The sequence below is a fragment of the Leucopleurus acutus genome (genome assembly GCF_964270905.1).
Source record: "Leucopleurus acutus genome assembly, chromosome: 2".
NCBI lineage: Eukaryota > Metazoa > Chordata > Mammalia > Artiodactyla > Delphinidae > Leucopleurus > Leucopleurus acutus.
Genome location: NC_139143.1, coordinates 160,600,214 through 160,744,392, shown reverse-complemented (window position 1 = coordinate 160,744,392; position 144,179 = coordinate 160,600,214). Strand labels below are relative to the sequence as shown.

Genomic DNA, 144,179 nt, shown 5'->3' with positions numbered 1-144,179 from the left:
ATATGCTAGACTTTGGTCTGTTGACTGCCTTTTCACCCAGCACTCTATTTTTAAGATCTATCTGTGTGTGTTATGTCATCTGTGCTTCTAACTTCTGCACTGTATCCCACTGAGTGTCTCCTCCATGCTATACTCATCCACTTCCCCAGACAGATGGCTACCTAGATTACCTCCAACTCTCCACCATGGCGGGCAATTCCAAAACGACCATCCTTACACATGCTCACTTTTTTCTTTCTTTTTTTATTGAAGTATAGTTGATTTACAATGTAGTGTTAATTTCCGCTGTACAGCAAAGTGATTCATTATACATATATATACATTCATTTTTATGTTCTTTTCCATTATGGTTTATCTCAGGATATTGAATATAGTTCCCTGTGCTACACAGTAGGACCTTGTTATTTATCCATTCTATATATACTAGTTTGCATCTGCTAACCCCCAACCCCCACTCCATCCCTCCCCCACCTCTCCTCCCCCTTGGCAACCACATGTCTGTTCTCTATGTCTGTGAGTCTGTTTCTGTTTCATAGATAAGTTCATTTGTGTCATATTTTAACTTCCACATATAAGTGATATCATATGATATTTGTCTTTCTTACTTCACTTAGTATGATAATCTTTAGGTCCATCCATGTTGCTACAAGTGGCATTATTTCATTCTTTTTTATGGCTGAGTAATATTCCATTGTATATATGTACCACATCTTCTTTATCCATTCATCTGTCAATGGACATCTAGGTTGTTTCCATGTCTTGGCCATTGTGAATAGTGCTGCTGTGAACATTGGGGTCATGCCCAACTTTGATATCATGTGGGAGCTCGCTGAGATGGGTGCCCAGCCCTCGGAGCACTGAGTTAGAAGGTGCTCTAGTCAATCTTACGTTATTCACATTGTATTCTTGTTAGGAGGAGAAATAGTTCATTGTATGCATATATTCATAAGGCAAGTTCAGTACATGCCCTCTGGGCCATTGATATGCCTGAGACCTAGGAATTGAAATTCTCAAACTCACAAGATTTCTTTTGGTTTTGCTGAGGTGAAGGCTTTTATAACCAGTCCATATTTTACAGATTTGTGGAGTTTTGAGGCAAGTACACACATACAGATCAAGACTGTGGGCTCTCCACTCGCCCACCAGCACCAGCAAACATTAGCTACTGGGTCACTACCCATCATTAGGCCTCATTTATAAAGGAGCTGCATGCCAGACTTCTGCAACTTCTTTACAATTTGTTCTCATAATTGTCAGTATTACTATTCACAGTTGTTACTGTTATATGTCAATCCGTGATGCCTCCCACTTTCAGAGGCTGTCAGGATCTTTAGGGAGTTTCCTTTTCTTTAGGCAAGTTGCTTCTTCTGCATCCCTTATCCCTACCTGGTGGGCTGGCCAGTCTTGAAGGGCATCTCCCTTTGTCATTGTCCCCTCACACCACCTGTGCTTATGACCAAACCATGAAAGATGCAGGACCAGTGGTGGCTGAGCTAGAGAAGAATGCGGGGGCCTACCCCCAGAGAGAACATGATTGGACTTTCCTGGGCAACTTCCTTCCAGGCCCACCATCTCGTCTGTTTCCCAGGAATAATCCAGAATAATCCTCTATGACCTCTAAGGCTTTTCCGCTCTGAGAATCCACCTCCTGCAGGAAGAGGGAGGTTTCCAGTGTTTGGATCAAAGCTGTGATTTTCTCCAAAGGCCTTTATCCTGGAATTGACAAGGTAGCAGGGTTTGGAAGGCAATGGTATTCTACATCCTACACAAGCACAGGTATCTGATTTATAGATGATATTTTAAAAATAGACACTACTGGGCTTCCCTGGTGGCACAGTGGTTGAGAGTCCGCCTGCCGATGCAGGGGACACGGGTTCGTGCCCCAGTCCGGGAAGATCCCACATGCCGCGGAGCGGCTGGGCCCGTGAGCCATGGCTGCTGAGCCTGCGCGTCCGGAGCCTGTGCTCCACAACGGGAGAGGCCACAACAGTAAGAGGCCCGCGTACCGCAAAAAAAAAAAAAAAAAATAGACACTACTGAGGTATAATTTTCATAAAATAAAATGCATCCTCAACATGATTAATATAATCAACACTGGTGTATGTTACATATAAAAGTTGTTACAAGAGCAAATCCTGAGTTCTCATCACAAGGAAAAATTTATTTTCTTCTTTTATTTTTGTATCTATATGAGATGATGAATGTTCATTAAACTTACTGTGGTAATCAAAAAAAAAGCATCCATTTTAAGGGTACAGTTGGATGCATTTTGATAAACACATACACCTATGTAACCACTGCCACAATCCAGATGTATTTAGAATGTTTCCATCATCTCCCCCAAATTCCTCTGTGATCCTTTGCAGTCAATACCATCCACCCCAAATCCTCAGGCAACACTGATTGACATTTTTCCCTATAAACGAGTCTCATGTGGTCTAGAATTTCATATGACAGTATTTACTCTTGTGTCTGGTTTCTTTCGTTCAACGTGCCATTTTTGCCATACATCTGTGCTGTTGTAGTTCTTTCTATTTAGTGCTGAGTGGTATCCCATTACACTAATCTTCCACAAATTACTTTTCCATTGCACCTGTTGCAACAGTTATCAATTTGTTGCCTGTCAACTCCAAACCTACCCGTCAATACCTGCTCTGGGATGGTTGGATATCCCCCTTTTCGCGTTTCTCCTTTGCAGTGAGTACAATATTAAGCTGTGTCAGTAGATGGCGCTGTGGAGGGACACTGCAGGAAGAAGAAACTTTTCCTGGATCAAGTGTGCTTCTGTTTGCTTCTCTACCTCCACCTGCACTGCTGCCAGAGGCATGTCCATGGGAGCATCCATTAATGTTATGTCCCAGCTGTGTGTCCAGAACATGCCTGTGAGCTCACAGCCCCAGGCCTAGCCCCGTGTCCTCCTCGCTGGAGCTTCCCATGGCGGACTCTGTGCACCTCGGGCACCGTCCTGCTGGTGAACAGGCCTCTGATTTCCCTATGCACCAACCTGCCAGCCTCCACCACCAGCTCCCTGGAAGGCTGTTTCCAGTGACCCTCCAGACATGGGCACACACATCCTAGGACTTCATCACTCAGCCTGCAAGTAGGTTCCTGACTCAGACTCTCCCAAGGTGCTCCGGGCCAGCCAGTACCCCAGAGGGATGTTTCCTAATTGCCTGGAGGCTATGGACCAGGCCTGGCTTGGGCTCCCGGCACACCTCACATCGCATTACAAATTTTTCAACAAGGTTTGAATTCCTGATTGAAGGAGAGGGCCCCTTCCAATCTGTTCTTTCCTTGGACACTCCCTCAGCTTTAGTATATTCTGTAGATTTCTCTTTAAAGCTTCTACAATGATAGAGTTGATAATTTTTAACATTAAAATTTCCTTGTTCACTGGACAGCTACATGTAAAAGAATGAAATTAGAACACTCCCTAACACCATACACAAAAATAAACTCAAAATGGATTAAAGACCTAAATATAAGGCCAGACACTATAAAACTCTTAGAGGAAAACATAGGCAGAACACTCTATGACACAAATCACAGCAAGATCCTTTTTGACCCACCTCCTAGAGAAATGGAAATAAAAACAAAAATTAACAAATGGGACCTAATGAAGCTTAAAAGCTTTTGCACAGCAAAGGAAAACGTAAACAAGACCAAAAGACAACCCTCAGAATGGGAGAAAATATTTGCCAATGAAGCAATGGACAAAGGATTAATCTCCATAATTTACAAGCAGCTCATGCAGCTCCATATCAAAAAAACCAACAACCCAATCCAAAAATGGGCAGAAGACCTAAACAGACATTTCTCCAAAGAAGATATATAGATTGCCAACAAACACGTGAAAGGATGCTCAACATCACTAATCATTAGAGAAATGCAAATCAAAACTACAATGAGGTATCACCTCACACCAGTCAGAATGGCCATCATCAAAACATCTACAAATAATAAATGCCAGAGAGGGTGTGGAGGAAAGGGAACCCTCTTGCACTGTTGGTGGGGATGTAAATTGATACAGCCACTATGGAGAACAGTATGCAGGTTCCTTAAAAAACTAAACATAGAACTACCATATGACCCAGCAATCCCACTACTGGGCATATGCCCTGAGAAAACCATGATTCAAAAAGAGTCATGTACCACAATGTTCATTGCAGCTCTATTTAGCCAGGACATGGAAGCAACCTAAGTGTCCATTGACAGATGAATGGATAAAGAAGATGTGGTACATATATAAAATGGAATATTAGCCATTAAAAGAAACGAAATTGAGTTATTTGTAGTGAGGTGGATGGACCTAGAGACTGTCATGCAGAGTGAAGTAAGTCAGAAAGAGAAAAACAAATACCATATGCTAACACATATATAAGGAATCTAAAAAAAAAGATGGTTCTGAAGAACGTAGGGGCAGGACAGGAATAAAGACGCAGACGTAGAGAATGGACCTGAGGACACAGGGAGTGGGAAGTGTAAGCTAGGATGAAGTGAGAAAGTGGCATGGACATATATACACTACCAAATGTAAAATAGATAGCTAGTGGGAAGCAGCCGCATAGCACAGGGAGATCAGTTCGGTGCTTTGTGGCCACCTAGAAGGGTGGATAGGGAGGTTGGGAGGGAGGCAGACGCAAGAGGGAGGAGATATGGGGATATATGTATATGTATAGCTGATTCACTTTGTTATAAAGCAGAAACTAACACACCATTGTAAAAAAAAAATTTCCTTGTTCAAATTACTGTGTGGTTTCTATATTTTGATTGACCCCTGACAGATGCATTAGACATTTGTATTGTTTCCAATTTGGGGCTATTATGAATAAAGCTGCCATGAGCATTTTTGTCTTTGGGTGGACATAGGCCTTCCTTTTTCCTGATGAACAGCTAGAAGTGGAGTTGATGGGTCTTGGGGTAAGTGTATGAGAACTTGCCAAACAGTTTTCCAAGGTGATTAGACTATTTTACATTTCCATCAAATTGGCAATTGTGTATCTTCTTTCGTGACACATCAGTTTAAGTCTTTTGCCCATTTTTTCTTTGTCCTATTAAGTTGTCATCTTATTATGAGTCATAATGGTATCTTTCAGAGAGGAGAAATTTTAACTTTGATGAAATCCAATTTATCTTTTTATTTTTGGGCTAGTGCTTTTTTTTTTTTTTTTTTGCGATACGCGGGCCTCTCACTGTTGCGGCCTCTCACTGTTGCGGCCTCTCCCGCCGCGGAGCACAGGCTCCGGACGCGCAGGCTCAGCGGCCATGGCTCACGGGCCCAGCCGCTCCGCGGCACGTGGGATCCTCCCGGACCAGGGCACAAACCCGTGTCCCCTGCATCGGCAGGCGGACTCTCAACCACTGCGCCACCAGGGAAGCCCTCCTTGCCATTTTTGACATTGTAAATCACTATTCTGTAATCTGGTTATTCACTTCTGTCCATAATGCCATTCATTAAATAGAAATCCTTACTTTTAATGTAATCACATTACACAGTTTGTAATGTATGATTTGTGCTTTTGAAATATTAAAAGTTCTTCCTTGTCCTTAGTTCACAAAACTATTTCTTTTAAATTTTTCTTTTATTTATTTATGGCTGCACCTCTCAGCATGCAGGATCTTAGTTCCCTGACCAGGTATTGAACCCATACCCCCTGCATCGGGAGCTTGAAGTCTTAACCACTGGACCGCCAGGGAAGTCCCTACATTTTTCTCTTATTAACTTTACATTTTAGGGACTTCACTGGTGGTGCAGTGGATAGGACTCTGTGTTCCAAGGCAGGGGGCCCAGGTTCAATCCCTGGTCAGGGAACTAGATTCCACATGCATGCCGCAACTAAGAGTTCACATGCCACAAATGGGGAGCCCACGTGCCGCAACTAAGGAGCCACAAGCCACCACCAAGGACCCCATGAGCCGCAACTAAGGAGCCTGCCTGCTGCAACTAAGACCCCGTGCAACCAAATAAATAAATATTAAAAAACAAACAAAAAACTTCTATGCCTTATCCCTTAAAAAAAACCTTTACATTTACCTTTCAATCTTGGGTCTAAGTTAAACTATCTAGGGCTTATCTTTGCATCTTGGTGTAGGAGAGTGTATAATCAGGCCACTCAAGATGGCTGTTCTCTCTCTCTTTTTTTTTTTGGCCGCACTGCATGGCTTGGGGGATTTTAGTTCCCCTACCAGGGATTAAAACTGTGCCCTTGGCAGTGAAAGCGCAGAGTCCTAACCACTGGACCGCCAGGGAATTCCCTCAAGATGGCTGTTCTCTTGCTCTCTGTAAATCCCCTGCTCGACCAGTCCCTGTTCACTCATGTGACTATCCAATCCACTTAATAGTAGGGCTTAATCAGTAACTGCCTATCTGCTTGTCCCTTGCTCCAGCCGCTGGTTTCCCTGGTAACTGATGAGCCAACCTGATACCAATTTCCCCTGTAAATGGTAGCCTCCCTCTTCCCTGAGTAGCGAAGTTTGCTGTCATGGCCTGCCTGCATGCCTGCCATAGTGGGGTGTTGCTCCAGGACTTTTTGCTTCAGACGTGTAAGATTCCCCTCCAATAAGCTATTGATGTCTCTGTCGCTGTCCCCAGGCTCTCCATCCATCTCAAGGCTAAACAATTACAAGGCTTACAGGCCTGTGGGGCGTAGCCCAACAATTGGTGAACCAGTCCGGAAGCTGATGAAACCCGTGAGTGCCAGGATGTCGGGAGATAAGGGTGGGGAATGGAACATTGGGGGGGTGATCCTGGTGGCAGTCCACTAGCATGTGGGGCCCTGTGGCAGCTGACTACCACGAGAGATGTCTTTTTCTTCCATTATGTTGATGATATTCTGTTAACCTCAGAGTCTCTCTCCAGTTTAAAAGTAGCAGTCCCGTGCCTGTGACTCATCTGACTTCACAGGGATGGCTGGTGAATACAGACAAAACACAAGGACCTGGATTATCTACAAAATACAAGCATAACCCTGACCCACCACCCCTAAACAACTACAGACACAGGCTTTAGGGATATTAACTCAGGGACAGGCTTGTGAATTGGACGTGGCCAGTTACTCAGAAGAGTTTGGTAAAGGCCTGTGGCAACGGCAAAATAATGAGAGTACCCTTGGACTGCTGGTCCCAGCTGCGGAAGGGTGCAGAGCAACCGTATAGTGTGATGAGACAGCAGCTATGTTCAGTCTACAGCATGTTACAACAGGTGGAGCTGTGTGTGACATAAGGGATCCCCATGGACATCGAGAGCAACCAAAGACCCCATTTTCCTGGCCATGAAGTTCAGGAATGGGCCAATAAAAATGACATACACTAGCATTTCCACCTACCTTACAAGCCCACTGCTGCCAGGCTAACTGACTACTTAAAACAACAATTGAGACGGGATCCCTGCTCTCAACATGTGGACCAGGAGGCTAACTCAAGGCCTACGGACTTAACAACCCAGGAGCAATCATTCTAGTGCCCAAGCCACGTTAACCCAGAGGGAACTAGTCAACACCATCTGAGTTCAACTGTTGACCACTGAAGGACTGAAGGACCATTGCCAACTGTTGGTCAGGACAATAACTGACCCAGTCACTTTTGCCCTTATCACAGGATCTACCCATAGTGGGGGAATATGTTATAAAATGGCCCTGGGACTGGCAGGTAAGCCCCTGGTGGTTTGGGTTTGCTGCCCCGTGGGGAACAGGATTAGAAAGGGACTTACAGATTTCACCTGTCTTCTACCCAGCCCCACCTAAGACTACTAAGGTAATTAACCCAGGCCCCGTACCAGAGAAAGACATCATTATGTTAACGCTGTGGTTCGTTGTTATACCACCTCTCCAGTATTCGGCACTGGCTATGGGGACAGAGGGTGGACAGGTGACATGGCAGGCCAGGACAAAAACCACAGGCAGGGGTGGTATTAGCTCAGAATGCCGTTACTGCTTTGATTTTGCATGATGGTCATGATCTCCCATGGTGCCTGTTAAACATCTCACATTTCGTCCTAGCCCGAGTGGAGGGAATCAGTTCACGGACTGGGTGACAACCCATGTAGGGGCAACTGAAGACTCTCGCCTTCCTTCTGTCTTGCATGCCAAGTGCCTGGCTCCAAAATCGCCCACCTCTTGGCAAATCCCTTTTATTTTATGGCCACATGAAGCACCGCATGGCATGCGAGATCTTAGCTCCCCGACCAGGGATTGAACCTGTGTCCCTCTGCAGTGGAAGCACAGAGTCTTAACCACTGGACCACCAGGGAAGTCCTGCAAATCCCTGTTTTTGGTGTAGTAGGTATCTTACACCTGATACTCTCTAGCTGCTGCTGTATTGCATTTGTGGTATCTGGTTGCAGTGCACCTCTACATACCTGGCCTCTACATACCCAGGGATATCATGGAAGAGGGGTGGACCAAGATTGTAAGGGTTGTGCAGGGTATATAGGGGTGGAGTGTATAGTCAGGCCACCCACGGCTGTTCTCTTGCTCTCTGTACATCCCCTGCTCAACCAGGGCCTGCTTCACTCACATCACTATCCAATCCTCTTAATTATAGGGCTTAGTCAGTAACTGCCCACGTGATTGCCTCCTGCCCCAGCCACTGGTTTCCCTGGTAACTGATGAGCCAACCTGACATCAATTCCCCTGTAAATGGTAGCCTCCGTCTCCTCCCAAGTAGCAAAGATTGCTGCCATGTCCTGCCTGTCATATACAGTGGGGTGTCACTCCAGGACCTTTTGCTTTGGACATGTAAGATCCCCTGTCCAATAAACTGTTGAGGACTCTGGCACTGTCTCCAGGCTCTTCTTCCCTCTGAAGGCTAGGCAACTACAAGGCTTGAAAGTCTGTGGGGTGCAGCCCAACAGTAGGGATTTTTTTTTTTGTCCGGATAGTGAACCAGTTTTCCTAATACATATTTTAAACAATCCACTTTTCCCCATTGTTTTAAGGTGCCCCTCTTGTCATATGTTAATTTCCCAGGTATACACATGCCAATCTCGGAGTTTTCGCTTCTTTTTTTTTTTTTTTTCTCTTCTTTGAACAGAAGTTGGTCCAACCATTCATAGACTTATATTATTGCACATAAGTTCTAGAGTAAGTTTAGTTAACATACCAGCTGAAATTTTTAGATTATGTTGAACTTACAGATTAACTTGGAGAGTTAATATCTTTATATTAAACTGCCTTATCCAAGAATAGGGGATGTCTCTTCATTTATTCAGATAATCAACTCTTAGAGTTTGAAAATTCTCTCCATAGCGGTCTTACATATTCTTAAGTAATCATTACTTAATAATTTAAATTGCTTTTGTGGATAATGTCTCATATTTGCTGGTTATAGATGTTACAGAAAAATGCAACTTATTTTTGTAGAGTGATCTTGTATCCAGCAACTTTGCTGAATGCTCTCATTAGTTCTAAAAATTTTTTCTTAATTAGGTAGAAATCAAATTACCTATACATGATAGCTTGATCCCTTTTTCAATCCTTTGCCTCTTTTTTTGTCTTTGTGGCTTTGTACAGGATTCCTAGAACTATTTTAAATGGTAATAATGATAATGGGCCTCCTTGTATTGATCTCTTTTCCCCCTAAATATGATATGCCTAGGTATAGGCTTATTGGTATTTATCCTAATTGATGTTCTCTGAGCTTCCTAGATCTATGGTTTGGTGTCACTAATTTTGGAAAATTCTTGGCCATTACAAATTTCAAATATTTCTGCTCCACTTTTTCTCCTTCTGGTATTCCCAATATGTACGTGGTACACTTTTTAGAAATCCCCAATAGTTCTTGGATGTTCCAGTCTGTTATTTTCACTTTTTTTTTTTCCCAGTATGGGAAGTTTCTATTGCCTTATCTTCAAGCTCACTAGTTCTTTCCTTGACCACGTCCCATTTGAGACTATCAAGGGAGTTCTTCATTTCTGCTAGTTTATTTTTATTTTTACCATGTCTTTTGTTTTTAGAGGTTTCCTCTCTGTGCTTGCATTACTCACCTGTTCTTGCATGCTGTCTTTTTCATTAGATCCCTTAATATATTAACAATAGCTATTAACCGTAGCTATTTTAAATTCTCTGCCTGACAACTCCCCATTGTGTATAATATTTGACTCTGGTTCTGCAGCTTTTTCTTTTCAGGCTGGGTTTTTTCCTTGCCTTTAGTATGTCTAATATTTTGTTGAAAGCTGGACATCATGTATTGGGTAACAGGATATTGGTAACAGGAACCGAAGTAAATGGGCCTTAATGTGTGATTTTATGTTAGTCTGGCTAGGAGCTGGGCTGTATTTAGTGTAACTATATATGTCATAGATTTCAAATTCCTCTGGTGACCTTATTTTTATCTCCCCTCTTTTTTAAAAATAAATTTATTTATTTTTGGCTGTGTTGGGTCTTTGTTGCCACACGCGGGTATTCTCTAGCTGCGGCAAGCAGGGGCTACTCTTTGTTGCGATGCATGGGCTTCTCATTGCGGTGGCTTCTCTTGTTGCGGAGCAGGGGCTCTAGGCACTCGGGCTTCAGTAGTTGTGGCTCGAGGACTCTAGCGCGCAGGCTCAGTAGTTGTGGCACACAGGATTAGTTGCTCCGCGGCGTGCAGGATCTTCCCAGATCAGGGCTCGAACCCGTGTCCCCGGCATTGATAGGCAGATTCTTAACCACTGTACCACCAGGGAAGCCCGTTATTTCCACCTCTTGATTTGGGGCTTCCCTCAGAGGCTGTGTCTTACAGCTATTTCAACTGTAAGCCACTAGGTCCCTGTTCATATGGGGATAAGCTGTGGGGCAGAGGAAGCATTCTATAATATGATTGCACCTCAATTTTTTTTTTTTTTTTTTTTTTTTGCGGTAGACGGGCCTCTCACTGTTGTGGCCTCTCCCGTTGCAGAGCACAGGCTCCGGACGCGCAGGCTCAGCAGCCATGGCTCACGGGTCCAGCCGCTCCGCGGCATGTGGGATCTTCCCAGACCAGGGCACGAACCCGTGTCCGCTGCATCGGCAGGCGGACTCTCAACCACTGCGCCACCAGGGAAGCCCGCACCGCACTCTTGTAATGGGTCTATTTCCCTGTGTTGTGATTTTTTTCACAAGTGTTTCTTAGCTTTTCTTCTCCCCTTAGGTGAGACAGGAAATCTAGAGGGCCCTAGAATGGGGAAAATGCCCTTCTCCACGGTAGGGTGGGCTCTGGTTAAGTGTTTTCCCTGGAGAGGAGGCTTTTGTCATGGAGGAGGCTCTGAATGTTTTTCAGAACTTTTCTTTTCCCCTCCCCCTGATAAAACCACTAGATCTTTCTCAGGTCTCTACTGGAGGTGCCTAGAGAAAAAGTCCATAAACATATGCACCCCTTCCCAACCTCCAGTTTTTTGTCATTCTCAAACTAGTCCACACTCAGCCTCCAGCAATTAGTTAATATTAACATTTAAGTGTTCCATCAGTGTTTGGCTCCAGTGGGTTCTCCTGGTAAGCATATACTAGCTCTAATTCTCTGTATATGCTTGTCTTTCCAGATTTCAAGGTAGCAGTTTGCCTTGCAACATCAGTTCTCTGACAGGTCCAAGAAACATCATTGATTCTCCTTGCATTGGTCTTAGAATATGTTAAGTGTTTTCATTAACATAATATTTACTACAGGTTTTTTGGTACATGTCTCTTATAGAATCAAGAAAGTTACCTTCTATTTGCCAGTAGTTTTATTACAAATAGGATTAAACCTTATAAAATGCTTTTTCTGCATTAGGATAATTATTTTTCTCCTTTAGTCTATTGATGTGGTGAATTACAGTGAATTTTTCTAATGAACCACCCCCGTTTTCTGGGATTAACACCAGTTGATCATGATGTATCATTTTTTAGTACACTATTGGACTTCATAGTTTGTATTTAGGATTTTTGAATCTACTTGGTTCTATTTCTATTTTCTCAGTATTTACTCTAGATTTTAGAATGGATACTTAAGGAAGATTGAAGTTATTCAATGTGTTTAGCCTCCAAGAATGTTCCAAGGGCCAATCTATGTGCTACTATTCTCCAATATTTTAGTATATTTAATTTTAAAAAGTAAGCATTATTATAGTTTTATAATGTGTATATTAATATTTACTAATCTTATTTCTTTGCTCACTTTTCTTTCTTACATCTCAGCCTTTCCATCATTTCCTTTATAATAGCAAACATAATAAATGCTATGTGCCAGGCATGTTCTGAGCACTTTAAACATATTACCTCACTTGAGTCCCCCCAAAACCCTATGCGGTATGTACAATATTCCTTCTGTTTGAAGATTTTCTCTGGATCTCAGTTTTTGTTGTCTGTCCCTCTTGTCTTTTCTTCCTTTTTTTGAAAATTTTACTGGCTAGAAGCACAGAAGTTCTTAAATTCATGACAGTGCATGAGATGTCTCCGAGAGCAGAAGTGGGAAAGAAGTAAAGACAGAACCCTGGGGAGCACCAGAGCTTATATACAGGTCTCACGGGCCTTACATCTAGAGGTGGGGCCCACTGGAACTGCAAGGCCAAGGGCCAGAGCCAAAGCAGTGGAGGTCACTCTGAAGGGCTCTTGGGATGGCAGATGTCAGCCTTTCCCCCGGCAAGCATGTGCTATGACATTCCTATACTTTGTCCATCTTCTGTACTCCCAGACCCAGTCCTAGGAGGACAATGGCACTGCCCAGAAGTGGCTGTGTCCCTCCTCGAGGGAGAGGAAGGGGTGTTCCAGGTGTCACAGCACTGGAGGTCAACAGCTATGTTTACTGCTTGTATCAGGTGTGGCTGAAATAAGCAAGAGTACCCCAGCCACATGCCTGAGAAGAGCTACTGGACCCAAGAGCTCAGAAAGCAGCAGTGGGTCAAAAGCAGTGGCCTTAGCTCCATCTTATCTTTCCCTCTATTTGGCTCTGGGCATCCTCTGTGGAATCTGTGGGAATAGAAGGCTTTGAGGGCTTGTAAGCAGGGATCCTGGGAGACAGAGCCAGGAAGCTGCCTGGAACAGTCAGATTCCATGGCCCAATGACATCATCGCGGCAACAGATTTCCCAAACAGGAGTCAGAAGCCCAGGTCAGCCTTTTTCTGAAATGTACTTCTCTCTGCCTCTCAGACAAGGCAACTTCTTCCTCCTTGTTTAGTCGCCTGGAACCCTGTTTTCTCTCTCCTAGAATTAAGAACCATCCGCAGAAAGCAACACATGAAACCATTTTCAAACGGACTTTAATCATTTTTTACTGCCCAAATACTGTACATGCAGAAGCCATGTGAAGAATTTTCTCCTCAAGGGAATTGGCAAGAGTGTTGTAAGAAACAGCCGGCAGTCCTTCCCATCCATCCACCTGCCACCTGGGAGCCACAACGAGTTTGGAAAGATGCTGCGCATAGAAAATGTATAGAGCACAGATAGAAAAGGCTAATTGCTTCTTATCTAAACAGTGTGCTTCTCAGGCCCTATCTGCTCTCTCTCTTTGCAGGATGCATTTAGAAATTCTAAAAAAGGGGTTCTTGCCTCCTATGAATTTACATTCTAAAGGAGTGGATGGAATAATCAGGCCAACTTTTCCTAAGAAAGCAGCAGCCACTCTGCCTGCTGGGATGGTGTCTGGTAAAAGACATTCGGGAGAAGAGTCATTTTTTTGTTTCAAGAAGCAAAATACTTTGAAGGGAAGTAAGTTCCCTCTCTCCTCCCATCAGAGAGCATCTCCATTTAAAATTCTCCCATTGTCTCATTCTAGAAGCAGAAATGAGGACCAACCCAGCCTCATCTGCTGGTGGGGATACTGACCTACGCAGGATGCATCTGAGGTTGTGACATCACATCAGCACCTTGGGAAAAGTCCATTGTAGACAAGCCTTAATTATCTCATTACGTAAGAAAACAACAACAAACCCGGAAGAGGTGGAAGAAGAGTCTGTTAGGATTCCCAGAGTTCTTGTCAGAAGCAGCATCTGGGCATGGACGGGTGAGGACCTGCACCCAGCTTGGGCACCCGGGTCTGGAAGGAACCAGCCTGTGGAGCCAGGTGCCGGGTGCACCAGGCTCACGACCCTCATCAACTCCAGATTAGACTTAAAACCTGGAGGGAAACGTGCAGTAACTAGCAAATGCTCTGGTTTTGCACATGAGGAAGCTGAGGCCCAGAAAAGTGAGGAGTCTTGCACAAGTCTTGCCTGCATATAATAACCTTTGATTCTCCGTAGCCAGCTGTCCAGGCCACTGACCATTGGGGCGGATGCTCTGTTGCCTTTGGAATTCCCAGGGCCCATTTCTCTTTGCCAGGCTCTCTGGAACCCAGTCCCAAGGACCCTTCCTGGCATCAGTGTGAGCTCCCAGGGAGGGCGAAGGCTCCTGTCCTTACTGGCCAAGTTTCCAATCAGAGCCTGGGAAGGTTTTCCCAGAGCAGTAACACTCATGCTTTTTGACGAGCATCCTCCCCAAGCCAGTCTGGGCCTCTGCGGGAATGCCAGTTTCCTTCACAGGCACAGCCTTGCTGGGCCCACAAAAGCCTGAGCTCAGGGTTTGGGGGAGGGGAAGTTGCTTTGCTACATGGAAAGATTAAGCCCTTTGTCAGAGAACAAGGTCCCACCATCGGGCATGCTGACACCTGAGCTGCACGTGTGCAGCTCAGCTGGCAGAGCTAGTGCCCGAGGAGGCCAAGTTGCTCTCTTTGGCATCACTGACGTCGCTCTGAGATGCTCAGGCACTCTTTCAAAATAACCCTTTCCCAGCCAGACTAGGCTTATCCAGCCCCCATCAGGCCTCACTGGATCGGGCGGGGTTCCCCTGCCCTTCAGTCATGATTGTTTTGTTTTGACCCAATTTCTTCTGACCTGAGTGAAAAGCAGACTTGAAGGAGAAGGCAAGGGATGAGTCTACATTCCTATCTCCTTCCTGATCATTCAGTGAACGGTAATCCAGTATAGGAAGCAGCATTTTAGAGAACCTCTTTCTGTGTCAGGATATTGGAGAAGAAAACTCCGGGGAGAGAAAGAGAAAGGGAGCAGTCGGCAGGGCAGCAGGCCTCTTCTTTTCCCCCTCCTTGCAGCCACTGCAGAAACCCTGCTGGACCACCGCCTGTCCCTGAAGAACACGCCACCTGTCTCCGCCACCAAGCAAAGGCAGCAACTGCTTGCACGGGCTTCGCACAGTGCAGGAAGTAATCAAAGAAGTGGAAGAGCAGCTTTCCTGAAGCCCTGATGCTTTCTGGGCTGAAGATGGGGAACCGGAGGTATCAGGAGCTCTGGAGCCCTGGCGGGGGAGGAGCACGGCATCTCCTGGACAGCAGGGTGTGGAGCAAGAACCCTGGTTGCGTGCCAGGGCTCCTGGTAACGCAGTCTAAGATTGTGCTACATTTCATTTCCAAAAGAGTACCCTTGGAGGGCTCTAGCGTCTTTGAAAGGGGTGTGAGGCTTCTGCTCTCCTCAAGGCTGGCAGTAAAGAAGAGCTCAGGCATGCTTGCCCTGGTGGGGGTCAGGCCGCTGGGAGAACCAGTGATCCCACGAATGGTGAGCTAGAGGGACACCCTCTCTCTCAGCCCCCTGAAATGCTGGCAGTGCCTGGGCTTGCTGCATACTGGCAGCCTCCTGAGGGCTCCTTTCCTAGGAGTGCTGGGTGGGGGGAGAGACTGGGTGGGGAGTAGTTTAGGAGATGGCTTGACAAAGGGGATATGATTCTTCAGGGAAGAACCAAGACTTGGCCCCATTTGCTGGAGCCTGATTCATACCAAAGACCCATCACAGACTTCCCTTTAGGGAAGGAGTCTATGAAGGAAGTGGGACAGATTGAACAGAGCAGAAACGTGAAGACAGATGTTCGGAATCATCTGTCATGGTTCCTGCCCTCAGCCCAGCATCGTTGCAGGACCACTGCTGTCTCTGCCACATCTTCCACGAATCCTGCCTGAGCAGAGGAAGATGGAATGACAAAGAGCCCACCCTGTCATCAGCCCCAGGGTCCCCTGGGGTGAGGAGGGGGCATGTGGAGTCAGGACACTGCATCTAACAGTGTCTGGGGGGATCATGTTCCTTCCCTCCCCGCCATGCCTTCTTCAAGGGACAGAGGCTGCCCGCTCCAGGGAAGGGCAGCAGTCACACGTGTGCTCCCTCCTCTCCTGGGACAGGCTAGCTCCAGAACAGCTTTTCAAACAAGCCCCTGCATCCACGAGGCTGAGAGACAGACCCTTACATCCAGCCACTCACCACCACCGTCATACACGGAGTCTCACTTGACTTTACCCTCATGGGAGAAAAATCCAGGTGGGGATTAGTAACTTAATTTGGTACAAAGGGTTAAAAATAATTCCCCGACATCAACTTGTGTGGGGAATGACTTCCCACTATTGAGGTGGAACAGTGGCGTGGCCCAGCTCTTGGGCAGTCTTGGCAGCTGGGGGTCGTAGGCAGGTCAGCCCAAGTCACCGACATGTCAGGCCCCACCTCTGGCTAGAACCTTCCCTGCGCCAGCCAACCTTCCTCAGAGGCAAGAGGCCAGCCGCCTTCAGCTCCCCAGCAGCAGCCTCTGCTGGTAGCTCCTTCCGTCTTCCTGCGCCTCTAGAGGAATGAGGGCGACACCCCCACTGATACCCCCGTTCCCTGGGGGTAACCGCACGGTCTGCGTATGCCCGCTCAGTGCCACATCGGCAAACGTCTACGCCATCCTGTGGGTCACTAATCATCCCACCACCCCGAAGGCGTCAAGGATTTTCACCCACTCTGAGGGTGGCTGCTCTGCGTCACCCACAGGACACAGAAATACGCTTTTGCAAGCGAGTTCCCACCCCCACTCCCCACCCTAGGATCTAAGAGCACAGAGCCCTTTGCCTTATTTTAGAAACATGAGAAATGCATGCGTTACCCAGTCTGACCCTAGGAGAGAGTCTCTGCAGAAAGAGAAAACTCAGCCTAGCTGTCTCTCCACACACACAAGCGTTCCCGCCATGATAATACAGGAATGGAGTCTCCAGCAGGAGTCAGGAGCCCAGGAGCTTATCTTGTCCTTACTGCCCTCACCCACTTTTTGTCTGTGGGCAGGACCAGTGGGGACCTGGCTTCTCCCCCTGGTTTTCACAGGAGGAAGGTGGCCAGGCCCTGGCTTCAGCCTAATGTGGTTCCTGCCAGAAAGGACCCCTCGGTGGGGATGGCTCTGTCTCAGCCTCTGTCTCCACCTTCCTGCCTCGGAATCGACCCCCAGGCCCGTCTGGCTTCGCTTATGGATGGAGTCCAAGCACCTCTCCACGGATCCCCACGTATGCGGGTTAGAGTCAGTGCAGCTCTCAGGGGTGATATCTGGGGAAGAGGCAGAGCGCGAGCCTGTCCCAGGCCTTGACCCCTCCTGCTGCCTCTTTCCACCCCACCAGACATGAACCCAAGGGCTGCTGTGTCCACCTCCTGGGCAACCTCTTGCCTTTCATGCTAGACCTGAGGAAGGAGAGGGACAGATTTGGGCACTCCCGAGCCAGACTTCAGGATTCCCAGCAGACATCTCACAAGGTCCAGTCCAGGCCCTGGTGCCCACCCCCAGGGCCCAGCTGTCCAATCAGGTCAGGGTTTGAGTGGCTTTGGGAAGCTCCAACCAGACAAGGGTGGAAAGAAAGCAGAGGCAGGCGCGGTGTCTAGAGCAGGCCAGGCTACCCTCCAGAGGGCAGCGGCAGAGGGCAGGGGGCAGGGAGGCCGAGAGGGGGGAGTATTGCTTATACAGAGCTGGTGACCGTGATGGTCTAGAGTCTACAGCCAAGCTGTCCGTGGAGCCAGGAGGCTGAAGCCTCAGTGAATCTGAGCTCCCAGACATGGACCCTGGTCTGGAAAAGAGAAAAAAAAGAAAAAAATAGAGCCCCCAATAATCAACTTCATGCAGCTAATCCCCAAAGGTCGGACAGGCTTCTCAGAGCAAGTCAGCCCCAGCCCTCCTCATTCCTGCCAGCAGTCCTGCCCTGGGCACATCCTCAACAAGCCAGGCCCCTCCAGGATGAGCCCAGAGGGGCACAGGGCCACCCTCAGGACCTGGGATGGACACAGGTGCCGCCAGGGGCTGCCCAGTTTGGCAGGTAACATCCCTATGAGGCCAACCTCTTGCATGTCAAGACCGTCCACTCCACACCACCTGGGGTCCGCTGGGAGAGCTCCTTTGGCATGTCGCAAGTGAGGAGGCTTGGAGGGAAACAGGAGGTGAACAATTCTAAGGGAGGTACCAGCACTTTCCTCCAAGGTATCTGGCCTGCAACCCTGGGAACTGACACCTCCTTCAATCTCACTTGTAGGAAGGAGGTGGCGCCGGCCCGAGGGAGAAAGCGGTCTTTAAGCCCTCAGCTCCCCGGCATCGTCTGCCTCCCGGGGTCCTGGCCAGGGCGCTAGGTGAGATGCTACATGCTGTGGATGCATTCGGTGGGAAGAGCAGCCGGAGTGCCCAGCGAAGAGGAGGGGTGTCAGGGTTCCCAGAGGGGCCTCGCTGTGGCCAGCTGCAGTGGACGCTACATTCCTCAAAAAAGAGCAGAGGCGCTGGGAGAGGCAGAGGTGGAACAAAGAACAAGACAGAAAACTAAGCAGGGACCCCCAAGAACAGGCACAGGCGGGGACACGCAGGCTCTGCCCTGAGCCTAGGACCAGGTGGGATGGACCAATGGCTGCGTCTCCCACTTCCACCCCTGGACTCAAGTGGAGTCCCGTCCACGCAACTCTCCTTTGGGTTTCTTCACAACGAGACACAGAGAGACGTGGATTTCAGCCCATATAGTCACTAAGACCAAATACACCCAGACAAATGAACAGATCTAACATGGTCACACACAGACACACACACACAAACACACACGCACACATACTAGAGTCTCCACTGCCAGCTGGGACAGGCCCAGTAGCCAACAGGCATGCAGCAAGGCAAGGGGTCCAGAAAGACGTGAAGACTATGTACAGGAGAGGAGACAGGGGGTGGCAGCACCCCTTCCCACACTGCATCCAGGCCTCTTCCTGAGGCCCTTAGGAGCCTGAGGGGCTCGTGGCACTCTCCAGGGAGGACTGGGACAGGCGCCTGGTGAGGGAGCCGAGCGTAGAGTCTGCCACTGAGGACGTGGGGAAGAGTTTGTACCAGCCGGTGACCGCGGCACTCAGGTCCAGCTCGTCCAGCATGATCTGGGCCATGCCCATGAAGCACTTGTGGTCCATGCGGCCATAGTCTCCCCAGACAATCACCTGCCAGTGGGGAGGAAGAGAGAGGAGCTGAGCCACATCTCCAACTCCAGGGCTGGGCAGTGGGTCCAGGAACCATGTAGAAGTTTTGCCAGGGCACAGATGGGACAGAGAGAGGCAGAACTCACACTGACTTTGGGCAGCAACTTACTGAGCACTTAAGACGTGCCAGGCTCGACCCTACAGGCTATATATATGTTATCTCAGCTGTTACAACCATCTAGGTAGAGGTGCTGCGTATTATTATTTCTACAAAAAGGAAATGTATCTCAGAGAGGTTAATTAACTAACCCAAAGATACACAGTAATTGGTGGCATAGCTGGGATTAGAACCTGGGTCTGACTTCCAGAGCTTCTCAGCATCCCAGATGACAACCTTCCTGAGTGGGGAGCAGACTGAGAGTCCAGGACCTGGGTCACAGCTCCCGCTCTGCTGCTGGATCACAGTGGGACAATCAACATTAGCACCAGGTGGAAGAAGATGGTGGTCAAACCCTGCTTCTACCTACCAGCTGTGCAACCTGCGGGCAATCGAGTTATTCCCTCGAACCTTGGTGTCCTTATGAATTGACAGGGAGAAAAATACCTTCACCGGGTTGTAACAAAAAGTGGGTCAAGCATATTTAATGCGTCTGGCACAAGATAAATCATAAATAAGACAAATTTTAAATTACAGTCTTTGAGAGTTGCCCCGCCCCACTGGCCCCATGACACTCACCTGCAGCACCTTGCCCTGGGGCCCCTCGTCAAAGAGCAGAGCCTGCTGGTACAGGGGATCACAGGTCTTCTTGGCCACCTTTGTCTTCTTCTTGGCCAAGCAGGCCCCGTTCTCAAGTAGGTACACCTTGATATAGGTGGCTGAGGGATGGAAGAGAGCATGATGGGGAGGTGTCCAGGGGAGACTGCTGTGGCCTGCCCATCCCCTAACCTCCATGTGTTCCTGGAGGGGAGCAGGGTGAGCTGGCTGAGCTGACCAGCGGACAACAGGTGAAGAGATGGGCTCAACACCGACTCCTCCATCCTCTCCTCCCCCTCCCCCCACTCACTGGCCTTCCAGGCAATCCATGACTCCAGTGTGGAGAATACTGATTAGGCCAGTGGGGAGCTGGGACTCTCTAGACCCAGAACTCAGCTGTACATCCCTCCCTGGCAGGACCTCGTTTCCAAAATCCCTCTCCCAGCTGATCTGCTTCACCTGGGAGCGATTTGGAGCCTGGTTTGGGGGTCAGGCCCCGAGCCTCAATCACTTCCACCTCCAGCTGGCTGCTCCGGTCCATGATGGCAATGTGCACATCCCCTGCAAGGGAGGAGAGGGACAGTTCAGGCAGAGCCAGACCAAGGGGCAGGCTGGCCAGCCACCATGCAGCATGCCAGTCTGCAGAGGATGTTCCAGCACTGGAAAGGGCACAAGATGGACAAAACTGTATGCGCCGGAGCTGCTCTCGGGAGACCACGTTAAAGCAGCTGAGAAATGCTTTGACAGGGCCCTTACGGTGGGATGGGGGCATGACCCTCAAGGGGCCTGTTTGGGGAACAACAAATGTAAGCCTGGTTATGGGCGGTGGAGGGGTGTTCTGCTTCACCGAGCAGAATAGCAAGTTTGGGGACAGAGCTTCCTGTATCAGGAAGACAGAGGGGAGGCTGTGGGCTCAGTAGCTCTTCTTCACCTTCCACACAGTGGTCATCAGCCACTCCCCTCAATAAACATCAAACAAATATTTAAAGGATATCAGTTTGGAGAGACGCTGAGATACAAGCCTGCCCAGGACATGAGGCACGTCCTGGAAATGAGGCCTGCTCGTACCCTTGATAAAGGATGGGGGGAAGGCAGCAGATGTCCCGGGAGCACAGAGTGAGAACTCCTCTCTGTGTCCCACAAAATGGATTATCCAGCTGGGGCAAGTTCTGTGTGTGGAGTCATATCAGTCGTCTGACTTCTAGAACTCTTGGCTTTGTTTGACACAGGTTAGCAGAATTTGCAATTCTGCACTAGTCACTTGGGACGTCCTTCAAAGGGGTGCAGAATCATAAGCCTGATGCAGAAAAACTAAAATGGGCCAGACTTTGGGTTTAGCCACCCGTTTTAGATTCTCTGAGCCGTCATGCAACAGCAACTGTTTGTATTTGCACACTTTGGAAGATGGAGAATTATGACTTTCAGGAGACATCCTGGAATTCATCCCTCTCCCTCTAGCTATTCCTGAGCTCCCCATGGGGAATAGGGAGGGGGAGGTCTCAGGAATTAATCTCCACGTCTCACTGTAACATCTCTAACAAGGTGAGCCAAGGCAAACCTGTCCTTCCCAGTTTAGGACACCAGGGGGCACCACACACAAGTGTTCTAGGCTGTGATGGCGTATTAGCTTTGAGGAAGCGGCTGGTTCCTCTCACTGCCTCCCAGCCCTTGGCCCAAAGCAGACTATCCAAGCCCTTGAAAGCCTGAAAGCGGACTTCCCTGGTGGCGCAGTGGTTAAGAATCCGCCTGCCAGTGCAGGGTACACAGGTTCGAGCCCTGGTCCGGGAAGATTCCACATGCCGTGGAGCAACTAAGCCCGTGTGCCACAACTACGGAGCCTGCGTTCTAGAGCCCATGAGACACAACTACTGAGCCTGCGTGCTGCAACTACTGAAGCCCGTGTGCCTAGAGCCTGTGCTCTGCAACAAGAGAAGCCACCACAATGAGGAGCCTGCGCACCACAATGAAGAAAGCCCCTTCACAGCAACGAAGACCCAGCCAAAAATAAATAAATTAATTAATTAATTTTAAAAAAAAGTCTGAAAGCAAGGGCTGGGGATTAGCCAAATCCCACCCAAGAGCCCAGTGGGAGCTGACATTCACCCTATGAGGGTCCCTGTGGACCCCTCTTCCAGCAGACAAAGGCTCCTGTGTAAGCAGTTTAGAGGAAGACAGGGCAGTACAGTGGGAGGAGTCCTGGCTTGGAATGGAATGCCAGCTCCACTGCATGGTTCACAGCAGGGCACTGTCTGCACTCAACTTCCTCATTTGCTGTGAGGTCAAAGGTTAGACACTGTCTATGTAAGGGCTGAGGTCAGACTGATGGGGAAGGAAGGGTGGAGGTGAGGAGGCATCTCTGGGGAAGCTAGCCTGGGAGTTGCTGCTTGAAGCCAACACAGCCAGGATCTAAGGGAGAGAGAAAGGGAGGGAGCCAGAACTGCAGCTAAAAGGACCAAGAATAGACTGTAGGGAGTACTTCCTAGCTGCAGAGAAGAAGGATGAGAAAATTACTAAAAGTCTTCTAGGTGCCAGGCACTGTTAGAAGTAACAAGTCAAATCAGACACGGTTCCTAAGGCGTAAATGAAATATTTCATGCGAAGCATCAAATAGGGACTCGATACATTGTCTTTAGATCGCAGAACTATGGAAGGCATTATTATTCCCATCTTACAGATGAGGAAACTGAGGCTCAGAGAAGGGATGTGACTTGGCCAAGGTCCCACAGATAATCAGTGATGGAGCAGACTCCATGGATGTCAATGCCATGATGATTTTTGTTCACCATTTTATGCCTGGCACTTAGCACAGCTGGGCACACAGTAGGCGGTGAGAGAGTGGGTGAGTGTGTGGTGATGTGAGGGAGGGAATGTGCTGGAAAAGCTGCTGCAGGGCGGCTGGCGGAGAAAGGCTGGAACCCTTTCCTCTCTGCTGCGGGAGGGATTGAGGAGTGTGCATACTGACTCCTCCTCACTGGCACAAAAGCCTGAGCGAGGACTCCTTTCTGCTGCTTGCATCGCATCACGCAGGGCCCCCGCTGAGCTCACCTTTCCTGCTGCGTGGCTGCCGTTGCCCCACTCACCCTGCCCTTGAGAAGACTCACCCATTGGTGGCGTTGCCAGCGTCTGTCGCCCAACAATCTGGGCTGGTCCCAGGCCATCCAGGAAATCGCTGAACTGGCTTTCACCTCCAAGCCGGGTGGTGGGGAATATGAACCTGGAGAAGGAGGCATGAGATGCTTGAGGGCATCTGGATGGCGGGACGCAGTGGTTCTGCCCCTGGGGCACTGGGCACTCCCTCTGTGCCTCAACCTCCCCTCTACAACGTGCGAGTGTACTACTATGGCTGGGGTCAAACAGAACTGTTCATCTCTGCACATTAAAGAAAAATACTCTGATGCCACTTGAGAAAAGAGACTAATAAACATACATAATCATGGTATTTAATCCTCAAGCGCCAGAATTTCTAAGGCGACCCTGAAAAGGCAGGGCTTGCTGGACATGTGCGTCCTCACCAGGGGGTGTTAATGCCAAGAACCAGAGACAAAGGCCAGAAATTTCAATGCCTGGAACAAGTTCTAAGAACTGAGTTTTAGTTGACTATAAGTTTGAAATCCAAGTCAACAATGTGAGGTGGTATCCCAAACAGCAACTGAGACCAAAATAACACAATTACAGGTTTGAGATTAATGACAAGTGATGGTGGGTGGCCCATGGCTGTGGGGAGCCTGGAAATAGTAACAGAAAAAACTGACAGTGATTGAAATTTGGCCAGATGCCAACAGCACACTAAATGCTCCACTGTATCATTTAACCCTTACCACCACTGTGGGTGGCAGGAGCTATTATCCAGTTTTACAGATGAGACAACAGAGGCTCCAAATGGTAAGAGGCTTGCCTTGCCTACAAAACAGCGATGAGGGGGCTTCCCTGGTGGCGCAGTGGTTGAGAGTCCGCCTGCCGATGCAGGGGACACGGGTTCGTGCCCCGGTCCGGGAAGATCGCACATGCCGCGGAGCGGCTGGGCCCGTGAGCCATGGCCGCTGAGCCTGCGCATCTGGAGCCTGTGCTCCGCAACGGGAGAAGCCACAACAGTGAGAGGCCCACGTACCGCCAAAAAAACAAAAAAAAAAAAACAAAAACAGAGATGAAACCCAACTCATACAGGGTGATGGTGAGGATTCGGGCAGATGGTGCAGGAGCAGCTCCAGACAAACAGGAAACAATCAGCGGTAGTTACTGCGGCTGTTGGTGTGATCATCACGGGAAATGTGCTACTTTTGCATGTCCTCAAGCCTATGTTCTGGGGAGGCCAGCAGAGAAAGGACAGGTGAGGGAGGGCTGGCCCAGAACTGCCCAGAGGCTACAATGGACCAAAGAAAGTTCTAAGATCTCCTAGAATAGCCCAGGCTCCTGCCTAGAGAGAGAAAATGTTGTCCCAGAACGAATCCCCTGTTGGACCATTTGGCCTGAGTCCCCCTTGGCCAGAGACAGGCAGGAAGGGGAGACAGGCTACATACACTTATTGGAAAGGACATGTGTCTCTCCTCTACCAGGCTCAGCCTTCACACCCCAGGAAGGGGCTTCAAGGCCCATCCATTTTTATTGGCCACAGTCTGCAATAGCCTAATATCACATTTTTAGGATAATGGGATCTGAAAAGGTTAAATGAATAGCCAAGATATGGAAGAAAACTAAGTGTCTATCAACAGATGAATGGATAAAGAAGGTGTGATACATATATATATATATCATATATATATAGATGTGACATAATATATATATATATATATGAATGAATATGATAGAATATTACTCAGCCATAAAAAAGAATGAAATAATGCCATTTGCAGCACAACATGGATGGACCTGGAGATTATCATACTAAGTGAAGTAAGTCAGACAGAGAAAGACAAATATCATATCATATTACTTATATGTGGAATCTAAAAAATAGTACAAATAAACTTATCTACAAAACAGAAACAGACTCACAGACACAGAAAACAAACTTATGGTTACCAAAGGAGAGGAAAGGAGGGATAAATTGGGAATATGGCATTAATAGATACATATTACTATATTAAAAAATAAACAACAAGGACCTACTGTATAGCACAGGGAACTACATTCAATATCCTGTAATAAACTCTAATAGAAAAGAATCAAAAGAATATATATATACACACATATATACGTATAACCGAATCACTTTCCTGTACACCTGAAACTAACATAATATTGTAAATCAGCTATACTTCAATTAAAAAAAGAGAGAGAAAGGATAACAACTATAACAAAAAGAAACGTAGACTCTTGAGGTCACAGAATTTCAGGAGCTTAGTATAGAGAGTGTGGAGATTGTGAAAAAAGGTTTTAGGGTCAAATGTCCTTAATTCAAATCCTAACTCCACCACCACTTAATAGCTGTGACCTTGGAAAGGTACCATACCCTCTTCCTGTGCCTCAGTTTCTCCACTTGTAAAATGGAAATAATGGTAGTACCAACATCCCTCAGGGCTGTTGTATTAAATGAGACACTGGTTTTGGCCTGATAGTGGCTGGTAGATCCCAGGGTAAGAGGCACTGATCTGAAGTGCCATTCTGCATACGGTAAATCCTAGCAGCTATTCACACTCATAGGAGCAGGTACAGTAGCAAGACACGTGATCATAGAATTTAAATAATAGAGCCACAGAATCCTGAAATCACTGGGCCTTGATGAAGCTGATTCAGAAAATCTTAATCATATAACCATCATTTCATAGATTTAGAAGAGATCCAAGGGGATATCTAACCCAGAGACTTTCCAATTTTCGACTGCAACACATATGCATATGTAAGAAATACACTTAACGTCATAGACCTACGTGCATCTATCTATCTATCTATCTGTTGAAAAGTTCACAAGGTAATTTTTCCTTCCTCCATGGGATACATTTGAATTTCCTATTTCCTTTTCTAATGCTGGTTTTGACCCACTCAACAGATTTCACTTCCTGCCTGTAAGTCATCCAGTTTGAAAAAGTGATCTAGTCCAAACTCCTGCCCTAAGCTCCAAGCAAGTCCACCTGTGAGAACTCCATTCAGCTGAGCTGTAACAATTGTTTCAGATTTAAAAGATTTTAGGATCCCATTTTCTTTTCCAACCCTTTCCTCTGGAGCAGGATGGTATGGAGGTCTTGGGAGGTGGGAGGCATGAAACATACCGATGGGATGAACTGCTCCTGGGCCACTGGGGTATTCTGATGGGAGACAGAGGCCCAGAGCAATGGGAAGACTGGGCCCCAGACAGCGGGTGTCCAGGGGAGGGGGACAGAGGGAGGCGGGGATACAGAGGAACTCAGATAACTGGGCTGGAAACCCAAGCAGATTTTCCAGCCCTGTGCCTGTGACCAGAGGACCCCGGTGGAGGGTGGGTACACGGTGGGGGTGGGCTGAACGCACGTGCCATCGGAGCTATTGCTGTTGGTGCTCCCGTCCGTGGACTCCCGGCTGCCCTGGCGAGGGACCCGACTCCGCATCTCCACGGCAACACCCGTCTCCGTGCTCCGCCGGATGTTACTGCGCAGTTTCTTGGTGGCCCCTTCTGTGACACCCCCAGAAGCACAGAGAAGGAACAGGTCAGATCACTGAGGAGGCTTCTCCGAGATCACTGCTAAAGTCATCCTCTTGGGAGGGGGCAGGATAGGCAGGGCTCTGACTGGAGGCAGGGCCACTGCTGCGATGACCTCTAGAGCCGGTCTGCAGCCTGACCCCTGGCCCTGCTCAGGGCAGTGACGCAGACAAAGCAGACTAGAAAGATGGCTGGAGGCAGAGTGGAGATGGTGGGGCTACGGGTGGGGAGTCAGCAGGCAGCGCTCAGCCCTGCAGTCCTCCACCCTCGGTCTCCTTCCTGCCAGGCTCCCCTGACCCACACCTTGCCACTCAATTTCAGCCCTTGCCCCAAAGGGTTAAGTTTCTTCTTCTGGAAAGTTTGCCTTCTCTGGAATTTCCAGATTTGCTTTTCCTCTTCCAGGTACTCTCCTGAAGCCTGTCACTCCCAGACATCACAACCCACCTGTGTGATACCTTCACAGGCCCTATAAAAGACAAACAAACCCATGTGAATCCTGACCACTGGCAAACTAACACCCATTCTCAAGGTGGGTCTGAACGTGGAGGGGGATGTGTGTGGAGAGGTGGAGAAGCCACTAGAAAAATAAGACAGAGAGAGACTCCTAGGCTGACCTGAACTGACTTTGGCTCTGAGGGAGAGGTCTGCAGAAGAACCTCAGAAGCTGTGTGGTGACAGCTCACCCCCAGTGTCTCTGTAGCTCCTGTTCGGGGGGCCCTCTACCCCTAGGTCCCCTCTTCAGCCTTGCATGGAACATAGGGCACTTTGCCTCTCCTAGCAGCGGCACCATCCTGCCCGGGTTTCCATGGCAACCTCCTCAGCATTGCAGTGTGGTCCCTTTAGACACTCTCTCTGCCTGGCGGGGGGGCGGACAGAAGACAGGTTGTGGGTTTTCAGGGACTTCCCCTCCTGAAGCTTGGCTGCCTGAGGAGCCTGACGGGGAGGGAAGTGACGCTCAGATAGGGACTATACCAAAGGAGCCTTTTGCTGTCACTGGTTAGAGGCCCAGGCAAATTAAGAGTGGAGTTGCTTACAGGGATGGGGAGAGGCCAGGGTGAGGCAGGCAGCACAGCCCCTGAAAGCAGCGGGGAAGGGGGAGCTGGTTACCTTGGAAATTCGCTCTCCCACTAACACCCAACGGTGGGTCGGGAGGGGATGTGTGAGACCCCAGCCTGGGAGAAGGGGGCCTTTACTCCTCCTGCTTTGCCCTACTTATCTTTCAGGAAGCCCCATCGGGAGAGGAAAGGCTGAGAGGACAGGATGGGGGGACTGGGAGTGGGGTGCTGTAAGGAGGAATGTCTCCTCTGGAACCACCCCAGCTTCTGGGATATTGGAATAGCTACTAACCAGCAATCAGTGAGACCATCAACGTGTCTGTCTCTCTTACACACACCGCCCCCCCACACACAGAGTCTTATTAGCTCACGCATATTTCTTTCGCACAGGCGTAAGCAGACACACGAGTGCCAACAACCACATATGTTTATACAGTGATCTCACATACAAGGTCGTGTGCATGTTCATATAACAGTCACACAGCCACAAATGGTCTTACCGAGTCTTAGTCATACGTACACATGACACAGCCTGCCACACACGAGGCCTCCACACCATAATAACACCAGGAGCTGAACCCATCTGCTCAATCACACACACAGATGCAAACCCACAAATGGTGTGTGACCCACCGCACACAGAGGGCTGGGCAATAATTGTGGGTGGGGTGGACTTGCCCTATCCCTTGCTCCTAACTGCCACATCCCCTCTAATCCGATTAGAAGACAGAAGGGCCTGTGGGGGCCACACTTCACCCTCCTTCTCCTCGAACCCCCCCAACATACACCCTGAGCTGAAGTCAGAGCCTCACCACCTCGTGACCCCAATCCCCCGTCTTCTAGAGCTTAGGAAAGCTCTGACCCATTTGGGAGAGAATTTACCTTCTTTGATCTGCCCAACCTACTGTGAGCCCCTGGGTAGGAAGTTACAGAATCCTGAAGTGCCATTTCCCAGATGGGGAACCTAGAGTCCAAGCGCCCATAGAGCTGGGGCTACACCCTAGGCCCACTGACTCCCAGTTCACTGATATGCTACTCTTCACTCCCCTCCACCAACTCCACATTGTTTTGAGATGTGATTCAGCAGAGATTAAGTTCCATGTCTCTGGGTGAGGAGGAAGGTCTTGCAAACTCAGAGAAAATTCCTCTACTGGTTTCATACCTGTCCAGTCTCTGAACTCTGTCGATCTGGGGAGTAACTTCATGTAGCCTCTCTCCCTAGAGAACTGGACCAAATTGCTTGCAATAATTCTGTGGTCCTTGGAGACCAAAAGACTCCAGGGACCATCCCATCTGTCCCACCATGAACAAGGGAGAGGAAAACACAGCCTCCAGCAGCACTCCCCATGGGATCTCCTGCAATGATCCTGAGCCCTCGCCCCACCCCGGTCCAGGGCCCAGAGACTAGGAGGGGAGAGCCACTGTCCTTGGTACTGAAAAGAGAAGCTCCATTTGGGCAAAGGCAAGGACAGCCCAGGATGGCCCTGTGTAGACCCAGCCTAAGGCCAGGCCAGAACCCACCTGTGTCCTGGGAGCCCAAAGATCTGACCCCACCTTCCTCTCTGCTCCCACAACTTAAAGAATGTTAAATCTAGAAGGAAGCTCCATTTTACAGAAGAGGAAACTGAGGCCCAGTGGGAAAGTGACTCTGCCAAGGTCCCATGAGGAGTTAGAGCCAGGACTAGTCCTCTAAAGTTTCAGGGTGAGTTTTTGGAAGGCCACTCTAGGGCAACATAAGGAATAAAATGGAAGGGGCAGGCAGAAGGCAGGGGCACTAGAGGGGAGGCTGGCGCAATAGAACAGGCTTTGCAACAAAGAGCACAGGATGGGTGAGGCTCAAGGCAATGAGCGGTATGGAGGACCTGGGAAGGGCAGACTCAGCCCAGGAGACTGGGTCCTGGAGAGGAGTTCCTCCCCACTTCACACAGCCCCGCCCTGCAGGGAACTGAGCCATCCCACCGGGGGCAGCAGGGTCACCCTGCTAGGATCTTATCCCAAAACAGAGTTTCCGGGGCCAATGCCTTCAGTGATCAGCCCCATACCTCCCTCTGAGGCCAGACCCAGGATGGCGCTTTAAGCTGGGACACTGGCAACCTCAAGGCCTGGGAGAACAAGATGGGGACAAGTAATTATGAAGAGGAGAGGAGTATTCTGCAAGCAAGGGGCAGAGCTGTGGAGGCCAGAGAAGTCACTTTTTTTTTTAGTCACTTTTTTTTTGGCCCTACTGTGTGACCATGGGTAATAATAACACCAACAATTTACCAAGTGTCTAGTACGTGCCAGGCAAGAGGCTGGGTACCTTTACACATCCTATCTCATTCAATCCCCTGGACAACGCAGCAAGGCATGTATTATTGTCCTGATTCTACAAATGAGGAAGCGGTCTCAGAGAGGTGAAGTAACTTGCCCAAGTCGCCCAGCTAGTAAATGACAGGGTGTATCTCTGAAGGCCAATTTGAAGTCCTTCTCCAAAAAAGTACCTTCTAGTCTCCAGGCTCAGATGCCTCATCAATAAAATGAGTACTCAGACCAGAAGATCTCCAGATCCCCAGGGCCCCTTCCTGCTCTGACATTTGGCAACTGGATGATTCAGAGAGACCTTTGGTTAGAAGGGCAGTGGCCAATTCCTCTGGCTCCCCAGGCATTCAGCCATGCCCTTGCATACCACAGAGACAAGTGATCTGGAAGCCCCATCATCGTTCATTTCCCCTCAAGGCTGGAGGTCACCCTGGTGTCTGCTCCAATCCCTGCCTGCTGACTGTGGAGCCTAGGTAGGTGGACAGTCCCAGGCAGATCACTGATATTCTCACAGTGACTCAGGCACCTGTCCTGGCCTTGGAAGACCGTCCCTCCAAATCATTTGGGCATGAAGAGACCTTTGGGTCTGAAGCTGAAACAGCCGATTCAGCCAGAGATCAGCAGGGCTTGGTTTCCTGAGGCCAGACTCCTGGGGGCCCTCCTAATCTTAGTCCCCCAACCTTAATGCCACCCCGTTGGTCCTGTCCCAGCCCAACTCCTGGATTCCTAGATCCCCATCTTCCGGACTCCCTAGTGTCAAGCATACTCACAGGGGCCATGCTCATCCTGGGGCACTCATAATCTCAAGCCCCCTCCCCGTCCAGCATTTCTCTGAGCCAGAAACCATATCGCAGCTTGATTGCTGGAAAAGACCATCCCACATGCTCCTGTGGAGGGCTTTGTAAAAGTCTACTTTAAGGCCTGGAGAAGTCCCCCAGCCCCAGCCCCAGCTGGGAGTCTTGATGGGCATTCTCCCCGGATCCTCCAGTGCCCCACACCTCACCACCCCCATCCAGCTGCCTATTTGAAGGTTTCTTAGGGAAGTTGTCACTCTGAGCAGAATAAGCAGGAAGAGGTTTTAAAACAAAACCAGCTGGTGTCTGGGCTGATGCCACAAAGTGAGGAGGTCTTGGTGGGGGGAGCTGGCTCCCCTGTGACGTGAGCTCCAGGTGTGACTGTGTGTGACAAGGTGGGTTACCCGGCAGGCTGAGCATAAGTAGGATGCTATAACCAGGTGTCTGAGAAAATCTGCTGTATTTATCAGGAGGTAGCTGTGAAGGTAGTGTGTGAATGTGGCTTTGTGAGGTATATGCATACACACATGTGATGTGTTTCTATGACCACAGGCCACTGAGTGTGCATGTGCGTAAGGGTAGGTTTCCTGAGCAATTGAGCATGCTATTCATGTGATTATGCAAGGCATGTGTCTTTGTATGTGTGTGTCTCTCTCGTGGCTTTGTAACATGTCTGCAGCTACTTGTACTTAGGAAACTCGAAGATTATAGGTGAGACTGAATCTCGTGGATGTTTCCGTGACGCTGTGGTGTCACTCAGCACAGTGCCAGGAACATGATGGTTGCTTAATGAATAACTGCTGATAAGTGTGTAAGTCTGTGCAGAGGCAGCAGAGTACCAAGGTTAGGAGCACGAACTCGGGAGCCCAATGCTGGGGTTTGAATCCAGACTCTACCACCTACTAGCTGTACAGTTTGGGGCATCTTACTTCCCTTCTCTGTGCTCCAGTACCTTCCACATAGAGTTACAGAAGGAGTCAGTGAGTAGGACACGTACTAGACCCAGAACAGCACCTGGTACATGGTAAGTGTGACATAAGGATTTGTGGGGGTAGGAGTGCCCACCCGTGAGAACTGCCCCTGGGCGCCCGGTCACTGTGAGGGGCCCACACCCCTCACCAGCCTGGGGGAGCTGGAGTGTGCCCCTGCTCCACTGGGTCAGGCCCACGATGGCCACCATCTTGGCCCCGAGGCTGCTGCGCCGCTTCTTGGCCGTGGTGGTCCCGGTCCCGTCCCCAGCCTGCTGGGGTCCGCAGATTTCGCCGCTGATGCTGGAGCTCCGCACCACGTTCCTGGAGGCCGCAGCTGAGGCTGGAACTGGCTCCCCGTTAAACATGATCCACGGGGCGGCAGGGCCTCAGGCAACCCTGTGGGGCAGCGGGAGAGACAAAGGGATCCCACGTCAGACCCTGGGCCCCTCTACCGCTGCCCCACCCCTTCCTAGCTGTGTGACCTCGGGCAAGGCGCTCAGCCTCTCTGAGGTTGTGGGGATTAAATGAACAAGTCAATGTAAAGGGTGTGCCCAGAATCTGGCTCGATGAACGGGACTATTCTCATTAGCATGTGGCTGCCCTGACAAGTGACCTGGTTTGGCGGTGAAGGCGGAGGCTGTGCAGTTATGTGACCCACTCTTGAATTCCAAAGGCCTCTACCCACTAGCTGTGTGACCTCACGACCGAACATCTTGGGGTTTCAGTGAACACCTCAGCAAAATGAGAAATGAAAGCACTTACCTCGTAGGACTGTTGTAAGGATTAAATTAGCGCAGGTCAAAGTGCCTGGAACGGTATCAGGCACGGAGTAAATATTCAGTAAGCGTGACTGTTGTTTTCACAGCCAAAAATGAGAACAGGCAGAACAAAACTGGCTCCAGCCTGGGCAGACTGTGGAAGGGGTCCTCCTGCTTGAAGCGGGTGGGACAGAAAAGTGTAAAGAAGCAGGGAAAATCACCCTTACTGGGAGGCAGCCACTACAGGCATCTTAGCCGATTTCCTCCCAGTCTCTTTTTCACACATTTCAAAAAATAACTGAACTCATACTGCCAATACAATTTTATATCCTGCTCTTTTTCATTTAATGTTATATCAGAAGACTCTCCAATGTTATTAACGCTTTGTAGAAATGTTTAAATGCCACCAGTATGTTCCATTGTGTGGAGGCACTATGACTGACTTAAATATTTCAATACAGCTACTGCTTAGATCAAGTCCAACTTTCTCCTCCCTCTCTCTCTCTCTCTGTCTCTCCCTTTCTCTCCTGTCTTTTAAACAACACTGCAATAAAGATCTTTGTACATTGATTTTTTTTTTTTTGCGGTACGCGGGCCTCTCACTGCTGTGGTCTCTCCCGTTGCGGAGCACAGGCTCCGGACGCACAGGCTCAGCGGCCATGGCTCACGGGCCCAGCCACTCCGGCGGCATGTGGGATCTTCCCGGACCGGGGCACGAACCCGCGTCCCCTGCATCGGCAGGCGGACCCTCAACCACTGCGCCACCAGGGAAGCCCTGTCCACTGATTTTTATCTGCTTATTTCCTTAGGATCAACTCCTGGGAATGAGGTGACTGGGCTAGCGAGTGTGAACGCCACTGGTAGCTTTTCACTTCCTGCTTCCTGACGGAGCTCTGGTTTTGTCCACCTCATCCCTTGTTTTAGAGGCAGATCTTGATTTGTTTAAAACAATCAGTGAGTGGCATTCACCTTGGTAACTCTTACTGGTCCAAGGGTGGGCATGTGACTAAGTTGGCCCAATCTGACTTAAGGGCAAGATTTGGATTCCAGGCTTACAAGAGAGGTGGGTGCTTCTCCCTCTGTCTGTCTGTCTTTTCCCTTCCTCCCTTAAGACCTCTCTCCCGAGAGAGAGCCCACCCTAGGATGAAGCCAGTGCTGCTGAGGGTGGCACAGCACAGAGACAGAAAGGACCTCAGGCCAACCTGGAGCCTGCCTTCTCTGGCCTTCCTGCTACGTGAGACAATGTGTTTTCCATTGCCTAAGCCAGTTTGACTCAGGGTTCTCTGTTACATCCAAAAGCATCTTACCTAATACTGAGAGCATAAACATTTTTCTGATTCTTGGAATATATTGCCAAATTCCTTTCCAAAGCAGACAAATTTTCTCTCTAATGCTGCATTCAACAAATACCTAAAGGGAATATAGCCAATATTTTATAGTAACTATAAATGGATATTACCTTTAAAAATTGTGAATTACTGTACTGTACACCTATATAATACTGTACATCAAGTATACTTCAATTAAAAAAGCTATTCCAAAAATAAAATGTCAGTTATTCCTAAATTAATCTATAGATTCAGCATAATCCCAGTCAATATGCTAACTGGCCTTCTTGTAGAAACTGGCAAGTGGATGTCCTAAAATAATCAAGGCAATTTAAAAATTTTTATCTATTCATTTTTAAAAATTGAAGTATAATTGACCTACAACACTATGTTAGATCCAGGTACACAAGATAGTGATTTGATAGTTCTATACATTACAAAATGATCACCACAAGTGATCCCAAGTTTTAAGTATTATATTTATGCTAAAGGTCATCATTTTACTTAATAATATACTTTAGAAAGATATTTTTGGGGGAATTTACTGGTGGTCCAGGACTCCGCGCTTCCACTGCAGGGGGCACGGGTTTGATCCCTGGTTGGGGAACTAAGATCCTGCAAGCTGCATGGTGCGGCCAAAAAAAAAAGAAAAATATTTTTTCTCTGAGTATAAAATTGAGGAAAAAATGTTAAAAAAAAATTAAACCCCTAAGATTCCAAGGCCTCTGCTGAGTGCCATTGATACAGTAGTGAGCCAGGCCAACTTCGTCCTGCCCTCCCAGAGCCTCCAGTCCAGGAGAGACAGACAGTGAATAACTAGTTATGCAATTAAATATTTAATGGCGGTTCCGATGAGTGCTAGGAAAGAGGACAGAGGGCGCTGGAAGTCACTCCGGGGAGCAGGGCAGCAGGCGCCCGTGGCTCTGTTTAGTGCAGAGGTGGGATCTCCCGCTGTCGCCCTCTACAACTTGGCTGAAAGTCCTAGGCTCGGACAGAGTACAGGAGAGACAGCTGCAGGCAGGCTCCGCCCCCAGCCCTTCCCAGCTCTGCTGTAGCCCCCAGTGCTTTCCCCAGGGCAGCTCCCATCCCAGGGCTCAGGGCCCCATCACCCTGAGGAATCCGACTTTTCAAAAGGACATAGAAAGGAGAGGGGAGATGGAGGTGGGAAGGGAAGGCACCACTCCAGCTGAAGAGGAAGACAGTCCCCAGACAGCCAAGAATGGCCACCTGGGCTCCTGATCAGCACGGCTCCCGCCGGCCTGGTGAATGAGGGCTGACAGTAGGGATGAGTTGAAGCCATGTTTTGACTTCTCTGTGGCTGTCTAGACTGTTCTCGCTGGCCCTGTGATGTATGCAGAGTCTCGGATTGTATTTCTCCATCCATCCCCCATCAACCTTGCAGCTAATGGAAAGTCCCCCTGGACTTGGGCCTATGATGATCTCTTTAGTTTCCAATTCTAGTGCCAGTTTGTGTGTTTTTTTGGGTATGTGCATGGTCTTTTGGTGGACGGTGGGAGAGGGCTTATCTGATACTTTGAACCAGCTAGAGCAAAAGCCTAATTTACTCCTTAAAGTATTTCTGTTACATGTGTAGTTATCTCCACGTCACAGATGAGAAAACCCAGTCTCAGAGAAGTTAAGGCCTTGCCCATCCAACTCAGCTAAGAAGTGGCCAGGCCTGGACTCCTGTTTCCGGGTCTCCTGTTTCCACGAAGAGACAGACACGCTCAGCAGCCCCTACTCCTTCACCCCAGAGCTCACCCAAAGAGGGGGGCCCAGCCCTGCTGTTCACGCTTTGCCCCGGGTCTCCAGGTTCTTTGAGAAAATTGTAAGCAAAGTATCTGTGATGAGAAAACCCACTCTGGCCCAGGTTCCCACGGCTGGCGTGAGCATCTGAGGGGCAGCAGAGATGCCACTCAGACCACAGCTGGAGAAGCAACTGCTTCCCTGGTGTTGCCGACAGGAAGCTCAAGAACACTGCTCCCAGGGGAAGAGAAGGAAAGAGGGTAAGGGACAAAATTCTTGACCTTGCCAAGCCAGGGGCTCATGTTTCCTCATGAATAATGAATGGAACCCGACAAGCAGATGGTTTGACGTCCAGGACTCTGCACCATCCGCAGCCACATTCTCATCTTTAACCACCCGGGGATCACCCAGGGGGCCTGGAGAGCTGACGAATGTTTAGGAGGGTCCAGCAGGCAGGGGCTACCCCCAAGGGGACAGGAGGAGCTGAGACTGACCCAAAGCACTGGACCCAGGACCTTAGGGCCTGCCCCCCGGTCCCAAGTCCAGGGTAGGGCAGTCTGGGAGAGTTCAGAATCAGGAGGTGGGATTAGAATGTATACTGTATAGATTAGATTCTTTGCGTGACCTTCTCTGGGCCTGGGTTCCTCATCTGTGTGTAAACTGAAGGGGTCAGATGACGTGCTCTCTAGAGTCCTTTTGACACGCATGGCAGCAGCAGGCTCAGAATTAGGGCTCTGGTTGATTCTCTGGCAGCCAGCCTGGCTCATGACGGGCAAGACAGAGAGCCAGTCAGAGCCAACCACCTGGCCCCTGTGAGGAAGGCAGTCGTACTCACAGCAGCGCCCCCAGCCATCAGACCACAGGGATGGGAAAGGGGCAGCAGGTGGATATGGTGGCAGAGTGGTGAGGGGCTGGCAGGACACAGAACACAGCACTTCACATCCTGGTGGTTCTAAAAGATTGCTGAATGAATTTCTACAAAAGTCACTTCAACAATTCCCTGCCTCTGAGCAGGACTGTCCCTTTCCCAATCCAGGTCATGGCTCCTGATGGAAGGAAACCCTCCCATGATCTTGCTGGGTCACAGAAACCTTACCCTGAAGTTCTCTCTGCTGACTCCCATCTATTGCTATAGCAGCATCTATGGCCACAGCTTGGACGTCCCCTCCAGGGATCCCTTCCTACTGCTCCCCACTCCTGCCAAGCTCCATGCCAGCAGATACCTTCCAAGTTCCCCAAGGAAGGAGCCTAGCGTTTTCTTTCTGGCCTTCAACGTTTGACCTCTACCCTGGGGTCTCAGTACCCGAAAAGCTCCCAAAACCTCTCCTGACTCCTGACAATGGCAGGACTCCAGGCTCTGCCTGGCCACCCTGGGCCCCTTGGTCCTTTTGACCGTGTGTCTAACCAAGTTAATAAACCTTTTTTGAGCATCAGTAAGGCTATCCAAAAGCCCAAGATGAAACTAGCTACCCACCCTTTCAACAGAAAAGACCAAGGAATCTGTCACAGAGTGATGGACTGTTAGGCTGTAAGGGATGGCAAATTCCTAAGGCTCTTACCACCCCCGCCTATCCTCTGCACACAGCAGACATCACTAATCCTTCTCTCTTTCTCATCAGGGCCAGATTTAACCTTAGAATCCCTCTTAACACAGTGCTGCATCACCAACTGATGAGAACCAGCTCATAAGGTCAAACTGCCTTGCCTCCCTATTCCAACCTGCGCCTTTCATTTTGCAGAGGAGGAAATCAAGGCTCAGAATGGGAAAGAGTAATGGAAAAACTGATGAATTCATAAAAGTGCTAACAAAAGATCAAGATGAAAAAAAATTAATTACATGGGACTGAGTGAACTGATGAGGATGATTATAATTTTTGTGACTTTCTGTTTGAATAAAAAAAAAATCCCACAAGGACTCAGAGGCAAAAAATATACAAATCAATTTTCACTGCAAAGTAAAGGAGCTGTTGCAGTGGAGGATTACTGGACTGAATGTCAATATTACGACATAGTATGAGTGTGTTTCGTGTTTGGTAATTGCAGTCATTGTTGCTTTTGTTGTGGTCATGCATTTACAATGCTTGGTGTCAGTTTATTTATCTCTTGTAAAAATAAAATAGAGTGTGTGTGTGTGAAAAAAAAACCAGAAAGCTAATCATGGGGAAAAAAAGATTATTGTGATGATATGACATTATAATTTTAACATCTTAAAAAAAAAAAAGAAAAGAGAATGGGAAAGAGACACACCCAGGGTCACACAGAAAGCTGTTGACAAAACCAGAGCTACAAACCAAGACTCCTAACTCCCAGGTCCTACATCACCTGTCAGGTGCTTCCTCCCCACCTCTCACCTTGAAGACAACCCAAACTCACCAAACTGATGAATCTGAATGTGGTGTTCCCATCACAGGGGGCTGTGCCCCTCCCAACAGCACACACCTAGGGCATTTACACAAGCCTTCTGTTAACTTCTGAGACACCAGATTTCAAGAAAGGAGGTGAAGACAATCAGGGTAGCTTCCAGGAGGAGGTGATGTGGTAAGAGTCTGGAAGGAAAAAGGGGAGCTTAGAGGAAGGGCTAGAGAGGACATGTGTCCTCCAAGGATTCTAGTAGCTTGCGGAGTAAAGAGACGGACTTTGGAGATAGTTGTGTGACCTTCAGCAAATCATTCAAACTCTCTGATGCTGTTTCCTCCTTGTCCAAACTCCTGGGTCCCCCAATCTGCCTTTAGGCACTTTAATGTTAAATTGCTGGTGCTAAGGCCAAGGGACTCATCCAGGTCCAACTGCTAAGGAGCTCAGACCCTATTCTTCCTCTGTCCTCTCCCTGACCGATGGGGTCTGTGTCCCTCCCCAGACACTCTGTGACATGACCATCAGTCAGGAGTGTGTGTATTGGGGGTGTATCAGGGGGCCAACTCCCGGCTCCACCCACAGTGTGTGACCCTGAGCAGGTCATTCAGCTTCTCTGAACCCTCATCTCCTCTTCTATAAAATGAGTCTACTGGCCATCTGGACCCAGCCTGACTCTCCGGGCTGGAGTGGGGGTCAGATGGGTTAATGAGGAGCAGGAAAGCACAGTAATTAAAAGCACAGGCTTTGGAGGCAGACAGACTGAGTTCAAAACCTAGACCTGTCACTTACAAGCCATATAACGCAGGGCAATTTCCTTAACAACCCCCCGAGCCTATAGCTCCTCATCTTTCAAGTTGGGATAATAATGCCCACCTTAGGATTCTTAGATGAAATATTACAAAAATAAGGATTGGCACATGCTAAATGCTCAGCTGGGCAATTATATTATTACCATTTATAATGTGCCTTTGTAAATGGTAAAGGACTTCACAGGTGTTGGTGCTTATGAGTCTGGATTGCAACCAGGTGCAACCACTTCCTGGGAAGGCTCGGAGATGAATAGGATCACCTCCCACTCCAGCCCTGGGTGCAGGATAAGTGTGGGATCTGGGTTCCTGCACCTCTCAGTTGAGGTGGGAGCTGACATGTGAAGCTGTGCTTTTCCCTGCCAGCATCTCAGCTCCTGGTCCCTCAGCAGATGCTGCGTCTGGCATTGGAGACCCCTGCCCCAACCCTTATCTAGCACTAGGGCTGCCCACCACGTTGTTCATGCCAATCTGTGCCCATGTCAGAGGCCAGACTTAACCTCAGAATCCCTCTTAACACAGTGCTGCCTCACCAACTAATGAGAACCAGCTCATGAGGTAATACTGATTTTTTTTAACCTGCATCTACAGAAGGTGGGGGCATCCCTTGTTTCTAGCCTTCACTCTCCCCCTCAGGGAGAGACAGGTGGGTGACAGAGCTGGTGCGTGGTGGGGGAGGGTAAGCTGGACCCAGGGAGCACACCCAGCCTGAGTAGGGAGCACTCTGCCAGCTCCTCTCCTGGTTATGTGACTTTTATCTCCTCCAAACCAGGCTCGCACACACACTACGCATAACCGGGAGAGGCACAGGGCACAGAATTTCAAGTGTGTGATTACACACCATGCAGACCCACACAAATGATACACACTTAAAGACACAATCACGTGCGTACACAGACATGCACACACGCCCCTAAGATACTCATCCACACAAAAGCACACAGAAGTAGCCACACTGACAGCCACAGGCAGGCAGACACACACACACACACACACACACACACACACACACACACCCTCCCCCTGGCCCCCAGCCCCTGCCCAGCTCAGAGGCATGAAGAGCCCCATCCCTTCAGTGGGCAGGAAAGCAGGAAGTGTCTTACTTGGATCTGTGGGGTCCCTTGGCCAGACATGCACACCAGCTCTGAGCAGGCGCTTGTGTGAGCTTGCACACACACACACACACACTCATATATACTCTGGCCCCCAATCTCACCCCTCTGGCCCCCAACCCCACAGGCCGAACAAAGGATGTCATCGTGAAGTCGGTGGCGAGGAGATGAGAAGGCTGGCTGGGAGCAGCTGCGGTCGCCATGGCTACTGAGCTGACCCACTTCTCCTCCACCCAGCCTGGCCCACTCAGCCCAGGCAAGAAGGGACAGGCAGCTTTGGGCAGTGGGGGCCTCTCCCATCACACACAGTAAAGGGGCGGCCCTCTGAGTGTGTGGTAGGGATGGGTTGAGCAGATAGACTGGGTCCCGATACAAAGGCAAGAACCAGACATCTCCTGAGGAGAGCAGGGTGCTCAGGTCTCCCCCAGCCTCAGGGCCTCTGGCCTCAGGGGCCCATAGGGGTCACGCACTTGCCCTGGACACGTTCTCACAGCAGGGCAGGGGCTTGGGTGGTTGGGCCCAACCTGTGTCCTCCAGACTCCAAGGACTCGGGACACCCAAGGGTGAGGCAGACCCAGAGCTGGGTGAGCCCCGTCTCCTGTTCAGAACAAGACTCCTGAGGGCAGGGTTCGTCTTCCCCACTTGGACTGAGGGCTGCTGGGCCATGGCCAGGCCTTCCTTCCTCAGACGGGGCTGCCGTGTGCCTTCTCTCAGCCAGGGGGCTCCTGAGGACATGGCCGCAAGTCTTCCCTCAGAACTGGGTTCACAGAGGAACGCCTCGGTCTTCAGACAGCTCAGTCTTGTGAGGAGATGGCTCATAAGGCAGAATGAATCCCTCCTGTGGGACGGCCTCCCGTAGCTCCCCGTTTCCTTCAGGAGAAAGTAAAAACCCCTCACAAGGCCCACAAGTGAAGTGACCCAGCTCATCTCGCACTCCTGCCCCTCCTCCGTATTCCAGCCACACTTGCATTTTTTTCATTCCCCAAAAGTGCCACTTTGTCTCCTGCTAGCCTGGAAAGCTCTTCTCCAGTCCGTCCCCACCCTCGTGTCCTGCGGACCTGGTCTGTGTCGCACCACCTTTGGGGGCTAATCCCTACTCAGCGCTCAGTCCCAGGCTGGATGGCATGTCCTAGGAGAGTCTTTGCAGACAAGGTTAGTCCCCCTGTCATGCTCCCCCAGACCCTATACCATCCTTGCCTGTTGTGCGTTGAACTGTGCACCGCCCCCCTGCAAAAAAAAGATACGTTGAAGTCCTAACCCTTGGTACCTCAGGATGTGACCTTATTTGGAATACATTAAAATAACAGACATTTCCACCAATGTGTAGTTGTGAAGAGGGAAAAGTTCTGCTCTCTGCTTGATAACTGTCTTTTTATTGATTCACTGATTCCTCCTCCTGTCACTCTAGTGGATTTACAGAGCTTGAGCTCCAGAGCCTTGTGGGGCATAGATTCCAGGTGGAAGCATCCAGGAAGAGTGCACATGCTTCCTGACCATCTCCATCACCCACCCCCTCTCATAACTTGTGGCCAGATGTGGCAGCTGTTGCCTGACAGAGGCTGCTAGACTTGGCACTTGAGAATGCCACTAGAAAACACCCTGGGGCTGAAGCCACTCCCGAACAGAAGCAAGATGCCGCCCTCAGTGGAGGCACCAGCTGGTGCTTCTCAGACTTCAATGTGCACACAAATCACCTGGGGATCTTACTCAAGTGCAGATTCTCATTCCATGGGTCACAGGAAGGTGGAGCCTGAGTGTCTGCATTTCAAACAAGCTCCCAGGTGATACCCACACTGCTGGTCTGAGGACCACCCAAAGCACTGAGAGGTAAAGATAAAACACCCTGGCTGTTCTGCAGAAAGAGTGAACACTTCAGGATGGGGAGACCAGAGCAGGCATCACGGAGAAATCCTCTGCAGAGCACCTCGAAAGGTGGGTGGGATTTAGAGAGGTACAGGTGGCAGGAAAGAGGTGGAAACTAGCTGGGAAGGTCCAGAGAAAGAATGGTATGTTCAGAGGCTGGTGAACAGAGCAGTGCAGTTGGAGCAGGACGTATGTGCAGCTGTGGAAGAGAGGGCTGGGAACACAGGCTGGGAATAGCCAAAGAAGGGCTCTGAATGTAGGGCTAAGAAGTTTGGCTTTAATCCTGAAGGGAGTGAAATCTGACATGGTTTAGAAGTAACATTTTACAGAGATCAATCCAACACGGTGCAGAATCAGAACAAAGCCCGACAGCAGGAAGAGCAGTCAGGAGGCAGGTAAGAAGGGCTGCCCTGCTTCAGACAGTGCTGGTGGAAAGAGGAAAGGGGTGCAAGAGTCGTGGGAAGGCTTGGGGGATTGCCTGGAGTTAGCGATGGGACAAGGTTAGGGGAAGGGCAGAAATCAGAATCCAACATGATTTACAGGAAGGGTGAGCAGGAGCCATCCCCACAGCATGAGGTCCTGGAGGGAAAAGTTGGCTTGAGGGAAACATGAGTCCCTATTTTAGATATGATGAGATAATTTTGCAACTCCCATATGGAGGTGCTGGACAGGTAAGCAGATTCCCTGGAGTTCAGGAGAGCAGTGTGAGTGGGCAGGATTTGGGTGTGTTCCCAAAAGGGAAAAGTGAGGTGTGGAAAGGAAGGAGAATGCCCGGAGGAGGGTACAGAGTGAGGAAAGGGTGAGAGGTAATACCTACAGTTAGGGCTAGGAGGAAAATGGAATCCACCGAAGGAGGGAGAATCAGCAAGTCAAAGTAGGAGAATTCAGAGAAGATGTTGTGAGTACACAGATGGCCAACCTGGAGGCCCTACGCACCCTGACATCGAGACCAAGGAGAGGCCTGCCCAGCCCAGGACGTAGGAGGGCAAAGGAAGCCCAGGCCTGAACAAAAGCACAGCCTGAATGGAAAGCAGAATTTGGACTGGTAGAGAAGGGAGCTGGACTCCCTGGGGAGGGTCTGGGTTGCAGCAGGATCCCAAGGGGCCTGGGGCTCCCAAGCCCTTATTCCAGCTCAGCCCAAGCACAGGAAAGACAGTATCCCCACTCACAAACACACACACCGCACTTTGCACACCCACTGACTACAGAAACCCCAGGGGCAGAGCAGAGAAGCAGGAGAAGTCTTTGGGGCAAAGCCTCATTGCTGGGGAGCACATAATTTATCATGCAATTAGGACTCTTTCAAAGAGTGAACAGAGACACTACTAACAATCACACCAGAACCACAAGTGTAAGTTAGGACTGTCCCAGGCAAACCCTAGCCCTGAGGGATACTGGATCCCCTCCCCCGCCAAATACTCACTTGGTCCCTGTTTCCCCTTCCTAGAAAGGGTGGTAGAACTGACAGATAGGTGAGAGGGACAGGCTAGCTCATCCTCAGAGGGAGGGGCCCCGCTGAGGGTGTTGGTGGATGGGGAAATCTCACCCCCTCCCAGTCCCGCCCCAGCCTGAGCGCCAACGCCCCCGCCGAGGGGGAAGCGGCAGCACCACGGACAGCGGCCGCCCCCCCCGCAACCCCACCCCGCTCTCCCTGCTCCCTGCGGGTCTGGCCTTATTTGGCCAGGGCCGCCGCTAGGCGGGATCAATATTTCATGGGGGAAGGGGCTCCGGTTACCAGACCCCGCGCTGAGCAGGAAGGCGCCGCCCTCGCCTGCCGCCCACCCTGGGGACACTCCCGGGAAGCCAGCATACCCTCGGCCCCAGCCCAGACAGACACTGCCCTCAACGCACTCTGCCTTCCCAGGCACGCCCCTGGCCCCCGCACCCTCTCTGGAGCACAAAGCCCCAGGTGCACGCCACACACTTGCACACTGCCACTCGGACACACCACAGAGCCAGAGATGCTCTACAAAGACGACGACACAAACAAAACAACAGGCACACACCACACCCAGCGTGCAAGCCACCAAGACGCACAACACACACACACATACACACACCAGATGCCTCACAGACACACATTACACAGAGACGCATTCACCACAGACCCACATGCACATCACACACAAGACACCCTGCCACACATGCCCAAACTCACACAACGCACAGAGCCTTCCCACAAAGACCCTCAGACATATCACTCAGGGGTCCTTTCACCACGGACACGCACCTACGTACAAACTCTCTTACACACATGCACACACACACACACACACAATATGCCTCCACAGAGACCCTCAGACGTTCACCATGGATACACAAGCACACGGCCCACACTACCCAGGCCCCCCACCCCTCGTGGAGCCAAGGCCTGCCCTCCCGCTGTGGACATGGGAGTGGGGAGGGGCAGGCAGGACTTTCCTCCTGCCCACCTGGCCCTGGTCTTGGGCCCTGTGGATAAATCCTCTGTGTCCTCTGAGGCCCCCTGGGGCTGCTGCCCCATCTCCAGGGGCAGGTAGTGAGCGGCACAAAGAGGTGGGAAAGGGGAGAGCAAGGAGAACAGGACCTCTGAGACCCCAAAGCCTCCTGGCTTTGCCGTCCCTGGGCCCCAAGCCCTGGGGACAGCCTCACCCTCACCCATGGCCCCCATAGCCTCTGCACTCCCTGGGACTCCTGCCCTCTGGGAGGCCCTAAGGCCCATGTTGTGCATGGGTACCTGGAGGACTGTGGAGTCTGCAGCTCCTGCCCCACCCCGCAAAGCCCCCACCCAGGAGTGCCCAAGTCCTGCCTCAGAGGCGAGAGGCATCCTACCCCCATCCAGACACCCCAACTCCAAAAGCCCCCCTCTCAAGCAAGCAGCCCACGTTCTCCTATCTACGGGACAATCACAGCGTGATTCTCTGAAAGCAACCCAAGCCAGGGCACAAGGTGAGGAGAACGGAGTAGGCTGGCACAGCATAAGAGACCCCCAAATTCTCCAGGTAGGTGGAGGGGATCTTAAAGATTATCTAGGTCCACATCCCTGACATCCCAGTTTTGCATTATCCACATAACATTGTGTGTCCCTCGGTGGTTTACGCCAAATCTCCATAGGCCTGTAAGGTCCATCAATTATTTTCTTAAAATTGGCACTTTTAAGTTAAATGCATTTATTTTAAAGAGAAATTTTGTGTTACTACTATAAATGGAAAGCCAATACCAATTTTAATAAATGGAAAATGACAGTAAAATAAGTACAGTGAAAACAAAGCTATATTATTAAAGTTTAGCTACACAGAGCTGCCAGTCACGATCTCTGTGGTTTTCCGGTTTTTTTTTTTTTTTTTTTTTTGCCTACACCGCACAGCTTGCGGGATCTTAGTTCCCCGACCAGGGATCAAACCCAGGCCCTGGCATTGAAAACGCCGAGTCCTAACCACTGGACCACCAGGGAATTCCCCAAGATCTCTGTTTAAAAGCAAGGGCAGGGACTTCTCTGGTGGGACAGTGGTTAAGAATCCGCCTGCCAGTGCAGGGGACACAGGTTCGATCCCTGGTCCAGGAAGATCTCACATGCCACGGAGCAACTAAGCCCATATGCCTAGAGCCCATGAGCCACAGCTACTGAGCCCTCGGGCTGCAACTACTGAAGCTCACGTGCCTAGAGCCTGTGCTCCACAACAAGAAGAGCCACTGCAATGAGAAGCCCACGCACCGCAACAGAGAAGCCCCCGCTCGCCGCAACTAGAGAAAGCCCGTGTGCAGCAACAAAGACCCAACACAGCCAAAAATAGAATAAATAAATAGATAAATAAATAAATAAATAAAATTTTTAAATTAAAAAAAAAAGAAGGGCAGCAAGTGTTGGAAAGTTGTTAAAGACACACCAGCATGGCACTGACAACTTTCTTCCTGGGACAAACTTGGACTTGATAGAGTTGAAAGGGAACCAACTTTCTCAGTATGTGAGCCAATGCCATGCAGTGGCATGTGCACGAGCCACTGAAAGTCATCTCAGGTCTCACTGAAGGGACCATGCTCACGCTGGGAAGGAAGTTCTAGGCTTGCCTGCCTCCTGTAGGAGCTTGGATGGCACTGGTGGCAAGCTGGCACCCTGTTGCCACATTCCATTCCCATAATAACAATCCTTAGAAATTGCTCAGTTCTCTATTTACAAATTGTCCTTACATCTACCATCTAATAGGAGTCTCACAGCAGGAACTACCATGCATGGTTCTTCACTGAGAAAAGGAAATGAGCTGAGTCTTAGGAGATGAATATGATTTTGGCAGAGAGAACTGTCCTGACAGCTCATGTCCTCCTCATCCCTCTCTCCCCCACTCCAAAGAGAGGTGAGAAAATCAGGGTCTCATCTCCCTAACTCTCTGCTCAGGCCTCTGAATGACATTTGACAGGCTCTTTGGAGCCTGCCCTGGGTGCTACTGCCCCCGGAAAAGACTCCTCTTGAAGTCACGATGCAGGTCTGTTTTCACCAGGTGCCGTCCAGATGGAAGGCTGGGACCAGGCCCACCTGGCACTGTAAGAATTATAGCAGATGTCTTTTGAAGTATAATACTTGCCCAGATTACAAACAAACAAGAGCCATGTCTGCATGTCTGGCTTTGTTTTCCTTCCCTGCAGGCTGCAGTTGATTGGACCAGGGTGGGTACCTGACCCCCTCAGAGCCAATCAGATCCTCTCCTGGGAGTTTGGACTTGGATCTGCCAAGCCCTGGGTTCTATCTCTGAATGTAGTTGGAACTGAGGGATGAAATACAGGAACTATAAGTGGTCCATTATCTGGAGAAGCTGAGAAAACCCAGTGTGTGGAGACAGAAAGGTGAAGGCAGCTAACAAGGTACAGAGAGCAGCTGCTTCAATTTCTCCTGGCCTACAGGTCTCACCTTCCAGAGGCTAACGATTTTCCTACTCCTCAGTTCCCTCAAACCCCCTGTGTTCTCGTAATAAACACTTCTTTATTACTGAGGCTGGCTTGAGTGGGTTTCTGTATACAAGCAAAGACCTAACTAAGGACAGGGGAGAAGCTGGGAGCTGGAGGCACAAAGATGAACAATCTCTGTGCCTGCACCGGAAGAGCTCAGTTTCATGGGACACAAGGAGGAAAAGATGTAGACTCTGTGTGGATGTGGCTGAGGTGGCGGGGGGGCGCCAACTCTGCCCAGGGAGGGCCGGGAGAGCTCCTCAGAGGCTTCCCAGCAAAGGTGGCAGCTGAGCTGGTTTTGAAGAATGAAGGATGTTCTCCAGGGAGACTAAGCAGGGGTGCGGAGGCATTATGGGCAGAGGGAACCACGAGGGCAGAGGCACAGAGGCACAAAACAACAGCCTGATGTGTTAGAAGAACAGGAGTTCAAAGTGTGGGGAGGGGGTAAGCAGGGGAGATGAGGCTGGAGGGGCTCTCGGGTGCAGATCATAACGTGCTTTGAATCCCATGCTAAGAAGCTGAGGCCCTTCTTGCCCTCAACGGGGAGCTATTGAAGTATTTTAAGTAGCAGGGTCAGTTCTGTGTTTTAGAACTCTGGGGCTATACAGAGAAAGGACTGGAAAAGGCAGGCCTGGAGGCAGGGAGGCTAGTTAGGATGCTGCAGCAATGATTCATCTATTCCTTTCATCCACAGAACAATTCGTTGTTTACCTACTACGTGCTGGGGCCAGGCAAAACTGGATTCCTGACCCCACAGAGTCCACAGTCTAGCAAGAAAGAGAGATGAGGAAAAGCCAGTCAAGTGTGATGAGTGTCGTAAAGAACACAAGGTCCTATGGAAGGGGCTGATGTTTAGTTTCCAGTTGAGGCTTCTCTGCAGAAATGATGTTCAAGCTGGTATCTATCTGAAGGAGATAGATAAGCAGGGGAAGGGCATTCCAGGATAAGGGAACAACATGTACGAAAGTCCTGCAGCTCAGGGAGAGGGCAATTGGTACAGACGATCCAAAAAGGTAGGCAAGGACCAGATCCCACAGGGCCTTGCAGGCTACGTCAGTCTGGCTTTTATTCCAAGAAATCTTGGAAGGGTCTTAAGCAAGGAAATGACACAATCAAACGTTTATCTTTAGAAGATCACTCTGACTACAGTATGAAACCTGAAATGAAGCCGGGCAAAAACAGAAACGTAAGGAGACCAGTTAGGAGGCTGTCACAGTGGTCCAGGTGGGAGCTGATGCTGGTCCGGAGTAGGGCAGTGGGCAAGGAGAGAGATGACGGACTGGGGAGAGAGATTCAGGAGAGCCAACAGGACTTGCTGAGGACTGGCTGTGGAATGTGGGGGTGAAGGAGAGGGAGGTGTCCAGGAGGACTTCCAGCTTTCCAGCTTGAGCAAGTGGGTGGATGGTGGTGGCAGAGATGAGCCAGGGACACGAGGCAGAGCAGGTGCCAGCAGACAGAGCTGGGACCTGAGTTTGGACCTGAGACTGATCATGAGACATCTAAATGTGGTCCAAGAAGTAGTTAGATTTGCAGGTCTTGATCCCAGAAGAGGGCATTAAAGTCAGGTAAATGAGATTACCTGGGAGTGGGGGAAGAGTGGGCAATACAGGGCAGCTCTGAGGAATCGTGGTTGCAGCAGGGCCTGGGCACAGAGTGACCGGAAGCTCTGAGCTTGGAATATCAGAACCGTGAAATCCAAAGGCTTCCTCTCTCCGCCCTGGGAAGCATCTGGCTTTGGCTCCACCTCTCCTGGCCGAGTATCACTCCTGAGCACAGGAACTTCCGGGATGAGACAGCCCTCCCTTCCCCACACACCTCTTTCCTCCTTGGCAAACTCCAAGTTATCCTTCAGACCCACCCAGCTTAGGAGGTACCTCATCCTAGTGAAGTCCAGGTATGTCCAGGACTGGACATGCCTCATCCAGGCACGTGCTCTCCCATCTGACAACCTGGGTTTGATGCACTTGATGGCTGTGTGACGTTGGCCGAGAACCTGAATCTCACTTTCTTCATCTATACGATAATATAGATGAATAATAGGAAATAATAATCGTACCTACCTCATAAGGCTGTTTGAAGATGAATATGTCAAGTGCTTAGCAGAGAACCTAGCACACAGTAAGCACTAAATAAATGTTACTATTATTAACATCCCACCCACCTTGGGACAGTTAGTCATGCCCTCCGTCTTACCCCTCCTCCATCTGGGGACTATGTGCAGGTCTGTGTCGCTCCCTGCCTCTTCCTATTCCAACCCAATTTGTGGGGCCATATAATATGCAGGGCCCAGGGCTAAATGAAAAAGCAGTATCCCTTGTTCAAAATTATTAAGAATTTCAAGATGGTGACAGTCAAACATTAAGCGTGGGGTCCTTCTAAGCACAGGTTGCCCTGTGCAACCACAGACTGGTGAATCTCGCCCTGCCTCCACCCCCAGTCAGCCCTAGGCCTGGGCCTGGCCCAAAGTTGGTGTCAACTGCCCGGCAAGAGAGTTAAAATACCAACTGACATTGCAATAGGGTTTTGTGATTTCTATCTGGAATTTCATTTTATCCTTCCCATGGACAGACAACATCAACCCCCTTTTATAGTTGAGGATACTGAAGTTCAGAGACAGGTGTGCCTTGCCAGAGGTTACCCACCTCAGAACTGCAGAGCTGGGATGTGAATACAGGCCTGGCTGGTGCCAAAGCCCTGCCTCTTGTCCTCTGGCTCCCCAGAGAGGTTGGGAGAACCTGGGCCCAAGAGATAAATTTCATCAACAAGACCCAGAGAGAGGGAGCTGGAGGGACTGGGACTGGCCTCCTCCCTCCTGGGGTGAGTCACATAAACAACCTGCTCCCTGGGCACAGGGAAGGGGGGACGAGAGGGCAAAGGTCACTCCTGAGAAGGATCTGCTTGAGGGCCACAGACCCCAGCCCACGCTCTCTGGAAATCAGCCCCTGCTGCTTCTGCTTCAAATCCTATAGAGGCTGCCATCGGCTTCAGGATAATTCCCAAGTTGAAAGTATCCTGCTAGATAGACCAGGAGATCTGGCCTGGCTGTGCTGACTCCTGCCCCCTCTCTTCCCTCTCTCCCCGACTCCTGCCCTCGCCACCATACCAGTCCTGTTCCCGCCATCACCAAGGCCTTAGCACACCCGGTTCCCTCCTTCTCTGCCTCCTCAACGCCTTGTCACGCTACCGTCGCTGCATCTCTCCTTTCAACACATGTCACATGCTCTGGGCCGTCTCCCAGCTAGAATGCCCGCTCCATGGAGGCAGGAGCTGCCTGACACACAGTGCTTAGTACATCAGGTGTCTGAGCACATCATCCTGGAACAGAGGCAGGAGGGCCTTGCACTCTTTCTCCCCTTCTCTCCACTCCTCCTCAACCCTCCTTTTCTTGTCCAGGCATCTTGAACTCAAGGTGTGAGGAGCCCAAACTTGCAAAGGGAAGAGAATCATCACGCAGCCTGCACCCTCCACCTGCCAGTCCTGGGCTGGGTGCTGTACATCCAGTTATGACATTTAATCTGCCAAGCACCTTCCAGATGGGGGTGGGGCAGTATGGGTGTAAATTACTCCTATTTTTCCAGAGGTGTCTGAGACCTGAAGTATAACAGAGTGTGGAGGTGGAGGATGCGGGACTTGAACCCAGGTCTCTCTGGTGCCCAAGAACCTGGAGCCCTCTCTGCCGCTGTGACTCACTGTTCCCAGGCAGCTCACCTCCAACCAGAGAACAACTGTTTCTAACCCGTGGCCTCCGTTCACACACAGCCCAGGCAGCACAGCTCCTTTGTTGGGTCAGCAAAACACCAGTGCAGGAAACAGCTCCACTGTCAGTAAGAGGCCAACGTAGAAGTCATCCCTCCCCTGGGTCAACAAAATGCCAGTGGGGGAGAAACAGTTCCCAGGTCAGACAAATACGAGTGGCGGAGACATCCCCATGGTCAGCAAAATGCCATTACAGGAGGCATATCCTGCAACCCCAAGTCAGCAGAAGGCCAGTGTGACAAACACTTCCCTACAGCCCCCTCTACGTGTCATGGGCGTGCACAGAGTCCTCCAAGGTGATGCCCCCGGGGTGGGGTAGGGGAGGCAATGGGGTTGGGCTGCCGCCCTGGGGAGAAGGCTGCAGCCTGGGAGTGGGGCAGACCTGGGTGAGAGTTCTCACATGGCACTAATGAAATCAACCACCAGCCTGCCCCCTCCTCCCCAGGGACCCTCCAGGCTCCAGCTGATGCAATGCCTAGGCTGGATAATTGTTTTCTTCCCTCCTTAAAGGGCCAGCTGCTGCTGCAGCTGCAGACATCACCCAGACCCCTGACAGACCCCACAGAGCTTATCACCTGGTTAGGAACAGGGTGAGCCCAGAAAGTAGCAGCTCAGCCCTGGGCTCAGCAGAGTAAAACCCAATTATGTGCAGAGACCAGATGTGTCTGTGAGCAAGGAGGGAGGGAGAGAGAAGAGTTCAGGCCTGGCCCGCTGAGACCGCATGCCCCGAGGGATGGGACCTTGGTCCCTGCTGGATCCTCAGTCCCTGGCTCCTGCCTGCCCATCCGTCAGGTCCTTGGCACAGGGGTTGCTCAGGAGTTCAGCAGTTACCTTCTGAGGTCTCCTGAGTGCCAGCATCTGTGCTAAGCAGCTCAAATCCACCATTTCATTTACTCCTCTCAGCTGACCTAGAAGGTGGGTCTGTTTTACGAAGGAGGCTCAGAAAGGGGAAGCGATTTCCTCAATAGTGCATCGCCAGAAAGTGGCAGAGCCTGGGTTTGAAGCCAAGTTTGCCTGACTCTGCACTTCATACCTGCAGAAGGTTGGGTAGGTATCGAACCCCACGGCTGGAGGTCCCTAAGCCAAGCAGCTGGCACAGAGGGCGGAGAAGGGGTTTGTGGGCCCTAAACAAGCTCTGAAGGGCACGAAGCTTGGACTGAGCACAGGTTCCACAGACCCCTTCCCCCACCCCCTCACCTCCACCAGAGAATGCCCCATTAGTCTGCCCACATGCCCCTAGGGACAGTTGGCAGCTGTCTGATTACAGACTAATTGGTGGCTGGCAGGAACTGTGGGGCTGGCTAGTTAACCCCTTGGTGACCAGGCCTAGCCCAAAAAGGCCCTCTCCTCACCACTTCAGGCCCCAAACTCAAGGAGCCCAGACAGAAGAAGTCATCACAGGCAGAAGACAGGACCAAAGAGGCAGCAGCCTTCTTCTCTACATCCAGACAACACCCCTGGGGCTGGGGCTAGACACGGATATATTCACCCGGGCTCCCCACCCACGAAGGGCCACATCCAAACAGCCCCCAGGTGGCAGTGCAGCCAGTGCCTCTGTTCTCTGGCCTTGGTACGGCATTGCCCACCCCATCCAGGACCACAAGAGCCATGGGCCTTCCCTGGCCTTCCAGGGTACTGGGAAGAAACCCACTCCTCAGGGATGGGTTATCCAGAAAAGGTGATGTGGACATGGGTCCAGGCAGCCTGGGGGCCAGCAGGTGAAAACACCCTCCCCTTGCATGAGAGGGTGCCCAAGTTGCCCCCCAAGGGTCTTGCCAAACCTCCCTGAACCCTGGATTTCCCACCGTTGATTGACCAACTACCTTTCCCAGCTTCCCAGAAGCCCCCTCTCCCCACCCTAGGGCTGGAATGGGCATCACCCCTTTTCTTTCATAGGGTGGGGGGTAGGGGTCCTCTGAGCACCACAATGGTGTCTCACTGGGAGGAAAGAGTGGCCAGCTTCTCAACCAGGGCACAGGCAGGAGAGAGAAAGGGAGGCTGCCTTCCAGCTCCCTTTCCAGGAGAGATTCTAAGCACTTTCCAAAAATGCCATGGGAGACAATGCTGTTGAAGATCAGGGCCCCAGGTGCTCTGAGCATCAGCAAAGAACTCAAGACTCTGGGGCCTTCTACTCCATTTTCCGGGCTTCCCCAAACACCTCATGTTCCCTTCTCATACCTTAGCCCCCCAGAGTCATCACACACACTGTGCTCCGCCTCCGGGCCCCCGCAACCGCCGCCCCAGACCCTGCACACTTAAGATCCCTACGTGGCGCCTCACGACCAGAGACCCCTCCCCCGCCCCGTGGTCCCCCAGACCTCCGCAACCCCCTCCCCACGTCCACTCCCAGGCGACCAAGGCCTACTGACTTACCCGAAGGTGGGGCCGGGGTCCAGACACGGAGGGGTCTCCGCTGGCCGAGGCGACTCCGCAAGGCGGGGCAGGTGCTCTGGGACCCCGCCCCGCGGACCCGGCGGAAGGCGCGGCCCGGTCCCAGGCGCGCTGCGGCCTCCGAGGGGCAGGGGCGCGGGGCGGGGAGGGGCGGCGAGAGAGGCTCACGGGGGCATCGCCCGCAACCGGGCCGGGCAGCTCTGCTCCGCCCGCCTGCGCTGCCTGCTCCGCAGCCGCCACGGTTCTCAGCCACCGCCGGGTGCAAAGCCCAAGCCCCGGCTGGCGGGAGGCGAAGAAGGAGGCGGGGCCTGATGGGGGCGGGGTCTCGGTCGGGGGAGGGGCCATTGGAAGGGGCGGGGTCGGTGGGGCAGGGCCTGTGGTGGTGGGCGGGGCCTAAGGGAATCTGGAGAGTCTGGGTTTGCCTGGTTGGGGGCGACCTATGGTAATAAGGCCTCGAAGGGGCGGGGTGGAGAGGATGCCCGAAGCCTCTCCAGGTCTCCAGAACGCTCCTGCTCATGCTTGCCCCCCTCTCCACCTCTACATCTATCTGTTCTTTCTCATCTTCCTTCGCTCTGGGGGACCTCCCAGGACCTCACTGGCACCGCGGTACCCCTGTCACACCCTGGACCAGATCCAGGAATGTCAGATGGTGAGAGAAGGGGGAAATGACATACAAACATCAAATCCATTTACAGATGGAAAACCTGAAGCCCAGAGAGGAGAAAAGACTTGCCCAAGTGACTGCTATGAAGAAAAAGACTTTACGGTGTCCCTTTCAGACAGAGGGTACGGGAGTAGAGAGTGTCTTGCCCTAAGACCCATGTTAACCTCCCTCCCCTCACCGCCCCTCTTCTCCTAGAACAGTGGTTTCCAACTTGGGGTGATTCACCGCCCCCCACCCGGGCCCAACATTTGAGAGTGTCTGGAGACATCTTAGGTTTTCACAACTGGGGGTTGCTACTGGCATCTAGTGAGAAGAGATGAAGGGTGCTGCTAGACATCCCTCAATGCACAGGACACCCCCAAATGTTGCTAATGCCAAGGCTGAGAAGCCCTGCTCTAGGACCTAGCATGTGCCTAAATGGAGCTTCCAAGTGGGTTCCCTGAGCACTGGGACTTGAGGAGGATGCTGTATAAAGTCTCTCCTAGAGTTATGCCTGCCCCCATCTTTCTGTACTTAACCTTGCTCAGCTGGTCAATTCCACTTTGGGGCTCCAGTGTTCTTAATTCACTCATTTACAGAGGGGACAATACTATTACTGTTTGCCTTCCTAATTGTTTGCTGAAGGCAAGCAAAACAAATAGTCTCCCTGCTGAGGGCATAGATTAAAATGTGAATAGGGAGTGGAAAGGTGTGGGGGAAAAGGAAAATAATTGAGATTATTTAATAAAAGCGACCCTCCTGGGGATTACTAGCTGTACCTTCTACATACCCCTCACCCTATCTCACCCTATCTCATCCCTTCTCACCTGGTCTGTGAGAAGGGTAAACTGTGCCCCAACAATGTGGTGAGCCTGAAGCTGGGTCCCAACAGCTGACCAGTGGTGGAGCTGGGACTCACAATTTTATTCACTTATTAACTAAACTTCTGTTATCATCAAAACTACATCAGGCCTACAACTAAGGCCTGTGATATAGAACGGTTGCTCTGGAGCAGCAAGGAGGATTAGATTTGGGGAAGGGGGACAAGATGGAGGGCAGGGAAGTAGCTGGAACAATGGTGGAGGTGAAGGATGAGGAGAGCAGAGCCTGTGAAGATTTGGAAGAGAAGGGAGGAATCAAGATTGCTCTGTGCTCCTCCCATGCACCCCATCACAGAGACATGTAAACCAGTGGCTGCCTTGGGAATCAGGTTCCGCTTGCACATCTGATGAAAACTTGGACTTTCCCTCTGGAGAAATGTGCAGACGACACTTCACATATAATTTCAGGGGTTCCAAAGCTCCATAACAGCTTCCAGAAGGATTGGTCAGGGGGTTAGGGGTAGGGGTAGAGGTTGATTCATATATATGTATATATATATATTATATATATATATATATATATTTTTTTTTTGGCTGCATCTCATGGCTTGTGGGATCTTACTTCCCCAAACAGTGTTTGAACCCAGGCCTGGCAGTGAAGGTGCTGAGTCCTAACCACTGGACAACCAGGGAATTCCTGCGCCTTACCTGATATTAAAACGTATTATAAAGCCAATGTATTTAAAGCAGTATGGTATTGAGGCAGACCTAGAGGAATCAGTGAAACAAAATGGAGTACAGAAATGGACAACCACGCAAGGGAATTCCGTGTAGGATAAAGATAGCACTTCAGGTAAATGAGGGGAAATATAGGACTTACAACAAATGGGTGGAATATCGGGCAAGTTATTTGGTAAAATAAGAGAAAGCTGTGTCCTTACCCTACATGGAAATAAATTCCAGGTGGAGCTCATATTTAAATTATAACACCATAATGTACAAGAAGAAAACATTGAGTAATGTTTTCACAATCTGGGGGATGGAAAAGACTTTCTAAGCCTGATGAAACCTGGATGCCAAAGGGAAATCATAAATTTGACTATAAAAACTATAAAACTATAAAAACTTCTACAGAGAAGTGATCATACTCAAGTTTGAAAGACTTGAATGACAAACTGGAAGGGATACATCGCAGTTGCCCTCTACTTTTGCTTTTTCTGGCCCGCCAGCCCCTCCCCCAAGCCGCGAAGGGTATGAGCGGAAGGGACGGCCGTGGCTGTGACAGTCAAGGCCGAGTACATCGCAGAGGCTCCTCCCACGACACCCTGGCCAGCGCCCACCTGTTCAGGGGCCGGGAAGCCCCGGAAATCCCAGCCGGGCCATCTGGGTCCACAGCAGGTGCTTTAGCAAAACGGAGCCAGAGTCCGCGCCGAGGCTGCTCACCACTTCGCTCCTGTGGCCATACTGGGAACTGCAATCCTCGGTTCAGTTCATGCAGCTTCCCAGAGTTAAGGCGGGAATATTTTTCTTAATATAAATAAGGGTTAAATTTTTGAGGAAGCTAACAATGTTCTAGGCATTGTGCTAAACACATAAAATAGAATATTTCCATTGACCCTTAAAACAACTCTTCTAGGTGGGTCCACTGTATTATCATTTGACAGATGAGGAAACAGGATTTGACAGAAGTAACTTGCCCAGTCTCTTAAGTGGTGGCGTAGGGATTCAAGGTCCGACTCCTCGCCCCACTTTTAATGCAAGAAAGCCAGGTTCTTGGCGAATTCAATAAAACAAAGTTTTTTTGAAGTTAACCTTGATCAGGCCTCATCCCAGGTGCCGGCAATTCAGAATTGAGAAAAATAGCCATTAGGAGAGGCAGAGAAATAGTTCTGATTCAGTGAATCCCGGAAACAGCAGAGAACATGTTAATCCTGGTAGGGGTGGGGGGAGAGGGCAGGGATCCCAGAGATGTCCTTGAAGCTGTGGAGTTTGAGGGAGGGGGAAGGAGTGGGGTAGAACTTACAAGCCCACTGCAAGAAGGAAGAGTGGAGCTTTGGGGAGGAGCAGTGGTTTATGTGCCCTGAGTCTGGGGTAGCTGGGGATGAGGCTGGACAAGTACACAGGACCAAGCTAGAGTTTGGGTTCAGAGGAGTTAGGGCACAAAGATTTTGAGAACTTTTCCATGTTTCTGTTGACTTGGTCTAGGGACCACCTGCTCTGCCAACCCAACCTGCCTCGTTCCTCCCAGATGCTCCCCACCTGGGGTCAAGGTACCCGTTGCCTAACCCAGAAACCTGGGAGTCACTCTTAACTCCTCCGTTATCCTCACCTCCATCCAGTTAATTATCAGGGCCTGCCCAATCTACCTCTTAAATACTCTCCAGGTTCACTGTCTGCTCTCCATCCCTGTGGCCACTCCCCCCCTCCAGATGGCCTTCCTCACTCCTGAATCCAGCTGCTGGCTGTGACTAGGTCTCACCACCTCCAAACTTTCACATAAGAGAAATCCTTATAAAGCAATTCTGACCACATTCCCTCGCCTACTGAAAACCCTTTCACTTTTATATATAGAATGGATTAACAACAAGGTCCTACTATATAGCATATGGAGCTGTATTCAGTATCCTGTAACTATTACTATTATTGTTATTATAATTAACACTTATGGAAAATGTATTATGTCCTAGGACCTGTTCTAAGGACTTTATACATAGTAACTCAGTTAATCCCCATAGCAGGAAGCATGGGTGATGTTCTTCACCAGACCAGGGGAGCCCAGAGGAGGACCAGGTGGGGGAGATGCTGGACATGTTCAGATTCAGGTACGGTGGGGCATCCGGATGAGGGGCTGCAGAAGGAGCTGATTAGGTCTGGAGTTCAGAGGAGAAATTGTGGCTGGAGACCTAAGATTAAAATTGTCAGAAAAAAAAAAAATTGTCAGAACTTCCCTGGCGGCGCAGTGGTTAGAAATCCGCCTGCCAATGCAGGGAACACAGGTTCAAGCCCTGGTCTGGGAAGATCCCACATGCCGCGGAGCAACTAAGCCTGTGTGCCACAACTACTGAGCCTGCGCTCTAGAGCCCGCGTGCCACAACTACTGAGCCCGCACGCCTTGAGGCTGTGCTCCGCAACAAGAGAAGCCACCGCAATGAGAAGGCCGCACGCTGCAACGAAGAGTAGCCCCCGCTCGCTGCAAACAGAGAAAGCACGCGTGCAGCAACAAAGATCCAACTCAGCCAAAAATAAATTAAAATAAATAAGTAAATTTATTTTAAAAAAAAGAAAGAAATTGTTGGCAAATACATGAAAATGGGACAACAATCAACCCGTCTGGAAAAGGTAGGAGGAAGGAGATAGCTAGATGATTTTTAAGGTTTCTCCTGGTAGAAGAACATGCGTAGGATTCCAAGTGTTGAGGTTGGTAGGACCCCAGAGACAAAGAGGAAAAATCCACGTGGCCTGACAAACTTGACACCTGCTCCTTGGAGGCTGTCTGTTATTCTTTCATCTGACTTTCTTTTACTGAGCAGCTACTATGAGCCAAATGCTCTGCTGGAGATGGAAGGGTCAGAAGATCCAACCCCTGTCTTCAGGGACTCCACAGTCTGGCAGGCAAAGGACAATACCAAAATAGGAAGCCAAGTGCCCTAAGGCAAGCGTGGGAGACCTAGGGATGCGTCCTGGAGGACGTGACATCCAAGACAAGAGCAGACGGTCAGCAGAAGAAAGCTGTGTAGGGAATCTGGGCAGAGAGGATTGTTCATGTGGTTATTTTAAAGATTCTCATTCCTCTTGGATTTTCCACTTTGGACTCTAGTCATGTGCCCTGAGAGTCTATTGCAGGTGCTGGGAACCAGACAATAGGACTTGCATCTCTTAGGCTGTGTTGAATTTGCCATCCTCTCCTGGTTCCTTCTCCTCAAAACTCTTCCTGCCTCAACTCTACCCTTCCTGTCAGGGCTTGGATGAGGGTGGGGCAAGAGAGACACCTAGGGCACAAATTTAGGGAGGCACTCACTCTCAGGGGCACAGCTCCTGGCCCTGCACCCCGCTCACACTGGTACTGTTCACACATGTGGCTCCCTCTGTTGACAGTGACCCCCCACCCACCCCTATCCCGCTCCAAGGCTTGGCTATCACCTCCTCCTGGATGGCTGCTGCTCTCCCCAGGCATCCCTGCCTCCTCCCTAGGCCAGGGTGGTCCTCTGTGCTCAAACAGCATGGTGAAGGCTGCACAGCACAGTGCTTGCCAGAGCAGGCTTTGGCATCAGAGCCCTGCTGTGCTGTTTATTATCTGTGAGCTGCTCTCTGAGCCTGTTTTCACATGTGTCAAACGTGGTGCCAACTCCACAGGGGAGCTGTAAAGATTAAACGAGAAAACTGTATGTAAAGTGATCAGCAGTGATTGGTACAGGGTACTGAGTAAGTGGTAGCTATTAGGACTTTGTTTATACTTCTAAAGCACTCATACACTTAAAGATGTAATCTAGTTATTTTCCTGCCTCTGTCTTCACTATATCATAAGTTCCTTGGGGCAGGGAGGAGAAGGAGAGGAAGGAGGAGGAAGAAGACCTTCACGGATGACATTTAACAGGCTTGTCTGCTACATAACTCAAGGAAAGAAATGACAAATCCTCTGGGGAAAGTTCTGGGCAGGAAATCTGGAGCTTTGGGCTCCAGTCACGTGGTCCCAGGGACGGCACCATGCCTGCCAGACTCAAATCCACTTTGAAGAAAAGCTCCCCAGACCACAAACACAGTTGGGGCCGTGCTTTAGACTACTTGGCTCCTCCAGCTTCTAGACGTAGCAGATGGGGGCCAGCATAGAGCCAAGGGTTGCCGTCTCATATATTAGCTGGTGACCTTTAACTAATGGCCCAGCACAACAATCCGAGACAGGGCAATTAGAGGCTCTCTTGAACCAAGGAACAGAAAGAAATTGTCAGGCGGCAGAGGGAGGTGACGTAGGGAGGTCAGGGACAAGTGTGCCTGAGCCATTGAAGCCACATGCCAGCGAGTGGAGATAAGAAGGAGCAGGCACCAGGAGTGAGCAGCAGCCTGGCAGGGGGGAGGGAGGGGGGGGCGGGAGGGAGGGAGGGAGGGAGGAAGAGGAGGAAAAGAGGGAAGGAGGGAGGAGGAGGAGGAGGGAAAGAGGGAGGGAGGGAGGAGGAGGAGGAAAAAGAGGGAGGGAGGGAGGAAGAGGAGGAGGGAGGGAGGAGGAGGAGGGAGGGAGGGAGGGAGGGATGGAGGGAGGGAGACAGGGAGGGAGGGAGAGAGGGAGGGAGGAGAGAGGGAGGGAGGGAGGAGGAGGAAGAAAAGAGGGAGGGAGGGAGGAGGAGGGAGGGAGGAGGAGGAGGAGGGAAAGAGGGAGGGAGGGAGGAGGAGGAGGGAGGGAGGAGGAGGGTGGGAGAAGGTGGAGGGAGGAGGCGTGCAGTGCAGAGACGGGGAGGGTGTGAGCAGAGGGAGCATGGACAGAGCAGCGAGTCCTAGAGCTGCCTCGTTCCTGCTGGTGTTTCAATGTCAGTCCTTACATGGGAGTTGCAGGAGTTGGTTTCTGTTCCTTGCAGCCCCATGAGCCTGACTACTTGTTATCTTGGAAAGTCTTTGCCCCTCACTGGGCCTTGGTTGGACTAGACAGTCTCTAAGGTCCTCCCCAGATCAATGTTCTCTTTGAACACGACATAGGATGGTGTTTAGACTGTGGGCAGCTGAGTTCAGTATTAGTTACAGCATGCCCATGGCATCCTGGGTCCCCAGATAGCTTGGTGGCTGGTTAAAGAGCTTGGAGGAGGATCCAGCACACACCAGCTTTGAACCTCAACCTCCCTCTTCCATTGCATCCTTTGTTGGATCACAGAGGAACTGAGGAACAAGGCCTGGTGTTTCTCCAGCATCTTTTGGCTGTTGGATGCCCTACCTGCCCCCTGAACACTTTCCTGGACCCATGTCAGCATTTCAGAGGATTCCAGTGCCAGGTCTGCTCCAAAGAAAGTGTCACTCCAGGAAGAATTTGAACAAAGAAAGTTTCCTTTTTTGGTGTTAAGGTTTCTTGCCTTCCAGCTGTTTGGCTCTCAGCCTGTGCCCTGCCTTCATCCCTCTAAGCTAACAACTATGTGGATAATAACACTTTCTTGCTTTTGTATGGGGCTGTGTACTTTTCAGGACATTTTCATGCTTGCTGTCTTATTTGATACTCATAGAAACCCAGGGAGGATGGGCAAGAAGGAGGGGTAGATGGTAACACCTATCATTTTTCCCATCCCATCCATCCCCTTAAAATGATTTATTTTAAAAGAATTTAGAAAAATTATCCCTCTGCTCTTTTTCAAACAGATGGAAATGTTGAGATTGAGCTTGATTGATCTGCCCAAGATCACAGAGCAAGTTAATGGCTGACTAGATCTAGGTTTCCAATCATGGATCATACTTAAGTGGGACTGACTTAATAACATCGTGCAAGACGCTACTGGCCGTGGCAAGGGGTCTCTGAGAGAAGTGGTGTTTTTGGCATGGCTGCCCCTTTGAAGACTCCAGGAGTTATCCACAATCTTACCTCTCCAGGCCCTCAAGAGACTTGACTACCCCCCGTGGCCTGGGTAGCAACAGGAGCTCACAGAAGTGAGCCAGGCTAGACATAAGGATTCAGTAACAGCCAGGATAAATGTCATTAAAAGAGTCAGTTTTCTTGTTTTGATTGCAGAGCACTTGGGGGGCGGTAAGACAGGAAATGTTGAGAACCACAGGTCTAGCCCTCCATCAGCTCCTCTGAAAAAGAGGATGCAGAGGTCATAGTCCCTGCCCCTCCTCCCTCCCTAAACTCTACTCTGCAGCAAGGGCATCCTATCCCGGCTTGTCCATTTGGGGACCCCTTGCCAACTGTGCTCCTTGCTGTATTCCCACCCCATCATTCCACAGCCCATCCCTTTCAGTCACAACGTGGAGTCAAGTTATCTTGGGAGGCAGGCAGTTAAGTTCTCCATCACGCAGTTCTAATAGGGAAAGATGAGGAAGCAAAAGGAGTAGGAGGCTTTCTCTGTGCTTTCTCCAGGGCCTCCCTTGCTCCTGTCCCAATGCCCCAGCAGAGAGCTTAATGTTCTGCTCTGTGGCATCACCCAGCTCAACACCTGCAAACAGCACACCTGGGAAATTAATCCTGGCAGTCAGCTAATGGCCAGGGCAGTGCCATGTCAGTCAGGGCGAAGACAAGAAAACAGAAAACATGCTTGGAATTTCAAACAGAGGTAATTTATTTCAGAGAACTGGTTGGCTTGAGGAAGCAAAAGGGTAAGGTGAGGAAGACTAGAGATTAGTAGCTGCAGGAAGCTTCTGCCACCCCTAGACCTGGAGGATCAAATGGAAGGGTGTTTACTAGATCCAGAAGTGCACTTGCTGTTGATGCTACTGGAATATTGCTTTTGAAATGATGCTGCTGGCAGAACTGCCAGAGGTCACTGGAGCCTAGAGCTATCCCTCCAGTACCACTGACACTTTTGGAAACACTGAAGGTCTGAGCCCATAACCACCAGCTGCTGCCAGAGTCTCTAGCGGATGCAGAGAGAAAATGGCTTTGCCTCTCCTCCAGCCATCCCATCTCCAGCCAAACAATTTCCCACCTGTACTTCCCATTGGCTGAATCTGACAGGAAGCCAGCTAGCAAGGGGAGTCTGGGAAGTGTACTTTTCAGGGCCTTTCAGGGCCTGGCACTCTTCAGTACAAAGCAGAGCATGGAAAGGCTAGATTAGAGCTCAGAGCAAACAGGCAAATGACCAGCACAAATGTTATTGAAACTTACAACTAATTTTGGCACCTCAAAGGCCATGTGTATTGAACATTAGTTGATTACCTCATTTTTCCATTTCCCCCTTTGCAACGGCCCCTGATTTCCTTTCTACGATCCATGTGTTTCCAGGAAGCTGACTCCATCAGGGAAGAGGAGGGGTGAGCTGGTCAATCTCACTGGCCAGAATGATTGGTTCAGGGTGGTGGTATGAACTCAGCCTGTCAAATCATAGTGAATCTCAGGATTTTCTTCTCAGGAGGAAAGAGTAGCCCGAAGACTAGGAGACTAATGTTTAGGCACATATGGAATGCACGTGCTGTAGCCACTGCTTAGGAAGCTCTGGCATACTGCATCAGGCTCATGTCCCTTAGGGTGCCTACTATTGGTCACAAAGCAAGGCCAATTTACACACATCATAGAGGAGAAAGAAAGTTCTAGGAATCAGCCACTCTTCTCATGGTCTCATCCTGGAACAGTGGCTTTAAAATATGTTTTACTGTACCCTCAATAAGAAATAAACTTTACAGTATACACGTAGTTGGATATATAACTGAAACAGAAGTTCCACAGTAGTTTTCACAGTATTTACCCTTGCTATGTGTAATTAGTTCAAACTTTCAATTCTATTCCATTTTTTAAAATAAAGCTGGTTGCAAACTTCTAAGTGATTTCATGGTCTACTAATAAGCTAGGACCTGCAATTTGAAAAACACTGTCCTAGACTATTCCATCATCAATTGCTGCAAAATTTAACTTTGGATTTTAAGCTTCTTAACCTTTATGAACTTTCCTGCTTCTGTATCCATATCCTCTGTCTTCTTTTGCTCTGAAGAAAAGTCTCAGGGTCCCAGCTCCTATCAGAGGTCAAACTCTACCCAACCTGTCCAAGGACCCCAAAAACTTACCTCTGCAGATCTTTTCTCTCTTTTGCCTTGTCAATTTCTGCCTGTCTACTGGAATACCTAGTTTACAGAATTGCTCTAGAGTTTTCCTTCTTAAAACTAAAACAGGGGCTTTCCTGGTGGCGCAGTGGTTGAGAGTCCGCCTGCCGATGCAGGGGACACGGGTTCGTGCCCCGGTCCGGGAAGATCCCACGTGCCGCGGAGCGGCTAGGCCCGTGAGCCATGGCCGCTGAGCCTGCGCGTCCGGAGCCTGTGCTCTGCAACGGGAGAGGCCACAACAGTGAGAGGCCCGCGTAACGCAAAAAAAAAAAAAAAAAAAAAAAAAAAAAAAAAAAAAAACCAAAACAAACCAACAAATCAAAAGCTCCCCTTGACCCCATTTCAATTCCTATTTCCTTAAGTTGAAGGAGAGTATATATGGTTGAATGGGACAGGAAACAGAAGGGTGGCCCAGAGATGAACTCAGTAGAAGGGGTGAGGACCTTGCCAAGAAGTCAAGAAGTGGGCATTCGAGGGAGAAGAAGGCATCATGATTTGTGTAAATGTATAGAAATCAGAAGTGAATTTCGACCCCAGAACTTTCTTCCTTAAACTCCTCTTTTGGCAATCCTCCTGCCTCCCAAATCTTTGCTGCTGGAGCCTAGACTCTGGAATCATGGAAGCTCAGGTTCAACTCCAGCCCTGAGGTTTCTGAACTGGCTAACTTTGGATAAATTACATCTCTTCTTTAAGTTTCCTCATCTATAAAATCAGTCTAATAAAATCTATCTCGTTGAGTGGGCTAAGAATTAAATGAGATCAACATAGGTTAGCTCTTATTATTATCAAGGCTTTCCCCAATCATTATGCAAAAGCTTTATCCCCCACTAATAATCATTACCCTTGTGACCACTCGTTGAGCAATCCCTCTGTGCCAGGCAATATGCTGGGGACCTTACAAACAGGGTTTCCAAGCCAAGAAGCATACCCTGGCACCTTCTCACTGCAGAGTTTTCTCCTTCTGATAACATTTTTAGAGTGTCTACCATGTACCAGGGAGTGGACTGGCTTACTTTCATTCATTCATTCTACAGATGTTAATTTAACACCTACTATGGTGTCTGGAACTTACTAGATGATGGGGATACCAAGAAGAACATGGCCCTGAACCCTGAAGGGCTCACAATCTAGTCACACAGTAAGTGCTATGTAATGAGGGTATTTTATGAGGTGTTCTTTTCTTCTAGCTTCCTGGTCTAGGCAACCCCATCTTTGGCTCCAGACCCCATGGCTGACTGTTTATGACTGTTTTTCTGGCTTGACCTTGGAGCCCTACCTTCAGGACATGCCTTTGGGTTTTTAGCTCCCCATGTGGCCATCAGGATTAAGAGAAAATTTTTGTGTTCCCTGTCTCTCCGTGCCTGGGATCCCCCTCCAGAGGAAAGATACTTAACAGATGTCCAAAAGACAGGTAAATTGCTGGTCTGGCTCTTACCCCAACACACTTTGAACACTTCTCTGTCTTAATTCACTCAGTCTCCTAATTGCTAAATCCAACTGGCTTTTTGTCCCTTTGCAGAATCTTTTGCCCCTTTCTCTCTTTTTGGTATCCTATGTTGTTTACCGTTCTTTACGTCTTTTAACTCTACAGCTCAGAGGGGTCAAGTAATCTGTTCAATTTATAAGAAGTAGAGTTGAGACTTGAACCTAGGTCGGGCTGACTCCAAAGCAGATGCAATAGCCAATATTCCACGCTGTCTTCCCAAGCACATCAACAGTGTGGTCTGTATTGTCCAATATGTAGTCATTAACTACATATAGTTATTCAATTTTAAATTAAAATAAAATGAGGAAAAAACTTCAGTTGCTCGGTTGTATTAGCTGTCTTCAAGTGCTAAATAACCACATGTGCCTGGTGATTGCTATATTTAACAGCACAGATAGAAAACATCTCCATTATTGCAGAAAGTTCTGTTGGATAGTGTTGGTTTAGATAAAGTGTAGGATAGCATTGGGTTAGATAGTGTTCTGTCCTCAGACCCCTTCCCTTTACCCTTTCCCCCCTTATTTATTCTCAGAGAGTGGGCAGCCATTGGTTGGTCTGCCCAACTCTCTGCTCCCACTTTTCTATCCCTATACACTACCACACCTTCATTCACAGGCTTACAGTGGCTACAGCCATGTGTATACATGATCCTGTACCTCATAATGAAGTTGATTGGTTCAGGGGCAAACTTCTGGCTAAAGTTAATCCAAGGAACAGCTCTCTCTCCCAGGAATTTGAAATTGAGCCCAAAAAGCTAGTCACCTGACTGATCTCTTTAATGTAGGCAACGTGGGATCTAGGGATGACCACATTTTCTTTGATTTGGATTGGGAAAACTGGTCTTTAGGGAGGTAAAGAAATGACAAAAACAGTTACACATATTGGAGAGAGTTGGATCTCAGAGCCCAAAGGATGTCTGGGCACTGTGTCCTTCTCTTTCGCTGAGCTCTGCCTTCCTCTGCGATGCCTTCATGCTCAGGCAGGCTCTGTCCATAAAGCAGAAATGATAGCCACCCACAGATCTTTATGGCTCAAGACCTACAGAAGAAAAGTCCTGTCTCTCCTATATTTCACATCTTTAGGAAGGCCTTGCTTAGCTTAGTTTGGGTCATCTGCCCATCTGTTCAGAAACTGTGATCTGTCTAAGCAAGGGTTCCTGGAAAACAAAGCCTGAAAAAGGGGTTAAGTGCTAAAGCTTTATATGGGATGCACAGTCCTAGGGCAGTGAGGATAAGGGGACAGGGGAAGCAGGAAAAGATGGCAAGCAATGCAAGGAAACATTTGCTGCTACTTCTTTACGATGAGCTGTGAAGAGACACATCTAGTCTCTGGACAGGTCTACCCACTTGGCCATACAGAATGCCTATAGACAGGTTGTATAGAGAAACTATACCGTGAAACAGTCCATCAGAGGAAGGAAGGGAGAGTGGATTGTTCCCCCATTAATCATAGTTGACCCCATGGGCAGTTAAATCTCCTGTACTTCTAGGTTGCTTCATTGACCCCTTCAGCAGCTGCTTAGGAAGCCAGATCTCATGCTCTGTGAGGTGGTGTGTCCTCAGGGTCTGGAAATTGCAGGAGAAGCCAGAGAATCCATATTTGCAACTAGTTGGCCTCAGGAAGTGGAACCGTGAGGCCTCACTCAGAGTTGGTCAGCCACGTCTGTGGTTGAGGTGGAACAAGCAGCTGATGGTCTGGGAGCCAAATGATGCAGAGAGACTCGGGGGAGGCACTGGGCCAAGATGTGGGGATCATTATGATTGGTCAGACTGGGTCATAGGCTTACCCCTATGGCTGATGGGGTGGAGAGGAGGTACTACGATCTCATCCTCCTTCCCCTCATGTCAGTTCAGATCCTCAGAAAACAGACACCTAGACAGGGTTAAATGCAAGAGATGTATCATGGAAAACACCCGTGAGGGAAAATGGGGGCAAGACCTAAAAGAGACCGGGAGAGGACCATCTGACAGTGAGACAGGTCTGACCCTAAGTGAAGAAGAAAGAAGGCGAGCGTTCTAGGTGGAAGCACCTTAGACTGCCGTGCAGCTCCAAGGAAAGGTTGTGAGGTCACTGAGGAGTCCTTGAGCCAAACTGTCCACCAGAAGAGTGTCACTTACCCCAGGAAGAAGTCTGTCCAAAATTCTCTGCTGTGCTCAGTCATCAGCCAGGAATGGCTTGTGGGAAGTGAGGCCTGGGGGTGAAGGGCAATGGATTTCAGAGCTCAGCAGCTGGGCTGCAAGTAGAGTGCCATTACCATTGGAAAGGGCAAGGGTGTTGAGCAGGCAAGACAACAAGTGTCCATCCTAGACCTTACAATGTCCCACTCGACACGCTCTGGAGAAGTCCAGAAGTCTTCACCTGGAGACTACCATCCTCCCATGTGGGAAACCTGGGGGTCATACTACACACCTTCATTTCTCTTGATCCCCACCCCTACAGCAGCTGATCAACAGTCCAGTCCTTCCAATCCTACGTTGGTAATATCATCGCTGCATTTGTATTTTCTTCCCTCCATTCTCACTGCTACATATGTGCTCAGGCTCTTGTCACATCTTGTCTGATATGTTGTGGAAGTCTCTAACTGGTCATTCTGCAACTCTATTCCATCCTGTTATCTCTGCCAGATAGTCTTTAAACACAGTTTTGACCATGTCACTCCCCTCTGTAAAAACTTCTATCACTGGGAATGTAAAACAGTACAGCTGCTGTGGAAAACAGTATAGTGGCTCCTCAAAAATTAAACATAGAATTACCATATGATCCAGCAATTTCACTTTGGGGTATGTATCCCAAAGAATTGAAAGCAGGAACTCAAACAGATATTTGTACACCAATGTTCATAGCAGCATTATTCACAATAGTCAAAAGATGGAAACAACCCAAATGTCCATTGATGGATGAATGTATAAGCAAAATGTGCTATATACGCACAATGGAATAGTATATTCAGCCATAAATACAAATGAAAGTTTGGTACGTGCTATGACACGGATGAACCTTGAACACATTATGCTAAGTGAAATATGCCAGATATAAAAGGACAAATATTGTATAATTCCACTTATATGATATACTTAGAATAGTCAGATTCAAAGGGAGAAAGTAGAACAGTGGTTCCAAGGAGCTGGGGGAGGGGAGGATGGGGAGTTATTGTTTAATGGGCACAGCGTTTCAGTATCGGATGATGAAAATATTCTAGAGACAAATAGTGGTGATGGTTGCACAACGATGTGAAAGTACTTAGTGCCTATGAACTGTACTCTTAAAAGTGATTAAAATGGTAAAACAGGGCTTCCCTGGTGGTGCAGTGGTTGAGAGTCCGCCTGCCGATGCAGGGGACACGGGTTCGTGCCCCGGTCCAGGAAGATCCCACATGCCGTGGAGCGGCTGGGCCCGTGAGCCATGGCCGCTGAGCCTGCGCGTCCGGAGCCTGTGCTCCACAACGGGAGAGGCCACAACAGTGAGAGGCCTGCGTACCGCAAAAAAAAAAAAAAAAAAAAAAAAGGTAAAACAAAATAAAAACAAAAAAAACTTCCATCACTAACTCTCCTTACCGAAAATAAAACCCAAGAGCCTTAATCTGACCACAGTGTATTTTTCCAGATGATTTTTCTTCCTTATCCTCTTATTCTATATTTCCTCCATCAATTCCCTGCTTCCTATATTTGCTCTAGTGGTCACCTACACATGGCATGCTCTTCCCCTAATTCTACTCACTTTTTAAATGTCACATCTCACAAATCTTTCCTGAACTCTTCCCACTATTTCATACTAAATGGAAGAAATCTCTCCCTTTTTGAACTCCCACAGCATGTGAATCTTATCTTTCTTTAGCATTTACCGCTCTTCTTTGAGATCAAAGAAGGCACACAATGAGATAGAGGGGTGTAGCTTAAGGTAGTCCAGCTGGTTGTCTAGACAGGTCCCTCTACAGTTCCAAAACTTTAAGGAATTTACCATCATCCCAGAACTGGTCTTCAGCCTTGCAAACTCAGAAGCCTGATTTTAACAGTAAGCACAGAATGGAACCATCTCCCAGGGGGACTCTTGTATTCTCTAAGTTCACAAAAACTGATAGTTACATAAACCAGAATCCAATAGATTAATTTACGATGAAAAATGCAATTATCAAAAGAATTTGGATCCTCTAGGTGACAGATCGCTAAATTCTGTCCCTACAGGAAATACATTTGCTGGGTGAGCGTAGAATCACACCAGGAAAAAACATTGATCTTAAGAAGCATTTCTTAGCTGAGGCAGCCTGAGATATTCTCACCCACTATAGGGATGACACGGACAAGGAAATGTTAATGCCCAGGTTGGCCTGACTGAGACAGGGCTCAGAAGGACAATGCTAATGCTTGCCTCTGTGACTGGGTTGTTTTGAGTTGTCATGGCTGATTAAGCCCGTCGGTTCACAGAATCTCTCTCCAAATAGGACACAGAATGATTGGTTGACAAGATTGATTAGGCTTCTGTTTATTAAATTACAATCACATCTGCCTTGAGATTCCTTTCATATGAACTGGATCAGAGTCTGGTTTATTTTTTGATCATGCTTGTAGCTAAGCTCTTGGCTTACCCCTACAGATAGCTAATTTCAGAACTGTATTTGCCAGTTTAGGCCAGCTAAGTTATGTTGCAGTAACAAACAACTAAAACAATCTCGGTGGCTTATAGCAAAGGTTTATTTCTTACTCACATTACATGTCTTGTGCGTCAGCTGTGGCTCTGCACATCTTCATTCTGGGACCAAAGCTAGAAAAGCAGCTCTATTTGGAACATGATCCTCTCAGGGCTGAAGAAAAATATGGTGGAATCATGAGATGGCCCATACATTTCTACTCAGAACTGGATCAAGCTATTTCTACTCACATTTCACTGACCAAAACAAAGCCTAGCTTGATGGCATTAGGGTGAGAAGTATAACCTCCTAGGGACAGGCCAGATGGGGAGGGTTTTAGAAAAGGAAGGGCAGAGAATATTGATAACCACAGTCTACAGCAAGGACTAATATTCAGCCTGTATGTACTAGTGTGACTGACACCAGTTATAATACCGACTACTAAAATACTGAAATACTTTGGTACTAGATGGTAAATAGCTGCTGTTCCAACTTTCCTGACAACTCCCCTCCCCTGGGACCTACTATTTAAAAACTAGCAACTGAAGGGTTAACACCTAGTACAGAGGGATATCTCTTGGACCCTTCCTGGAATTCACATCTGGTAGATCAGTGCCTGAGAAGTACCAGTTGTTAAAATATGTTTACTACCACCATTAGCTAATTTCTTCTACTATGTAAATTTTTATTAGTTTAATTCTGAGGGCAACCTGATTTCCACACTCCCAGAGGGAAACTGACTGCAGCCCCTATATACTGTCAATACTTAATTACAAGAATGATAACTAATAATACTAATTTGTGCTGCTTCCTGCACATTTTTCTTCTCTTTCACAAGCATAGTATATGCAATAATTGCTCAATAAACATTTGTAGACTTAGCTAGCTTTTTCCCATTAGCTAAGCTTATCTATCTCAACATACTATTTCTTGAGTCTGTTTTTAATTTTTTACGCCATTTCTCAGGTCTGAAAAATCATTATCACTAACTTCTTTATAACACTTTTGCAATTTACAAAGCACTCGCCCTTATACTATTTCATTCAATCTCCCCAACACTCCCAGGAGGTAGGAATTAGATCATTTTACAGATGAAGAAATCGAGACTCAGTGAAGTCAGGTGTCTTATAACTAGTTAGGTTTTGTTCATTCATTCATCAAATATTCATTGAATGCCTGAAATGAGATTTATTAAAGTTGGAGTTGAAAACGATTTCCCCGAGTTCAAGTCAAGGGTTTATTCCACTATTCTCAACTACTTTATCACCAGGGTCATAAAATCAAAGGAAGGAAATAATAATAGTGTATTGATTTTATTGTTGAGGACCCCTGCAACCCAAGTCTCAGAAAGGCTGTAAGGTCATTTGTAAAATTCAAGGTAACCACCAGCAGGAGCAGTCTCACTTCTCTTTGTGCCTGTAGCTAATTCTACTCAATACATATTTGATGCATTTATCTACAGGTTTGGGGGCTATTTAAACTGAGTTTCAACACTTACTAAGCTGCGGAGCCTTGATCAATTTAACCTTTTTTGCGCTTCAGTTTTATCACCAGTGAAATAAAAATAATGCTGATGCCTTCGACCAAGTAATTGTGGAGATTAAAGCAGTAAAGTATGAAAAAGATATAATGTTCATTGTAGTTTAGTTTCCAATTGTTTTTTTAAAAGTTTTAAACTGCATTCAAGTGAGAAAAGCAATGTCCATGTCGACGTAAGGTAACAAGTGACCACTATTGGGAAGTGATGTTCTTTATTTTGGAGTATGTCATTTTACAGTTTTGGTGTTATAGCCCTTCTTTTACGGTACTGGTAGCTATCATTAAAGGCGCACTTAATTTGGCATTCCCACGTCGCCCTCCAGCCCCCAGCTCTGCGTCCTCCCAAATAAAAAAAAAAAACTCACAAAAACTTTATTCCCCTAAAATTCAAAAGCTGGCGCACCAAAGCAGAGATCCACAAACACGGAACGCTCCACACAGGTCACTACTAAACGCCTCCGAATCCCGAATCCCCCAAGGGGGGCGGGGTCAGAAGGTTCTCGCCTCTCATTCCGCCTCACAAAGTCATCGCCCCTTCTCATATCTCGCGAGACTTCAGGCAACTAAGCTTCTGCGCAATAAAGACACTGGGAGTCGAAGCGCCGAGGGGAAGGGGGAGGGGAAGGTGAGGGGGAGGGGGGAAACGGTGCAAACGGCGTGGCCGCCATCTTGTTTGTACCCCCGCTTCGCGCGCGCTCCGTTCTCCCTGACGCACGCTTCCCCCTCCCCTCCGCCGTGCCCAGGTCTCTGCACTGCCCGACTCCGCAGGAGCGCGGAGGCGGCTCCTGCTCTTCCTTGGACTTCTAAGCAGAGGCGTGTGAGTGTGCGGGAGCATCCGCGGGAGGAAGGGGGAGAGGTGAGCGGCGGCGGCGGGGGGAGGGGCGGCGCTTCCCGCCTTCGGCGGAGACCTCACTTCCCTCGCGCGGCTGCTGCTGTAATTCGGTGCGGCCTGCCCGCCGCCATGTTGTGTTCTCGCCGTGCCCGCCGCTGTCGCCGCCGCTGCGCTCGTGGGGTCCGTACGCCTTGTCGGCCCGACCCGCGGGCTTTCTCCCATTGGCGGAAGGCGACGGCGGGGGGGCTCGCTCGTGATTGGTCGGTGGCGGGGAGGCCGAGGACCTGGCACGTTATTGGTCGCGCTGGCTCTGGCCTAGGGGGTGATGAAGGAATCGGAGGCTGTAGGGATGCGCGCGTCTGGGGCTCTCTGGCTGCAGGGTGATGACCCCCTACGGCGCAGGCGTGGGGTGGAGGTTGGGGGCGAGCCTAGAGGCCTTAAAGGGGAAGAGTGGGAGATGGTCTGGCCAGTACTTCGTGGGTAGCCTGTGCATGGCCGGGAGTGGGAGGCACTCCAAATTCCAGAGGTACCCTTCACGGAACGTGCATGGCCCGGGATAGGGGCGTGCAAGCGCCAAGGGTGCCAGGTTTGGAAACACTGAAACCCGAGTTTCAGGTTGAGAGGATCTTCGAGATCCAGGGGTGCTAGACTTGGAGTGTAACACAGGGAATGACCCTGATGTCCACGGGTGCCAGGTCTGAGGGCATGGTATAGGAGGAGAGGGCATCAGGGCCCTAGAAACATACCCGGCGAACAATAGGATCAGATCAGGAATTTTGCTAGGGAGTCCCGGTTTTGAAACACTGAGGTTTTGGTGGAGCCCTGGAGTCCGTAGTTACCAGACCTGGGCAGTGGTGTGAGGAGCAAATAAACAGACCCAGACTGAGAGAGGGTTTCTATGGGATAGGTGTGCATGGTCTTAATAACTGAGTGCCGAGCCTAGGAGGCACAGCATTAAGTAGTGACAGATCTATAGGAGTGAAAAAGCAGAAGCATTTTTGGAATTTTACGATTTGGGGATTATATTAAGAGAGTAGTTATAGATTATCGGGTCTCAGGACCGTGCTGCTAGTTTTGAGATGTTCTACATGAAGTTTTACTGTTCTAGGAAAGATACAGTTCAGGGCTGAGTTTCCAAGTTTCCAAAGCTGCTCTTTTTAGCAAATATCAGATACTTTGCAATTATTTGTTTGAAAGGATATTGTTAGGTTCCTGTTTAGTGGAAGAGCGCTTGACAGAGATCCTGGATCTTGGCTCATTTATTTCCTTTTATATATGACTAAAAAATACACCCACCTTCATACACACTTTTTTTTTTTTTTAAATAAGCAGCTGGGAACAAAAATAAGCTGGTGCGTAGCTTCTTGCATCTTATCTTAAGTTAGAGGACTTGTCAACTCTCTGTGGTTCCTATTTCAAAAAGCTTTTGTTCTAATTGAGAGTTGTTAGAGTCAGCTTATTGGGGTACCTTACTTTTCCATCGAATTGTGGTAACTTGGATTGTTCTACATTTGCTCCTCCCAAGGTTTGGGGATCATGGAAACACATTTGTTAAACCTCTGTGTTTTACTAATTTGTTTTTCCTTGTCTGTCTTAGGTGGTTCTTTCAGCTTTAGATAGACGTTACACTTGTTTTTATACCATTTTCAAGAAACTCCTGTGATTTTCACATTTCTCAGTTTTATGTGAATGCAACTGAATTTTCAAGAGAAAAGGGGAAAGTGGTAGAGGAAGGGAATTGACATTTTGGAGCACATTTAACACATATCCTGTTAGGTAGGCATTATCATCCCCATGTTGCAGATGAGAAAATTGAAGATCAGAGAGGTTAAGTAGCTTGTCCAGTGTCACTCAGTGGTTGAGCTGGGATTCAAATCCAAGTTGCCTGATGTCAAAGCTTGTAGTTTTATCTACTATGTCATACTATCAACATAAGCCTGACTTGTCAAACTCCCAGATAGTTTTATATTTCACAGTGGATCATCTTTCTTTGACTTCTGGGTGTTAGGAGTGTATTGAGTGGGGAATTTGAGTAAGAATTTGTATTTATTTGAATAATTACAAAAAGAATTGTTGTACTGTTCAAACCACAGAATGGTAACCATATAGATTATAATTTTTTCAACTAGGTATTTAAATTGTATCCCTTGGTTTCTATTGTGAAGGGAGGGATTTACAAAGTAAACTGCTGGAGTTTTTCTGAACCCAGGTAGATAATGGGGAAAATATGTACAGAAAGCTTAAGAATCTGCATCCTTTAAAACCAGGCTTCAGAATGTTGCTGACATAGTCTTTCTATATATGGAAATGATTAATGCCAAGCAGTGAGGAACTACCAAGTGCATAGTGTAAAGAGCTCACTGGGGAGCTTTTTCAAACATCACCAGTTCTTTAGGATGTTTGTCCCCAAATACTGGGACCTATCTAAAAACCTAGTACCTTCTTCAAACTGTGGGGTGATCCTAGGATATGCTTATCCTCAATGATGTGTAAAATTAAAACTGGTTACAACAAAATATTTGCAATTCCAGTTTTGCATGGAAACTTTTAAATAATTCAGGTTTCAAGGGGAGACCAGTGAATTGGAAGTCTTAACTCCTTTGTGTCTTGATATGATTAGGTGAGGGTCTCCTCCCTCATGTTTGCAATTACATTGCAGTGTGGAAGATAGAGTCAAAAGTATGAGGGAAAACAGGGCTTGCTGTACATTTTGTACATTGATCATCTCAGCTTCATTTGGCTTAGTCATTAAGTTAATCAAATATGAAGACCGTTACGGCATCCATAACTTAGTTTCTTTTTTAGCAAATCTGGTCGAGGTTGTAAAAACAAGTGTATACATATAAATATCTTTTTTATTCAGCAAGCATTTTTTGGCGGTTGTTCTTCAGCACCAGTGACACTTTCATTCTACATTAGCCCATGTACATTCTGCATTAACCCAGGGCCAATTGCTGGGCCTTGTTATTGATATAATTTGGAACTGACCACCCTAGAAATCTTGAACTCCCAGGAGGTCTGAGTAGATCTGAGTTTATACTAAAACCTTGTGAACATCAGCTTTGTCTTCTAAGCAGAAATCATACTAATGCTTTGTACTTTACAGACTGTGTCTGTCATCTTATTTAATCCTTATAACAAATAATTGTTACTTCATTTGCTTACACATTTTCCATTTGGGCAAAACTGATTCATGGCACTAGAAAAGATTCAAGGTTCCTTATCTCCACTTACAGAGAAAGCAGAGTGAAATGTGGGGCCATGGTAGGTGTCTTTTTGAGGCAGTTTTGAAATTCCCCTCTCTAACTTCTTAGTTCAGAGGTACTGAGCCACTAAAGATATATGAATAAAATTCAGGAATGTCATAGTTACTGCCTTTTATTGAGTGCTTACATTGAACCAGCAAGGGTATAAATATATATATTATCCTCACACAGTACGAGATAGGTACTATTACCACCCTCATTTTTACATATGAGGAAACTGAGGAGTTGAATAATTTGCTCAAGGTCACATAGCCAGTCAGTGGCAGAGCCCAGATTCAAACATAAGTCTGTAACTCTTAATTCTTACACAATTTGTGAAGCCCTTACTCTTTTTTTTTTGAAGCCCTTACTCTTAAACAGTATTTTCTCTTTTTTAAAAAAAAATTTTATTTATTTATTTGGCTGCATTGGGTCTTAGTTGCGGCACACAGGATATTCATTGGGGCATACAGGATCTTTCGTTGCGGTTGCGAGGGCTCTCTAGTTGTGGGCTCTAGAGCCTGTGGGCTTAGCTGCCCTGCAGCATGCGGGATCTTAGTTCCCTGACTAGGGATCAAACCTGCATCCCTAGAAGAAGAAGGCGGATTCTTAACCACTGGACCACAGGGAAGTCCCTTAAACAGTGTTCTCTTAACACCATAGAATATGATGAGAAAAAGAAAAACTCTTACATCTTAGCTCGGGAAGTGACCTTTGGTTCTTTCAGGCACACCCTTTGTACTGAGGCCCTGAAGAGTGTGATGACCTTGATAAGGTCATTTCTATGTAAGGGCACAGCCAAGAGTATGCCAGATTACTGGATTCCCAGGCTAGTGCTCATTCCACTGGACAGCATTTCCTCTCCTGTTGGAAGCGTTGACTTGACGCAGAGATGACTCTAAGGCACCTTTTGTATTTTGACAAGTTTGCCTCATTCACTGGAGGGAGAATAGCAGAGGACATTATTAAGGTCACAAATGACCTCCTTGAGGTTCATTCCAGCCTCAGGCATACAACCTAAGAAGAACATTCCTTAGCCAGCAAGTTGTTCTTTTCCATTCTATTCCTTGTGCTCACAGCAAACTGATTGTGAGTTATCTGATGTCTTACAGTCTCTCTTTTCATTTTGTTTATTCAGTTTTGCATGCATGCACTGTGACTAGTTAGGAGGGCTACAAGGTCATTTTAGTATTTTCCCACAGAGACTCAAAGCACCTAACATAATATTAGTAGATTAATTGTAGGAGGAAATGGATTTGAAATACTTTGGCCAAAAAGTGCCTTTGGGAGGGGCTAGTGTAGTTGCTGACCTTGGAGTCCGACCTGGGAAAGAATTCTGTCTCTGTAAGGTGTTTACCCTCCGTGGGGGGGCGGGGGGGGGGTCAGATTCTTAACCTGTCTGAGCCTTAGTTTCTTCCTTTGTAAAGTAATGGTTAATAATACCTATCTTGTAGAGTACTTACTGAAAAATGAATACAGTAGCATATGGTAGGTGCCTGTCACTGAATGGACCTTAATAAGTGAGAGAACACATCACTTTCTTTTGAGAATAGCATAAAATCTGCCTGACAGCCAAGTAGAGCTTCCTTGATGAGGAGGCTTTGTAATTATCTGCTCTGTTATGTACAGTAAGATTTCTACATGGCGGGGGTGGGTGGGGAGCCACTTGACATGAAAGAAATAGTCTAATTTAGTTGTACTGTTGTGGTTTAGGAGCTGATTTCTAGTGGACCGCTGTGAGGTCAGTATTACTTATGAATCCGCAAAGTCGTAGGATCATTTGTTTCAGGGTTAGGTTGTTTCCTGATCCCCTCTGTTAATCCCCAGGTGCTGAATGGTAGTGATTCTGATGAGAAGAAAAAGTCTTCATATTTGCAATGATTATTCATTGAGCAATGATAATTGAAATCAGAACAACCGGTTTTATCATTTTGTCCGGGAAGGGACTTACAGTATAGTCATTTGAAATTTTTTCTAGTTGTAGAAATAGTAAGTTGAAGTAGGACTGTAAGTTTGATTTGTAGTCACCTGGATAACATTTTCTTTGAAGTAAGCAGAAAGACAACATTGTGGAATGGTTCAGGAAAAAAATCTCCCTGCCTGCAGAAATTTTTGCCAGGTTGCAAAATTTGCTGCATCCTTCCCACACCTCTCCATGTTTTAGCAGTGATGTACCTGATAGCAGTGAGGTAACCTCTTTACTCATTTTCAGCATGGGAGTTATATTTTCCATTTTGTTTTAAGTTCTTACTTGTCTGCAGGTAGCGTTTAAATCCGTTATACTTTCTTTTATACAGTGAGAGCTTTCTGATGGATAAACTTAAGGTGCAGTTTTTAGAGAGAGGGACTAGTCTAACCTTTGCATTTGAATGTTTCCAGTAGAATAGGTTTAAATTAAAGGTTCAAATCTTCATGTTCAAGGTATATATAAGGTGTCCTATTTAAATGAACACCCTCATTTAAAATCAACAGTGTATTGTTATAAATCAGATTCAAGAATTATTCTTAAACGCATTCATGAATATGAGCTAAAATAGTGATCTTGAGCAGTGCTTCAGTAAATGCTTCAGTGACTCATAGGAAATGATATTGGAGCATAGAATATTTTATATCTTATCATTGGCTTAAATTTGTTAGAGTTACTGAAGGTTTTCAAAATCCCCTAATTACTGTTAACTCTGTCCTCAGGAGCTGCAAGTTTTCCATTATCTATATGAAGTGAGATTCTTTGCCCAGTGTTAAGAAAACATATCCCCTCACCAGTGGCATGATCTGTCCATTTAAAAGAGAAAAAAGAAAGTACATGCAATCTGTACAGTTGAACATTTTGGTCATTTTTAACTGTCAAAAACTATTATTGTACCCTGAAGGTAAGTAGCTTAGAATTTGCTTATTATCAAATGACAAAGTTGGGGCCTTTTTAAGAAGCAAAGCATACTCGGTTGGCAGTTACTTGAGAGGCAGAGGATTGCTATTTATGGTGATATTTAATGTCATTTTCATTAAAAAGGGAAATGCCATAATGTGTGTAAAACTCCAACCATTTTTGAAGAATAAACTGACCATTCTGACCAGAATAGACTTGCCTGTGGTCTTCCTTTCATTCCCCTAAAATTTGTAAGTGGCTTAGAGCAGCATTTCCCAAGCTGTTCCATTGAACATTAGTTCTTATACAATGCTAATAAGTGTCCTCTGGGGATGAAAAAAGGATCCTTGACAAAGTAATGGGCAATGTGAAATGCATGTCTTTTCTGCAGAGTTAGTATTGAGAACGTTTGTGCTCATACACCTTAACAACGCTTCAAGAGAAAGGATACATTATGCAGTGTTTCTCGAACTTATTTGGCCATGGAACCCTGTTTGTGAGAACACCTAATAAGCATTTCATGTTATGACTGGTGTGGAGTGGAGCCCAGTTGAGTAATTCTGGTGTAGAGAGCTTATGAATAAAAAAATGAATCCTTTTGTATAGGATTCATAGTTTGGCCATTAGTGGGAAGGGACTTTCCTGGGAACATATAAGATATGTTTCCAAACTAACATAGACTCTTAGGGATGAATGTGATTTCAAAGGCCATCTAGTCCCGTTGCCAATAACAGTAATAATAGTAGCAGCCTCCATATTTTGGAGCATTTGCTGTTCATCAACCACTGTGTTGTCCTTCTACATGCATTATTAACTACTGGTCTCTCTAGAGTAGTTTACCATCCATTGGTCTTCATTTATGCTTTGCAGAATATAATTTATTTTTAAAAAACAAATAATTCAGAATTTATAATCCACTTATGGTCTCATATATTAGTTTACTTTATTCGTTTATTTATTGAGCAGCCATTTACTGAGCACCAGCACCATGTTCCTTATTCTAACGATGTTATCATTGCTCAGAATGTTTCTGGGACTTCTTTGGGGATTATCTTCAGAACATCTGTCAGATACTTTAAGATATGTGTCGACATACCTTTTTTTAAACCTTGAAGGTGATTTTGATTTGCTAAATAGCTAATAGTTGTTCAGAAACAAGTCAGGTGAAGGATACGGGTCAGAAGTTACAATCCGGCAGCCCTCAGTTTTCTTTGATCTGCTTATACGTTTTTAAAAAAATTGAAACAAAATTGAAAATGGAAAGATTTAACATTAAACAATCTGGTTTCCTTTTTCTTTCTTTTTTTTTTTTTTTTAAACCAGACAAAACGATACTATTTATGAAGCCGTTGCAAGGGTTCTGGAAGACATAATAAGGGTAGTGGCACAAGGAATGGGCATAATGGATGTTCTCTGTGATGCTACTTACAATATTTTAAAATTGAAGACATTGAAATTATTCAGTAATATGGAACTGATTAAAAAATTATATCCATTCAGTGGAATATCATTCAATTATTATAAATGATACAGGTCTGTATTTGATAGGGAAAATTATTCACATTATTTAAGTAAGACAAGATTACAAAACAGTTTGTATAGTATTTTTGTATGGTATTATCTAATATTGGGGGGACTAACTCAACCTCACATCTCATTTACATGAGAAAAACTTCTAAAAGTATAACCCAAAATACTAATGCTGCTTGGTTCTGGCCGCTTGGATTAAAGGTGTTCTTAAAAAAAATACCCCAATCCCACTAATTTATAACAACATAAGTGCAAACCAAACTGCTATATACATCCATCTCATCAGCTTAGTATATAATAAGGCACACAACAAATTTAGTAGTCAAATGAATATGGCTTCGTTTCCCCATCTCAACATACGAGAAGTTCATTTTTCTCTAGAGATTCTCTTCTATGATATTTCCTGGGACCCACAGGTTTGCTTACTAGTCCAAAAGGGTCAGTTAAGGACACCATCAATAAAATGTTCAGGCCGCTGAAGAGCCCAGTTTCTTTGCTGCTCTTTTTGCTTCTGCTGGAATACAGTGTAACCTTCAAGACCAGGTAATCTGGGGTACTGAGCAAGACCCTGTCCTTGGCAGGAATTGCCATGGTGGTTGAGGCCAACTTCTGCCATAACTCTGGTTCTTTAGTCATTCTTCAGGATGCTATATCAGGGGTTATGCTAGCATCAACTTTTTGTGTCCAGGATCTGGCTTTTGCTTCTTTTATTGAATCTGAAGCTCTTACCGCAGTGGACCAGCATTCTTCCATAGCCCTCATCAGTTGGAGCTCAGTACTAGCTGCCCCCTACCACCCCCACCATTGGCTGCGCCGCATGGCTTGTGGGATCCTTGACCAGGGATCGAACCCAGGGCCCTGGCAGTTAAAGTGCTGAGTCCTAACTACTGGACCGCCAGGGAATTCCCCAATAGCTGCCCCTTTAGATGAGACATGCACTCTCCAGTTTTCATCAGTCCCCACTACTCCCTATTATTTCATTGACACTATGGCTAATGTCAGGTGTGATTTATATCTCTGTACTGAGCACTGAGGATATATGTAGATATAAATAAGACACAGTTGCTGCCTTCAAGAAGCCTTCCTCTGGCAATAGAGACATGGTAAAACGTAATTATATGATAGGTGCTATAGTCAAGTGTATATTTAAATATTAATTGAATACCTACCACATGCTAGGTATTAATGCTGAGTGCTTTAACTCACTAAAGCCTCACCACTTCTGTGAGTTGATGTTATTTTTTCATTTTACATGAAGAAAATGAAATGTTACTTGTTTCATTTTACACATGAAGTGAGCTCAGAGATGGTTAAGTAACTTAACCTAGGTCATACAGCTAGTAAGTAGGTAATTGTGATTCAAAATCAATTTTCTGACTAAGCGCATCAATTCCCACCCTGCCTTCTTTGGGAGCATTAAAGCTTGACCCATGTAACCACATGCACTCGTTTTGTCTCAGGGTGTTTACTAGGGCAAGATGATGCAATTGTCTGGTGTAGAGGGCTGTTGAGATGCAGGACCGGGGAAGAATATGAGTTAGAACCGCAGAGATCCAATGAGGCTCTTAGTCCACCGTAATGACAAGCTAGAGAAAGCTATCCTAAGTGAGAGTGCCAGGTGGAAATTCTAGGATAATTTGAGTTATCTTCCCACTAGTGGCTTGAATTCTACTAAGGTGACTGTTGATGAGAAATAGGGGTTGAAGTGTTTTTCTTGCAAACTGCCAAGAACTAATAAAAAGTATGCCAAAGACCTTCACAAAGTATCAAGAGACATGTTTGGTTTAATCTGGTACATCAAAAGCAGAGTCAAAGGGTAGGCTTTTGGAACAATAATCAGACTTCAGCCAGGATTGGTGGTGAAAGGCACGGATTTCTGGCATAAAAACTGGGGAAGAGTTTTAGTAGCAGCTGGGAAGTCCTCCTGTACTGCCCTTTATGGCTCAGGGGTTTCTTTCTGCAGGGTTGCAGGGTATGCTGGAGATAGAAGAGAGACATTGTGTTGTGGTAGCTTTGGGGCCCTAAGGAGCTAGGCCTTTCTGAATCTTAACCGCTGCGTAAAACAAGGAATTTGGATTGGATGACCTTTAGTACTTTACTTTTTTTTTCAATGCTTATTCAGACACAGTACAGTATACTTTATATATGCTGGCTCATTTAATCCTTACAGTGGCTCTGTGATATAGATGGTGATATCCATATATTAAGATGAGGAAACGGAGGCTCAGGGTTAGCCCAGTGTCATACAGTTAATAAGTACAGGAATCAGAATTTGAAACTAGCTCTGCCTGATTTCCAAGTGTTTATTGTTTTGCCGTAGTGACACTAATTAATGATCAGTGATGTGAACATGTTTTCCATATTCCTGTGCCTCCCACCCTTCAAAGGAGCTTCTTTGCTTCCTTGCAGCTGATTTGACCCCCAGTGTTATGAGGTTAAGAGAGGCTCTAGTGTGAATAAGGCACACAACTGGCCTGTTGGCTTTCTGCCTTCTCTTCCGAGTCTGGTAGCTATTCAGAAGCTGTGATCTAAACTTTTCAGAAAAGAGCTACAATACCTGTAGCTCTTTGTAGCTTCAGGAATCATCCAACAGTGCACCCTGTTAGCATAACTAAGCTCTTATTTAGATGCCATAGTGAAATTGCCATGCAGTTCCTTAATATTTTAATGTATAGTGTTTTTAATAATTTAGTTGTTTCAAGTCCTTATAAATTATACAAGTGATTTGCTACTGGTTAAATGTTTCTAGTAGTTTAGTAATAAAATTTGTATCAACTTACAGAGTGCTGTTTGTCAGATACTTAGCTAGATCTCTAACCAACATATCAAATTTGTAATTTTTAAATTAGTGAAGTTGGGTGTAATGATTTATGCTACCTATACATACAGTCAGCTTCTATCTGTGAATGCTGAACTCAGATACAGAGGGCCAACAGTATTACACCATTTAATATAAGGGACTTGATCATCCTTAGATTTTGGTAAATGCAGGGGTCCTGGAACCAGTTCCCCATAGATACCAATGAAGGACTGTATGTGACACCTGAGAATTTCCTTGGATGTGCCCTGAGGTGCTCCATGTCTTGGTAAGCAGTGTAGTGCCATGGGAAGAGTACCACCCTAAATGGGATCTGAGTTTGACTCCTAGATGAATGGCTAGGGGCCAGTTGCTTAACTTCTCTGCACCTCACTCTTTCTCGAAGAGAAGTTAATATGGCAAAGTGATTGGACAATCTGCCTTGCCTCTATTTCAGTGACCTGCTGGATCTCTGCATATGCCTATAATGACCTCTCATGTAAGATCAACCAAAGTTTTTCTAGAAAAGATCTCATCTGCCTGGCAAAACAGTTGTGTTGTTTAGTCCTGGGATACTTTGCTTTGATGAGAGGAAGCAGATATATAAGGAGATTGTTAAAGGCCTCAGGTAATAGTGAGATGTTTCTATTTGAATATTAAAAGAATATATATTAACTGATTTTCACCATATTAGGAGGCTTCTCTTAAAACCTAAACAGTTGGGCCCACAATCCATAAACAAGTCTTTGACTGCCACTGGTTAAACTTCAGCACCCCAGAATGTCTTCAGTAACCACGATACTTATAATCTCTCTTGAGATCACCCCTGCTGCTTGTTCTTGAAAATGTGGTAGAAAAGTTTATCTTCTATGATATCAAAACTCTGTTATATTAAAAGCTAATCAGCAACATTTTATAACCACACTAAATAAATTAATCTATCAAACTATATTGTGTTTTAAACAATATATTCACTGATGTTCACTCATCTTTGCCAATTTTTCCCCCCTTTATCATTATATTTCCCTCTTGGGTTCCTGGTAGACTTTTTGAAAATGCCACTGTCCCTGTCACTAACTTCATACATTATCCCAGAATTTTCCTATTTAGATTAGTTTGTGTTTCAAAATAAAGTGATTTGTCGTGGTACTAATGTGTGCTTTTAAAATTACCATGGACATAATGATAGATGCCTTTTCAGAAATCTTGCAAACCATTGTATGACCATTGATATCACTCTTTGTTACTTTAAAGAATCTGTATTTTCTTTGGTGACATTGGATTTAGCCCACCCAGTTTTCTTTTTCTTCTTCTGTTAATGCTTAACAGAAAACTGAAGATAGTTAAGTCACAACTTTCCGACCTTGTGCACATTGCTTCTCTGGTTTACTGCCATAGGATACTGTAGCAGTATCTTACAGACATCTTTGATGGCCAATCAGCAGCAGTTAAATTACCTTAAATTTTTTAAATGGAACTCTGACAGCCAATAAGAAATCCTTTGGGTGGGAACTGTAACAACCCTTTCGCATGATTTTAAGAACAATTCTAAATTTTCAGTATCTTCTGTTTTGGAAGCACATGTGGCCCTAGTGCATCTGCTGTGTGCATTTGCCAGGCATTTTGAAGCCTTAAGTTCCTCGTAGTTTGAAGTCTGGATCTGACCCCTGTTCTGCTTCTCAAGGTAACTTTAAAACAGGAAGTGTACAAAGGAGGTAACTGATGACGTGATCAGCCAATCATGGTTTTGTGTTCTTAGCTGATAAAGCAGCTCAGCCAATGGGACCACTCTGGAGGCAAGGTTTGGTGTCAAATAGCATGCTAGATTGAATGCCTTTGACTGTTAAAGTGGAAGGAGGCTGCAGGGCTTCATTGGAGCCTCGGAGTTTTTCACTGAGGCAGGGGTCAGCTGAAAGACAAAGAAAAATGGCGAATAGTTTGCTGGGGGGTGGGGGGACAGCTGTTCGGGTTTTCACTGGACTGGACATTCCAGACTCAGGTTTCTGCATCTCCTGCTGCCTTTTGTTTCCTCCGTCCTTTTTTGGGGGGGAGGGATAGGAGTGACTTAAATTCTCCCTGTCCGAGGAGATATAAATAACTACATGTAAAATTAATGCAGTTCCCGGTAAGTTTAATTCTTTGTTTTGTGTTAAAATGGTAGAAACTGTTTAGCTTCAGAGAGTGTAGACAAGTTGCACTGTTTCAGAAAATGGCCACTTTACATTCCATGCATACCTTTTGGTGCACCTAGAATACCTTGCTCTGTTTAGATTTTGCATGCCCTTCAACTAGGATTTCTTTTCCTAGTTGAGTATTGAGTAGAGCAGGTACGTGAAGAAAGGCTAATCATTTTTCAGGGGCACACAGAAGCAAAGCACTTTCTCTTTGCATTCGGTAAACTTATCTGTTTTCCAAATAATTTTCCTTTGTTCAAGTGCACTGAAGCTATCCTACAGAATAAGCTGAGTTGTTGTAAGACTTTTTCTGTTTCCATGCACTTTGTTGACATTTGTGTTTTCAGAGGTGGAAGCAACACCATTGCTGTTCTAAATTCGTGTGAAAATATGATTTGCACTGATGCAGGTTCTAATGGTAAAGGCCCACATGCCAGTATGAAATTCTCCCATAACTTTTTTGATTTACCTGTCTGCTTCTAGATTCTAATAAGTACCGATTAATTAAAAATCTTTGTTTTAAAATGCACATTTTAGCTTATAATGCTGGTTAGAAACATCTCTACTATATTGGCAGTGACAAGAGCAGATCTTTTTCTGCCAGTTTCACACATTTTGTCAGGTGTTGATTTGGTTCCTTTAAATGATGTGAGCAAAACGCTTTTCATTTTCTGTATGAAATCTTTAAAATCCTAATTTACCTGCAGTTTGTGAATAGGAAAGTTAAGAGTATAGGCACCCTGTCTTTTGCCCTTGGTATTTTTTTTTCCCTCTCTAGGGATATGAAACTAATGTAGGTTGCTGGCTAATTGGTAACCAGCCTATTCTTGTGAATAGTGAAATCTTCCATGCCGTGTACTAAGATCTATAATACACTTGATTTGAAAAAGCAGTTCTTTGTTTTCTTTTTATTTGCAAATATGGAATGAAGGTCATTGGAACATTTCTGCAGCAGACTCAGTATGGAGCAGTGAACTGGCAGCACTCAGCCTTTGGGTGGGGAAGAGGAGCAGGCCCTATTAGAGGAGAAGTTTGGAGGGTGTTGGTTTGCCTTCCCCTTGAGTAAAGGATTTACCTGAGAGGATCGATAGGGGTTTAGATTTTGGGCTCTTGGAATTGGAGTGGTGTAGCAGTCAAAGTTGCTAGATGCAGGCCTCTGTCGTTGTTCGCAAAAGTGACCTTGAAAAACTGCCGAGGAGTTGAAAGATTGAAGGACAAAGTTTGTTTATGCAGATTTGGACTGAAAAGCTCTATTTAAGATGAAAAGAAGCTGTACTTCTGATGTTCAAGTCCAGTGGTTAGTAGGAATATGTTATAGATTCAAATTAGGAGTTTTCAAGCAATAAGACAATGGGGCTGTATTCATTCTCTCCCACTCTTCTTCATTCCCTCCCCCCAGCAAAAAAAATTTAAATCCTTTTTGGTATGATAGTTGAGTGAACTGCCTAACAGATTCAGAATTCCTTGCATGCTACCTTGTCTTCTATGTAATTTAGAGGGTTCTTAGTGAAGAATGGTATTTCAGGAGTTCAAGGTAGTTATGTTTGTGAAACTTCTTTTGGGAAATTGGAATGCTTATGGTAAGAAAACAGTCATTCTGGAAAAAAAAAAAAGGCAACGGTCATTCTGGGAAGTTAAGTCCTAAGAGAAAGGCATGTGTGTTAAAGATTACGTTTTAACAGTTAATTATTTTAAATTTATTGTTTACAAGTCATTGATCTATATGTTACCAGTTACTCCAGTTTTTAATAATGGGATTTAAAAAACAGTTGTAGATACTGAATGAGCCTATTGGCCCTGGGAGAAGGCCTGGAGCGGGGGAGGCAGAAGGTAAATGGCTCACAGAATGAGGCCTAGATAAAACTCTTTATATTAAGAACTTTGTGGATTTAGCTTCTTGGAAAGATATGTAGCTACTGCCTCTAGCCTGGGTTCTTAACCTTCTTAGGGTCATGGACTCTGAGAATCTGCCCTACTGCCTGGGAAAGTGCACCTAGGCATGCCTATGCAGAGCCCTTGGTGACTAAGATATTTTCCAGTATATGTTGAATGGTGTTAATATGATCTCCTCATTTAACACTTTAGCCAAATAAATGTTTCCCAGAGAAATGAAGAAAACTCTACTTCCATAAGGAGCAAAGACCTACAGCTAGCTATAACTTAGGCTGGAGGGTGGGTGCGTGTGTTGGTGGGGGAGACTTAGATGGGGTCTGAGATTTGGGCATTTGTTTACTCTGATTACATTATTTGAGGCAGCATTGTGCAGTAGCAAAAGCAGACCTGTGTTCAGCTATCACCAGCTTTGTGAGCTTGGGCAAGTCAGCCATTTAGTGTCAGCTTCCTCACATGTAAAAATGGAACCTAAAAATAGCACCTTTCTATTTAGTGGTGAGTCTCAAATGAGATCATGTATGTCAAAGTGCTTTGCAAGTTGTGAAGTGCTGCATTAACGTTAGCTGTTACTAGTCTAAACTAGGGGTTAAATGCTTACGGAGTTAGCTGTGACATCAAAGAGAAAATGCCATTCTTTTAATATGTTTACGAAATAGTTTGTTTAAACCTGGTACATCTCTTTTTAATCTGGTTTCACATACTTTCACCTGCATATACCTGTTTATGCTGACAGGACCCTATGTAATGCAGACATTGAGACCATCAAACATTCCTTTACCAAGATTCCTATGGAAGAATTTTAACCCTTCTGTCAAAAATTAAGGGCCTCTTAGAACAAGATGAAATGAGAACACTGATATTTTTAAAACCCTTGTTAGATTTAGGAACCTCCCAGAATAAAAACTAGGAACCTGTTCTGATTGGATACTAAGATTTGCAATATAAGGCAGGTAGGTTGTGATATTTTCAGATGTTTACCAAGCAGGGGTTAACATTTTTAGTTTGTGCACCAAATATTTATAAAGTAAATGGGAGCCACTTTTTGTTTGCTTTGTGGTCATATGATCTCTTTTCTGTCAGTTTTCAAACTTCGGAGGTAGTTTTAGCTTGCAAAGTAGTAGTAAGCTAATAAATGTTGGGATGAAGACTTAAAAAAAAATACTTGGTCTCATCAAAATATAAATGCGGGAATGCATTTCTCACAGTTGATACCTATTGTGAGATACATTTCCAGGGTAAATGGCGGGAACCCATGGAGGTTTCTTTCTCACCCATTTTACATGCCTGGTGTCATCTATTTTTAGGGTTCCCCCACCCCCACTGGGGGTGGTGGTAGTGGATATTTTGTGATCTATTAGATTTCCTGTCCTATTAAGTAATTTCCTCTCAGGCATGGTCAGTCAGCATTGATGTCTGCCTCCTTTCTGTGCACTGAAAGAATCATAAGATGGAATAAGGTTTGGCAATATTGGCATTGACCTCTGCAAATAAAATTCTAGTTCAGGGATGTGTATGTTTGAAAACAGCAATCATGGTCACTGGGAACTTTTTGTTCCTAAAACAAGATGGGGGTCTCCTTTTAAAGAAGCTATATACTTTTGTGGAGGTTCCAGTAACCCAAAAAGCATTTTTAAAGCTAGTCATTTATACACGGTCGTCTTAGTGAAAGAAGTTATTTTTGCCTATCCCTATTCCCAATAAAATATGCATACAGAGTTTATATAGTCTTAAGTTAGCCTAATGGAAATTATTTAGGGATCTAGCCTAGTTCCCTTGTTGTAAAGTGGGGAAGTTGAGGCCCAGAGAGGTTAGTTGTCTCAGTCTTTCAGCTTTCTAATGACTGGCCTTTTTAGTGGCTGGTCAGAGATTCAACTCCTGCTTAGTTTATTCTATGTTTCTTTTATTCCTCTAGGCCGTGTTTACTTCTTATTTTTCATATTTGCCTTCCTTTTTGGTACATCTGTACAGGTTTGCTCTTTGAACACAGAAGGAACAGAGAGAAAGTGGGCCATGGAAGAGGTTCAGAAGTCTTCATGTGGAGTCTGGTGGTTAGAAAGACTTCTGTGGCAGCAGACTTACTGTCCCTTTTGGGATCTGAAGATCTCTTGCCTCAGCCAGTTGCTTATTCAGAAAGCTGAGAATAAGCTAGGAAGCCAATTGTACCCACCTGGCTAAGCTGTCCCAGAGAGCTGGGTCACTTATATGCATTACAAGGAAGTAAACTAAGGTACACAAATACAACACCTGCATGCCAGTTAGTCTTGTTGTTGTTGTTAACACACCTCAAGAACAAGCTAATTCCCAAACAAGTTTGGGCCTGCTTCTTCGAATGTGTCCTTAAAGCCAACCTGTATTTAATAAACAAAGATCCCAGGATCATTTTAAGGATTTGACAAGACTGAAATAGAAATCATTGTCTGTATACTCCCAAAATAATATTTTAACTATGCTAACTTTAATCTTTACTACCAGCAAAGTAGTATTATGTATCTGCACGTGTGTGTGTTTGGGTACTTGTAGGTTTGATTTTTGTTCTTATTTTGCATATTCTCTGGTAGAGCATAATCTACTTGAAATTTAAAAATTTTTCTCTTTTTACCATTTTCATATATTTGAACAAAAAGTACAGCTTATTGAAACAACAAGAATTTGAATTATGTAACTTATGTTATATTTAAGTCCTGAGGTATACTGTGACTGAAGATTATAGTAGACACAGCTGGATGGTATCCACCTCATGTCTGCATTTTCCAGAAGCTTAGTTTTCTTTTTACTCTGTTCTTTCTGCTGCCTCTGTTGGGCCTGGCTCTTTAGAACTTAGATTCTATTTGCATTATCACCCTTATCTTCCTGTCACTCCCCTCGGCATCCCAAAGCCAGACTCCACTGTTCAGTAATTGACCAAAAGTTTTTCTCTAAGAGTGTTTACTATAAATTAAATTACAGTTCTACACCCTGCAGTGAAAAAGGGCAGTTGAAGGATAAGAAATGAAGGTAAATTCCAGTGTAAAGGCAGAACTAAAGGAAAAAAAAAGCTTGTAAATGTTTAACTTTAAAGTGGCATAACATAGCTTGTGACCTTGTGTTCCTTAGTTCAGAGGAAGAAAGGAGACTAAAATAACCACAGCAAACAGCAGTGCTGATTCACTTGGTTATCCTTTTTTTCTTGGAGGTACTGTCATTTTGGTCTGTCTCCATAGTTTCAATTACATAGAAAACTAAAGAGAAGACCCTCTTGACTGGAAGTATCCAGACACAATGAATTTTTCCTTTATCTACCTAAGCTATATAGTTCTTGCCATTGAGAAAATACTAAAGTTGGACGCTTTATAGTTCTTTCACTAATTCACCTGCATGCATGTCTCATTTATGTGGAGATTTTAAAAATGTATACAAATAAAATTTTACTACAGGATCTAACAATCTGATAGGGGAGACAGGTGATGTATATCGAGTATATGAAACTGCTATGGAAAGTACAGGCAAAGGACACAGAATTCAGAGGAGGGGAGACCTTTTCTTCTGGCTTAGCAATGAAGGAAGGCAGTTAACTGGGTGTTGGACTCAGGGAGGTAGGCACATGGGCACTTCAGGCATGGGGAACAGAAGGAGGAAGGTCATGATTCAGAAAGTGTAGTGTGGGCTGAAGAGAGCAGTAAATGGTCTAGTCTGCTTAGAACATAAGGAGATGAGTTAGGGACAGGAAGGAGTGGCAAAAGAAAGAAGTCTGAAGTAAGTTGGGGTCAGATATTGGAGGGCCTTGACTGCCAGGCTAAGAAATTTGAACTGTCTCTGCTTGATAATGGGAAACCATTGGAGATTTTGGGTAATAGGTTGATGTGGCATTATCAGAGCTGTGCTTTTGTAAGATTTATTAAGCATCATTATATAGAAATGAGTAGAGGACAGTAGAAACAGTGAACATTATGCATTGAGTTCACATACTAGGTTCACAATCCTTAGGATTATTATGAGGGTTAAAAGAGATAGCAGTGTAAAAGGCTTAGAACCATACTTGGCACACACTCCTAAATGAATAGCATTAGCTATTACCGTCATCTTTATTATTACATGGAAGTGATGAGAACCTGAACAGAGATAGTGGCAGTGTGAAGAAAGGTCAGGAGATGGACACTGTTATTACAAAGTTTAGCAGTTGATTAGAATTGAACAGAGTCTAGGATGACTCAGATTTCAAGCCTGAGAAACTGGAGGATAGAAACAGAAAAGTTAGAAGGAGCAGGTTTGGGGAAAGAAGAAGATAGATGCAATTTTAGACAAAAGGAGTTTGAGTTCTGGGTGGCTTTCCAGTTGGAGATGTTTAGCAAGCAGGACTGGAACTTTGGAGAAGTACCAGAATTGGTAACATATGTTTGGAATTTAAGCTCATAAAGATCGTAGCTGAACCTGGAGAATGGATGGGGAGAATCAAGGGAGAGGGTGGGCAGAGGACCAGAAGAATAAAGCTTCTTGTTAATGATGGAAACGCAAAAAAGTTTGGCCCCTGCAGTTGAGACATCTAGAAATGAGCGTGGCAGAGTTCTCTAGGTCAGTGTTCTCTAAGCTCTTTTGATTGTGTACCCCTATTATCTGAGTGTGCAGCTGTCATATATGAGTTAGTATTCTTCACTCTAAAAAGTCACTTGTTCTTTTTTGGAATGTTAATTTAGTTAAAACTAGAGAATATCTATATCTTCCCTTATCTAGGGAAACACAACAAAGTGAAGGTATCGCTACTAGCCCCACATTTTCCTCTGAATACTTAGAGTACCGTGCGTGATACACGATCTTGTCACAAGTTAAACTGAGCGAGGATATCAGTATCAGCCCATAGGTTAAATATTCAGAAAGCTAATACTAACACATTTTCTGTGTGTGCCTTGATCTGAAAAAGATTAGAAATACTGCCCTACGATCTGGCCTTCACTTTTTCTGAAGAAGTACAAGTATTTCCTTGAAATGTTATGCATTAGCTCCTTGAGATTAGTTATGTATATGTTTATGTCTGTGTGTGTGCATGCATAACCTCAAGCTTTCTTGTTTAAGCTCTAAGTATACACCCACATCTCCATCCAATGCAAAGACTTTTTTTCCTGAGTTGCATCAGGCTTAATCTTGCTGGTGTTAGCTTTGTAAAGTCTTAAATGACAGCATTCTGCATGAAGCCAACCATAAATACACAAGTAGGAATTTGGCAACATTTACTTAGCAAGTAATTTATATCCACATGGTCATGATAACACTGAAGAGCAGCACACACAATAAATTACCAGGACTAGGATAGCCTCATCTGTAGGATTTAGCAGATTTCTAGGCTAGGTATGTTGTAATTATCCTCAGTCTAAAATAAAGGCAATAAGAAACTTTTCACTAGAGAAATAGTGGTAAATTTCCAGCCATCTTACTTGGTTATTTATATCTTGAACTCCATGATTATTTCTCTACTGGTAATTAATTGGCCAAATGCCCATGAAACTACCCTTGAAGGTAGTTAAGCAATGTGATGTGTTTGTATGATACATAGTACTTTGCAGTTAATGGAGTGATTTTTTAAGTTTTTGTCAAACAAGATAGGTGAACACAATCCTTTTTCAGAACGAAACATAGTGCGAATAGATTATATACTAGTATGAGTACTACCAGTATGTTGGGAAATTGTCTTGTGTTAATCCTAAATTCACTAAGGTCAGATAACTAGTTGAAGGATTTCCAAATAGATATGAGGTTAGAATTGTGTTAGGTGTTCTATAGTGTTCTCTTCTTCCTTCCTCCTTTCTTTCTTCATTGGGAAAGCTGTGTGCGGGCTTTCTCTAGTTGCAGTGAGTGGGGGCTACTCTCCGTTACGGTGCGGTGGCTTCTCGTTGCGGAGCGCGGGCTCTAGGCGTGCAGGCTTCAGTGGTTGTGGTACGTGGTCTCAGTAGTTGTGGCTCGCAGGCTCTAGAGCGTAGGCTCAGTAGTTGTGGCACACAGGCTTAGTTGCTCCATGGCATGTGGGATCTTCCCGGACCAGGGCTCAAACCCGTGTCCCCTGCATTGGCAGGCGGATTCTTAACCACTGCGCCACCAGGGAAGCCTATAGTGTTCTTTAGCTGTGCAAATCTATACTTTGTGGTATATATTGGGCACCTCTTGTATTTGAGTTCTTATCTTGAACCACAGAGATTGATGTTTTTAGATGAGTCATGGTGTTCTTAAATAATCAGTTGCTTTGTATTTCTTAGCTGTGATTTATAATCTTAGTTTTATCCCTAGTAAGGTAGTTGGAACAGGGATTTTGATTCTGAGAGTAATGGCTGCATAATTAGAATAACATTGTCACCATGTTCACAGTGTTGCAAAGGCTGTAATTTTGAAACACTGCATAGAATTTAACCAGATGATTCCTCCTATAAGTGTGCAGCTATGAAAACAGCTCCAGTAAGGGGGGCTAGGCTAAGGCTATTGCTCTGAACTATAGTGAAAAGATAGAGTGACTTCTCATCACCAGGCCCCCAGAGAGTGAACTTGCTCTACTGGACCTTTTTATCTCTACTCTTGGTTGGTGACCAGATATCCCCAAGTCCCAGTCCTTGTGGGCAACTGCAGCTTTAACAAGCTTGAAAAACTTAAGCTTTCCACTTCGGAATGTGTAAGAATCTGACATCTTGGCATTTTGGAGTACTTTCTTTATTTATCTATCTATGGCTGCATTGGGTCCTTGTTGCTGCATTCTGTCTTTCTCTAGTTGTGGTGAGCGGGGGCTGCTCTTCCTTGCGGTGCACGGGCTTCTCACTGTGGTGGCTTCTCTCGTTGCGGAGCATAGGCTCTAGGCACATGGGCTTCAGTAGCTGTGGCACGCGGGCTCAGCAGTTGTGGCGCGCAGGCTCTAGAGCACAGGCTCTGTGGTTGTGGTGCACGGGCTTAGTTGCTCCGCGGCATGTGGGATCTTGCCGGACTAGGGATCAAACCCGTGTCCCCTGCATTGGCAGGCAGATGCTTAACCACTGTGCCACCAGGGAAGTCCCTGGAGTACTTTTGTCCACGAGAATGATCAGGAAAACTAAAGATAAAAGGCTTTATGGATTTATGTTCCAGGCTGAGAAGATCCACAGGTTCTTAAATTCTTAGTCCTCTACTGAGTTATCAGTTCTAAAGAGGGAAGAGAACATGCCGTGAAAGAGCACAAAACTGAGAATAAGGGCATATGGGTTGTGGTTCTGGCTCTGGCATATACTTGCCCTGTAACCTAAGGTAAGTCCCTCAGTCTACCTGGATAAAGTATCTTTATCTGTCAGATGGGAATATTTAGCACCTGTGTTGTGTTTGCTGTGAGAAACAAATGAGATAATGTGAAGAAAGCTACTTTCTTTAAAGTAGTAAAGTGTAAAGCATGTACAAACGCAAGGGATTAGCATAACCATCTCAGTTGCTTTGCATTCTTTGAAGTGATCTTTACATTCTCTGTTCCTGACAGCTGTATACACGGAGGTGGGAGATTTAGAGTTTGGTTGACTTGGAGGATTTGTTTATTCTCGTGTCCTTTCTTGCTTGCTTTCTTTTAACTTTCAAATCAATGCTAAAAGACACTAAGCAGAGGGCAGAATTCTGTGTGTCTGTGAATCAGCAGAACCCATACAGCCAAATCAATACAGCCAGGCTCTTATTGACACTCTTATAACACCCTCCAGGTTTTTAATCGAGAATTCTCCAGTATTTAAATGGATTAACTCACCTGCACAATATTCCATTTTCCAGTGGAGTCTATGATTAGATAATTATGTACACTTCTGCTACATTTTCTAAAGTAGAACAGGTTTCTCCCCATCCCTACTCTTTTTTGACTTTTCCATTGTATTACGACCAAAGGTTATTGCACAGCTGAGCTCAGGTACTTGCGAAGGGATTTCCCCGTATGCACATTTCAAGGAAAAGAACCCAGAGTAAAGTCAAAGATACTTGGGGTCTTGAAGTAGTTCTTGAGGAGCTTGTGTTTGTTTATTCAGTAGATGTGTCCTATTCATAGGTGCTACTGACTGTCTCCACTAGTGCAAGGCATGTTTCCCTTGAGGTTGTGTCAGAAACAAAGATAGTTACATAAGAACTAGGGAGAAAATAGGAGCATGGAAATTTTAGGCTTAAGAAATAATGTGCCTAATAATAATAATATTCAATATACGTGTGAAGAAAGTGAATATGATAATTGTAGAAATAGATTTATTGGGTGCCAGGAATGGTTTCTTGGGGAGAAAAAAGTTTAGTGGTCACTGGGTATATTTATTTCTTATAGTTGTACATACTGTGAGAGCAAGCTTCTTATCAGTGCTAGTCCCAAAAATCTTTAAAAAGTTGGTTTCAGTCCATGAGATAGTCTCAAAAATTACTGCTTTCAGAACATATTCCCTTTACTCCAAGATCTTGGATGGAGATAGAAGCAGCCAGAGCTCTCTTCAGAGCTCAGTGTTCTGTTGAATCTTTTTCTTGGTTGGTGGGACCAGATGGGGTAGGATGCTGCCTAGACTTCAGGTCTCCTCTGCCTTCCTTCTGCAAGACAAAACAACCACATACTTCTAGCTTACAGAAGTCTGAGGTGTACAAGGAGACACGTTCTAAGAATTTTTGTATTTTTGGATTTGTCTAGAGGGAGAGCCTGCATGGCTACTGATCATTGACATTCCCAAGGATTTAAGTTAAGAGCATTCCTAGTCATTTCCATCTTGAATTCTTTATTTGGAACTAGTACATTCATTCTAAATTTAATTGTTTAAAGGGCTTTAAAAATTATTTTATGCTTACAAAAGAGATGGAAGAAGATTTCTTACTGCATCTGTTTCCATGCATCTGATGCAGGACTCTTAGGACACGTGTTAAAAATAAAGTAAGGGGCTTCCCTGGTGGCGCAGTGGTTGAGAGTCCGCCTGCCGATGCAGGGGACGTGGGTTTGTGCCCCAGCCCGGGAAGATCCCACATGCCGCGGAGCGGCTGGGCCCCGTGAGCCATGGCCGCTGAGCCTGCGCGTCCGGAGCGTGTGCTCCGCAACGGGAGAGGCCACAGCAGTGAGAGGCCCGCGTATCGCAAAATAATAATAATAATAATAAAGTAAGTAGTCTAAATTAGAGAAAGAAGCAAATTGGGTTACTTGTTACAATACGTGAGGGAGATTTGTGTTTGGGCTTGGTACTGTGTTTGAGACTATTCAGGCCAGGAGTAGATGTCTTGTCTAGCTCTGAGCAGTGGTTTTGATATGCCATCTGGCATTTATATGATGCTTGGTATTTTTCAAGGCCTTCTAACGTGTCTTTCCCATTTGTGTGCTGCAGCTGCCCTGTGAGGTGAAAGAGGCCTCAAGAAGTTAAGTGACAAGTTAGTAGCCAGAGAGCAAGAACCTCCAGGTCCGATACATTTTATTTATGTATTTACCCTGTACTTTACTGCCCCCCACTGTTTGCTGCTGAGTATTCATAGGTGCTACTGACTCCTAGAGACAAGCAAGAGGGAGGATAAAATAGAAAAGAGAGTGATGGAGCAAGGAGAGAGACAACAGAGAAATAAGAGAAGGATGTTTATATGATAGGAGATAGCAGTGCCATTAGCATCTTCTGTGATTGCCGCAGAGATTTTGTGAGCAAGTGGATAGAAATGATCTTCTGGGTTAAGGATTTGAGTCAGTGATCCAAGCCGAGACTGCTCATCTCCCTGGACAGTTTGAATATACACATACCTTAAAGCAACAAAAAGTGAGAATGAATGATCTGTACTAAATCAAGAACAGAATTTTAGAGCTTTTGTATTTCCAGCTGCACTATTTACTATATTGTGACCTTGAGCAGGTGACGTAAGATACCCAATCCTCGGCTTTCTTATCTGTAAAATTGGAATGATACTGATATCTTTGGCACTGAGCTGAGTGAAGATCAATTGAGGGTAAAACTCTAAAGCTTTTAAGTTGGCATCTTTGAAACATTCTTCAGAATCACACTTTTCACCTCTCCTGGGCATACATTAACACAGGATCCTGCTAGAAGCTGGGCAAAAGATTGTTCTTAGAGTTTCTGAGTCTCAGAGGGGATCCAGTAAGCAAAATGGCTCTTTGTTTTAGATTACGTTTTAGCTCAGACTTACAGGCACTATTCTTTCTGCAGCTCATGTTAGAATTCTCTTTGAGGCTCAGGGTCTGAAAACCCAGTTACGTACTTGTCATTCTTCCTTCAAGAATTTATTTACTTTCATTAGGTTGGAGTGTCAGAGAGATTAACAAATATTTCTGTGGGGTAGAGAGGGCTGGCCTAGTTTACTCCTAATGGAGGTTGAACAGGTGAGGAAGCAATGTAACAGCTGTGTGATCTAGGGCAAGCTTTTCAAACCTCTGACACTCAGTTTCCCCATCATTATATTATCAGATCCTTTTTTTTTTTCCTAAAGGGCCAGATAATATTTTCAGCTTGTGGGTCATACAGTTTCTGTTCTAGCACTTCAACTCTACTGTTGTAGCGTGGAAACAGCCATAGACAATGTAAGTGAATGGGGGCTGCAGTCTTCCAGGAAAACTGAATTTACAAAAACAGGCTGCACGCCAGATTTGGCCTGTGGGCTGTAGTTTGTGGACCCTTGCTTTAGAATACTTCACTAAAATATTTGGTCTTCTTTCTCCATCATACAAAATACTGATAGTGTTTTGTTGCTGTCATATATGCCAGTGTATAGACATACATGTCATGTAAGCTGAATACCAGTAAAGGCATGAGGAAGAAACTATGTGAAGTAAGATGTTCACATACCATTTCTATTCCACAGGAACAGGTTTTTAAATGTTCTGGTCACGCCTTCCTGTTAAGTTTCATTGCTTATACCAGTTGCTCTGCCTTCCTTTTTTTCCCAGATGCACTATAACTATATTATGATCTAGCCCTTGTTTGAAAGATTGTGTTGTAGTAGACAGCAAGGAGAAACATGTTTTGTTTTTGAAGGAAGAGTATCTCTGCTGCCAATTTGAAAATGTATCTTTGTGAGCAGATCTTTAGGGAGAGTAGTATGCAGCCACTTCCAGCCCATAGTCTTTTGGAAAGCATGATTTCTCCTGTAGGCAGTTTGAAAAGGGGCTTCATACTTAACCTTTTGGAGCTCAAGACAGACACACCCTCAAACACTGAACTTGGCATTGTTTGGGATTGGGGAAAGGGATCTACATTATTCATTCTTAGAGTAGTGGGATACTGTGTAATAACCTGCCAGTAAGTATGACCATCTGGAACCCAGTTATGTTTAGAATTTAAGTAGTAAGGTTTCTGGCACTAGGCTTAGTGCTTTCTTGCTTCAGTAGAAACCTTAGATGAGCTTAAATAAAGACTGTTGAGGGACTTCCCTGGCAGTCCAGTAGTTGAGACTCAAGTGCTTCCACTGCAGGGGGCACAGGTTCAATCCCTGGTTGAGGAACTAAGATCCCGCATGCCGTGTGGCACGGCCAAAAAGTTTAAAAAAAGAAAAGAAAGGACTGTTGAACCCTCTTTTCTCTCTAGTCACCCAGCCTTCCCTTGTATTCATTCATTTATTACATCTTCAAGCAGTGAAATGTAGGCTTTCCATACCAGACCACCCCTTCGGCCTTTGGAGTATGTGTTCAGTACACATTGCTTCTGGAATGGCTTAGTGAAGTGACTGGCCCAAGGCCACCAGCTTGTAGGCAGCAGGCCAGTTCACAAACATACGTCTTTTTATTTCCAGAATATTGTTATTTTTCTCCTGAAATTGTCAATGTAAGGTTGGTTTTATTGTGGAGAACATATGCCTCCTTAAAACTTGAAATGCTTTTTAGCCATTGTGATTGATAATGGTCCTTATGTCCATCTATATAAACATGAGAACCAGCTTGATGTTGGTGGAATTGTTTTAAATTTATTTATTTAAATTTATTTATTTATTTTTGGCTGCGTTGGGTCCTGTTGCTGCGCGCAGGCTTTCTCTAGTTGCATGGAGCGGGGGCTGCGCTTCTTTGCGGTGCGTGGGCTTCTCGTTGCGGTGGCTTCTTCTTGTGGAGCACGGGCTCTAGGCGTGTGGGCTTCAGTAGTTGTGGCACGTGGGCTCTAGAGCGCAGGCTCAGTAGTTGTGGCGCATGGGCTTAGTTGCTCCGTGGCATGTGGGATCTTCCTGGTCTAGGGATCAAACCCGTGTCCCCTGCATTGTCAGGTGGATTCTTAACCACTGAGCCACCAGGGAAGTCCGGAGGAATTGTTTCAGAAATTTTAGTTCTCAAATTTAGTTTTCACTTTTCTTTGTAGTTTGGAAGAATATCTAAAATAACAAGCACAAGTTAGCTTAAATCTTACCCCCTTTCTTCTTATTCATTCATATTAATATTCTTTATCTTTCATTCCCCATTTGAAATATAACATCCCAACAGTTTTAGCCAATTCAAATAAAGAAGCCTGGAACTAACGTTAATAAATACCTGAGCAGTACTGGAACATAAAATGCAGGTGATAGTGCTGCTAATTGGGCAAAATAAAAAACATGTCATCTAATGACAGGAAAACATGATCAAAATGCAAGTCAAAAAGGCAAGTGAAGAAGTTAATTTACTTTGAACATAGGGAGATGCTTGATATATGTTAAGTTGGAGACACATAGGAATGATTGGGGACATTCTCAGCCTGAAAGGCTTAAAGGCTGCAAGTTGGATTGGGGTGGTGGTGCATTAAGGTGAAAGATGGTACCAGTGTTTAGATTTGTTTTTCAGTCACAACTGGGCCAAGAGATATTTGCTTGCATTTGACAATGAGAGCATTATTTTTAGGTAAAATTTGACTGCCTGGGATGGGGCAGCTCTAGTGTTTTAATAGGAAGCAGCAATGGGCAAGGATTGGGCTTCATCTTAGGGGAAATTTCTGTGGTCCTTTTTCCTTGAATAGTTGTGATGATAGGGATTTAGGTATTCTCTCCCAACAATATCTATTTGCTTTTAGTTGTTTCACAGAGCTGTGTTGTGGGTTTAGGCATATTATAATGTAAAGGATTTTTGTAGAGAGAGTGAGGTACATGCCAAGAAATAGAGAGTCAAAACCTAAAGGTGCAGAGTTTTAGAAACTAGGGAATATTGTAGTAAAACCTTATGTTTCTTTGTATTTTATGAGGTTGGTCATTTTGATACATCCTCTTCCATGTCTAGCATATTACTAAGGGAGGATTTGGTGAGAATGGTAACTGGCCGAAAGAAAGAGCTTAAAAGACTTCCAAGGGAATCTTAAAGGAGGAGCACTCTGCTTCTGGGATATTTTGAAAACTCCTTAGGTCTCTTTCTTCAAGAATGATAAAGAGTAACCAGATATTAGAATGACAAATTGTCTACCCCTGAGTGATATGATTGAATCATCCCAATTTGATTGAATCATCCCATTTCCTCCATGATTTTCTCCTTATCCTCCTGGCAGTGGCCAAACACAGGTCTCCCCCCTGCCCCTTCTTCTCCTACTTACCTGTTGTCATTAATTTTTGAAACTTTGCTAATCTGTCCTGGTCACCTTTCTGAGAAGATTCTGACTTTCAAAAGGTTTACGCTTGGGAATGGTATGCACCCATGTTTCTAGCCTTGCAGTCTGCCTTGCAACTTCCAGGACGTGTGTGTGTGTGCGTGTGTGTGTGGTGTGTGTGTGTCCCCTTCCTGTCATGCCCTTTTATCTTTTTTAAAAATATATATATATATTTATTTATTTGGCTGAGCCGGGTCTTAGTTGCGGCATGCCGGATCTTTAGTTGCGGCATGCGGAATCTAGTTCCCTGACCAGGGATCAAATCCAGGCCCCCTGCATGGGGAGCACAGTGACTTAACCACTGGACCACCAGGGAAGTCCCATGCCCTTTTATCTTAAATTCACTTCGGCAAGTCATGTGGATTTCTGATTGTAGTCCTACTTATACTTTCAAGGCCCAGAGAGAACCTCGTTTATTTTGAAACTCCTAGGATAGTTTGCAGTCCCATAAATCTTATTTCAGGGCCAGGCTTTCCAAGAGGCCTCTTTTTTCTCAGAAAGGCCATATGCAACAACTCTCTTGCTCCTTCATTCAGAAGTAATTATTTATCAGGCTTTGAGCTAGGTGCTGTGAGGGAATCCAGAGATAAATCATACTCAGGTCCTACCCACAAGCTTATAAATGAGAAGGGGAAATATGGTAAGAAATACATAAATAATGATCATACAAGGTAATGTGGTGAGGGCAGGAAGAAGTACAGATTAAGGGCTCTGAAGGTTTATAGGAAGGAGTGATCACTTGGGGTTATTTAGAGAACACTTGTGGAGAGATGGCCGTTGATTTGAGCATTGCAGAAGTGGCCTTTTCTTGGTGGACTTTGATTCTTCCCATTTTAGTTTTGGAAAGCAAACTGTTTTTAAAACCAGATAAATTAAGAGATAATGGGAGTTGAGATTTCTTATAGCAACAAACATTCAATATTTCATCTGGTCCTTAAGTCTTTATTAAATAGTTAAACAGGCAGTCTTATTCAAGTGTTTATAATCTAATTAATGAACATGAGTAATAAATCTAATATTAATTATGAACTAAATCTGGGAAATTCTATTATGCATTTTTCTAAGCTAATGTGGCTTGGTCTTACTATATATAACTAGCTTTATCTCATGATAGCGATAGCAATTTAACATGGAATAAAAAGGATCCTGGAATATAAATCTCTTTCTTACTTTTAAATACATACCTTTCTTATCACTCTAGAAGATGAACCTGGCATATTTGCCATGGGTTGTAGATGTTGTAAGTAGGCTACTTCTGTAGCAAAATCAATTCAGTTGCAATTTATGTATTAATTATTAAAATAAGTGATAAAATTAACTAAGGTTACTTTATATTTTTTAACTTGTTTGGTGAGCAAAATTTGTTTATGATTAGGTTTTATTATTTTAATGTTAAGTTTTGCCACAGTCAGAAAATATTGAGAACGCCAACTTGTTTTCATAAGATCTGTTGCGTGAGATTTGATCTAATTTTTAAAGCCCCATGTGAAGACTGGATCTGCTTTGGGGAAAGCCTTTTGAATAAAAATACTCACTTTCTAGGAATTTATAGCAACAATTTATGTTCTTCCAAGAGATTTTTAAGATTTATTTATTATTTATTTTTATTTTATTTTTGGCCGTGTCGGGTCTTAGTTGCAGCACGCAGGATCTTTGTTGAAGCATGCGGTATCTTTCGTCTTGGTGCCCGGGCTTCTCTCTAATTGTGGCGTGCGGATTTTGTCTTCTCTAGTTGTGGCACGCAGGCTCCAGGGTGTGTGGGCTCTGCAGTTGTGGCGCGTGAGCTCTGTAGTTTGCTGCATGCAGGCTCTAGTTGAGGTGCGCGAGCTCAGTATTTGTGGCGCACGGGCTTAGTTGCCCTGCAGCATGTGGGATCTTAGTTCCCTGACCAGGGATTGAACCTGCATCCTCTGCATTGTAAGGCGGATTCTTTATCACTGGACCACCAGGGAAGTCCCCCAAGAGATATTAAGATAATTAGCTACAAATCATCTCTGTGCAGAGATGCTAGAAAACATGCTCCAAACCATTTTCTCTTTTTCCTCATGAGAGGATCTTCTGTCCCTGATGAAAGTATAGTACCTTTGTTTTTTTGGAGTCAGGAATTTATGAAAAGAGGTTTCTTAATGGAAAAGGCGTCAAAGTTGTAACTCTAAATCGAAAGCTGAAATGATCCTTTGTTCGTAAATTCAACTTAGTGTAAAGAACAGTGAGAGCTGGATGGATGGATGGAAAAGAATGCCTTACCAGTGAGCCAGTTTCTTAGAAGTATAGCAGGAGGAGCTCATGTTTAAGCTAAATGACTCCTTAGGGTGGGAGTGAGGGAGCTGGGCAGAGCTTGAAGTAGGGCTGTAAGCATCTTTTAGAGGAGGTGGCCTGGGTGGTTCTTAATGCCTTTTTCCCCCCAGTTTTAAACTTCTGTGATGCAGTAAAATGTAAAGGACATTATTACTGACTTGAATTTTTTTTGCCATTATCCATTTATGATTTTCTAATTCAGACAGGTCTCTCAAGTTAAACACTTAACCTTTAATACATTTATCAGTTCCAGATAATTTGTTAACTTCTGTTCTGTAGCCAACCCCCACTCTGACAGTGTGGCTCTGAGCCAGCCAAAGATTCATTCATAATCTATTGACTGCACAGATGTTTGGGAACTGATTGCACCAGCACATCCTTAGTTGGGGCAATTCAAGATTTAAAAGCAGACTGTGCACAGATGGTTTTAAAAATGCTTCTTGAATTGTGTACCTTGGTAATGTTTGTGGGAAGAGATTAGAGGACAATCAAAACTGGTTACCAACTTTCTAAATCTCACGGGCCTTTGCACTCAAACTAAACCTACTCATCATTAGCAAGTTACACAGAGATACACTGGCAATTGTGCATCTTCCTCCTTTGACCATAGCAGTTTTCATGGCAGATTCTGCTAAGATCAGGCATGTACAGGGGTCCCTACAATGAAAGGTTAGATTCTTTTTAAAGTTTTTTTGATAATTATTTTCATTTCTAGAAAGATTTTATTTGCCCCATTTAAAAAGGTTAGAGTCTCACTCTCATCATTGTCATGAGTACCTCGTAAGAATCTATTAATAAAAGTAAATAAATTTCTGTAGATTACCTTGGTCTCTTTGTTCTCAGTACATCTAAGAGAATAGTGTATAGGCCATGTGCATATGGTGATAAGTGAAAATGTCATGGGAGCTGAGTTGAGAGGATCTTACTTGGTTATTTAGGACTCAAGATTTTATCTAGTCATTTCCAACCGTGATTCAACATTCTTCACTTTAATTCCCTCCAGAAACTCCAAGATCATATTGCTTCCTAACACTTAGAGTTCCTGTTGATGTATAGAGCTGCTTGTAGGCCTCCAGCACCAGAAATTGGCTCCAAACCTTTTCCCATTACATCATCAGCCACTAATGTCATTACACCAGAGTGAAATCTGCTTTGAAGATTGTACTCTTGTTTTCCTTTCATTTCTTTCCTCTCATCATTTCCTTTAGAAGAAAAAGGGAAAAAAAAAAATTAGAGAACTCTAGGACAGTTCCAGGCAAACATTTAAGAGTGAATCAAACATCCTCACAGTCTAAACCTAGATTTATCAGCCTTCATTCCATTCTGCTGATGGAGAATGATGTGCCCAGCATGCATCCACGTGAAGCCTGGAAAGTAGCAATTTGGTCATGTGACCCCTGGCTTTGGTGCGTTTCTTTCAGCCCTTCAGAATTAGTTCTTAATGACTTACATAGCTGTCCACCAGCATCCTGTCACTGGCCTGTCAAACCTTTTCAGATAGTTTCCCAGAATAGAAATTCTTAGGACATCGCTAAGTTTCTTGCTCTTTGTGTTCAATTAAACTGTTTCTTGGGTGTAAGTATTTGTCAGATAAGCATTTAAGCCATCTGGAGTTTTGTACTTCCCCCTGTAAATCTTTTAAGACATTACAATGTTATCTATATTTATAGCTGATGTGGAGATCCTTATTCATCTTCCCTCCCCCATCACAAAGCAATTGACTGCAAGTTCTGACTCTCTTTTCTCTGTCCTAAATTTAATTCTTCAATGTTTTTCAACCATCTTTAAAGCTTCCAGTTGGTGGTGTGCTTTGTTTGGCTTTGTGCCTGACAGCATGGTTCAGGTAAGGAAAGAACTGGGAAGTGATTTCAGTTCGGAGACTTTGTGCCGTCCACTCAATTCCTGGCCTAGACTTTAGTGTTTTTGTGTCCTTTGAGGCAGATTAGCTTGAGATTAGAAAGAATAATAATCATCAGTAGCCCCAAAGAAGTGGGACCACAGTGTCTAAACAAAAGAATAAACTTGGCTCTTATTTTTTAAGACTTTGGGTTTACATTTCTGTACAGTATTAATCACTGGGGACCCTTAATGTAAGTGCTGCAGGCTGTGGCATGGAGTGTGAGAAGCCACATAGAACTTGAAAAACATTGGAGAGAATGGCATTGAAAATTATGGACCAGACTAGGACAACCAAGTGCCTTTTTTTCTTTCCCCTCCACAAAATAAGACATTAAAAGTCCTTGATTCACATTAGGATTTGAGTTTGGATTTCTAGCAATTTTAGATTTTCTGCTTGGAGCTCCTTGTTAGTCTCTGCGGTATGAGCTGGATAGAAGGGAAAACTTTCCTCCTTATTTTTGGCTAAGACTTAAGCTGGTGTGAAAAACCCCTTCAGCACAAGTTTGTATACTTTCTCAGGCTGAGAAATTGAATGAATTAGTGAAAACATCCACAAGGAAAGCTATAAATAACCTGGACAGAAGGTCTGACTTTATTATTTCTAATGTATCTCATGTATGTGTTTGTTTTTAGTTGTCAAAATGTCCACAGAAGGAGGATTTGGTGGTGCTAGCAGCAGTGATGCCCAGCAAAGCCTACAGTCCTTCTGGCCTCGTGTCATGGAAGAAATCCGGAATTTAACAGTGGTAAGGAAGAATGAGAAACTTTTAAAGAGTGTAAAAGCTTTGAGATGAATAACCAAAACTTAGACTAAAGTGTTTTTAATCTCAAGCACATTTCTAAAAATATAGTTCATTTCTGGCCTTTGGATAGGAAAATGAAAATGTAATTTACCTTAGGTGAGGTAACTACAAGGGTTGTTTTATATCTTAGTGGCTCTCTTTAGGCATGTGGTTGTATAGTGGATGCTTTGACTTGGAGATACTTTAATGTGAGGCAGATCTTTTAGAGAATGCAGAAAAGCAGAGCTTACTTTCCTCCGGTAGCTGTAGGTCATTTCTTAAGCCTGATTTAGTGGCCCTGCCAAATTTCTAGGACCTGGTGAAAACTATTGGGCAGTTTATTCAACAACAAATCTGTTGTAAGCAGGCACTGTTTCCAGGTGTCAAAAGATACACTTAGATTGGGGTTACTTAACAGCCTTACTGACATTTTGGGCCAGATAATTCTTTGTTTTGAGGGGCTCTTCTGTGCATTGTACGGTGTTTAGCAGCATCTCTGGCCTTTAATCAGTAGATGCCAGCCAGTAGCACTCCCCTTCCAGTTGTGACAACCAAAAATTTTGCTGGACATTGGCAAATGTTCCCTGGGGGCCAAAATCATCCCCTGTTGAGAACCTCTGACATAGAAGAATCAAATAAAACCCTGGCTCTTGAGGGGCTTACAATGTAGTAATTACAACCAGAGTCATTTATTTGATAAGTATTTATTAAACAGTTACTGAGTCAGGCACAGTGATGAATCTGAAGCAATAAAAGTCAGAGTATGGTGTCATATCCTTAATGAAGATTGTTCCATTTGGTGTCATTTCAGCAAATGCTGAAGGAGCTCTCTGTGTTAGATGTGTCATTCCTGCCCTGAAGGTATCAATATTAGCATCCTGGCAGAGCAAACACTGGATTCCTTCTTGATGTAGAACTCATGTTGCAATTTCTTAGAGCTTTGGTCCTTAACCTCTAACATAACGTAGTCAGTTTATTTGTTCACTCGACAAATACTTATGCACCTACTATGGCTATGCTAGTTACTGTGGATCCAGTTGTGAACCAGACAGACGGAATCATTGCACTCACAGAACATGTATTCTGGTGGGAGAGACAGACTATAAACAGGTAATGAAAGAATCAAATAAACAAAATAACTTACTGTGATAAATGCCCACTTGACTTCAGGGGTAGAGAAACTAATTTATATTCTGAATGTACCTGTGGGGCACGTTTGTTTGTATGGGGGATTTTCAGCAGTTGAACTTGGCTTGAGCTTTCTCGGAGTGGCCTGTGTTCACATGTGGATTTCCACTGAAAAATCATTCTTTCTCTTCTGCAGTCTAAAGGTAGTAGTTATCTGTACTATCTTAGATATAAAACAGAAGGAAGGAAAAAAATGAAATTATAAAGTCAAAAGTGGGGTATTTTGTGCATGTTTTGAGGGGATAATCTCATGGTTAAGCTTATCAGGTTTTAGTGCTGGGATCAGCCTGGTGTAAAATTAGTGCCCTCCTGGGGTATGGTGGGACTAGGCCAGTGCAGCAAGTCTGTCCTCCAGCTTGAACGCAGAAAAAATCCAGGATCCGGCGAGCGGTCACATAAACTGTGGAAGTTCAAATTCAGCACCTAGCTTTTCTGTATTTTGTTGGACTTTGATTTTGTTTTTAATTGTAAAATGACACAATGAAATTTACCATCTTAACCATTTAAAAATGTACAGTTCAATAGTGTATTTACATTGTTGTGAAACAGATATCCAGGACTTTTTCATCTTGCAGAACTGAAACTTTATACCCATAAAACAACCACCACCCGCTTTTCCCTCTCCCCAGCCCTTGGTAATCACCATTCTACTTTCTGTTTCTATGAGCACTCTAAGTACCTCACATAAGTGGACCCATACAGTATTTGTCTTTTTGTGCCTGGCTTATTTCACTTAGCATAATGTTTTCAAGGTTCATCCATGTTGTAGCATGTGACAGGATTTCTTTCCTTATTCAGGCTGAATAATATTTCCTGTGTATGTGTACATACCACACTTTGCTTATCCATTCATCTGTCAGTGGGCATTTGGGTTGCTTTCATTTCTTGCCTATAGTGAATAATGCTGCGGTGAACAGGAATGTGGGCTTTGATTTTTATCCTACTTGGTTTAATTTTCAAGTTTGATTGACATCAGAGCAGATCGTGGTGTTGACCAACTTTTTGTTGCTAGACAGCTAGTCCTTCAGAGGTTAAAAATGGATTTGGGACTTCCCTGGTGGCGCAGTGGTTAAGAATCTACCTGCCAATGCAGGGGACATGGGTTCGATCCCTGGTCCGGGAAGATCCCACATGCCGCGGAGCAGCTAAGCCTGTGTGCCACAACTAGAGCCTGCGCTCTAGAGCCTGCAAGCCACAGCTACTGAAGCCCGTGCACTTAGAGCCCATGCTCTGCAACAAGTGAAGCCAACCGCAATGAAAAGCCCATGCACCACAATGAAGAGTAGCTCCTCCACCACTCGCTGCAACTAGAGAAAGCCCGCATTCAGCAATGAAGACCCAATGCAGCCAAAAATAAATAAATAAATAAATAAATTTTTTTAAAAAGTGGGTTACTTTGAGGAATTCACTTGTAGTTCAAGTTTTATGAGTAAGGAGAAAGAAGGTCAAGGAGGAAAGTCTTCTTTAATCATTCTCCTATTGATGGCTAACTAAAAATTTCCTCCTGTGTACCCCTGAGAAAAGACTCCTAGACTGCTACCATCGTATCTCTTACATCAGGTGCTTAGAATGATGTTTGGCATAAAATAGGTGCACGTTAAATATTTGAATGAATCAGATTCCTCCGCTTCAGAGTTAGTGTGAAGCAACATAGTGCCAAGTTTGAGTGAGAATGCAAGCCAATAAAGTCCCTTTGTAAAACTTTTATTTTCCCTCTGCCTGTGGCACACGAAGAAGGCATCTGCTTCTCTGACTGCACTTCTGCCTGTGTAACGTGCCTGACGTTTTAGTGTTTAGTCTGTGCCTTTCCTGAACTGAACAGCACTTACAACCAGACTTCCTCAGATATGTCAGAGCTTCTTAGATTGACATCTCAAAGTATCTACCAGATTTTTTAAAAAATCCATATGTTCAAACCATCCAAACGTAAATAAAACTTATGAGAACATTCATAAGGTGTTGTGGTCTCTCTATGACTGGGACAAAGATGTTCCAAAAACAAGTAATTGAAGTTTGCTAGATGATATAATTCATGATGTATTGGAGACATTGGCCCCAGTCGTTTTGGTCTGTGTTCTGCAAAAGCAATTTGTCTTTCATCTCAGCTTGGCCATCAGGCTCTCCTCATTCTTGAAAGCTCTGCATTGTCCATAAACCCAGATGGTGTTCAGCTGGAATTGAAGTTGGTTAAAAATCATACCAAAATGATCGTACACCAGGATGATTGTGTAAAATACTGTATTCCTGCTTAGCAGAACTCTGGGAACAATAATTAATAGACTTCTTGGCATTGAATTTTACCCTTCTAGACCTCTTCGAAAGGGGGGAAGAAGAAGCTCACTTTTGTCTTTTGGGGGGCAGATGGGGAGGCAGTAATGCTGAATCTTAAAGAAAAATCTAATCCTCCTTTAAGCTCCTTCCGTACATCCCATTTAGCCTTCAGTTAGCTGTAATTTAATGCTTAGGTCACTTTCTTTTAATCGCCAATTATATCTTTTCATTCTTCAATGCCTCCAGATTGGAAGATGACATTTCCACCATTACAATCAAATCAGATAACCATTTAAATAAGAACTTGGAGGTAAAGGTTGGTGGACTGTTAAAAAATAGGTCCTATGCTGTTTGAGCTCTTCCTGTAGAGCAGTGCTTCTCAGAATTTATTGTCTATATGTGAACAACATAAGGGTCATGTTGAAATACAGATTTTGATTTAGGAGGTTTGGATTGGAGCCTGAGATTCTGCATTTCTTTTGAGTTCCCAGATGATGCCATTGCTGGTCTAGGGACCTCACTTGGAGCAACAAGGCTTTAAAGCAGTGGTCCTTAACCCTCACTGTGGATTACAGTCACCAGGGTAGTTTTCAAAAAATGTGATGCCAGGACTCCACTCCCTAGAGTTCCTGATTCACTTAGTCTGGGGTAAAGCGCAGACATCTTGTTTTTCAAAAGCTCCCCCAGGTGATTCTAACATGTTGCCAAGGTTGAGAATCACTGCTTTCGAGAGGATAGAATCTTGACTTTGCCGGAGTGAGAGCCTGACTAGGTAGGCCTGCAGAAGATTTCTCATCATGTTTGAGACTGTGGATGTTCTTTAGTGCAGCCTGAGACCCATTGACTTTTCTTTGGCTTTCAGCTCTCATTGAGTGAATTCAGACTTCTTGAAATTTGGCAATTTCAGTTGGCAGCGTTTTTTTTTTTGTTTTTTTTTTTTGCGGTACGCGGGCCTCTCACTGTTCTGGCCTCTCCTGTTGCGGAGCACAGGCTCTGGACGCGCAGGCTCAGCAGCCATGGCTCACAGGCCTAGCCACTCCGCGGCATGTGGGATCTTCCCGGACCGGGGCACGAACCCGTGTCCCCTGCATCGGCAGGCGGACTCTCAACCACTGCGCCACCAGAGAAGCCCCCTTGGCAGCATTTTTAAGTGTAGTTCTTTGGTTGTGGTCAAGAGCATGAGAATGTTCTGAGAGAATCTGCTCTTCTACGATGCTGATGTCACTTCCAAGAGTAAAATGTGTTAGTTGTTCTTCCACTTGGATTAGCATCGGGAGAAGAAGTTTAATGTTACTCATGTCAGTTGCATGGTTTCCAATGACAAGGGGAGCATTGACTTGAAAGCCAATTTACTGATAGTGAAGGGGCTCCCCTCTCCAATAAGCTTGTTGTAAACCCTTACATGTGACTGGAAAGCTAGGCTGAGATTATAGAAAACTGGGCTATTGTCAGCGATAATGAGCCACACACATACATCTGAAGATCCTTTAAGATCTCAAGGTTTGGGGATCATGAGAAAGTTTCTCACAAAAGAAAAGGTTGGTGGGGCTTAGAGCAGAGCTTTTTGTAAATTTCTGCCTCATTTTACACATCATCAAGGTGGGGATGATATCCTTGACCTTTTCTTGTTTTTTCTTTTAATTATAGTCTCATAGAAATTCTAAAAGTAATATTTTATTCTTTCAAGTTAGGAAAGGAGGTCTTTTTATTAGCTTTGGGCTTTAGTTAAGTAATCTTAGAACAGTCTTGTGGGAATTATATTAAATAACCAAGCCAAATGAGAGCACACTTGCAAGAGACCTAAATCTTGTGGTCATAATCTTGTTCTTTGTGTATCATCCTGGGAGGCCTTCCAAAGGAATTATCATCCCTAGTATTCTCTTTGGCATTTCTGTTTAACATCATCATTTTGTGTGATATGCCACACAAGAACGAAGACCAGTGATTGATTTCTGTAGTTAAATGTTTTTTTAAAAATCCCTTTAGAATCTGGCCCCAATCCAGCATTCCCTTTCCTACTGTTCCCCTCTGTACTAAGGTCATACATCGAAAACTTAAATAGGCCAGGGTTTTTGTCTCTGTGCTTCTGTGCATGCTGTTTCTTCTGTCTGAATAACATACTTTTCCAGCAAGCAGATTTGCAGTATCCCTAGATATAATTGCGATTCAGCCCCTCTGTGGAACATTTGCCAGTTCCTCTCGCTCACTCCAGCGCCCCACACCTCCCATTGCCAGCTGGTCATTTCTTTCTTTTCCGTGTGGGATTTTACACCCCCATTCTAGTATAGGATAGGGGATTGTAATGTTCTCATGTGTTAGTCTCTAACAATTAAACTATTTGTCTATTCAAAGGTAAGAATATATTTGCATCTTCCGCATAGTAGTAGGTATCATACATTTGCTGTTAGTTGAGTTGCTTGAAGTAATAAATGAAAGAGGAGGAGAAAAAATAAGAATAGTATGTGTCCTGCTGTCTCCTTTTGGTGAAACTTTAATAAACCGGACTTCTAAGCCTCTACCACTCCAGGGTTAGGTTTTTAGAGGCTTATGGAAAATGCTGATACCTAATTTGGAAAAGGAAAGGATGAAAAATTAGTGTTGGAAATTTGTAGAGGTGAGTGGTAGCCAAGCAGCTTGTTGGGTTTGGGTGGAGTAATTAGATGTCTTGGGACTTCCCTGGCGGTGCAGTGGTTAGGACTCCATGCTTCCACTGCAGGGGGCATGGGTTCAGTCCCTGGTCGGGGAACTAAGATCCTGCATGCCGCCCGGCATGGCCAAATAAATAAAGTAAGTAAGTAAGTAAGTAAGATGTCTCGGTGTACATTTTATCCTAATAGTTGCTCTTCTGTATTCATAAAATAGAGTCTGGAAAGGCTGGTGATGTTTTTCCAAAATGCCGCACTGCCTTCTTTGATGTATAGTTGAGGTTTTCTGTTGATCTTGGAAAAGAAAGTTCACTAATGCATGTTAATTATACCAAATCTCAAATAAGAGCTCCTTCCTCTGTAATGTGATGATGTAAATTCCCAGGTGAGCATATTGAGTCACATTTCAGACCACTTATAGAATCAATCATTTGACACCTAGTCCCAGTAGGGATTTTGCTGATTTTAGCTAATCTCTGCCTTTGCACCTTTCTCTTCATTGCAGCTCTGAAACCCAAAATTGATTTTTATTTCTAGAATTGCATCCATCATTGGCCATGTGTTTAAATACCAGTAGTATCAAAATAAAATGAAAAAGCGCTTAAACTGCAAGTAATTGAGTAGTGCTAATCGAAAATCCCTTTCCTAAATCCTATCCACAGTAAAGTTAAATGGTTTCTCCCCAGCTTAGTCATGTTTGTTAAGAAAAAATAGCCCTAAATTGTCATTTAGGGCTATTCCTAAATGACAGCTGATATATTCACCCTCACCCTTTTTCCATACTCTTCTACTCCCACCCCCACCCCCAAGCAGGTTTTGGAGACAAGGCCTTTGCTGCTGTAATGGGAAAGGAGCTCCTCCCCAATTTCTGATGTCACATTAGTGCAAAGGTCAGAAATAGGCAGTGCCGGGCTTCCCTGGTGGCGCAGTGGCTGAGAGTCCACCTGCCGATGCAGGGGACACGGGTTCGTGCCCCAGTCCGGGAAGGTCCCACATGCCGCGGAGCGGCTGGGCCCGTGAGCCGTGGCCGCTGAGCCTGCGCGTCCGGAGCCTGTGCTCCGCAACGGGAGAGGACACAACAGTGAGAGGCCCGCGTACCGCAAAAAAAAAACCAAAAAACAAAAAAAGGAAATAGGCAGTGCCACACTGGCTGGTGAGAACAGTCACTATGGCCAGGTGCTGCTGGCACTTGCCCTTGCAGTCCTTGATTAGAAGGAAGAACTGGAGGAAAATCCCTAAGACAAAAGTCTCATTTTAACCTGCATGCAAGCTGGTAAACTTTCTTGGGTGAGGGGAAGACACGTATAATACATCTCTATATCGTGCTGGCAAAGAATCTGGTATTGTTTGGGGCCACTTTTCATGAGGGCACTATTAGAAGCCATCATAAGTTTATCCTGAAACCCTTTGTTTGAAGCTCTGCCTTGGTTAAGAAGGATTTTGCCTCTAGAGCTTGTATTTTGTTCATTTCATTTGTACTTCCTCTCCTGCCATATTTTCTGAAAGGAGGGACTAAACCAATCAGAGTGTTTCATGCTGCCTGTCGTACCCTGTTGATTATTCCTACTATTTATGTACCTGTTGTTACTCATTTCAGAAAGATTTCCGAGTACAGGAACTCCCACTGGCTCGTATTAAGAAGATTATGAAACTGGATGAAGATGTGAAGGTGAATTCACATTCATTTTCATTATTCATATTGAAAGTAAAACGATGGGAAAATTATTGCTCATTTCTCTAGAGCTCAAAGTCTAATTAAACGAAAATGAAAATAATATTGTCTGTTGCTTTTTTATTTGGATTCTCTCTAAAATTGTTATGTGAGCTAAAATTGAACAGTTTTAATTGTTGTATGGTCTTCTCTGAAAATTGGGGATATCCTGTTTTCCAGATGTTGAAAAGATGCTGAGTATTTGCTTTTTGAATCGCCCGATTCTTTCCACTATGTAATGTGAACATGTATCATCACATCAACAGGACAGTGACGTCTTCCTAGCATCTTATTGCAATCTCTAGTTTGTTGATCTGAGCTCTAAGAAATGTTTGATAATGATATTGCACTTGTTCTAACTTTTCAATCTGTAAGTTGTTTCACATGATTTATACTTGTGAGAGGATTTACTTGGGGGTGGCCTTTTCTGTATTCCTAGGAGTGCACATCCTGTTACAGTTCTCACAGGAAAAGAGCAACTGTCTCTCTTTCCACTCAAAATTGATAGTCTCTTGTATTTGTGTGGAAAGCTAACAGTTTACCACAGTTTTCCCTTTTATTAGCTCACTTCTTCCTCATGGTAATCCTGAGAGATTTGATAGGATAAGAATTGTTAGTTTCACCATTCTATAGATATGGAAATAGACACAAAGAGGTTAAAAGTGTCTCACCCAGAGTAGGAGAACCAAGATCCCAATTCTCACCTCCTACTTCCGTAACTCCAGAGCTCTTCCCGTGGCTATATCCTGCATAGAGCACCTCACCAAGGGTTCAGAGCTTTGTCTGACCAAGAGTTTGAACTTTGAATTCAGACTTGGCAAGGCAGCTTGCATTCCTTGAGCGCTTACCGTGCGCCAGGCCTTGTGCTGGGTGCTTTTATATGTATTATCTCATTTGATTCCCACAGCAACCCTGGAAGGTTGTTAGCCTTTTTCTTTTCACTATGTGAACAATGAAGCCCAAAAGGATGGGAAGCCAGAGATTTTCCCTAAATCCGTTGGCTCTCATACTCATTATCTTGCCCCACATTGTCTCCCTTTGGATTAGAACCTAAGTCCTACCACTTACTGGCTCTATGGACATAGGCAAATCACTTCATCTCTCCTAAACCCTAGTTTCTCTGAAAGGCTGTTATGAGAGAAAGAAGGTGCATGGTAGGTGCTAGATAAATATCCTTTTTCCCTCTTCCCTTCTTCTGTCTGCTACCTGCTTTGTCCCTACTCGTGGATTTATTTTACCTTGGAATCTTGTAAGGCTACCACCATCTTGTTTTCTAGCCCTTGCCCCATAGCCCAAGAGTAGGACATGAGGTAAGGGACGAACTGACTGGTTTGAATGACTTGCTGGTGATTGACAGGGAGGGCCTACGTCTGTTACAGATGATCAGTGCAGAAGCCCCTGTGCTGTTTGCCAAGGCGGCCCAGATTTTTATCACTGAGTTGACTCTTCGAGCCTGGATCCACACAGAGGATAACAAGCGCCGGACTCTTCAGGTAATATTGTAGAAAATTAGGCAAGAGCTGCCTTTGCCTTCTTCTGTTGCATGGCTTTGGACCAAAGTTTTTGTTTTTCCTTAGCACTCTGTCAAGCTGATATGTTTAACTGGCATCTTCCTCTACTGCTGGGAGGCAGGCAGACCATATAGCCAAGATAGTCTGTATTTCCCCACCAAGAATCTTAATTTCCAACTCTCCTGTTTTTCACAGCTCAGTGACTGAACTTTGTACTTGGTGAGCTCTCACTATAAACAGAGGCTAAAGTGGTATTTATCTGTTTCCAGATCTAAACAACTTCTGGTTGGAAGCCTTGAGAGACTCCAGAAAAGAACAGTCCCAGGAAGAATAGTCTCACTAACCTCATTAGCCTTTTTGTTCCTTCCCTACTTTCCTGGGAATCCTTTTCTTCTTCTTTCATGTTTCCTTTTTTATTTTAATCCAGCAAATCAGCATTCATGTTGTATGAGGACCCCTTGGTCATTGGCTCTAGAGGCCCTCCGCTCAACATCCAGGCCCTAGTTGTTAGAGGAAAGGTTTCCCAGACATAAGAGGAAGGGTGTGACAGATACAATAGTGACAGTATTTTAACAACAAAGCCAAGGAAGTAAATTATGCTTTCTGTTTCCCTTTATCTCCAAAGTTGAAAATGCATGCTTTTATTCATTTATCTACAGATATTAAATGAATACCCACAATGTGCCAAGCACTGTTCTAGGCCCTGGGGACTAATACACAAAACAGACAAAAATTCCGACCCTTGGGAAGTCTATATTCTAGTGCAGCCAGACACTGAAAACTTATTTTATGCTGTCTTGAAGGAAGTCTGTGAATTTAGAGAGATCCAATTAAAGCTACCTTCAAGATCAATTCAGATTAAAAAATAAAATGGGCAAAGCACTTGAACAGGCCCTTCAAAAAAGAAGATACCCAGATGACCAATAAGCATATGAAAAGGTATACAACATCATTTGTCATCGGGGAAATACAGATTAAAACCACAATGAGATACTGGTTTACACCCACTACAATGGCTAAAATAAAAAAGACTGACAATACCAAGTGTTGACAAGGAAGTGAAGTGACTGAAACATTTATTGCTGGTCAGAATGTAAGGTGCGATCACCTTGGAAAACTATTTGGCACTTTCTAATAAAGTTAAACATGTTCCTTATTCTAAGACCCAGCCATACCACTCCTACGTGTACACCCAAGTGTGGACATTGTTGTATTGGAATGTTCATAACAACCTTGTTTATAATAGCCAAAAACTGGAAACAACTCAAATGTCCATCAAGATGTAAATATATTAACAAATTGATATATTCATAAAATGGATTACTACTCAACAATAAAAGGAGCAAACTGTTTATTCATACAACAACATGGATGAATCTCAATAATATTAAGCAAAAGAAACCAGAGGAAAAAATTACATAGCACGTACACCATATACTATCACCATCTGTGATGATAGAAATCAGAGTTGTTGTTGCCTCAGATTGGTAGGGGAAGGAAGTTGACTGGAAAGGGATAGAAGGAAACTTTGTCTGTTCTTATCTGGGTGATAGCTACCTGGGTGCATATATTTATTCAAATTCATCAAGCTGTGTACTTAAGATTTCTGTATTTTTTTTTTTTACTAAATATGATAATCAGTAAAATACTAGCATTAAAAAAGGCAAAATAAAAATGTTAAAAAGACCTATTTAAGTATATCTGTTTCCAAAATTCTGTAGAACACTTTGGTGTATGTTTGGAGGTGATTTTTTTTTCTCCCCCTCATTCTATCCATTGATGAGCCGTTTGGGTAGCTTGAGTAGGTGACATCATCAAGAACATGATACTATATCGTACTAATCTTAAATGAGACCTGGCAGCCTTAAGATGCGCCCTGCTTCGGTCGGGAGGGTTTATTATCAAGCTGGTGGCTGGCAAGAAGGGTGGACTGGAGTTTTGCATTTCAATGGCTTGGGGCCATCACAAAGACAAGGGAAGGAAAATTTCCATCCCCTCCTATTTTGTCTGATGAGTCACCTTCTTTTAAGATGTGATATATAGGGCTTGCTAAGGATTTCTGTTAGCATGTTGACTTTTCCCTCCAACATTTTATTATGTTGGAAAAGTCAACATGCTAACACACAAAATAATTTAAACATAAGCAGAGTTTACAGTGAACACCTGTATACTGACCGCCTAGATCCTACCGTTAACATTTTACTTGTTTTGTTCCCATGTCTGTCTTTCTCTCTATCCATCAAGTCATCTATTTTTTTTTTTGAAGATGCACAGCCACCATTGCTGCTCCAAAGTCAGTTTATTTATTTGTTTTTATTTTTAATTTATTTTTGGCTGCACTGTGTCTTCATTGCTGCGTGTGGGCAAGTGGGGGCTACTCTTCGTTGCAATGCGTGGGCTTCTCATTGCGGTGGCTTGTTGCAGAGCATGGGCTCTATGTGTGCGGGCTTCAGTAATTGTGGCACGTGGGCTCTAGAGCACAGGCTCAGTAGTTGTGGCACACAGGCTTAGTTGCTCTGTGGCATGTGGTATCTTCCCGGACCAGGGCTTGAACCCATGTACCCTGCATTGACAGGCGGATTCTTAACTACTGCGCCATCAGGGAAGTCCCCAAGTCATCTATTTTTATATGCATTTAGAAGTTTACATTCCCCTGAACACTTCAGCATATGTCTCACTCACCATGGTTCACTATTTTTTTCGGTTTTTTCCTTTGCTTTAAAATTGTCATACAGTGAAGTACACAGATCTTAAGTATACATAGTGTGTTGGTTTTTAATTAAAAATCTTTTAATTTTATTATATAAAGAAAGGGAATGTCACTCTTAGAAAGAACGCCATCAGAGCAGACCTTGGTTTCAGTAGCTTTAGTCAGCTGACTTGGTCTCTACCCACCCTGCCTCTATTCTAGTGACTTCAGGCTTCCAGTGTTCATGTCATGTGGAACAAGATTTAAACTGTGGATTTGACATTGTGATTTTCAATTTCAAAATAAAAATTGTAGCCTTGTAGGAACTAACATATATAGATCCGATGACTAGAAAATATTGCAAAAAGTTACTGAATTAGGATTTTAGCAAAGGGATTCAAAATAGATTATAACTACTTGTGAACCAAAGAGCCAGAATATTATTTAGGGGCTTAAAAAGTTATAAGGTTGAATGATAGTCTAACCTTGCTAACCACAGAATGACCAGAAATGTGTCAGTTAAGACTGCTAGATTTGTACAGATGTATCTGGAGGATGATAATTTAGGATCCAGCAGAAGTGGTAATAGTTGGAGGCTCAAATATACAGTTTGTAGAGCATGAGCTACATTTATCTCTTTTTTGTCAGTGTTTGTCCATCAAGTCTGATCATTTGAAGTTTATAAGAGTTTGGTTGTACTACTTTTGGCCTGTAGGCTTGGCCATGGGTATTTAATTTGGCTTAGAAGTCATCATCTTACCTTACTTGTAACTTGGAGAGTAGAAAGCCAGGTGAACTAGTTTCTCCCCAGGCTAATTTTTCACTCTGCTTTTCTTTGTTACAGAGGAATGATATCGCCATGGCAATTACAAAATTTGATCAGTTTGACTTTCTCATCGATATTGTTCCAAGAGATGAGCTGAAACCACCAAAGCGTCAGGTGAGCTGGGAAGGCATTGCTCCTGCTGCTGCTGCTGCTGACTAGAGAGTGCCTTGCATCCTGGTGTCAGATACGCTCCTTTTCCTCTCTCAGCACAAGTCATTTGCTCTTCTTTTGCTTTTCTTTCTGTAGACCAGATCCATCCTTAACATCTCCTCCTGTTACTCATTTAGGGATGCTTTTAACTCAGTGCCTCTGAGGTGGAATTTCAGTGAAAACAGACAAAATGAAAATGAAAGACTTTAGTTACAACAGTAAAGTGAAGCTCATTTCGAGGTATCCTAGGAAGTCTGTCAGAGTTCTTAATCTGGGATGGGAGAGCAAGTTACAGATTTTAGATTTCCAAGAAACAGCTTCTGTGTGTGCATAGTGGTGTCTGGAGTGAGTGGACTGGGTTTTCTCTTAGTCTAGATTGTGGTTCTCTGCACAGTGCACTGGCTGCACTTTAGAATCACCTGTTAGGGTTTAAAAAATACCAGTCCCTAGGCCCCGCCCCTACACCAGCTGAATCAGAATCTGTGAGGGGGAGGCCCAGGCATTAGTGCTTTTTAAAGCTCTCCGGATGCTTTTAATGTGTAACCATATTTGAGAACCACCACTTAAGCAACCTTTCTAAGCAGTCATGAGAAAGAATGTGAGTGTCTGCCTTTCCTGCTCTTCTGTCTGCTCCTCTCCAGAGGTCACACCATTGTTTTTCAGCACTTTGGGTGCATAAAGCTCTTAATTGCAATTGTGATAGACCCCTTTCCTGTATAGCTCATCATTTTAGGCATGCAGATTGCATGACTCACTAGATGTAGTAGAGATGCTTGCCCCCAAGCATCTGGCAGAGTCTGGCAGGAGCAAAGCTGAGCCTTGATCTGCTTTCTCTGTTTTGTTAATAAAATTTTAAGTGTTTTTAATGAATTATTTCATAGTGTATTGTCCTTAGAAACAGGAGTCATTCAGTGACGACCATTCTCCTGTGCCGTCTCATGTTAATAACGAGTAAGAGAGTGTAGGAGAAGTGGGCATCTTAAACACCCTTTGTAATCCCGACCCTGCCTGAGGGTCTTTGGGTTAGCAAGCCCTCTGCACCTCCTTACTAGAGCGGGGTGCCTCACTGCGTCTTCGTTCTTTCTGGGCAGTCTTTGCTACTGTAAACATCCTTGACTGGAAGCTGTAAGGCGTTCCAGGGAGCTTTCAGTCGGATGTTTACAGCGGCAGGCTGCCACGGTCGTCCCGCTGTGCATCGCCTTTGAAACATTGCAGGTTTGTGCCCACGGCTCAGTTCCTCCTCTTAGTGCTTCCCTCCTCTCTGAGAAGTCACCACAAGAACTCAGACCACTTCGCTTCCTTCAGAACAGTTGATAGCATTCACCCATTCTCCTTGCTGGAGTTTGTTTCAGAAGCCCCCTGTAGACCAGGGTGGTGAGTCTGCGACAAAACCAGGCCTTGCTCGGGCTCCTTGCACCAACTCCTGCTTGTTCCCTGGGGCTGCCTGCCGAGCCAGCTGGCTAGAGAGAATGGTCATGTCCTCTCCCTTCCTCCAGCGTCCTCAGTGCTTCACTCTCTTAGGGTGTCAGAGAGCTCCTTGTTACATCCTAGCCTGACTCAGAATGCTATGATCCATCTCCTTTAAAGTGTGTCTAGCTGAAACAGCTCAGTTTCTGAACTAAACAGGTTCAGCTCTTTGCAGGTGTTCAGGCCATTGATCGGCATCCTATTCGGGAGAGCTACTGCCTGGCCTTTGAAAGGTTGAGATTGCTGAAAGCTGGCCTGAAATTCTAAGATAGCACTTTTAATCCTCTGTAGACATGATGTTTTCCCAAGCTCCAAATTGGCTGGCACCTTCCTTAAGTCCTTTAAAAGCGCCTACTCTCCAGAACTCACCCTTTCTGAAGGAGGGAGCAGTTCATTCTTGCTACTGAAGCAGATGTGCTTTTTTCCAGTCTGGGGCTGGCTGCACAGCACTGTGGTGATGGCTCTAGGATGTGAGGCTGCTCGTTCTCTGGCGTTGTCTATCAGACTCTACTTCTGAAGAGATTCTAAGAGCAGGCACTCTGGTTGGGGAGGCCACTGCTAAAGCTGGGCAAGCGCCCCATTCTGGATTGATCCAGTCATTCAGAGATTGTTCTAGCACAGGGGGTGATTTCCCACTGCTCGGGAAAGAAACGAGCCAGAAATACTGAGTTGTGCATCTAAGGCCCTTGACTTCTCTGAGGTGCGTGGGGATGTCTTCTTGTTCTTTGGGGAAGCAAGACTACTCAAGCAGAAGATAGTTGAGGCCTGACTTCTGCCCCACTAAAACTGTGAGTTGAAAGTTCCTGCTCATTGAAGTGTCATTTCCTCTTCACCCATTTCTTTAAACCAATCATAATCACTCCCTTACTAGCTTGACCTCCATTGGCGGAATGAGTATTCATAATGCAGAAGAAGCTTAGATATGCCTCCTTCCATTCCAGTGATTTGAGAGCTGTCATGCCTGTCCTCACAACACAAACCTTGGTGCCTCTATTTGATACTCACAGAAGTGTCCTAGACACTGCCTAGTTCATAAACAGTTTAAGAGCATACAGTAGGCATCATAGGAGAAGCTCTTTACATGTTCTCACAGCTTTTGGCAAGGGATATTTTAGCTTCTGAAAGTGGTACTTAAAGGGTTTGCTATTTGTCTGGCAAAAAGACCATATTCACTTGCAGATTAGCTACAGTCAAGGATAACTGGAGACAGAACAATGACAGGTCAGGGCTGGTAAATGCCAGTGGCTCCCTACTCCCTAAGAGTTCCTGCAAGTTAGTTCTAGGGGTCTGAGTCCTCTGTACCCTCTCATCACCCAAGAGCTTTTCCAAGTTAGTTTGGATTTTAGTGGTTGATGTTTCTTGTAGAATGGGAAGGGAGTTCTGAGTGGAAAATAAATTCATTGAACCTATTTCAGGAGCCTTGAAAAGAGCAGTTGGCCTTTGTTTCTTCGCTAAGGAGGGTGTCAGTACTATCCCTGTCACAGCCAAGATCAAGTTGACTGGCTGACCTTTATTTATAATGGTGAGAAGTTGGAGTTGAAGTGGAGGTGATGTTGTCACAGTTAAGTTGTTCTGGAAACTGAGACCTAGATGAAAATAAAAGGGGACCTCCTTTTTCTTCTGCCTCAGCATGATCATGTCCAGGGTTCAAACTGTTTGGGCCTGAAGCACAGAATACATTAACTTAGAAAGTTGGTTCATGTTTGAGGACTAGCTTAGAAACCCAGAATGTTACAAGTGTCTGCCTAGACTGGGTGAATGGCCATTAGGGAACCTTGTCATGCAGAGATCCAAGTTCTCAGGGGCTAGATATCAGGAGTCCTAGTTTTAGTATCCTGGGCCCCCAGTCACCGGGCAAGCAAAAGAATACCCAACCCCGTTCTTTAGCGGACAGGCGTGTCTCCTGCACTACGGCCACAGAATCCTAGAGGTAGCAAGAAATCAGGGATTCTTTTCTATTGCTAACAGCTGTTGGGTTCAAGAGACTTTGTCATACTCCCAACTTGGGTTAAAAAAAGTACTTTCCAAAAAAAAAAAAAAAGTACTTTCCTACCTCCCGTTGTCTGCCCGGCTCTATGAATCCATTCATCATTCAGCAACTGCTTATTGAGTGCCTGCAAGGAGACAGGTGGTAGCGACAGTGGGGAGGGAGCAAGAGAGAGCGAGGCTTTGCCTTCACAGGGCTTTCATTCTAGCAGGGAAAGTAGTAGAATTTTCCAAGCAAGTACAAAAAAACTGTAATGAGAAACAGACTGTGGAAGCACAGATTGGGGATGGGGTCAGTACCAACTTTGTAAATGTCACTCTGGAGAGCTTTGGTCCACAGGGTCTCTATACCTTGAAGAAGTGTCTTCTTTTCCTCTTTCCTTGAACCTGGCAAACTTAGTCCAGAACATGGAAGTGAGTAAATTTAGCTGCTATTCTGCTCAACAAGCCCAAGTGGTTGTATATTTCTGTTGTTTTTGTTGTCCCAGGCAGGGCACCATGTGTCGCAGGGCCCTCCGGAGCAGACGCCGATCTGCGTCAGTGGTCAGGGGCCGGCCAACCCTGGACCCTCAGGCCGTAACCATGCCGTAGTGTGTGTAAACATCCTACACTCTCAGCTGTGAGCTCGAGGTGGCTGGGAGAGGGTTGTTTACTCCTTCTGCCATGGAAAACGTCAGCTGAAGAAGGAACGGTCTCTTCACCCAGCAGATCGGCCAGAGGCCACCCCACTGGAGGGCTGTCCCTCAGGCCCCCTGGGTTGCGCTTCTGTGGCTAAGTACCACCAAACCAGATGTGATGCTGGATAGACATGGCCTCAGTGACCACAGAGCTCTCGACATGCTCTGAAAAGCTGGGCTCTTGCCTACCAGTGTTCTTGATCCTGACATTTGATTCTGAAATTCCAATCCAGAGAAAGCCCTGTTTCCCTTTCCCCTGCTCGTTCCCTCCTGAGGTGGTGGGAACGAAATACAGAGAGTGCTGCCTATTTGGGAGATTGGGAGCCAGCCTGAGAGCATGGTATTTGGGGTGCTTGCCGTTAGCACTCTTCTCAGGTCATAGGCCTTGACGGCATTTACTATCAAGCACTGCTAGTGTGTGGTTTTTAGTTACAGTAATTATTTGCCCATTTGCAACTCATCACGCAGTGGGTGATTACTCTGTACTTCAGAAAATTGGCTGTATGTTTTGTGAAGCCTATGGAATCTGTTATTTTTAGTGTGATTTAGCACAACTGGTCTCTTCGAATTCCACTTTCTCTTGGCTTCAGATGTGGAGAGCTCAGCGTTCAGCAGGCAACTGCACAGAGCCCATTTGGGGGAAGAGTGGAAATTCACTGTGGCAGCTGCTGAGCCGGTTCTTTTCCTCTTACCTGCCCCTCCTTCTGCCCCACAGGAGGAGGTGCGTCAATCTGTGACTCCTGCCGAGCCCGTCCAGTACTACTTCACGCTGGCTCAGCAGCCCACTGCCGTCCAGGTCCAGGGACAGCAGCAAGGCCAGCAGACCACCAGCTCCACAACCACCATCCAGCCCGGGCAGATCATCATTGCACAGCCTCAGCAGGGCCAGGTCTGTGAACCGCGGAGGGTGCCGGCCCAGCCAGACAGCACCTCTTAGGTTTGGGATGGGCAAAGTGTGACTGGGGCAGAGGGGCAGTCAGATCACCCGGTCCTGTAGAGGACGGGATTTGAATTCTGGAGACCTGGGCTTTTCCCCAGATTCAGCCACTGAGGTGATGTGTCACCTGATCTCTCTCGACCCTGGTTTCCTTGTGGGTCATATGAGGAAAGTACAGTGAGCAAGACATTCTCCAGGATCCCTAAAAAGTTTTAGGAGGAAAAAAATCTTTATATTGCCCCCATGAAGAATAGTGACATCTTTTTTTTTTTTTTTTTTTTTTTTGGCGGTACGTGGGCCTCTCACTGTTGGGGCCTCTCCCGTTGCGGAGCGCAGGCTCAGCGGCCATGGCTCATGGGCCCAGCCACTCCGCAGCATGTGGGATCTTCCCGGACCGGGGCACGAACCCGTGTCCCTGCATCGACAGGCGGACTCTCAACCACTGCGCCACTAGGGAAACCTAGTGACATCTTTTAAGTGGACTCCGTGCCTGCTGTCTGTGTCTCCCACCAGAATTGGAATTTGTACCCTCAAGGGGGAGATCAGGCATCATTGCCAGCTTGCATACCTCTCCTCTCCTTTTCCCCATCATTTCTGTGTCCCACCAAATTTGTGTCAGGTGACTTTCTTTTTATAATAGTAATCAGAAGATTCCTTTGCTGTCTGAAAGCAGTAACATCCACATGGTTGGGGATCATGAGAGGCTGAAGAGAACTATGTGTTTTTGTTTTTGTACGTCTTTATTGGAGTATAATTGCTTTACAATGTGGTGTTAGTTTCTGCTGTACAACAAAGTGAGTCAGCTATACGTATACATATGTCCCCATATCCCCTCCCTCTTGAGCCTCCCTCCCACTCTCCCTTTCCCACCCCTCTAGGTGGTCACAAAGCACGGAGCTGATCTCCCTGTGCTATGCGGCTGCTTCCCACTAGCTATCTATATTTGGTAGTGTATATATGTCAATGCTACTCTCACTTCGTCCCAGCTTCCCCGCCACCCCCGTGTCCTCAGGTCCATTCTGTACGTCTGCATCTTTATCCCTGTCCTGCCCCTAGGGAGAACTTTGTTTTCTGAGCTCTGACTCCAGATTCCCTGCCAATCATTAATTTATTTATTCATCAAACATTGAACATCCTCTTAGATAAAGTCCAATGCTATGTGTTGGGGACACAAGCATGGATAAAACAGTCCCTATTTTAAAGAATTCAAGAATCTAGTTGGGGCTACAAATACTTGAAGGTTATACCACTTGCCACGTGGGAAGTATAAGATATTCTTAGGATTGTGTAGAGGGTGTTATGGGAGCACTTCAAAGTGGGTACCTAACAAAGATGTGAGGGAGGTGGAAGGAGATGTCAGAGAAAGTTCCCTGAAGGGAATAACATGAGTCTTAGAGGGAACAATGGAAATGAATCAAATAAAGAGGGAAGGAGGGCTTTCCCAGGAGAGGGCACAGCACGAGCAAAGGCTTGGAGGTGAGAAACAGCACGGGGAAAATGGTAGGAGGGGAGGGTACAGTCAGCATAGCGGAACGTCTAGGCAAGTTGAAAAGATAGGCAGAGGACACATCCCAAACAGCCATGTGTATTATAGTAAGGAGCTGGGTTTGCCTAAAGAAAAAAAGGTTGGGACAGGGGTAGATTTAAATATTACTAGGATTTTAGGATTTATTCCCCGCCCATTTTCTTATCCATGTAACAGAAATTTATTGAGTGCTTGCTCTTTGCAAGACACAGTCTTAGGCAGACGGGGTTTAGAGATGATCACAGCCCAGTCCCTGCCTCAAGGCATCCGCTGCACCATGATGCCTGAGGGACTTTCTTTGGCTAATGCTTGTGCCTCTGCAGTGGTGAGAGCTTTACCTGCCAAAGGCTTATCCCTGTACAAAGCAAACTTCAAGGGAGTCTGCCAAGAGCTGGCTCTGATTGGCTGGCCGTTCTAAGAAGCTCATGGCTGTTGTGCCCCGACAGCAGGGCATGCCATATGTGATTTGACATCTGCCATGCTAACACGAGCTCTCGTTTTCCTGAAATGATTTAGAAATACCTTGGAAATCCTCTTGGGAAAATTGAGTTGGTAGTACAGTGATGAGTTGGCAGTATGCATTTTTTTCAGTCAGCGAGAATTTCACCTACCTCTTCTTTGCCACCCCAGACTTGCTCAGCTTGGAGCTGATAAGGCTTGTGAGGGTGGTGAAGTTGGTTCCTCCCAGCATCTCCTGTTGTTTCGCTGTCTGGCTGGTTCAGGGTGGCCTTGTGCTGTGTCACACCTCCCCGGACCTACAGGAATCGTTGTTTCAAATTGAGTTCAGATACCTTTGCAGGACCAATACCTATTAAAGTTGGAAGAAAAGCATAATTTGTTAAAGTGAATTCTGTGTTTTCTGTCATAAAATTGGAAACATTTATTACTGGAGGTTTGGGGAACAGGCTGAGTTGGAAATCATGGTGTGAGTATAGGAGGTGTTTTCTGTTGACCTAACCCACTGCATGTATTGCCCTCTGTCATCTTTCTTCCCTACCCTCTTGCAGTTCGTAGTAATTTCTCCTTACCTAATAATCCCTTGAGTCCCATCTACAGTTCTCAGAACATATCCCCTTCCCTTGTAACTTTAGATGCAGAGTAGACCTGTGCAGTCAGAAAGTGAGAGCATCAGAATAACAGCATCGATTGAAGCCCAGGATTCATTAAGACTCTCAGAGTTGTCTTAAGAGGTGATTCTTAATTCAGAGTGGGGAGAAATCATATCCAAAGTGAGGGGTTGGGGTGCAGGTGTGGTTAAAAGGCTCCACTAGCACCACCGCCAGATGAACAAGATATGCTGGGATCTGTAATGGTCACATCTAGGGCTAAAGTTTTGAGATTAAAAGAAATGACTGATCCTTTTGACAGTTTGAATCTGCTGTCTCTCAAAGGAGCAAGTTTCATTGGGCAGTCCTCTAAGTGTGTGTGAAACACAGAATCTTCATATACCTTCGACAGAAATTCCTTAAATCTGCGATTCCTGTTTCTAGAAAGTTAGAAGTCTGGCTTTATTAAATTCCGTTACTTATGGGTAGCCTTAGTTAAGGTCCAGGTCTTAACAGTGTCCAGGTCTTAAGGGTGTTTGCCTCGCCCGTGGAAAGCAGTGCTGTGATTCAGAGCAGCTGGCTGGCCAGAGTGGGCTGGAGTCGCTCTGCTGCTTGAATGGGGGTGAAAGCCAGTGTGCCCTTTATGTTTCTTCCAGTGTCCTGCATGCCTGAGAAGGAGCCCAGGGTCCTGAGCTTAGTTAACCCATACTGATCCCACTTTCCATTTAGTTTGCCCTCTAAACTCACCTGCTCCAGACTTGGCTTCAGCCATGTCTCAGGCAAATTATCGTGGTTGCTTTTGATTCTCTTGTACCGTGTGTGCCTTTCTATCATTGAAGGGGCTGTGAAGAGTTGAAACGTTTGAAGCATAGAGGTATTCGGGGCCAAGGCAAATATTCTGTACTCTGAGTCTAAAAATCCGTTTGGCCTTCCTGTCTTTTATTTTGGAGAGTGACTTGAACAGTGCTCTGAGCCCAAAGGACTCTGTAGGTTGAGTATTGTTAGTGTTGCGATGAGGTCAGGCATTCATGGAGGGGGTTTGCTCCGGGTGAACTGCTCGTTATTAACCCCTTGGTAGGCCTAATGGCTCTGGGCTGGAGCTCGGTCAGCTTTCTCATGACTCTTCCTTCCAGACCACACCCGTGACCATGCAGGTTGGAGAAGGTCAGCAGGTGCAGATTGTCCAGGCCCAGCCGCAGGGTCAAGCCCAGCAGGCCCAGAGTGGCACTGGACAGACCATGCAGGTGATGCAGCAGATAATTACGAACACAGGAGAGATCCAGCAGATCCCGGTAAGTCCTGCCCTGCCTTAAGGTCTGCGTGGCACTTTGCTCAACAGTATAACAGGAAATAGTTAAAGATTTCACACACACACACACACACACACACACACACACTGTTATAAACCTATATTCCCATTACCCCAAACCACAACTTGCTTCACTGTACACGCCCTGCTTTCCTTTAATCCAGGTTCGGGCTCACCACGATGGGGCAGCTCCTCTCCATTTCCCCTCACTCGGCCTACGCAGAGAAATCATTGTAACCACTATTCTGTGCCAAGGCCCAAAGGCCCTGTGAGGCAGTCCTAGTCCTGTCTTTTGATTTGCAGAGAATAAGAGGGAGGTGTATAGAGAAGGCCATAAATACACTTGTTGCATATTCATGAGTCAGTTCCCAGTGGAGCCTGCAGCAAAGTGTATTTTTGGCTTTCATTTAACTTACCCATTCCTTCACTGTGGACTGCTACTTCCTGTGTGCCTTGAGGGATTTCATTTCTTAGATTTGTTGGCTTTTTCACTTGTACTTGTTCTTTGGTGGAAAAAAAAAAAAGGTCCTTGTCTTAACACTTGCCATCTATTCATTGGTCAATTTGCCACAAAAAAATGTGGAAAATGAGTGACATGGAGCAGGCCTGTTCCTGCCCCTTGCCCTTCCTATTGTAAATGAAATGTAGGCAGATGCAGAAACTCACTTGGACTTGGTTAACTACTTCCTTTTTGAAGAAAGTTCAGAAAGTATCCTCAACTCTGTTTTGGGGACTGTTCTTCTTAACAGAGTAATAGGCCAGGAGAAAGCTTAGGAAAGGGGGGTATGTGCATCCCTCTGTTTACCTCTTCCCTTTTCATCTCTCTCTCTCCCCCTCCTATCCCCCGCTCCATCTCCCTTTCCCCCCTCCCTTTCCTTCCCCCACGGCGTGGGGCTGGGGGTGGTGACGCCACACACACACACCCCCATCAATTCCAGATTCCTTGCAGCCACCAGCCCATGACTTCTCTCACAAATGGTTCTCATTTTTGCATGTGGGGGCACCAAAACAAGTTCAGCTAAGCCAGAGAAGAGTTCACACTTTGTAGTAACTTTTTTTTTTTTAATAAATTTATTTTATTTAGTTATTGTTTTTGGCTGCATTGGGTCTTTGTTGCTGTGCATGGGCTTTTCTCTGATTGTGGAGAGCGGGGGCTACTCTTCGTTGCAGTGCATGGGCTTCTCATTGCGGTGGCTTCTCCCGTTGTGGAGCACGGGCTCTAGGCATGTGGGCTTCAGTAGTTGTGGCACGTGGGCTCAGTAGTTGTGGCTCGCGGGCTCTAGAGCGTGGGCTCAGTAGTTGTGGCGCACGGGCTTAGTTGCTCCACGGCATGTGGGATCTTCCCGGACCAGGGCTCGAACCTGTGTCCCCTGCATTGGCAGGCAGACTCCCAACCACTGCGCCACGAGGGAAGCCCTGTAGTAACTTTAACTTGAGTCTTTTAAAGCCTCTGGGGCACAGAAGACTTGTTGCAGAATTTAGGACCTGGTCTTCACTGTATACCTTCTGCAGGAGTCTGCATTTCTAAACTCACCAGAGCGCTCGTATTAGTGATGACCTTTAGGAAGGAAGCTTTGCTCCTCTTTTGAAAGCCCAGGGGGTAGGCTTCTTTGCTCTGTAATTTTAAAAAGGTGTGAGCGTCCCCAGGCCTACCCTTGTGGTAGAGGACTGAAGGGCAGAGCATCACCAGTACCTAAACACAAGCCTGAAAGAAGAGCTTGCTTCTAAGAACTGCTTGGAACTGTTTGGCTCACAGCTTTTCAGTCACATTTGAGTTTCTGCAAAAGAGCTCTTCCCAGCTGGGAAATGTAAAATCCCTATGGCCAGCAGTATACCTTCCCCCACTCCTGGGACAAGGCTTCGGTCTCTCATCCCATGTTCCTCAGCAGGAGTCCTGGTGACTCCTGGTACCAGCCACCATCAGTCTCGGCAGATGAGGTTTCCCAAGCCTCCACCCAGCTGTCTTCCTCCCCATAAGCAACTTAATGTTGCCTGGAAGCCGCATTGTGGGATGTAGTGGGGAGTTTAGGCTTGGCATCACAACTTCCCAGCAGCTCCTCTTGGCGTGTTCTCAGGAGAGAAATGACTACAGGTCACAATACCTTGCCCTGTCTCCTTTGAACCAGATTATTAACGGGTTTAGATTTTGTGTCCCTCCATCTTGCCTTAAGCGGACAATTCTGGAACGTTCTACCAGGAACTTCAGTGTTAGTCTTTTCTTGGTGGTTCAAATCCTCATTGAGTCTGAAGTTTCGGGGAAGCAGTTTGCTTTAACACTGCATGCAGAAGCTTCCTCCTGTCAGCATTTTCCTCACGGAAGTAAAAGCCCCGGCAATGAAGTTAGCTCTTGAAGGCAAGGGGAAATTTTGCTCCAGGACAAAGAGGCATGACTTGCCTGTTACCCTCAAGGAGCTCACCCTTACAAGCAAAGCAGGCTAGGCAGCTAGGGAGGGTGGTGTCTGGGCCTCCAGATAGAGAGAGACCAAATCTGCTGGTCCTCCTGGAGCCGCCTTCATTCCCCACATCCTGAGTGTGACTGTCCGGAGTCCTCCTTTGCTGACTCTTTTCTCTGCTGATTGGTCCTCTCCTCATCCCCATGCTCGAAGCACTCACTAATGCTTTCGTGCTACGCTGTAGCATTAAGAGCCTGAGTTAAGGCTTTTAGCACACAATTAAATGCAGCATGTGGTATTATTGTATTATCTGAGACTTAATCTTAAGCATGAGGGACTTTAAGGGCATTTTTGTAGCTTTGGTTTCAGATGATGGGGTTTTATGTGAAAGGTTTATTGATTCAGCTTCCCTGTGGGAGGTATTTGGCCAGAAGCTAGTGCTGAACACCAAGGATCCTAAAAGTCCCACAGACCCCTATTGGTCCTGGCTCTTGGGGACAGAGATAGTAAAGCGGGCCAGCTTTCTCTTCCAAGATGTGCAGCATGGGGCTGGGCAGTTCTAGGGCTGTGGTGCGGAGTGATGGCCATCGGCTTTGGTTACTCCTGGCAGACTCCGGGGCTCTTCTCAGTATTAGATCAGCCGTCCCGGGGACAGGGGTGGGGAAGGGTGGAGACGGAGGGGAGAAAGGCCCCACACTTAAGGTATAAGCGTTCCGATAATGTCAATGACAATAATGTCAATGACATTTGATGCCAATGTCTTTGGCATCAAATCTTAACATAAACTGTGAGCAAATAGCTAAGAGCCAGTGAATGTTGAGGGTCCTGCCGTGCTGTCCTCACATCTATGACAAGATCCTCTGGGAATTTTCCCCCAAGTCCATTCAAGGAACTTATTCTCTTTTGTGTTGTGTGACTTACGGGGTAGGGATATTATGGTTTTGCTTGTTTGGGTTTCTGCTAAAAAGGAACTTTTCAGGGTCGGCCTTTTTGGAGGGTCGGGGTGGGGACGGGTAGCGGACAGTCCCCATTTCTTGTCGTGGAAGTTTGCTTGTTTGAGGTTGCATTCAGTCTCCGGTGGTTTGTTTGTCTCTGCCCCTGCCTAGGTGCAGCTGAATGCCGGCCAGCTGCAGTATATTCGCTTAGCCCAGCCTGTATCAGGCACCCAGGTTGTGCAGGGACAGATCCAGACGCTTGCCACCAATGCTCAACAGGTACGTGCTGCAGAGATTCAGGGCTTGAGTTGGGAACCAGCTGGAGCTGGCTTCTGACAAAGTGCTCAGCACACAGCTCTCGCCACCTCAGCCTTCAGCAAGAGCCGCCTCCACCCCCCGCACGTCTGTTCTGCACCCCAAGGGACAGATGGGGTTTATCGGAGGATTGGATTCAAAGTGTGTCTCTTACCATCGTGCTCTTGAGCGACAAGGAAGCTCAAGGCAGGGGAAGCCTCAAGGATACTTGAAGAAAGCCCAGTGTGTGTGTGCGCAGGTCTGACTGGAGGAAGCCTTCTGACAGACCGCCTCATCGTCAGGCTGAGTTTCCATCTTTAAACCTGATGACTGTTGTGATCTGGCGCCTCCTGTGCCCCTTGGAAAGCTACTTAGGTTTTTACTTCTACCTTCTCATGCACCCCTAACCAGAGACTGCCCTCCTCATCTCCTCTCATGCCCTGAGATATTGAAGGCTGAGCCACAGGTGCCGAGGGGGCTGCCTCCCTGGGCTTGGGGATTGGGGGACGTGGGTATTATTTGCAGGGGACGGGGGATGCTGGACAAGGGGATGCATTGTTAATCAATTCTTTTGCCTCAGACCCAAAAAAAGAAGCGATCGTTAAAGAGCTGGACTCGTCTGGCCCAGTTGCATTTTGGTGATGTATCTATTGACAGTGGTGACAGCTGAGTTTGTGGAGCAGGTCTCCAAAGATCTCATTTGGGAAAATATGAGGAATGAGCCAAAAGCAGGGCTTCTGAGTTCCATATAGTCTCTGGGGTCTTTAAAGGCCACTCTAAACCCATTCCTTGGCTTGCATAAGAATATGGGCTTTTCCCTAATTTCCTGGGGCTCATTGACGTGGAATCAGATCTCAAGATTGGTCCCACCCTTTAGTGTACCCCTCTTTTTTTTTTTTTTTTTTTTAAAAAAGACTTGTAAGATTCTAGCCTGGGATCCAGAAACTTTCTATGGCACAGGGTGGGAGGAAATGAGAAGGAAGAGTTCTTGGTTCCCCAGAGGTCAGTTTTGAGACCAGGAACTAAAGCCAGAAAGTAGGGAAAGTTGGGTGTATAGAGAGGAAGGAGTGAAGCAAGAAGAGGGTGCCTGAGGACAGAGTCTGTGTAACAACAGATTGTAATTATAACAACGTGGCACTTCGTAGGTGCTCAGTAAACGTTTGTTGAATGAATGTTAACGTGTAAATGGAATTTAAAGGTGAATGAAACTCTTCTCAACTGATGTGAAGGGCAATCCTGCTGGCCACAGGGCACAGTTAAAACCTTCTCATCTATGACACATATTTTCCATTGGTCTCAGGATCATTCATTTATTCTGCAGATATTTCTTCAATACTTACTTTGCACTGAGATAGACAAAACTTAGCTCCTGCCCTCAAGCAGGTGGGAGGAGAAAGACCCAAAACAAAGAGCACTAGCAAGAAACCCTCATGAAGCCCTTTCATACCTGTCCCCTTGTTTTCCTCATAGCTTCATGGGTAGACCCGATGGGTTGTTTTTGGCCCATTGTGAGGACACTCGAGAAGACAGTCCTTACCTTGCAGGGTGGCTGTGATGATTCCAGGAGAAGGTACACAGAAAACATTAGCTAGTCAAATGTTCCATAGATAACATACACGCACACAGACATTCTTCAGTCTTTTTTCTAGTCTACCAAGCTGTCTGCAGCAACTGGCATTATATGATGCAGTTCTCCATGTCTGTAAATTTCCTTTAAAATGTATTTAAAATGCCCACATAAGATTTTAAGTACATGTGATAAATGTTTTCCTTACCCCCGCCCCCCCACCCCCACCTTGGCCCAGAGGGTTGCACGTGGCCTCTCTCGGAAAAAGTACTTCATAGGTTTGCCACAAGGGCTTCCAGGGCCAAGGCCACCTGCTCGCCAGGGTGTTTCATATTCCAGTCAGATAATCTGGGTGATACGGGTTTGGTTTAGAGCCCACCTTCCAAGCATGAAAGGGACCACTCACCACTTTGCCCAGTGTTTTGCAATCTGCCTTCACTGGTTGAAAGACAGACTCTTAGGGTTTCTGCCTAAACCATAAATGTTATGCCCTGTCCTGTCAGTACCTAGGAGCTAGGTGTTTTTGTTTGACTTGAGCCTCAGGCCCCAGAAAGACTTTCTTAGCAAGGGGCTGGTTTCGGTGGGGCGGGGATAGTTAGGTGGACATTAAGAGAGATGGTTGCAGAAGTTGAATATTGCATGCTCCGGGGTCCTCTGTATGGTGCCAACTCTGAGTAGCTGTCTGTGCTAGGGGGTGGGGAGGGACCCTTGTGTTCCTGCTACTCATCAAGCCCCTGTTCTGTGCCAGGCCTCATTCTGGGCACTTTATGTGCATTGTCCTTTTGATCTTCACGACCCTCTCCTGGCTGGTGGGCTGGTGGACTAGTGGACCAGACCCTGCAGCTGATCTGCCTCCTTTGCCGTCTTGATTCCTACAGATCACACAGACAGAGGTCCAGCAAGGACAGCAGCAGTTCAGCCAGTTCACGGATGGACAGGTAGGACACCCAGCCTAGGCAGGAGCAGAGGGTGAGGAGTTGTGACAGGGTAGCAGGCGATACCTGTGGGTTTGGATGGCTAGGGCAACTGTCCCATCATCTGTTGACAGTGAGTGGACAGAAATTGTTGAAACAACAGTCTTGCCTATCCTCTAGATTTACAGACTTGGTGGGAGTTGACAATAATCCTAGACATTATGTAGCCCCAGTCCCCGTTTTACAGATGAGTGAACTGAGCCCTGGAGGTGGGAAGTGCCTTGTCTGTGCTTGCTTAGCTGTTCATTGCAGAACCAGGACTAGCATGCAGGTCTCCTGTTTCCTTTCTTTAAGAATAGTTTTTCTCTAAGCCACGCTCTTTTTAATCGCATGGATTAGTTCAAACGCAGAGAACATGTGACCTCTCGAGCTCTCTAGGTGCCTGGAATTCAGTAATTCTAAGCTCGTGAGGAAGGGATCTTCCCCTTGCCGGCCCCCTTGCCCTTCGCACTATCTTGCCAGAGACCCCTGAGGACATGATAGGATGACATGCCTAAGCCTATGTTCTCTGCTGCCCAGAAAGGAGAGGAACTGGCATCAGGACCCAACGCTGCCTTCTGCCAGCACCAGATGCCAGGCTCACATGCCAGGGCTGCTGTGGCAGGGGGTCTTAGCTTTTGGTTTCTTTTGGAAACACCTGAGAAATCATGTCCAGTTGGCCCTAACCTTCCGTAGTGGCTACGCGAGCCTCTTCGCGGGTCTTCGCTGTAGTAAGCATTTAATCCCAGGTGACCTGCCTCCCCGTCAGGGCCCATGCAGGAGATGGAGATTCGGCGTAGCCTCAGCCTGAGCCAGATATTCTGAGGAAAAGAGGAGAAGGGGTAATCCCTACTGCCCCTGCCAGTGAGGATTACTGAGTTGGGGAAATGCTGACTTCCAAGCTGCTGGTACAGTGGTTCGAATTGCTTGTGTTTGTCACAGAGGAACAGCGTGCAGCAAGCTCGAGGCTCTGAGCTAACGGGAGAGGCAGAGCCCAGAGAAGTGAAAGCCACAGGAAATGCAACTCCCTGCACCTCTTCCCCGCCCACCACACATACCCCCTCTCACCGGGCTGGTGCCTCCTGTGTCTGCTGCTCCCAACCACAGCAGAACTCCACTTCCCCTCCTCCCTCTGACGCCTTGCAATGGGTGGTGGTTGAGGTATCTGGGGCCCCCAACCAACTCGAGGCCCATAGGGAGCTGCATGCCCCTCTCCCAGGGGTGACCTCACTCTCTCCTCTCCACCCCTCGCAGCAGCTCTACCAGATCCAGCAAGTCACCATGCCTGCCGGCCAGGACCTCGCCCAACCCATGTTCATCCAGTCAGCCAACCAGCCCTCCGACGGGCAGGCCCCCCAGGTGACCGGCGACTGAGGGCCTGAGCTGGCAAGGCCAAGGACACCCAACACAATTTTTGCCATACAGCCCCGGGCAATGCGCACAGCCTCCCTCCCCAGAGGAACCTGCCGACCTCAGCGCCTCCTGCAGGCTAGGACACTGGTGCACTACGCCCGACGCCTGGGGGCAGAGATTCTCCACAACAGAAAGATGCAATATTTTTTATTTCCTTTTTCCCTTTTTTTTTCTCCACGGAATCAATATTTCAATATGTTGAGCTGTGTGTCCAATGCTATGAAATGAAAATAATAAATAACATATTTATGGCATTTTCTTGAAGAGTGTGGTTGAAGAAATATTTCTTTTGTTTCTCTTTTTTTGGTTCTTACTGCCACTTCTTTTAGGAGCAAATCTCCTCAGGGGTGTATGTAATCTCCTGACTCTTAGAACAGCTGCTGACCCAGGATTTACCACCTTGTTCTGCCCTCAGGTGAATTAGGTGACCGTGTGTAGCTTCTTTTTCACTAGTGCTCCTCTCCCCGCGCCCCTGCTCTTGCCCCAGAGCTCTGTGGATTTGCATCAGAGGCCATGGAAACATTCCATGCATTTAAGAGACTCATTTGCCATGGGGAATGGATGGTTTCATTCCCAAACCCTTCTCTTCCAGGGACTCAAGGAGACTAGGACTTTGTGTATTTGCACCCCACCCCCCAGTTTTAATTTTATTTTATTTTTAAATGCATTAAAAATTATGCTAGTCTCCTTTGCTGCATGGACTTCAAACTGCATGAAATGCAATAAATCTCATTTTAGATAATTTGGAGTCTGGGTTTCTGTGTCTGGGGACATTCATGGGACCACTTTGCTTCGGAAAGGCTTAGAAAGGTTCATCTGCCCTCAGGTTGGGTGTCTGTGAAGGGGGGGACACCCTTGTGAGGAGGGAGGATGTTCAAAGCAAAGGGAACTTGAGCTGCATGTCTGATTCAAATTGAGATCTTCAGCTGATTTAAAAAATGAAGTTCATTTTTTAAACGTTCATCAGAACGTTTGCTGCTCAGAGTTGCCTGCCTGCCTTATTTCCTGGACTACGTATGGCACGTGGGCCAGATTCAGCCTGTGTCCTTGGCCGAGGGTGAAGAGAGCATCTCTCATGGAGAAAGCTTTCTCTGTCCTTAAGCAAGGACTCGAGTACGTCCCTCCACCCCTGTCTCGGCACAGGCTGGCACTCTGAGCTGCCTGCTGTGGCCACGCCCATTACCAAAGGCATGGATGGCATCTGCCATGGAGGGTAGCCCAAGCCCCTTGTCAGCCAGCAGGTCAGAAGGGTTCTACAGCCAGGGCTTGAAAGTATGGAGAACAGAAGGAGCATTCCACTTCTTCACGGCCTCTGTTGGCCGTAGAGGCCAGTGGTGAGCCGTCTTCCCCTCACCATGCCATTTACAGCTAGAATGAGGCCTGTTGTCATGGGAAGAGCAGAGAACTGGCTGCCAGGAAAAGTACTGATGTCTTCTCAGTCAGTAATATGTCATAAAACCTTAGGCAACTCCCTTCTTTTGGGGACTCTCTTACAGTGTGAAGCAGGGTTAGGGAAGGGGCTTTAATATTTGATTATTTCAAGTCTGACCCTGATGCTCTAATATTCCCTCACTGAATATCCCCCACTGTTAACCATGGTAAGCACTTGGACATCTGTCTCATCTGTTTCATTTTCAGTTACTTACCCAAGTGTACCTTACCTTACTCCACAAGAAAAAATAAGATGGCTTGCACTGAAAACATACACAGTGAAAAAATGTGACAGATGAGAATTAGGAAGAATATTGTTGGGTAGGAAATCAGGATCATCGAAAACAAGAACAAATATTCTGGCTGCAAAGACCTACAGAGTTCTTAAAATTAGGTTTCACGTTCGATCCCGAGCTTCCTGACCACCAGGGCAAAAAGAGAGATGGGACCAGGTAAGAGATGCACATCTAAAACAGAGAAAGATAACATTCTTTAGCAAAAGCAAAGATTTTCCTTGCTGTAAGGTTTTGGATACATGGTACCCCTCCAGTGTCATCAAGGTAGATGAAGCAGGTGATACTGTCACCATGAGAAGTCAGGTCTGCCCCCTTCGTTCTAGCCCTGGACTTTTCTCTGAAGGGGATCATCTGGCCTTTCCCACTGTCCTGTACCCAAACACGTCTCAGTGAGACATGCAGGTAATTCACTGACAGCACGTGCCCAGCCCCACGTGGAGAGGATTCAAGAGAGCGCTTGTGAATGAGAAGCACCCAGAAGGGAGGCTGGGCTCAGAAAAGGCAGAAGCTCAGCTCTTTTCGTTTCCTGGCTAACCTCTCATTTTGAGGTCACTGCACAGTCCCACCTTGCTGCTCTTCCTCCCATTCATGAAAACCCAAGCATAACTGAAATTTCAGACCAGTCAATGGGTCCCCATTTTCCTGCAGACTTCCATTCTTATTTTGGAAATGTTTCGATCAGTTGCCTTACTGAGCACGTTCCCTTTAAATTTCCCCGCCAGCCGGGCCCATGCGGGTGTAAACAAACACTTTGGTGCTGCCCAAGAGAGCCCCTATCTAATACCCAGCACGATCCCCTTACATCCGGAGCACTCTTAAACATTTTTCCTAGCACTTGCAGCATCTGTCCTCCCAATGATCTTCACAATGACCCTGCAAGGGGAGACAGGAAGAGGGATGGTGATCCCTGTGTTACAGATGGAGACATAGGAGGCCCAGTGAAGTGCAGTGACTTGCCCAAGGTCATGCCATGAATAGGGGTAGAGCTGAAACCAAAACATTGGTCTCCTGACCCCCTGTGCATACATAGTTGCTTTCTGGCCAAAGGTGGTGTGTGTGTGTGTGTGTGTGAGAGAGAGAGAGAGAGACAGGGCTTTATAAATATGAACTGTCTCCTTTCGCTCTGCCTCCCCAGACCCACTGGCCCAGCCTTGAGTATACGTGGAATAAATAGAGCAGTTAGGTCTGGTCTGTAGACAGCTGGTGGTTGGGATAACTTTCCCAGAAGGCGATGCTGGGGGCTGGAGGCCCCTGGGATTATGAACAGACCACCTGGCCAGCCTCCTTACTGCTTAATTCTGCTGAGGCCACAAGGGGGCAGCATGTAGCACTCGCCCAAATCTGGGAGGTGCTCTGTCCCACCCTTATCCCAACTTCAGACAACTCTAGGAACTATGGGGTATGACTGTCCCCTTTCTCAGTGGGTACTAGATCTTTGGTACTAGATCTTTAACCCCTTTCCTGATAAGACCCTTAACTTTTGAAGGGAGGGGCCTTCCTGGGGCAACAGTGAGGGCTGGAAACACTATCCTCTCCAGAGTATTACATCAGGGTAGGTGGTTAGATTTTAATAAGGAGACTTTTTGACAGCCCTTCTTATCTCCCCAGCTTTGTGTCTTTCCACTCTTCCTCCCCCCTGAACTCTACATTCTTGTCACACTCAATTACTCACTGGTCCCTGAACTCACCTCCATGTTTTCAACTGGCCCCAATGCCTGGATGTCCTTTTACTTCCTTTTCCACTTATTGATCTCCTATACATACATCAAGGCCCAGTTTAAATGGCCCTCGCTGAGAAACTTCTAACTCCTAGGACAGAGTTAGCAAAGACTTCTTTGATGCTCTCACAGCAACTTCTACAGCCTCTATTATTAGTGCTCGTATACACAGTCGTTCAACAAATGTTTCTTTGGCACTTTCTGTGTTTCAGACATTGTTTTGGACATTGTGAAGACAGCTGAAAACCATCCAGATGAGGTTTGTGCTATCATGGAGCTTATATTGGGTTGGGGGCAGGGGGAGAGGTGGGAGTGGGGAGGGGAAAGATAGACAACAAACACAAGACGAGTTAGGCTCTGAACAGTCTGTTAGAACTTTCTGGTTTTGGCTGTCTTCCTCACCGATGGTCCTCCAGTTCAGGGTCATCTCCATGCTTCCAGAGCCCAGCTCAGGGCCTGGCACCAAGAGAATGACAGTAACTGATGACTGAGTTAACAAACACGAACTCTTCCCTGAAGATGGGGCCACCAACACTGCACACATTCCTACCGCTGCTCATTGGCTGTCACTTTTGTTGGGAACAGTTTTCTGCTGAGCACTGACTGATGATATGCTAGGCAGGTATTTGATGGAGATGATTCTTTTAAGAAATTTCTGTGGAGGAAAATACATCTAAAGCTAGATGGATTATCTCATTTCATCTCCACATCTTCATTAGGTAGGTATCCTGCTCATTAATGAGAAACTGAGGCTCAAAGAGTTTAAGAAATTACCCAAGGGCACCAGCTGGTTGAGTGGAGCCAGGTGCTCCGAGAAGTCTCCCGTCCCAGGCGGCTCAGCCCCACGGGTCTCGTCCCCTCTGATAAGTGATTCTTTTCCTACAGAGAATGAAAGTCCTCGCCCCCCAGCTCCTGCATAGGGACCTAGCTTTTGTCCCATGGCTCACTGACCTCCCAGGAGGAGAGAGCCCCAGGGCAGAGGGCCAGGCAAAACCTGGTCACATGAGAAACTTGGGCCTGGCCTCCTCAAGGAGGCCTCTGAGCCAGACTGGCAGTGGCACTCCCCAGCTTGGGTGCTGGGCCACTACCATGAGGGGATAAGAGGATAGCAAGGCTGGCACTCAGGAGGGGAGAACCTGAGCTGGGCCCTGGCTGAGCCAGGCTGGGCTGAGCTCCTCAGGCTGGCTGGTGCTGAAGACAGGTCCAAAACAGAGCCCAGCCTCCCTCCGCAGCCCTGAGCCACATCGCCTCTCCAGCTCCCAAGCCCTTGTGCCTCTCTCTTTCAGCGAAGGTCCATGGGACAGAAGGTTTCTAAGATATTGAATGTGCCAAAATGTCTTTATTTTGCCCTTTATTTAAATGACAGTTTGGCGATGTGTGGGATCCTACGTTCACAGTTATTTGCCTTCAGCACCCTGAAGATACTATTCCACCGTCTTTTGGCATCTGTTGTTGCTGATGAGATGCTTACTGTCAATTCAATTATTGGACCTTTGTAGATAAGCTATTTTTTCTTTCTGGTGGCTTTTAAATTTCCTCATTATTCTTGTCTTTCTACACTTTGGCTACAGGGTGTCTAGATGTAGTTTTGATTTGTTTTTAAAGCTATCTTACTAGGCACTCTGTGGGCCTTTTAAATCTAGAAATTCATGTCTTATTTCTGGAAAGAGCTTCATCTTTCCAGTATCTTTTTCTGGAAGTAATAATATGTATGCTGGAGTTTCTCATTCAATCTTCTTTGTCTCTTTTCTTTCATATGTTTAACTGTTTTATTGTTCTATGCTTCATTCTGGAGGATTTCCTCAGTTATACCTTCTAATTAACTTATTCTCTCTTCACCTGTATTTACTAACCCATCTACTGATTTCTTTTTAAATGTCAGTGACGTTAGTTTTCATTTCCAAAATTTCTAGATAGTTCTGTTCATATCTGTTACATGTTTCTGTCTGGTATCTTTCTGTTTTTGTTCTATAGATGTTATTCCTTCCTTTATCTTCTTGAAGATTTTAACTAAAACTTCCTTTCAGATTGCTCCATTATCTCTAGATCTTTAAATATGAATTCTTCCTTGAGAGAGGTGCCTCTTAAAATATTGTATTTCTTATATGTTGTGAAGTTTATCCTTGAGATAGTTAGTTTCAGCACATTTTCCTGCTGTACCCTGGGATATGGAGGCCACCCTTTGGGGCGATTTCTCAGCTGTATCTGCCCAAGCCTTGTAGAAAAGCACCAGCCCCAAACTAGCTCTTATATAAGTGTCTTTTGGGATTTTTATATGTTGTGAATATCAGATTCTGAGTCCGCATTCCATGTGAACGGGCTTAAGGTGTCCTAATCATATGGGTACTCTTTCTACCCAAAGCCAGGACCAGGCGGCTAGCAGGCAGATATTTTAGTCCTGTTTATGGCAGGCAGCACTTTCCCAGGCCCAGCTTTAAGCAGGGAGCCTACCACAGCCCTTGCCACTAGTGGGGTCTGCAAGTGTACTTCCCATCCTGCTGGAATGCTGAATCCTTCCTCAGAGGTACAGCTGCAACTCCTGCTCACCACCGGAATTTCTGGCCCTTAGAGATTTCTCATTCTTGCCTTTGAACTTGGATACATGTTTTTGTTTATGTTTTTAATTATCCAGCATTTATATTGTGTATCTACTATTTTAAGGAGGAGGGACTTTAATAGGTGTTCAATCAAGTTTGACCTGGCAGGGCTTCCCTGGTGGCGCAGTGGTTAAGAATCCGCCTGCCAGTGGAGGGGACACGGGTTCGAGACCTGGTCGGGGAAGATCCCACATGCTGCGGAGCAGCTAAGCCCGTGCACCACAACTACTGAGCCTGCGCTTTAGAGCCTGCGAGCCACAACTACTGAGCCCGTGTGCCACAACTACTGAAGCCCGCGTGCCTAGAGCCCGTGCTCTGCAACAAGAGAAGCCACCACAATGAGAAGCCCATGCACTGCAACGAAGAGTAGCCCCCGCTCTCCACAACTAGAGAAAGCCCGCGCACGGCAACAAAGACCCAACGCAGCCATAAATAAATAAGTAAATTTATTTTTAAAAAAAGTTTGACCTGGCAGTCCTGCTCACTGGGCCTCCTATCCCTGTCATTGAGCCCCTAGCCTCCCTTCTGAGCCCCCATTCTCCTTTCTGAACCTCTATGTCCCTTACCAAGTTTCATCCCTTTTCAGAGCCCCCTTCCCTGACACTCAATCTGCCATCCCTCCTACTCACGTCCTCTCCCTCCCTGAATCCTCCTCCAGGTTTCTCTGATCATGGGACCAGAGAGAAGGGAAGCTTTTTCCCATTGTACGCTCAGCAACTCAGAAAAGGCCTTCCTCCTCATTTTCCAAGGAACTCCACCGTCCCAGTGGCTCTCACTGAGAACGCGGAGCCCGCCAGCAGAGCTGCAGTAGTATTGTCTTCTACATGGTCTTCCAGGAGTTGGGGTCATAGAGGAAGAATCCTGAAGGCGGAGGAGAAGCGGTGCAAGAAGGGATGGCTTTGACCTTCATTTCCACACCCCCTTCTCCCTCAGTGTCTCCTCCTTGTGGGCCCCCCTCCAGCCCTGAAGATCAATGGGGGTTCACTTTCACTGAGATCAGCGACACTGCTCCCTCCGCTTCCTGTGGCTCTGAGCTGACTGGCCCAGAAGGGTAGCAGGGGCTGGGCTAGGGACAGGTCAGTGGCACACCCAGATATGGGGGAGAAACTCCTTGGGACCCTCTAGCACCTCTACCTGCCAGGTGGCTTCAGTCTCTTGTCCTCTCTGGCCTCATTGGGAAAATGAAGCAGGTTCGATCCTTCTCTCGTAATTCCTCCTGCTCTCAGTGGAGGTGGATCTCTGCAGGCAAATTACGCACATGATGCCGACACCCATGAGAACCCTCCCTTCCAATCCCCTCCTGCTAGGAAGATGCTCCCAGGGAGAAGAGGTGCTAGGACTAGGGAATTCTCACAGCATCTCCCAGCGCCATCCGAACGCACACCTGAAGGGTGATAAGATCCATGGTACACATTTGTACAGCTCCCTGCACGGTCGTGACTTTCTCATGTATTATTTCATTTAGTCCTCCCGATAGCCAGGGAAGTTGGGGCAGAGGTGGAGTGGCCAAGGTCACCAACTAGTCCAAAGGTAGAGCCAGGAAGCCCAGGCATAACCTGTTGTTCAGTGATCTTTCTGTCCCCGCCCCCCAACTGCCGACCTCCCTGGGTACTGCCACCTCCAAATCTTCCCGTCCTGAGCTGTCTCGTACAGAGCCCGAGCCTCTGTGGCATGCTCAGTCTCAGCTCCGGCCAGTCTCCCTGTTTCCCATCAGGCCGAACTGGACCCTCAGCACAGCATTCAAGGTCCCTTCTGTCCCCCTTGTCAAACTGGTTTTTCCTCCCCCATGTTCTGTAACATCCTCCCTATCCCCACACCCCACCTACACACACACACACACACACACACACACACACACACACACACACACACACACACACTATAGCACAGGGGTAAAGAGCTACACTAGGCAAGTCTCTTCACTGAGTCTCAGCCTTCTTGTCTGTAAAATGGGGGTGTGAATAGGATTACCTCAGAGGGCTGTTGGGATGCTGAAATAGAAGATGCAGTTAAAGCATCCTACACAAGGTTCTGGGCCTCATTCATGGTAACTGCAGGCATTATTGGTTGCACTTCTCTGCACCTCTCCAAGTCCTCCGTACTCCTGTCCCCAAGAAGGCTTCCTCTGCCATTGCCAGTGGAGACTTTCCCTCATCTGACTTCTAGCAACACTTAGAGCTATAAGAACACCAAAACAGGGGCTTCACTGGTGGCGCAGTGGTTAAGAATCCGCCTGCCGGGCTTCCCTGGGGGCGCAGTGGTTGAGAATATTCCTGCCAATGCAGGGGACATGGGTTCGAGCCCTGGTCTCGGAAGATCCCACGTGCCGTGGAGCAACTAGGCCCGTGAGCCACAACTACTGAGCCTATGCATCTGGAGCCTGTGCTCCGCAACAAGAGAGGCCACAACAGTGAGAGGCCCGCGCACCGCAATGAAGAGTGGCCTCCGCTCGCCGCAACTAGAGAAAGCCCTCACACAGAAACTAAGACCCAACAAAGCCAAAAATAAATAAATAAATTTATAAAAAAAGGAATCCGCCTGCCAATGCAGGGGACATAGATTCAAGCCCTGGTCCGGGAAGATCCCACATGCCACAGAGCAACTAAGCCCGTGCGCCACAACTACTGAGCCTGTGCTCTAGAGCCCGAGAGCCACACTACTGAAGCCCGCGTGCCTAGAGCCTGTGCTCTGCAACAAGAGAATCCACTGCAATGAGAAGCCCGCGCACCGCAGCGAAGAGTAGCCCCAGCTCGCCACAACTAGTGAAAGCCCGCGTACAGCAATGAAGACCCAACACAGCCAAAAATAAATAAATAAATTTAAAAGAAAATAAAAAGAGAAAAGTCCAAATAGTTTCTGGGGTGTGGAGAGAAAGGAGGAGGAGGTCTGGTGGGTGGAACCTTGACCTCCTCACCTCAATTCAACCAGAACACCTCTGCTTGAATGCTCTTTACATATTGGGGTGCTACCTTAAGATTCTGTCTGTAGAAAGGATTCCATTGCAAATAAAGTCTGAAAACCACTGACGTAAAACCCCCTTCCCACTCCAAGAAATCTGCATCCTTGGTTGACCTGAAGTCACACTGGCAGGCCGTCAGTCGATGACAGGCTTGAACCTGGCCGCAAGGTCCCCACAACTTCTAGACCTCAACCCTTTCAGACCTAGGAGTCTCCACCCCTGGCAGGAATAAGTCCTAGAGAACAAAGATTGGGCCATCTGTGGTTCCCCTCAGTACTGATCCCAGTACCCTGTGCACAGTGGGTAGGCACCAGCCAGGGGAGAGGACAGGTCACAGGCAGTTCTGGATACTGGCTGTGTATCCTTAGGTGAGTCCCCACGTGTCTCTGAGCCTCAGTTGGTGCTCAGCAAATGGGAGCTCTCTCCCTCCCCACTCTTCCTCTCAATCAATACTTGCTTCATTGATGGATGAAAGCGACAGTGATGAATTACAGAAGATCTTGGAGCCCCACCCCCTCCTTATGGGCAGATGGGGAAACTGAAGCCCAGAGCCAGGAATGGACTTGCCCAGGTGGGACAGAGTGAGTGAGTCAGGGCAGAGTGGGATGTATTTTTGGCAGTGTTACCTGGGAGAGGTGTGGCGGCTGGTGGGGGTGGGTGGGAAGGAAGCTGCTGAGGGTGGGGTGAAGGGAACAGGTGGGAGAGAGGGAAGGAGGAGGGTGGGAAACCATAGCTCCACCCCCCTCCCCCCAGCAGGGAGAGAGCTGAGACAGCTGTGTGCTCAGAAAAGTGTCTTAGTCACTAAAGGCTGCAGTGGGGAAAGGCCTTCCTCCTGGTCACGCTCATGTCCCGGGAATCCGGACAGGACAGGAAGGCCGCCGGGTGACCCTCAGAGTGGCCACCTGTCCTCTTGGAACTGGACTTTCTCCTCTGCCTCCTCCACTTTCCCATGCACACACGTACACACACCAACCTAACTTTGCTTACATCCTCCTAGGACCATCCCCCATCCCCCCACCCCTTAGGAAGAGTTCCATGACTCTCCACTTTATTATTTATTTATTTTTGGCCGCACCGCGCAGCTTGTGGGATCTCAGTTCCCTGACCAGGGACTGAACCCGGGCCACGGCAGTGAAAAACCCAGAATCCTAACCACTAGGCTACCAGGGAACTCCCACAACTCCCCACTTTAAAAAGTGGTGGGCCTGTCCCATTACACATACACCTACAGGAGAAACACGCCTCTGTGCCCCATGAAACTCCCTCCTGAGATCTAACTTCCCTCCCTCTAGCTGCAGCCACAGTCTCTTTCTTCCTCTTGCTGCCTTTGAGGGGCGCATCCAGAGCTGGAGTGGGAAAGGTGAGGAAAGACCCTCTCCTCGCAGT

The 144,179-nt window shown here is 46.4% G+C and overlaps 2 protein-coding genes across 10 annotated transcripts; one reads left to right on the top strand and one right to left on the bottom strand.

Moving 5' to 3' along the window:
* Positions 1-18,938: 18,938 nt before the first annotated feature.
* Positions 18,939-31,980, bottom strand: RIMS3 (regulating synaptic membrane exocytosis 3; the record flags this gene model as incomplete). The annotated part of the gene is made up of 6 exons (XM_082833716.1): positions 18,939-19,151; positions 19,867-20,006; positions 20,344-20,445; positions 22,986-23,098; positions 26,329-26,470; positions 31,764-31,980. The coding sequence occupies 6 exons, from the start codon at positions 31,978-31,980 to the stop codon at positions 18,939-18,941; spliced, it is 927 nt and encodes a 308-aa protein (XP_082689842.1).
* Positions 31,981-70,543: 38,563 nt separating this feature from the next.
* Positions 70,544-134,342, top strand: NFYC (nuclear transcription factor Y subunit gamma). 9 transcript variants are annotated; one of them, XM_082860632.1, is made up of 10 exons: positions 70,544-71,301; positions 104,151-104,263; positions 112,001-112,072; positions 113,494-113,607; positions 117,159-117,254; positions 122,136-122,309; positions 126,062-126,220; positions 129,737-129,844; positions 132,305-132,364; positions 133,322-134,342. In XM_082860632.1, the coding sequence occupies exons 2-10, from the start codon at positions 104,159-104,161 to the stop codon at positions 133,751-133,753; spliced, it is 1,320 nt and encodes a 439-aa protein (XP_082716758.1). In that variant the 5' UTR covers positions 70,544-71,301; positions 104,151-104,158; the 3' UTR covers positions 133,754-134,342. The 9 variants fall into 9 exon arrangements, with proteins under 9 accessions (XP_082716758.1, XP_082716757.1, XP_082716756.1 ...); XM_082860631.1 differs by having other exon boundaries at positions 70,544-71,340; XM_082860630.1 differs by lacking the exon at positions 70,544-71,301 and adding an exon at positions 83,800-83,879.
* The last annotated feature ends 9,837 nt before the right edge of the window (positions 134,343-144,179 follow it).

Coding starts and splice junctions, on each gene's coding strand:
- NFYC (XM_082860629.1), top strand. Junction 117,255..122,135: donor TGAAACCACCAAAGCGTCAG/GTGAGCTGGGAA, acceptor TCTGCCCCACAG/GAGGAGGTGCGTCAATCTGT. Junction 132,365..133,321: donor GCCAGTTCACGGATGGACAG/GTAGGACACCCA, acceptor TGTTTGTCACAG/AGGAACAGCGTGCAGCAAGC.